A 143775-nucleotide genomic window follows, 5' to 3' on the forward strand; every position below is an offset into this window, starting at 1 on the left:
TGCTACCAACCTCTGAGCACCAACTCTGCTGAAAGCAGCCATTAATCCTGCGTAACTCCTCTGAAAATTACACTTGATTCCTGACATTTCGAAACCAAACCAGAGGCAAAAGATCGCTTTCCGATCGGTTTAAAACGCCCGGCCCGCTCAAAGCCCAGAATGAGGCAAAGGGTGGAGGTGGGGGGGGGGGGAGAAACCATCCTTTGGGCGGCCGCTTCGAGACACTCTCGAGTTTGCGCCCGGCGCGATTTCTTTGGTGCTCACCGCACCGGAAGTGGTGGGGAGCCGAAGGCCCGGGGGTGGGTGGGGAATGGTGGCGGTGCTGCTGCTTATCGTGGCGGCGGGGCCGGGCTCGGGATGAGCTGGAAGGCGCGGTGGGGCCCTACCCCAGAGCGGTCGCCCCCGGGCGATGGCGACCAATCGCCGCCCCCTTCGAGCTCACCACCCCGGGCGGTGTCACCCAAGTCGCCCCCGGCCTCTTTTACTTCCACCGCCCCGGTCTCGGCTCCAGGCGGGGGGCTGTTCTCTTGGGTGCGGGAACGGGGCCTGGGCCATGGGGGCCGCTGCGTGGAGCCGGCGAGGGACACTTTCCGGGCCATGACGAGGCTCTATGGTGCCATTCAGCCCGCCGATTCGGTGTCCCCCATCACCCGCACCCACGGCGCTGTTTTCAACCTGGAGTACTCCCCTGGCGGGTAAGGATGAAGGGAAGGGTTGCTCGGAGCCGCTTTCGGGGTGCCTCTGCCTCCTGGCTTGGGTGGGCTGCTCGCACGTCGTAGAGGTCTCCGTTTAGTGGCGGGTTCGCGGCACACTTTTGCCGTTTTAGCTGCAGGTTGAATTCTGTCCATACTTGCAACGAAGAATCGTGTCTCCATTTTTATTCCTATACACCCCTCCCCACCCCCCACCCCCCGAATTCAGTACAGCGTAATAGATGTTGCATCTCCCTCCCTCCATTCCCCCGTGGCTGCAGTTTGCAGGTAAAGTTATGAGGACATACTGTGATTGGGCAAGCAAGTGCACAAGACCGGTGAAGTGTTTGCAAATAGGGAAATGGGGACAGCGTAGCGCAACAAATGAGATGAGAATGGATGTGTCACCTAGCAGTCGGAAGCCACTTGGTATAATGAGAAAAATATGTAGTTTGTGTATATCAAATATCTCAAGATCGTGTGAACAGTTCTGTTAGTCTTGAGAAGAGAAGAGAAGAGAAGAGAAGAGAAGAGAAGAGAAGAGAATTTTTTATTGGCCAAGTGTGATTGGATACACAAGGAATTTGTCTTGCCTTCATCAGTTAACGTTAATTTGCTGTGGTTTGAAGCTGTCACAAATAGAAGCTATTGCACCTTTTTTTGTGTAACTCTGTTTCCTATCCCTTAAGTTCTTTTTAAAGATGAAGGTATGATTTAAATAGCACCTGCAAAGCTGAAGTGTATTAATAAAAGATCCACATTTTTAAAAGAAATATTCATGGGACTCATCATAGTTGATAGGAATATTGCAACGTGCTGCTCCCAATTTTTTTGTTGTACTGCATTTATTATGAGATCAAAGGAATTTAAAGTAGGAAAAGCATAATTTCTGAGTAATGATTTGTTGATGGTGGTGGTGCTTTTTAGTCAGTTTTTGACTCCTGATAACTGCCTGGAGAAGTCTTGCAGTTTTCTTGGCAAGATTTTAGAAGTGATTTGCTACAGAAATTTTGGTTTCAACTGTGGTCATAAGTTAAGCACTATCACTTTTTGCATTGAAGAATGTAAACTGGTGTTGAATATAGCTTGGTTTAGCATAAAGTGAAATCTATTTCTCAGAGACCCTCGTTATTTAAAATACTGTAACAAGTTAGTTCCCAGGTTACTTTTCCATGTATTGATTAATGCACTTTACAATTTCTACTTGTCTTTTATCTTTTTGTTCTTGGATTAAGGTGATGCTGGTATATTTCATATAATACATTGCAACAAAAATGTTTTATTACAGGTAGTCCTCGACTTAGAACAGTTTATTTAGTGAGCATTCACTAATTGTTGGCATGGCTTGGTGGGCATGGCAGGGGAAGGATACTGTAAAATCTCAATTTCTTCCTGATCAGCTAGGACTCAGGAGTCAAAGAATAGATGGGGGCAGGGCCAGTCAAAGATGGTATTTACCGGTTCTCCGAACTACTCAAAATTTCCGCTACTGGTTCTCCAGAACTGGTCACAGCCTGCTGAAACCCACCTCTGATCCTCACATTTGTCTTTGGCAGAATTCCACAGGCTTTTTGTCCTCTTTGTGGCCATTGGGGCAATCTCCAGCTAGTAAGCTTTTAGCAGTATAAATACTGTTGCATCCAATTCAGGTTTGCCAACCAGCATTGCTCTTTATTAAACCCTCGTCTATTTGCATCTTAGTTGCACCTGTAATGTGCCAATGTATTTCTGGTAATATAAGATTCTACGCAGGGATGAAATGTAAAATTTGTTACTACCGGTTCTGTGGATGTGGCTTGGTGGGGTGAATAGGCTGGGAAGTGGCTCACCAGGCTAATGCAGCCTGTTATTAACACACAGCTGCCTGCAGTTACAATTACTGCAGGTTCTAGTCCCACCAGGCCCAAGGTTGACTCAGCCTTCCATCCTTTATAAGGTAGGTAAAATGAGGACCCAGATTGTTGGGGGGGCAATAAGTTGACTTTGTATATAAATATACATATAGGATGAGACTATTGCCTTACACAATGTAAGCCGCCCTGAGTCTTCGGAGAAGGGCGGGATATAAATTCAAATTAAAAAAAAAAAATGACTGGGTGGGCATGGCCAACTTTTTTTTTTTAACTTTTAAAAGCATTTTTTCTATAACCTCTTTGGCTGAAGAGGCTGTAGAAAAAATGCTTCTGAAGGGTTCTGACGACCCCAGCTGAGTTGCCTGATCCCTTTAAAAACAATTTTTAAAGAAGCATTTTTTCTACAGCCTCTTCAGCTGAAAGAGGCTGTAAAAAAATTGGTTTTAAAGAGATCAGGCAACTCAGCTGGGATCGGCAGAAGCAATTTTTTCTACAGCTTCTTCGGCCAAAAATGCTTTTAAAAGTTAGAAAAAATGCTTCTAAAGGGTTCTGACGATCCCAGCTGAGCCACATTATCATCAGAGGCTTTTTTTTCTTTTAAAAGCATTTTTTTGGTGGAAGAAAAAATGCTTTTAAAAGGAAAAAAAACCCTCTGATGATCCTGCAGCTCAACCGGGGGGGGGGGATTTTTGCTACCGGTTCTCCGAACCACCCACTGCCATCGCTACCGGATCGGGAAATCTGGTCCGAACCGGGAGCATTTCACCCCTGATTCTACTCTTAATGGCAGTCTAGCATCTGAGGCCTGTCCCCTATCCTGTAGGAAACTTTTTCTACTTCCTCTATTCCTAATCTTAGTTTCTGTTATCAACTAGCTAGCATTTCTTTGGAATTCCAGATGAGTATGTGAATAGCAAGCAAGAAGGCATAGGTAAATACAAACCATCAAGGACTACCTATCATTTTCTAAGTGACTTAAATATAAAAATTAAAAATAAATATGAAAAAACCCTACTTTTATTGCTGGAGATATTAAATATTAAACCATATTGAAAGAAGAGCCCAAGATGCATTTGAACAAACTGGCCAAAATAAATGTATTTGGTGTCGAATAAGACATAGAGAAGACCATCAATCATGATGCTCTTTGGAGGCTATTCCATAACACTTATTAAGAGGACCTTTAGTATTCAAATGTTGCTGTTTGCGTGTTAGGGATTCTCACAGGAATTCTTACAAAAGATTGTTGGAGTATATATACATATATATATACATAAATATACATAGTGTGTGTGTGTGTGTGTGTGTGTGTGTGTGTAGGTCTTGGCGTATTCAGGTCTTTTCTCGTGTAAGGTTGAAAGTATCTAGGCAATGTTTCGCCGAGGTCTCACTCGTCATCTTCAGGATCGTGCTTATGGCTTCATGCTTGTGCGAGCAAAGCGTGGTCGGAGCTGCCGTCTCTCTATAAATACTGATGGGGAGGTGTGGAGTGTTGGCTTTGTTGCTGTAAGCGGGTTGTGTTCTGTCCCCTCACCTCACATAGGAAGACACACGAGCAAACGACATCTATCAGTAATTTATTTTTACAAGCCGACCTGAATCCCTTTAGCAGATTAAAAGTGCTGGCAGCTACTTTCCGAATGCCTGCCAAGTTTCTTATCACCTCTAGAAACAGGAGTCAGCATATCTGTAGTCCGTTGCTGGAGCAACCAAGAGCTCAAAGAATAGTCAGAAGTCATTCACAAAGTCCAAGCCTTAATTCCAAAAAATATGCCATCCGAAATTCACGATATTCAGTTTTTGTCCGTCACAGAGCCTGCAGAGCAACCCCACCCACTTTTATCCCCTGTGGGGCATAGCTCAGTGACTCAGCAATCTCTGGCCCTTCCACACCCCTTCCTTTGCTGCACACGCCTCTCCCTCCGACGCTGCCTGGGATTAATCCAAGATTGATTTTCATCACTCCCTATTAGTGGGTGCTCTGACATGCCTTCCTCCTGGCCTTCAGCTGAAACCTGAGGCGTTGCCAGAAAGGAGGGTCCTGGAGAGGGAGGCCTTGTCAGCTCCTCCCCATCACTTTCAGAGTCATCTTCCTTCGTGAGGACAGGCTCGAACCTCGAACAGGTTGGTTGGCTGTGTGGTTGCATCTTGATTGTTAGGTGGAGTGGATTTTGCAGATTAGTCCGCTGTTTCGTAGCATCCTGTGTGGGTGTGGTCCTAGTTGTGTGCCCATTAGTCTTCGGTGTTGTAATGACTGGGTTAATGGGCTGTATGGAAACGTCCTGAGTTCTGGGAATGTGACCTCCTGTAAGCACCAGCCTGAGGATGAGAGTGAGACCTTGTCGAAACGTCGCCAAGATACTCTCAACTTTACACAGGAAAAGACCCAAATACGCCAAGACCTACATACCTATACCTGTGAAAACCTACGAAAACAAATATATATACACATATACATATATGTGTGCGAGATGAGAATTTTCCAATTATCCTAATCCCTATTTGTTAAAAGGCCTTTATGGTTAAAAGCATCACTTTTAAGAGTCCATAAATTCACTTGGAGCCTGTGCAGCTGGTAAAGCATTGGCATATGTATTTGAAGCAATTCCAATTCCTAATTTTGGAGCTTTATCTCCTTCTGTGAAGGAGATGGGCGGTGTAAAAATGTGTGTTTAAGTGTGTGTGTGTGTGAGAGAGAGAGAGAGAGAAAGAGGGAGGGAGAGGCGGGGGAGGGGTAGAAACAACTTGAAACCACAGCAGTTTTTAAAATTTTCTAAAAGGCAGTCGTGCGTACAATAGATAGTAGTCTTTCAAATGTGAAGTTATAAGAATATGGACAACTGGTTAAGATATCTCCATGCAGGTGTCGTTACAGCTGCACATCAGCTAAAGTTCATAAAAGATGCTTCTAACCCCAGAAGGTTTTAGACTCTTTCTTTAATAGTAAGAGTCATTAAATTACAAAGATGCTTAAAGGTTTGTGAATTTATTGACTCCTTTGCTTAATTGGGTTCTCACACTTGTGTCCTAATTGGGCATATATTCTGGTAGGGGGAAATTCCCTGAGGATGGGCTCCAGCATGAGTCTGAAAGCTCGGAAGACTAAACCTTTGGTCCCAGTGACTGAGATTGGAACATTATCCTGGACCACATATACATTTGCCTTCATTCATATGTTCTCTTTATCTAAGGTCTTTCCACTCCTGAGGCATCCCAAATTCCACTTAATGACCTGCACATTAATTTAACAGATGCATTGAGCAGAGCAGGGATGAGGACTCATTAATGCCCTTTCATCTATAATAGGCATAATCTCTATTATGGTTATAAAAAGATAACCTTTTTCTAATAATGCAGTTTATAATCTGTTCCTAAATTATATGGATGCACAAGTATTTTTTGCAGAATTGGGGAGAAAAGCATTAAATCTTGCCTTTACTGTTAGATGATATTTAAAAAGAAGGCTGCAATCTATGCAATGTACTCGTAGCCTTATTGTATAATTGTGATCACACAAACAATAATCAGTTAAAGGAATTTTGTTCATTGAAGCTCAAATGTACATGGGAAATATTAATTTAGCAGGTGCACAGTTTAATAAAACATTATTCAAGGTTTGTAATGGGAGGGAGGAAGGACGGAAGAAAAAAAAGAAGGAAGGAAGGAAGGAAGGATCGTTTTTTTCCTTGAATAGGAAATACGTTCAAATAAAGACATAAATTGTTTCTTTGTGTGTAAATAGCCAGTTACATTTTATCATCTTTGTAATTTTGTTGAGGAAATAGTAATCTCATTGATGAAATCACCTGTAAATATCTACACGTCATAGGACAAAGTTATTTGAGAGAGCACCTGTTTTCCTTGGGTTATGCCCAACTGATAACATGTTCACAGAGTTAGCCCACTTTGGTTCTCTTGAATTAAACGTCATCCGTTGGGACCCAAGAAGCATACCTTCTCTATCATAATGGGTACCTTTTGGAATAAGGTATCCCCCTGTAATCTATGTGCTTCCACCCTGTTGGACTACAGAGCCTTGTGTGATTTGGATGGGGTTCTTTGTTTGATGTGTCTATTGGTTTTTTTGTTTGTTAGCCTGTTGTGCCTGGATCCCATCTTGCTTTTATTATAGTTTGGGCCTTAATATTATTATTTGAGGATTCCCACAGGGTCAGTTGAATTTGGGTAGAGCCTAAATTGAATTGAATAAAGAAATAAAAATTGAAGCCTTCTATAATTCTGTCTGGGTAGAAAGTACTTTCTCCCATTATTAGAGTGATATTTCTCTAATCGAACCTTGGTTGATTGAACAAAGCATTTTCCTGCTCAGTCCTTTTTGGACAATTGTGTACATAGAACCAGTTTTACCAGAAGTGCTAGAAGAGTTCATGAAACAGTTTCTGCTTCCTAACACTGAAGCAAGTGGAAGAAAATAAAATTAACAATTTAAATATGTAGAACATAATTTAGAGTACTTTAGCTAGAAATATTACACTGTGGTTATTGAAGAAAGCAAGTTTGGTGTAATGATTAAAAGAACTAGACTAGAAACCAGGAGATTATGTGTTCTACTCCTGCCTTAGGCAGAAGGCCAGCTGGACAACTTTGGCCAATCCTACTCTCTCAGCCCTAGGAAGAAGGCAAAGACAAACCACTTCTGAAAATTTTGCCAAGAAAACCGCAAGGACTTGTCCAGGCAGTTGCTCGAAGCAAAGATTGACTCAAAAGAAACAACAATGTTATTATATTTTTATTATGTTTATTTAATGCATTCTTGTTTGTGTAGTTGGTTGGTTTTGCACATATTAATTTAAAAGAAGGAAGGAATTCATTTCTAAGTATGCAAGGATCTTTTGGAGTCTTTCTTGTGAAAGAATGTGAGGTTTAATATACCTGCTTCTCTTTGCTGTCCAGGTCAGTGCTAACTGTTGCTTGTGAACAGACAGAAGTCCTGCTATTCGATCCTATCTCTTCAAAGCACATCAAAACCCTTTCCACTGCTCATGAGGACTGTGTAAATAACATCAGGTTAGTTTCCTGGCAAGTGAAAATCAGTTGCCAATGATTAAAATTCCAAAGCATGTTTTGATCAACTCTAAAAGTAGTGAAGGATGAAGTTGTAATGTTATCCAAATTAGTTGTTGCTCAATATATTTGTTTTTCTTGCTCTCATCAGTTGGTATAATTTGTTATATTACATTCATGTCTTTGTGGAGACTCAAACCACATCGCTGTGGCCAATGAGCAGGTAATGTGGATGAGCACAGATTATTGTAGGAGCCCCAGTCTTTATAGGGGGTCCTATGCTTTCGGGTCCTTAAATTATTCACCCCTCTTCTACAAGAGTTAGCGCCAACTGTGCCCAAGAAACTCAGAGATTGGGTAAAGAAATATGTTGAACTTCTGCCAGTTCTTCCTCCTACCCAAGGGGATCACAAACCAGAGTAATAATTACAGTGTTCAAAAACCATGGCAATAGGATGAATTTAAGGCAGATATAATTCCAAATGGAGAATAAGGATCCAAAGAAAAATATATAACAACATAAAAACTTAATTTCAAATTTGACTTATTACATTTCTTTGTTAGTAACTAGCAAACATTGATTAAAACAAATACATATACAAGCTAATAATTGAACATGATATAATCATTTGTAGTCATTTAAAACTTATGTTTCTTTTCAAATGAGTTATTTTTTCATGGATTGTGAAATGACAAAGTAACGGTACCTCTAATACATTCTTACTAAATAAGCCAAATGTAAAATTGGCTACCTTAGAAACCTTCTTCTGATATTTCTTAAACTAGCAGGGTTTCAAATTCTCACCTCAAGCACTACAGCCCATTTTTGAGATCTGCCTTAGTCTTTTAGAAGTCAGATGCTTTAAAAGTACTAAACTGATACTACTCTATACGGTATAATTATTTTTGGAATAATACAGGGTAACATTTAGCATTATGATTTAGTGATGTTTGATGTGAACTTGATTGCATTAATGAGATCCTGTCCCTTTCCTTTTTATATATATATTTGTAGGTTTCTTGATAACAGATTGTTTGCAACTTGTTCCGATGATACTACCGTAGCACTGTGGGATCTGAGGAAGCTAGATTCAAAAGTGTGCACTTTACATGGTCACACCAGTTGGGTGAAGAATATTGAATATGATACTAACACAAGATTGCTAGTAACATCAGGATTTGATGGAAATGTCATCATTTGGGATACCAACAGGTAAAAGAAATTTCTCATTGATCCCTTTCTTCATTTAGAAGTACTGAAAAGACAACAACACTGCCTTTTTAGTATCTTATCTGAAAACCTGCTAGCTGCATGGAAATAGGATATGGTTGGATAGTGTGTGCAGATGTAGGTCAGAATTCATTCCCTATCATTCTTTATTCTTTCCTTTCCCCTTGATTGTAAGGTCAACAGACTGTCATAACAGGAATTAGCATAATGCTTCTGGAAATTGTCCACTTAGAGCCAAGGTTATTGCAGAGTCTTGAAACATTTTTAAAATTGTAGTAGATGAGTAAGAATGACCACATCAAATTTTACTATGACCATAAATCTAGCAGTTTTATTTATAAAATATAAAGCAGATAAAAATAGAGAATTAGAACTTTTATACTGAAACCAATCAGGTGTTTTGAGCAGCAGTGATATGTTACCACTGCATAATATCCCAGTGCTTTAGATCAGAACATACAATATTGGTGGATTAGAGGTGCAGGAATATCTTCTAGAATATCTGCCACATGTTGTCTTACTTTATAAGCAGCAATATAGTACTGGGTCATAGGAGCTGCTGTTTGTTTGAAGCGTGCTTTCCTCTGCTTATGTACTGCACACGAGACACTGCCAGCAACCTATGAAGCATAGCAAAATCCTGCTGCTTCTGGATTGAAGCAATGGAGCAGATGCTTTGGGGCTCAAGTTGAATGAGAGAGGAAGCTGGTTCTTTGATAAACTATTTTGGCATGAATATTCAGGTTGAGATTCATCACTACCAAAATATCAGTAGAAAAATGATTATGTAGCCACTTTGCTTTTCTTTAAATTATATGTTGGACAGGAAGAGGAAATACAAATATTATTCTTAATATTCTTTAAGGGAATATTATTCTTTAAGAGAAATACTATCTTAAACAGAGGATTTAAAATTGGGGTTCTTAAAACTATGGAATAAAAAGTCTCGTGGTTTGATGGGTATCTTTCCTTAGGTGCACAGAAGATGGTTGTCCTCACAAGAAGTTCTTTCACACCCGCTTTCTCATGCGCATGAGACTGACTCCAGACTGCTCCAAAATGCTGATCTCCACTTCTTCTGGGTATCTTCTGATCTTGCATGATCTCGACTTGACCAAATCTTTAGAAGTTGTCAGTTACCCCATTCTGAGAGCCAGGAGAACCACATCAAATTCTGGCAAGTCTTGGCATTTTGTTAATATTACCCCTGTTGTGCCTATAATGTTCCTAGATCTTGTGAGATAATGGATGGCATTGGATAGATAGCATTGTATGCAAGAAGTAAGTTAACTTAAAAAGCCTGTGTGGTATCTATTGCAAAAAGTTAATAGGATGAAGGACATGTAGCAATAGCAATAGCACTTAGACTTATATACCACTTCACACTGCTTTACAGCTCTCTCTGAGTGGTTTTACAGAGTTAGCATATTGCCTCCAACAATCTGGGTCCTCATTATACCGATTTCAGAAGAATGAAAGGCTGAGTCAACCTTGAGCTGGTGAGAATTGAATTGCTGAACTGCTGGCAGCCCGCAGTCAGCAGAAGTAGCCTGCAGTATTGCATTCTTACCACTGCACCACCACGGCTCTTGTGCTGAGAGTTCATGCATAATATTCTCTATTATCTTGAACACACTGAATTTATGGCTGCATTTGTATACCATAATTAAATTAATTTCAGTGTATGAATTTAGCCTCTGCTAATTTTGAATGTATTGTTTTATTGCATCTTTGTGTCTATTTTTAGCTTAATTAGTTGCCATAAGTTGACTAAAATATTTGAGAAACAAACTGCATAAACTTTCTTTCTCTTAGACTAAACTACCATATCATGTTCATACACATTAATTATTCTGGATGGAGCCACTTATGGTCTGTTAGCCTTGCCTTTTTTTTATGAAGAGCTGGCAGTGCTATTGAGTGGCATGTGAACTACTGTGATGCCTATTCTTTTTGTGACTTTTTGTGTTCAGTGGAACCAGCCTAATGTTTTTCATGGTAGCTTTTTCTGAAAGAATGCCAGTTAGGGGAGTTGCCTAATGGGTATGTTCTGCTGTTACTGATCTTGCAATAACAAGATTAATTTTCAGGAGGACTAAGGTTTCAGGAGGATGAGATTCCAAGGAAAATTATCTGTAAGCTATTAATTTCTAAATCTTTGCAATACTTCTTAGAAATAAGCAACCAAACAATACCTAACACAAGAAAAGTTCTTAAAAATCAAGAACGATCTTCTCGATCATTAATGGAGCACCACTTAGAAAAGAGTTTTCAAAGTCATGAAATAAATTAGGAGAGGTATCTAACACGGTTTTTGTGTTTGATGTCACCTCATCTTGCTTTTCCAATTTCAGATCTGGCATCTGTCACTTCACCTGGTCCTAGAAGTGCTGAGTTGCCAGGACACCAAGGAGATTCAGGCCCACGTACTGAGAAACATACAGTACGAGTAACCCAGCGAGAAGGTATGTAAAACAAGTAAATGACTAATTGCAAAATCTGAGCCTCTTCTGTATGGTAAGGGCTTATAATACAAAGTGTTCTTTCCTATTGGACAAGGAGGGTATTAAAAGGGGTGTTAATTGTAGTGATGCTATTCTGTTCCCTTAGGTGGATCTCCACGTAATAGTCTTGAGGTTTTAACTCCAGAGGTTCCTGGTGAGAGGGATCGGGGAAACTGCATTACATCACTGCAGCTCCATCCCAAGGGATGGGCGACACTTCTTCGATGTTCAAGTAACACTGATGATCAGGAGGTAAAAATAGAGTGATGATGATAATGGTGCATATGAATGTTGATCATTTCTTGCAGAAAAACTGGAGGTCTTCTGTCTATTAATGGAATAGAAGGGAATTGTCACTCCATTGATAAAATTAGAAATACAGAATAAATGTGGCAGCAGTGTGTACAGTTGTATTCTTGAGTTGCAGTTGAGTTGCTTCATTTGAATGATGTGGTAAACTGAGCTTGGCTGAAAACAGCACAGTAGATCATCTGGTTCATTATTTTGCTTCATTCTCACCATCTTTCAAGGTGATATCATGTTCTCCTTTGTGAAAATGACTGGAAGACATGGAGAAAATCATATTCTCTTGTTTGTTTTGGTTCCAAGAATTCAGGACAGAGATAGACAAAAGGCATTGACATTAGACATTACAAATGTGAAATGAATTCAGTATAATTGTGCAGACACAAAGGTAGTCCTCAACTTACGACCACAATTCAGCCCAAAATTTCTGTTGCTAAGCGAAACAGTTATTAAGTGAGTTTCGTCCTGTTTTACGACCTTTCTCAGTTGTTAAGTAGATCTCTGCAGTTGGTAAGTTAGTAACACGGTTTTTAAGTGAATCTGGCTTCACCATTGACTGTTTATCAGAAGGTCACAAAAGGTGATCTCATGACTCCAGAATGTTGCGTCTGTTATAAGTCAGTTGCCAAGCATCTGAATTTTGATCAAGTGACCATGGGGATGCTGCAGGGGTCAAAAGTGTGAGCAACAGTGCTGTTGTAACTTTGAACTGTCATTAAATGAACTGTTGTAAGTTGAGGACTATCTGTATCGGAGCCCAATAGCTTAGGTGGCTTGAAAGGGGATTAGAAAATTCACAAATGACAAGGTTTTATATGAACTCAATAGTTAAAAAAGAAATGTCTATGTTCATAAATCATATTTTTCTAAAGACTTCCCTTACTACATTTAGGCACTTGTTTAGTCATTAAGAAAATGCTAAACTCAACAAGTTATAGTTTACAAAGCATTGCTATTGCTTATGCCCATGTAATTAACTATAACATAACATTGTGCACAGTTATACTGAATGAGTCTAAATAGCAGCAGGTAACCAATCCTGGCTAATTTAGAGAGGGTTTAGAATGGTGAGGTCTATTTAATATTTAAATGGGAGACAACAGGGAAGCACTGGTAGATTAGCCATATTGTTACAAGAAAGCCTCCATGAAATAGAGATAGATTTATGCAATATCTATATTGATACAATATTAAATATTATTTTCCCCCTACTTTCTGTAGTGGACCTGTGTATATGAATTCCAAGAAGGAGCACCAGTGCGGCCAGTTTCCCCTCGCTGTTCCCTCAGATTGACTCATTGCATCGAAGAAGCCAATGTAGGCCAGGGCTATATTAAAGAACTCTGTTTCAGCCCAGATGGTCGAATGATCTCCTCCCCACATGGCTATGGAATCCGTTTGTTGGGGTTTGACACCCAGTGCAGCGAACTGATTGACTGCTTGCCCAAAGAAACCGCCCCCTTGCAGGAGATCCGTTCACTCTACTCGCATGGCGATGTGGTTCTGACTACCAAGTTCTCTCCAACGCACTGTCAGATTGCCTCTGGGTGCCTTAGTGGTCGTGTTTCTTTATATCAGCCAAAGTTCTAGGCTCCCCTTGCCTTCAAAGGAACATCTCTGTGTTTTTTTAATTACTTCAGTTTAGTTGGAGTGTTTGCTTTTTTAAACAAGTCTTGTAAATTTGGACAAGTACAGAGTTAATATTGGACTTAAAACTGATCCCAGGTCCAGTCCTTTATGTGTGCTGTGACTGAATTTGCACATTAGACTTTTGTGTACATTATATCTCTCCGCTCCTGATAATTCCATCCGTATTTAGAGGTAGCTTGGTAGCACTTGTAAACCTTGTTTTTTTCTGTGTGTCTCTTCGTGCAAGATGTTGGATGGGCTTGAAGGAGGGAAAACAACCAGCTAAAACCTGTCTGCTGCTTTGTATCAAAGGAGTGGAGATCAGCTCACGTGGATTCTTTGATTTCTGGATTTTGCTGTGTATTTTCTCCTAAGTAATAGAGCACTTTCTTGCACATTATAGCCAGCATTTACATTATTTTTTCGTGAACAACTAAATAGACTGTTATTGTTACTTTTTTGTATTTTTCTGCTGTGATTCAGTTTGTAGGCTGGTACTCTTTAAGAATTGTGCAGTGTTAATTATCGCTCTGTGCTCCCACACACAAACCTCTCTCATCTCGGCCCCTCCTTGACTTGCTGGAGAAAGTTTATTGGGAACTGAATAACTTAACATTTTTTCTTTCACAAATCTCTCTTAAAGGAGCATCTTCTATTAAGTTATTGGACATAGATTGGAGAATGGAGTATGTGCCCAACCATATATATTTCAGTCCAGCAGGAAATTCTATGCCACAAACCTCAGTGAAGTGAACAGGAGCTTGTAAGCAAACAAACTGTGGTGGACCTTTAACCTTCTGTTCATTTAAAAGAGGCTGGTGCTGGGGAACATCCTGAGGCTTTGGGTCCTTTCTTGTGATGGGTTTCATCACAACAAAGGACTTTGAAATTGAATAAAATCTTTTTTTTAAAAATGCCAGTTTTTAAATGAATGCTGCTCAGTGCTGTACTTATGTTTGCAACCTGATTAAGGCTAGTTGGCTTTTGATGTGCCTTGCAAGCCCCCACAGGTAAGCTATAGCATGTGAAAAAAAAAATCCTTAGTGCGCACACCTTACACCATATGTTGCAAGGTTATAGATGATTTTATATATATGTTTATATGCATATGTGTATATATATATATATAAAATTATCACCAGCTGTATATGAAAATCAAAAGATTTTGCAAAACTAAATATTTTCTTCTGTTCCAAGAGTAACACATTTTACTAGCATATTCACATGTGAGAACATGTCATATTAACTTGGCAGTGATACCTCTGAAGATGTGTTTAAAAAAAAAAAAAAATCAAAAGTCCTGTTGTTGCCCAGTAGTGGCATAAGCAGAATTGCTTATACTAGAAGATTGTTGAATTTCCATTGAACATGAGATACCTAAAACATAAATTAATTGTGTGTCAGTTTCTGCAGTCATGCAAGTAAGATGACAGATCACTGGCTCTCTGGAATTTACATGCAAAGTGTTCAGTTAATTGAGAGCCTTTCGGAGAGCCTTTCCTTTTTGCCAGACTCTCATTCCTATCTGCTTAAACCATCTAAAACTCATCTGCATGACATTTTTCTAGCTGGAAATTAACATGATTGCATGCCTGAAATGATCATGAAAGTGATTTTTCCAGTAGGAGGACAAGTTTCATTTAGCAATTAGCTGCTCTGCTAGTTGTTCTGCCAAATACAGAGTATATTTATAAAGCAGCTCAGAAAAATATCATATTTGGGATAATAGATGTCTATAAATGCTGTTCTGAAAAAAAAATGTGATGACTGATTCTCAGAATTGTTAGTGTAGCCACTTTAATAAGAAACTTGTGGCATGTGGGACTATAATGTAGCTGTTGATCACCATATGCTCTCTAGATGATTTAATAGATTAACATCAATACGAACAAGCCCAGAGCTATGCTGTCTGGAATATATCTTAAATTAGACATAGGATGCCTACACTTCTTGTCCTTCTGGTGATTCAGTCTTTGTTTAATATCGTTCATCGTCAGAGTTGAGTTTCTAGCCATCTACTTTAATGGCTAAAATGGTTTTCTTAATCCAAAGCCTGCTTAGCCACTTGGTGTATTTAAACGGTGCTCTTGTGTACGTGAGAAAAGGTAAACAAATATATTGTAGATATGAGATGAATACAATTTTCATTTAAAATTAAGGACAAATTACTTTTTGCTGGATGATCTGAATTAGCTAGATATGTCCATATAATCAGTTCTTGAATTTTAAGATGAAATCAGATCTAAAATCAGTTTGTAGATCAAAGCTCCATGGTTTGAGTCCAATCTTACTTTCTTATTTTTAGTGTATTTTTTCCTTAAAATTTTTAGAATATGTGCATTTCTGCTTAAATTTTATATTTACCCCAAAGGCATTAAAAAAAAACAAGAGCTGAGCCAGAAAACCAAAAAAATAGAAAATGCTGGTTGTCAACTACTCTGCCTCTAATTGGGCTGCAGAGAGGAGTACTGTAGTCCATGGCTTATAGATAATTACTTTGTAAATAAAAAAAAATGTGGCTAGATCAGTTATTGGAATAGGAAATGGAGAGCAGGTCCTTGAAACCTTGTTAAGATTTTAAATGAATGGCAAGCAAATAGGTAGACAGCAGCATCATAGATACCTACTTTGGTCCAATTAAACATTGAATGTTAGGACACATTCTCTCCCTTCCCCCCGCCCCCGCCCTTTAGAGTAAGCAATTAAACATTAATCTTCCTACAGCATCTAAACTCTACATGATTCCTGTATTCCTGCTTTTTTCTTTTGGAAGTTAGGCGGGAATAGAGGGAGAAATGTCTGTGTGCTTTTTGTATATGTACTTGACTCCCTGTCTTTTCTTTTTCCATTAGAGATCTTCCTGTACAGTTGCTTCGTTTTAACATGAGAGTGTACAATTTTGGATTTCCAGTCAGTAGTAACCTTCCAAGACTACACTTTGTGAGAACTGGCATGTTATCCAGGCTCTGAAAACATTATTCTTAAATTTTGTAACTAGTTATTATATTTACAGAGTAAAAAGAGTTACTGTGCTTGGTTCAGCTTTTGAATTATATCTGTCAGAAATAAACCTAAGGCCTATTGAACTTACAGAATAAGGAGATTCTTGATATGCCAGAGTTTTTTAAAGGAGCAGGGTGACGCAAAGAAGATTCATGGTGGTTAAACTGCATGTAAAGTACAAGCCAGTGATTATGAATCAGAGTTTTGTGCATGTATGGGTTAATTCTGCACTAAGAAAAATATATATACATAAAATGAAAAACTCCCTTAGTCCAGTTGCCAGAATTTGAATTCTGCTTATCTTTCATGTGGGATAAGGTTGCATAAAAGTGACTCCAGAGATTAAAAATAAGTATTTGGGGGATAAAAGTGTAGCTCCTGTGTTTTAGCATGTCCCTGTGAAACTGTGACTCACCCATGAGAAAAGGTTCTTTGACAAATCAGGAAAGCTTGAAAAAGTGAACTTCTGTATGTGCATATTGCACGTGCACAAGCATAGTGCAACCTTTAAGGGCATAAGTTTCAGGTTGCACTGTTGAATTCTTAGTTTTTAAAAAAATCAAGTTATTTGATGAATAAAATTACTTCCTTTGATGTCCTTGAGAATTGCTGTGATTTAGAGCAGTCGATAGCATACATCTAAGACAGATGAATCTGAACTGATCCAGGTTTATATTGTCTTGATTTATCAGCTTACATTTACCTTTAAAGCTCTTTTTCAAGTACAAGATTCATAGGATAAGAACAGGGTTTCTTTTGAGGTTTTGTTCAAAAAGAGCAATGGTTTTCTGAAATGGAGAGTGCCTTTTTGCTAATGTCAATCTTAGTACAGTTCCACTGACTTTAAATTACACTAAAATATTTTTTAAATTGCTGGTAAATGTCATCTCAAAATTCAATTAGTTGGCTATGTATTTGTGGATATGAATATACTTCAGAAAAGATCAGATGCTGTATTTGGAATGAAATCATGGCTGCCTAGATGATACTAACTTAAAGTACAATCATGGTAATAAAAGTCTTCACTATTACTACTGGTAGCAAGAGTTGCTTAGCAAGTGGGGAACTATATAATGGAATGAATGAATGAATCATCAGTATGAATGAATCAATATGTTATGGTATAAAAAATTATGTTTCAAGTTTTATGTAATTTTCTTCCAGATAATATATCAGTGAGCTGAATTCTTAAAAGTATTTTTGTTTCATCAGTTTATTTTGATAATGCAAATGCTTCTGGCATGGTATTTTTTTACCTATTTATTAATTAAACTTCTCAGATATTTTACAGTATAACTACAAACTCTTGTCACACACCAAAAATTGACTGAGTAGTAAGCTTCTGCAACATGTGGGAAAGTATGCATAGGGAACAAATATAGGCATGTAGCCTGAGAGATTAAATCTCTGGTATCTCCCTGTGGTAAATTAGGTGGCCAATAAAGAAATAGAAAGAAAAGAAGAGAGAGAGAGAGAGAAAGAAAGGAAAGAAAAAAAGAAAGACAGACAGACATAGTCTGGCATCAGATGTGAATGGCTTCTGCCTTAATGAGGGAGATCGCATGAATTAGATGTAAAAAACAACAACAACCCACCTTGAACTGGATAGCTAATGAATTGGATACAAGACTTTTTCATTCATTCCTATGGCTTGAGCTAAGGAAGCTAAGTACCAAAACACTAATTCCAGTCACTGAAAAGCAGCCTCCAACTCTAATACCATTTTCAAGCATTTTTTTGCAACCATAAGAACTAGAACATTTTCTTTCTTTCTTTTTTTTTTAAAAAAGCAAGATGTTGGGATTTCCAGGAAGCATTTTGCACTTTCTCCAGTCCCTATAGAATTTTAACATGCAGCCCTGAAGATGATTTGGTGTTTGGATTACCCTAATCTAACTCTTCCTAAAGCTTTAAAAATCTTCAGTAGAAATGAAGAGAGTAATTGAACGTGGCTTGTATTTTTTAGTAGAGCTGAATTTATTGTATTGCAATCATCAGTGTAAATTATATATTGCATTACATTTTTAAAAACATCCTACCTCATATCATGCTTTTCTTTAAAAACAAAAAAAGGTATGCTCATTTTTAAAATCAGCATACAGTAATTTATTTTCAAAATGCAGAAAGCCAGCAATGCAAAGAGATTATCTTTATCTTAGGCAACTGAGAAGGGCCCCTTGAAGCAAAGCAAGGCTGTTCAATATTCTGCATTTAGTACTAGAATGCTGCTGGTTTTCCCCAATTCTGAGTCCTCCAGATGTGTTGGATTACAATCCCCATAATCCACAGTCTGTTGGAGCTTTGTCTATTTTTTTACATCACTGCTTTAATTACTGTTAGACATATTGATTTAGTGCTTCAAAACCTTAATAACATTATATACTATGCTGAACTTACTCTTAGTTTCAGAAACATTCAGTGATTCACTGATCTCTCTGTCTCGTAGTTATCTGTAAAAACATTTAGTGATGTTAAATTAGATAGTGTGGCCACATGGCTTTTTAAAATGAAACAACATTTTTGAGTAGGAATGTTTCGAGCTTAGTTATTATTTTGACTTAATGGAAATTAACATTTGACTTTGTAAAATCCTAGGAACAATCTCTGTTCCTTAATAAGGGAAAAGTTGCCTGATTATAAAAATGCAGCATTGAACATTAACATTCTTATGCATGTCTTTTCAAAGATATTCAGCTATTATAACTGATCCATACCATTTTTCCTCTTTACATTTATCATTTATTTTTATACACATCTTCTACATCTGTTTATGATTCTGATCAGAATATGTACTATGCCCATATATGCTTTAAATGAATAGCTTAAACATATTTTTTGTCCCATTGTATATTAAACTGTAGAAAGCCTGACATATCAGCCAAAGCAGATACATTGTATTTATTGAGTTTGATACATTGATACAAAAACCTTATAAGAGTTTATCAAAACACTACTGATACGTACAATTGTAATTGTTGCTGAATGTACACTGAGTGCAGTAATATATACATCAGATTTGAGAATGGATAAATCTGAGTACTGTATTTATAGGGGTAAAAAAGTTTTCTACCACATAGGTTATGAAAAAGCTGGTCATGTTTCAGTGACATTGAAAGCAGACTAGAATTTGTTGCACTGATTTCAAAAGGATATAGAGCACACATTAAAATTGCCACTTATTCCAAGTTCAAAATTCGCATTGAAAACCATCAGCTGTGGTTGGCAACATCACCTGAAAGACAGCTGGCCCAACAAGATTGATCTTCTGGTATAATGTACAACGGTAAAAAATGTCAGATGTTTGGGGATCAAAATGTTGAAGCTCTATAATGCCTCTAAGGAACAAGAGTACACATGTTCTTGAACATGCTCCAGAGTTAATTTCTTAGCATGCAAATTCATGTGGAAAGTATTCCTTGAGCATGAAATCAAGTGCTTCGACGTTGTATACCAGCTATAGATGATCAGAATTGGAAGCTGTTACATGTTTTGCATGTTTTTCTCTCAAATATTTTTATAGGATGTCTCTGAACACCTGAATACTTCCTTTTCCTCTTTTTTGTAATGAATGTCAGGGATCCAATCGGTTTTAGCTCTAAAGCAAGGGGAAGGCTGAAATTCTAAATAAACATGGAATAAACTTGGATGCTACTGAACTTATTTCATGGACAGGATTTCATTGCAAAAGTTAGCAGAAAGAGATTTGATGAGTTTTATAAAAAGAATATGATTTAGCATTTTAAAGTCAGCTTTGGGGAGTATGAATCTCAAAATATCAAATCACATTTCTACTTATATGGAAAATAGTTGCATAAAAATCTAGTAGTTTCCAGCTTCAATCTAAAAAGGGACTGGGTATGGCTTCCACATATGCATGAATTCTATATAGTGGTTTTTGGAATTCCATATGTCCATGTATCGGACAGAGCTGACCAACTGATACTAGTTTGGAAAGGAGAACTTTCCTCCCTTTTAAAGATCATTCTGGAAAATTGTTGAGTGAAATTTAGAGACTACTACAATGGAGAATTATTTCCCAAATGTCAAAATATGGATAGAGTTGAAATGTACATTAATCTAAAGCCAGTTCTTTAAATAATTTCCATCCCATTTGTTAATAGCTTTGTTGTGTCAGCTTATTTGTAAACATATTTCCATCTCATGCAAAAATATTTTTTTTAAATATGGAAGTACAAATTTGTGCATGTAGAGTACTTTGAAATTATTTCATAATAAAAGGTGTACATTTTAAATACATCTACAAGAACTGTCTAGGAAATGTATGTACTCTTACACGGGTGATGTAAATGTTTGAACAATTTCTCTTGCTTGCTTAATAAACACTTCACATTCATACTCTGAATTTGTTGCTCGTATTTCAGTAATGTGTAGTTGCCATTTAGATTTTTTTTTTAAAAATCTGATCACTGGACAGACTAAAGTATTCAGTAATGTAGATCAATGTATTCAAGTATCTTTTAGATACTTGAAACTAGTAGCATTCAAAACTATATTTAAATAATCCTCTTTTACATGTTTCAAGTATTAAGTGTTTCAATTATAAATTTTCTCTGGTCTGTACTATATCAGGCACCAGTGTGAAGGATTATGTGTTTAATTCTTTTCTTCAGAAACTCAAATTCATCTATTGTATACACAGCTGGACTCATACATAGTATGAAACCATAGTATTTGTTTTATTTTAGCTTAATATTGTGAATTCAGTTATTCAAGCAATGATTAACCAATCACAGATTGCTGAAATGAGTGTCCCAGCTAGTAAATGTGATCAGATTCCATAAAACTCTACAGAGGGAGTGATTCAATTGCACGGTGACTGATCATTTCTTTCTTTTCTTAAGAAAAAAAGATTTGCTTTCCAGAAATCATTCTGATACCCCTGAGTTGGGTAAGAAGTTAGTACAAAAAGGAGGAAGATGAAATTAGATAAAATTATGTTCCCAAGTAGACTTTCCTATAGAAAATCCTATATTTTTTGTATATTAGGTAGAAAACATAAAGTTGGATTTAATTGGCATCTCTTCCTGTTCATTGAATCATATTTGTACTGTTGAGTTCAATGAAAATCTGTACCGAATTGACTTTGCGCCCTATCTAAGCACTAACTGGATCTAAATGCTTTGCTTTTTCCAAGAAACACTAACATTAATTAGATGCTGCTAATGTTATAAATAAGCCTAACTGTGCTTATTTGGGTTTTACTTCAGCTGCTTCTACTTGGATTCCAGCTCAACTGTGACTTTTGAACAAGAAAAGGACTATTGGGCTAAAATAAATTGGTGTTAAATTGAAATTCAAGGTTATAATTTTAAACCTTTTCCTCCTATCAGCCTGATTTAATCCAGGTTAATTGTATTTACCGTATTGTTTTATGGTAAATGGTGAATTTATATTGTGGCTCTCCCTGAAAATATGTGTTTTATAATAGGCCTCTTAGTGAGACAGAGGCATCCTTGAAACTTGTCCATATCAACATTTATGACCTTCATTTATGGCCACAACTGAGCCCATAATTTCCATTGCTAAGTGAGGCAGTTGTTAAGTGAGTTGTGCCTCATTTTACGACCTTTTTGCGACTTGTTAAGCAAATCAATGTAGTTGAGTCAATCATGTGGTCACTAAGGAAATCTGGCTTCCCCTCTTGACTTTACTTGTTGGGAGCTGCCTGGGAACATTCAAAATGGTGATCCCATGACCCTGGGACAGTACAATTGTTATAAATACATGCCAGTTGCCAAGTGCCCGAATTTTAATTACGTGACCATGGGGATGCTGCAATGGTTATGAATGTAAAAACAGGTCATAAGTCACTTTTTTCAGTGCCGTTGTAACTTAGATCACTAAACAAAAGGCTGTAAATTGAGGGCTACCTGTATGCTCTATTACTGTACTTGTTGACATAGAAGATTCTTTCTTCGTTGAGAGCGGATTCAGGCAGAGGGTATCTTTCTCCCCCCTCTAGATTGAAGCAATTCATACAGCCTCAAATCCTGTTTATTGTCCTGGGTGCAGAATAAAAGAAATTTATTTTTCTCCTTTGCTTATTCCAAGAGCCAAATTGGTGTCCATTCCTCAGAACTTCAATTATTCATGGAGAAGAATTTTCAGCTAAAATCAAATTGGGAAGTTTTTCAGGTAGTCCTTGACCATAATTGAGCCCATAATTGACTATGGGGATGTTGCACTCGTCATTAACTGAAAAACTTTCATAAATTACTTTTTTTCAGTGCTGTTGTAACAGTTATTAAACGAATAGTTGTAAATTGAAAACTACCTGTAGTTGGGCTTGGATTATAAAATAATTATTCTTTTTTTACTAGTAAAATACTCATCCTTTGCTGATAAGGGTAGTTGTCAACCTAAAACCGTTTGTTCAGCAATGATTTGTAGTATTATGTAGGGATCAAGTCTTTCTCTACTTGTACTGAACTACAACACACATATAACGTCTTTTTGTTGTTGCTTAATGTATTCTCTTGGCAGTGCCTCCCCAGCTCTGGGACAGGCTTAAATGTTAAATGTCATACATGAGCAGCCATAAGAGCTATAAAATAGGAGTTTTCCCCCCAAAAAAAATCAGCCTGTGGAACTGGTTAGTTAAAAAATAATTCTAGGAACTGTGATCAAGAGGCAATGCTCTAGTGATAACTGGCTGTACCTGAGTGAATTTGTGTGTGTGGGCATGCACATGCTCTTAGCTTCCCGAAGAAGCCGAGGATTTTGTGGAAAAGAGTTTCAAAAACTCTGGTATAAAATTTAGGAGGCTTTGTCACTCATTATCCATTCCTTAACCTGGAAGGAAGTTAAATGATTGCAATGAGTTGGAAAGAGGCAATAGAGGCAATAGAGAAATCAGCAAAGGGGGTAGGGAGCAAATTTTATGCCAGTCTAGTTTTCTGTTCTCATGAATGGCTGAGTAATACTTTAACTCATCGGTGGGAAATGGCCCACAGACAGCAGATAAGCAGTTTGCTCTGTTCAATTAGCATGAAGATGAAGAGCTACTTTCCTTTGAGAGGTTTACAATATTTATATGTGATGCAGGCCTTTTGTGGTCTCATATGGTAGCTGCACACTTCAGTTACTAATGCTACATGCTCCCAGTTCAACCCCTTGTTTAGCAATCCACAACTAAAGCATCTCTAGATGGCCTTCCAGCCTCTGTTGAAATACTTCCAGGAAAAGAATGGCCACCATCTCTGGAGGCAGACTCTCCCATTGCTGAAGGTAGGAATTTTTTCCTGATGACCTATCAAAATCTGCTTTCTCATAATTAAAACCAATTTTGTGTCTATTTCCTGAAATAACGCTGAAGAAATCTACTCTGTCTTCTCCATGACAGTTCTTCAGATACAGATGGTCCTTGTTTAGCGATATCCTCGTACAGCAACCATTCAGTTATAACAGTGAAGAAAAAGTAACTGTGTGACCAGTCCTCCCATTTATGACCTTCTTCTGTCTGTAATGCAAAAGAAACCTGAAGTAAAATCATCACATCTGCTCAATGACCAAGATGCCAAACCCAGATGTGGTCATTAAACAAGGACCACCTGTACTTGAACAAATAGCTATCTTCTCCAGGTTAAACATTCTGAGTGCTGCCAACTACGTTTTTCCTTCCAAGATTCTTAGTATCTTGTTATTTTCCTCAAAAAAAATTTCAACTTGTCAGTGTCCTTCCCAAAATGCCATGCTGAGAACTGGACTCAATGATCCGGATAGGGTCTTACTAACTTGAATAGAGAGGAACAATGATTTACTAATTTGACAATCTACTGTTGATGCAGGCTAGCACCATGTCAACAGCTATATCAGTGTTGGTTCATGCCTCATTTGAGATTCACCAAGAGACAGTTCCTTTTCATATGTCCTGATGCATACCCTACACATATGCTTTTGATTTTACTTACAAAAATGAAGGATTTTGTGTTTGTCCTTGTTGAAACTGAAATTGTTGAGATTTTCATGAATCTTGATACTGGTTCCCAAGTTATTCAGTATATAACTCCTTTGTGTCACCTGCAAATCTGATAATCCTATTTTAAACCTTGTCAAAGCCAGGTATAGATAAACTAAGCATACAAACCCTGGAGAATACCAATGTAACATCTTCCGGTGTAACTCAGAACCAATGTCATACGTTCTACGCTTGTTAGACAAAATAACATTCTATTTTTTATCCAACTGGTAACTTAATTAATTCGGGAATATTTTCTTGAAGACTGTGCGTTCTTCTTTGTTTTTAATTGGCTGGTTAAAAGGTAATCAGTAACTTTATTGCTAACATTTCCATCTTACTGTTTAACTTTAACATCAGGTGATACTTAAAACCATGAATACAGAAGGAACCTATTCCACATAATGCTGAATTTAATCAGAAGTTTAAAACCATGCTGGTCTCTGTAGTTCATCTTAATGAACAACTTGATTAATATGTTTGTGTTGCTAGGAGAAACATATTTTTTTAACAAAGTAACTTAACATAACATAACATAACATAACAACAGAATTGGAAGGGACCTTGGAGGCCTTCTAGTCCAACCCCCTGCCTAGGCAGGAACCCTACACCATCTCAGTCAGATGGTTATCCAACATTTTCTTAAAAATTTCCAGTGTTGGAGCATTCACAACTTCTGCAGGCAAGTCGTTCCACTTATTAATTGTTCTAACTGTCAGGAAATTTCTCCTTAGTTCTAAGTTGCTTCTTTCCTTGATCAGTTTCCACCCATTGCTTCTTGTTCTACCCTCAGGTGCTTTGGAGAACAGCCCGACTCCCTCTTCTTTGTGGCAACCCCTGAGATATTGGAACACAGCTATCATGTCTCCCCTAGTCCTTCTTTTTATTAAACTAGACATACCCAGTTCCTGCAACCATTCTTCATATGTTTTAGCCTCCAGTCCTCTAATCATCTTTGTTGCTCTTCTCTGCACTCTTTCTAGAGTCTCAACATCTTTTTTACATCGTGGAGACCAAAACTGGATGCAATATTCCAAGTGTGGCCTTACCAAGGCATTATAAAGTGGCACTAACACTTCAACACTTGTCTGAGCTTTACATGTAATTTGACATCAGTAAGAGAGATGTATCCAGAGTAAGACTACTAAGAAAGAAGAAGGCAATATCAATACTCAACACTCATTTTCCTTTGACTTAGTTAAATATTAAAGGTTAATGTTAGGGCAGAGAAAGGCATTTTTCCCCCTTAGATGTTCACTGGTCTCCACAGAATGTTTTGGATAGTTGCATGAATGGATAGAACCGATACTACACATACACAGCCAACACACACACATCACCATTCATACAACCACATCTCCCCACTGGAAGTATAATAGTAATGGGATGGGGAGGGGTGTTAAACCTTCTTTCCCCATTGATCCAGTTTTTTAAACAAAAGATATTGTTCTTGCAACTCTACTATTTTTAAGTATGACCTCATTATGTTCTTTGCAGTTCTACTGACGGTTGTTGTTCTGTTGGGTTGGGCGGGAAGACTGGCCCATGACCCCAGCCATACAGAGTGGGCAGAAAATGATTATGGCATGCCTACAAATATTCCCAGTCTTTATGGTCAGGGAAAAACAAAACACTATTACAGAATATTCATTTCAGGAAACTGGATTTACTTGTGTTTATTCCACCAAAGGAAATTACCCCCCCCCAAAAAAAATCCCTCTGGCAGAATTATATTTTACCAGTTAAACATTCAACAGACATTTTGTTTATATATATATATCTATAATTACAGCATTCAAAATAGTAAGCATTCTTTCATTTTGTGCTTGGCAATCCAACTGTGAAGCTAAGAATCTTGAGCACCAAGAAATCTAGAAGATCAATTAATATTTGATTTGGGGAACTCTTGTAGGGGGAGGGACAATAAGGCAAAATAAACTAAAAGCCCTACCATCTCAAACCTACTGTTATCTAAATTTTAAGAAAATAATTCTAACACTTGGAGAATAATCAACAGTTTGGGAGAGCTTTCCTATAAATCATAAATAGGAAATATTACCACCTATTTGCACAAAATCTTCCAGCCAAAATGATAGTTTTGGCTGAATTTCCTCTTCCTAACTCACCCATTGCTTACTATTTTATACATGTGTATGTTTATTGGCATGATTAAAAATTCACAGAAGCCTTATGTAATATGTGCAGAGACTTTTTTGTCCCTTTTTTAATATATGCATGGTCCTTCAGACAAGTTCATAGACAGAATGGACAGGCTATATATAAAGGAGGGATTTAGGCAATTTTGTCACTTATTAAGAGTGGATGGATGAATCTCTTATGTCAGAGTTTCTTGTATGAAGACAAATCTATATTAAAGAAAAAGCAAAGGGCAAGCTAGCCTTTTGCAAACTTATATATCCTCGGCATAAACACCCCTGAGTGGTGTGTGAAATAGCTCTGTAATTTCTTTTTCAACAGAGTGAAATACTGTGGAAAATGGCAATAAACATTTCATTTTGGTATGCAACAATTCTGCTTCACTAGACCTTAGGTTGATGTAGAGTATAACTCATTCAATCATTTGTACTGTACCAGTAAATAGTACCTGGAATTTTATCCTGTTTACTTTTGGTTAGTTTACCAAATTTGTACCAAAATTTCTAAACTTGAAAAGGTTGTCTGTGTGTATGTGTGCGTATGTATGCGTGTAAAAGAAATCACCACCCTGGACTAGAGTATTTCACCAAAATTAATAATTTAAATACCTAATTGACATTGAAAAATTCAGTGACAGCGCAAGATGAAGAATATTTTAAAGCTTTTCAGTGCTTTTCTCTTTCCTCTATAGTCAACACCCACTATTTAATAGTAGCGATACATCCACCAGTTTCTAAAATTTAATTTTGACAAGATGTCATTTGCATCAGTAGTGCTCCAAAACTACTTGGAACCTGCTTTAGAACAAGAGTTTTCTCTTCTACATTTGGCAGTCTCTTTTCAAAGTACAATAATATTCATCATCATCATCATCATCATAAAAAAAAAAACAAAGAGGGGGAACATGAAGCTTCATGGAAACTCAAGGTCCACTTATTACAACAAAAAAAAATGCTACCATTTGTTACAAATGGTCAAGCAACAAATTAAATATCAGGTTTTTTTGCTCTGCTATTTTCTATGAAGTGCATTCTTTGGATCACCAGGAGTGTTAGTTGAATAAAGCTGAAGGTGACCTGGAGCAAATTTTCATAGGCCAGCATGACATTTAATTTATTATGCTTTGAGTGAATCAACCCTCTGGCTTTATATTTCAGGAAACTTCTCAGTAAGTAAACTTGTTTTAGTCATACAGCTGCCACATCCATAGATTGGAAGGCCAAGAACAAGACTGAATACAATTATATTTTGAACTAGTTAGGCACTGTTTAAATAGCTGATATCCATACCAACTGAAACCACAATTTGTTGGCAATTTAATTTCTCGAATGTTATGGAGTCAGAAATACTTGCGAGTGTTTTCCATTATATCCTGGAAACTGACAGCTCAGGATTGTCCGATGCTCAAACAAAGAGAGAAAATTAATAACCAATTATAGTAATTTAAGCAAGAATTCATAAGTTGCATTAATTATTCCCCAAGAAATCAGGGACCGGTGATAATTTAGATGGGCCCCTCGGAAGAGATGCGTCAGTTTCCTGTCACGCTCTAGCCAAATCTTCATAAAGACTGTGGAAAAAGACTGGAATTCCCCACCAATCTGTGACTGCATGCGGGCTTTGACAACATTCACAGGGAAAAACAGAAACCCCAACATAGCACCCAATACCCCTCCACATATAAAATCATTGATCAGATGAGTACTGTAAGTTGTTGCTTCTGGCAGGCACTGCTTGATGGGCCCTCGCAGGCCAAAAAAGAGAGCATTGCTAGGACCGTTCCGAAGTAGGATTGGCACCAAGCCCCGATAATATTCCCTGGCCCCATGCTCTCGAAGAACTCTGAATGCTTGGTAGGTGTTTGTAAATTTGTCATGATGTTTGTAGTCCTGCAGAAGTGTCTGCACACGCTCAAAAGGGGTCAAGACAGCTTCTGTGGTCCCAGCAAGCACAGCTGCTAAGCTCCGGGCAAAGATTTCAGGCGCACTTATGTGTCTGAGGAGCAGAGAAGACAAATCTTCATATAGGCCAAACATCAATGCCAAGGTTGTGCTCTTCTGCATCAACGGAGGAAGGATACCTCGGTACAAATTTCTGATACCATCTTTCTGTAGCTGACATATTGCATCTCTGGTTCGTACCCCGTACAGTTGTTGACGAAAGAGGACTTTTTGGATTGGGAAAGTTACTGCAATGTTTGTAATGGCTGCACAATAACCACATAAGTAATGTTTGCCTGAGTTAATTTTTACAATGCGATTAGCAGCTTGATCTGCCTTTGCCTTGTTAAGCAAAAGGTCTTCTGAATCCGCCATGCTGCTTGTTGTGTTCTCACATAGATATTCTCCTCTCCTATAAGAAATAAAGGTGATTGAACAAAGCCAAATCTACTTGCTTTCATTTCAGGTTAAAAAAATAACATTAAGAGGTTTAACTCACCTCTTCATTAGTTTTCTGAAAGGTCTTTATGTTTTATGCTAAGTTTCAGAGAACATCCTACTTCAAAAGTACTAAGAGTACGTTTTCAACTTCTGCTTTCCTTGTAATAAATAAAGCACTGTGAAAATATTTTCATAAATTGTATTATAAAAGATTTGAAAATATTTAATTTCCAGGATCTCGGCCAATTAATACTACACTCCTTCCCAAGGGATGTACCGTTTCTTTTTGTTCAGTGTCTTCTCAACTGAATTAATATTTAGATAGTATCTTACATATAATGCATATCAACATTTTACAATATACCTCATTCCAGCAATAGGTCCCCTATTCCCTTTAGTAATAAATTAATTTCATTAAAAAATAAAAATAGCTTTTGTCTTCCACAGAGCTACAGGTCTTCCCCTTCTAGCCTGTCCCTTAGATTCAAATAAAATAACAGATACAGAGACATACTTGATATTTCCAACAGCTTAAAAAAAAATTAACCAGCCTAAAGAAGAACTTATTTTTCTACAATTAATGAAGAATGAAAAAATTGCAAGCCAAATAAAAGAAAAAAACAAAATAAAAATAAGGGCCTAATGTACTTCTGTTTGCTTTTGTTTTATTAAAAGCTTGTTTGTTATTAAAGCTTGTTTTCCTTTTTTGTCAACTCATTTTATTCAGTCAAATACATTATACTAAAATATGATTTTGCAACCGGTAGTGACTAAGTCTTCATTTATTTAAATTTTCAAAATATTTATTTCTTATCTTGTTTTGTCCTGTCTACCCTAATTCCTTATTTTTATTTTATTTTTTATATTTTATATGTGTTGACTCCTGGCAAACTGCCTGAATTAGTCCCTGCAGTTTTCTTTGCAAGGTTTTTCAGAAGTGGTTTGCCATTGCCTTCTTCCTAGGGCTGTGGGATATTGGTCCAAAGTCACCTAGTTATCTTTGGGCTTAATGTGGAACTAAAACTCATGGTTGGCCAGTTTGTAGTCTGGTGTTTTAATCACTACACAAAACTGGACCATAAATACTTGTTATCAGGGTGGATAAAAATCGATGGTTTTTTAAAAAATTGGATTTTTAAATTTTAAATTGGATTTTTTTGATTTTATCAAATTTGTTTTAATAAAATGATTTTGGAGTAAAAATCTATTTAAAGATAGTTTTCTATTTAAGATACATTAATAATTCAGTTTATTCGGCATAAAATGGAGCTTAGTTCTGTAGCATGAGGCTGCATGTTCTGCAATATTTACATTTTTTGTAAACTCATTCAATGAATCCAAGCTCTGCAAGCTAAATAGGAAACCTTCATTTTGTTTGCAAATAATAATATTAAAGATTCTAACTACCAGCAAGAATGAGTCCTTAATTTAAAGAGCACCTGTCATTTCAGATCCATCCTGGCAGCACCTATTAGTGGGCATCCACTGACTTGCTGCCTACCACGTCCCTCACCTTGTTGTGTCACTGCCGCATCACCAGGCATCCCATTAAAGTGAATGGGGTTGCCCGTTGAGTCAACAGTGGGTCAGAGGAGGAGCCGCTGCGGGACAGAGATGACAGTTGCTCTTTAAAAATTATAATTTAAATCAAGTTGATTTAAAACAAGCCTTTTTACTAGTGATTGAAATCATGATTGAAATCGACTTGATTTAAATCATATCGACCCTGCTTATTATTCAGTGTAAAAGAAGGGAGTAAGGACAGTCAGTCCAATGGAGAAATGGATATCATGCACTTTTTTCTTTTTTGCTATCTTTCTGCACTTCACTCAGCTAAACAAATAGATAAATTGCTTCAAATTTACTCTTGCTCTCAGCTTCATTTTCTGGTTTTCCTTTCCCAACCTTGAGTAAATACCTATCCTTTTTTCTTTAAAGAAACATCACTTTCAAAAAAGAAGAAGGATGAAGAGATCCTAAATTCTAACCACCGTGGTCAAATGAGAATGGAGATCCTTTAGTTGCAGAGTAATGCTCCTCCCACTAAGGCACCTATTGTCCTAATTAGTAATGAGGAGAGGGGCAGACTTAACTACGACGTGTTTTCTATTCATTGTTTAGCAATTATATTTAGCAATTATATCTGGACCAATCAAGAAGAGAAACAGTGGTATTTTTAGTGTTCTGAGTATGAAGGTATTCCTACTACAACTTTCTGCAATGGTGAAGCCAGTTAATAATATGCTGTATTATGAAAATTAACAAACATTTAGCTGGTTGGCCTGCATATTGCAAAAACCAGGACTGTTTCAATGTAGGACAATTGAGAAACTGTAGTTAAATACAGATCTTAGCTGGTTAGGTGATATCTCTGACAACATATAATACCTAATGGAACAAATTCCTTTCCAAATAAAAGTTTATTTCTGAGATCAATTTGAAATGCTATCCTCTTCTTTTAAAACCCTATCCAACCTAGGTCCTGGGCATCTTAAGCAATCTCATCTTTCCTTGTATTCTCCATTTTCTTCTAATGAAGCAAGGCATGATATTAGAATGAGGACGTTTTCTAATGTGACATCTTAAGTTCAACTGGAGCCTACATTCATTTTTCCTCACTGCCAGACAAATATTGTTTTGTCTTCCTATGTGTTATCTGTACAACTTTATCATCTGCAATATCAATAAATAAAACTGTCATGGTAACCAGGTATTTATATCTGGCAAAGAAAACTGGATTATGCAGTAGTCTATAATGCAAAGCATTCCAACTTTTTTGCTTTTTTATGGTTGAATTATTTTCTCTATTAAGTAAACATTTGTTGCGTAAGTCTGCTACTAAGCTGTCTGTAAACCTGCCTTTCCAGCCACATTCCTGTTTGCACAAAAGCAGCTCATTAGCAATCTTTTTAAATCGTTCTTACATTTCTTTTTACCCATTTTCTTCGTGTTTTCAAATTCTGCATAGAATTTCCCTGAAGCTTTCTACCTCTCTCTCATTTCCTAATTTCAACTCAACAAGAAAATAAAACACAGAAGTTTTATCTCATGTCAGTTTAGCACTAGAAGAGGCTAATTTAGGAAAAAATAAAAAGATAATGGGAATGGGAATATTTTCTGACAAATAAACCCGGAATTGGAAGATAGCAAAATATAAGGCTGGATTTTGAAAAGGAGGAAATTCCATTTTTAAGCTCAATATATTACTCTTTAACAGGAAAAATGGAATGAGCTGAAGTTCCACAAATAAGTACAGATGGAGTACAATGCTCTCTATTCTATTAATTCTTTTCCTTAATTTTGCACTTCCTTAGAAGGCACTCCATATTCTATACAGAATATTTTACTGTTCTACCCTGTTAAGGCAGTATAGAAATTAGATATATGTAAAAGATTAGATACTACTTCCAGCAATTACAATCTACCAATTAAACACACAAAAATGAACAGTGAAAGACAATTGTTCTAGTGAGACAGCATTGTTCTAACTAAATTGAGAATGTATCAAAAGACAGGGTAATTTATCACTGTACTGATAAAATTATCAATAGAGGGGGAGGAAAATGGACCTACTAATATATAGCCAAATTCAGATAATACAATGCCTCACTTCTCAGCATAATGTGGACTGCATTCATGTGCCGAACATAAAGAACAGCAGAGACTTTACTAAGATTTACGCCTGCTGGTAAGGGCAGGACAATATTAAAACCTGTGATCCCGGCACCAGGGGCACATTTTCATGAAGTGCTACCATAGTCTGCAGGTTAGTTTATCCAAGCTGCTTTCTCAGACAGCACCACCTGCCAAAATGTGATAATAATAGCTTAAGAGAAGATAAGTTATCGAAATTGTTTGTACTTGTCCACATGAGGGGGGAAGTTACTTCTTTCTTTTTTGTGTGTGTGGTTTGTATTATTTTTTTACTTTAATTGTAATCTTAATAAAAATGTATATGGAAATAAAAGTATAATAACAATAGTCTACATTGGGGTGCAAACTTTATTATAAGGAAGCCATCATAGTGAAAATGAGATAATTACCTTTCCTATATGATACAAAACAAGATTTTCTCTGTATAAGTAGCATTCTGGAGCAGGTCTTCAAACTGTTCTGCCTAAAAAGGAATCAATAGTCTTGTTTTATTTGGCTGCAAAAATTCAGTTGGCGAGAAGATGGCAGCAAAGACATAGAAAATTAGCTCTTACTGCTGTCTAGCGCTCATCATTTGTTTATTTAAAGAATATTTCATTGATACTTTAGGTTTTGAGTAGGACTTCCTGTAACTTTTTTCCTGAGCATGATGAAGATTTTTAATGAGTATAGTCATAATACAGAACCCCAAATCACATATTTTTACAATTTGAAGAGGTTTTAAATGCACCATCCAGCCTCTGCAATCAAGCTGGTAGTGAAATTTTTATTACCTAACATTTAGCTAAAGCTTTTCCTTGCTGATTTCACCCAATACTTATATTCCATCATAACAATATTGGCTTCCCACCATATATCCTTTCAAGTATAAACCTATGAGAAGCAAGTAGAGAAACTCTTGCTATTTTGTTTTCATCAGTGTGCTTGACAACTGCTTCTTCTTGATGCAAATTTGAAGTAAATGGCTGCATATAATGGTATTTGCTATTTAATTGTTATGGTTTACTTAAAGCATACATGCTTTATATTTCAAACATAATAAATATATATTTTAGAAAGACCTCTGAATTCCAGGAATTTCTAAAATATTCTCAGTCACTGCAATACTAATAAAGCAACTCAGTAACATAATCTCAGTATATTGAAGATGAAGTACATATGATTTGGCCATGAAATATTAACAAAGCTTAAAATTATAAGTATTTTATTGTACAACTATTAGTTCCCTCCTCCAAACAAAAATACTAATATTTCAAACTCCATGTTAGAACTACACTTTTATTTAGCCTATATACATCCATTATCAAAGCTGAACAATTTTTGAGATCTTGCATATTTTTGCAAACTTGGAGTTGGTCTAGTATATAATATTCTATTGGGATTCAAATGTGCAATTTCTTTCATAGCCATCACACTTTTGTATTACAGCATCCAATTCATTACATATAATACGCCCTATAGTGCAAACGAAAGTGAAAATCCTTACTATAAACAATCCTCGGCAATTCAAAACTTAGCATGGTAAATATATATCAAATTACCAGCTGTACACCAGGAAAAAGATTTTTTAAAAAATGCTTGTGCCTATTAAATTAACGGGTGCTTATTAACGTTATTAAATGCTTATTAACGGGTGGCGACTGTAGGGCGCATATATATATACACACATATGCGTTATGCACATATAGTACGCACATATTTTGGGCTCATGTATGAAGGCATTTTGCAACTGAATAGAAATGCATTTGATGGGGTCCCTGCAAATTTTGGGGGTGCCATTTTGGGACCTCAGACGTATTTATACAACGGCTCTACAAAAATACCACGGGAAATTGGGTAAATGTTTCGAGGGTCGCGTTGTTTAACCTCGCTGCCGTGCTTTTCAAAGAAAGACGGCCGGCCAGGTTCATCCCATGTTTTTTTACCCTCTACCGTCTTTCCACACCCAGGAGAAGCAATTCAGGCCAGCGAATAAAGAAATAAATAAAGCGAAACCCCACTATAAAAGGCGGGATGCAATCCTGTTTGTGTGTGTGTGGGATCAATATATCAACAGAGTCCGGGATTGGTTAACCAGAAACGCCCTTATCCTCCCCGCCCTGCCTTTGCCCCGAGGTCAGCCGCGAGCACCTGCGGCACAGCCCGGTCCACTGCCGCTCCTTTCCTTCCCCTCCGTATCTCCATTTTGCCCGCCTGTTCCTTTGCATGCTCGCCTGCCGTCTTTTCTTTCTCCTTCCGCCACCTCAGCTACTCCTCACCAATCCCCGCCAATTCACTGACCCTCGCGGGCTTCCTTCATGGCGGCGGAGGCATCGCCGCTGCTGCTCCTCCTCACGCGCACGTTGCAACCGAGGCAGGCAAAGACCGCCGAGCGACGCGCAGCGGCCTGAAACTGACAGGAGAGCAGCCCCCCCGGGCCGGCCGGGGAAAAAAAAAATTATCAGTTCCTTTCGCCACGCCCTCCCCCGCGCGCCGCAGAGACGAATGACGCCGCCAAACGAAGGGCACGTGATTCGGCGTCCTCCAATCCGCTCGCTCGCCCGCCCGCCTGCCTACCGCGGAAAGGCCGGGTCGCTGGAGGGCGTTGGCGCTAGAAGCGAGCTTCAAGCGAAGGAAGAAGGCGGGTTGGGCTGCTTCTCCTTTCAGGAAGAAGGCGGGCGGGCTGAGTTTGGGCCGCTCTAGCGAATACCTTGGCTGTATAAGGGGAGAGAGGGAGGGGGAGGAAAGGGCTTCCTGTTTTGCCTGATTGGAGGAGGCGGATTCTGATATTCGTTAAAGGCGAATACAGAAAATTCAGGCGGCTGTTTCGCCGGCTCCCACCGGTTCTATCCCTGGGAAGGATGAAGTGGGGGTGGGGATGGGAAGTAGTGACAGACTACAGCAGGGGTCTCCAACCTTGGTCCCTTTAAGACTTGTGGACTTCAACTCCCAGAGTTCCTCAGCCAGCTTCGCTCCGGGAGTTGACTCTGGGAGTTGAAGTCCACAAGTCTTAAAGGGACCAAGGTTGGAGACCCCTGCTCTAGGCTTTTTGGAAATGCACCCATGACACCTATTGCTATTGGCACCACCTTTATTGGCACAACACATCATTAAGTGTTGTACCTTATGATTCTTGACGAATGTATCTTGTGTTTTTATATACACTGAGAGCACATGCACCAAAGACAAATTCCTTGTGTGTCCAATCATACTTGGCCAATAAAGAATTCTACTCTACTCTAGTCTTTCTTTTTTCAGTTGTTCTAGTTCTATTCACAGGTCTTTGTATTTTGTTATCTTCTCCTGTTCTTTCTCGTCTCTTCTGCTGTCTCCAGGCATTGCCATTCACTAACCAGACTTTTTTATTTATTATTTGTAGTACTATTAAACTATTATTTGTTAAATTACGTATTAAAATAATATTTGAGTATCGATGAACAGTCTAAAGCTTCATGAAGGGTTGGATGAGCTTAAGAGTTTGGGGACCACAATCCATTACATTATTGATATGGTGCTCGGGAAATAATTGTACAAGAAAAAATTATAAATACACAATAAAAATAATTTACGAGACTGAAAAGATATAAAGTGTGTTATTTGCTTGTTAGGAAAGATTTCTAAAATATGTCCTTAAAGTATTATTTATTTGAAATGGCTTATGACAATGAATAATAAAACTACTATTGAGAATCCTGCGTGTAGAAATGTACTTCCCAATGTTACTTTCTACAGCCTCACCCCAAAATAGTGTATAGTAATTTTTTTTTATCTTTAAAGAAAGAAAAAAGAATTACTGTAAATGCTGATTCATTCCCATAAAGTAAATGCCCATCTCTGACTTCTAAACAAATAATTCATTTTAAAAAAAAAAATCAGAGATGTCAGCTATTGTTTTATATGAGGGGAGGGGAAGGGAAGGTAAAGGTCTCAGCTCAAAATCCTTCAATCCCATTTCTCTTTACACAATACTATAATGTGTATTTCTCAGAAAACTGCAGTAGCAAAGTTCATCAAAAAATCACGAGGAAATCACTGACATACACATATACAAACAGACAGACAACGCCCAGCAAATCCCACTTCATAACAAAAATAAATAAACCAAGAGAGTACATGGGTGGGTATTCCTACTCCTACTGGGTAGTTCAATGCTCCTACCTCTTTTATGAAGAAAAAAGGTAGCTCCTTATGTATGTTATAGGTCACGATTATAATACTGTTCCTGAAGTATGTAACCATTAAAGATTGTCATCTTTCCCCTATCATCTCTTGTTGATGGCTGCAGAAGGCCCATGTTATCCCCAAATTTGATTTCAGGGTGGTTTATAATCCGATTTGCATGAAAGAGGGACCGGACTATTAGCTCCCTGTTGTTCTTACTATGGATAATTTGCAGTAATGTTATTTGGATGAGGGCCTAGTTTGCCAGTTTTCATAAAAGATATAAATCATATTTTTTCCATGATATTGTCCTTGCTTGGACAATTTGGTTACTTAGAGGATCCTGCTTTCCACACTGAAATAGATACGGCATCTCATCAGTTCATTCATTAATACAACCTTAGAGGTTCCTATTTTTTTGCCATCACCTTTCCTTTACTGTAATCTTAATGTATACCGCTCCCCTAAAAAATACAAACACCAACAAATGAACAATAAAAATATATGCAATTCAATTTCAGGGAAGTGGTAAAAATTTGTAACTAAAAGGTTCTTTGCCCCTCTCCTGTACTCTGCACCGCCACAAGGGAGGTACTCCTCACAGCTTGGGAACCCTGCTAATTTTCCGAATGCTAATTTTCAGAAATGTCTTTAGATTATTTGAATTACTGAATTTCCTTGAAAAGGGTTATTTAAATGAAGTACACTACGTTCTCTTTGGAGGGGATATATAAAATTTTATTATATTAATTACATTACTGATTTGCCTTGCCAAAAAGAGATTCTGCAGTTAATGAATGTTGGAGATTTCAGAAAATCAAAATCTGTTGCCGTGCTTGAAGTCTGTTGCTTGCATTTTCACCATATTTTTTCCCCATTGTCTTTGGGCAGGAACATTTCTAACTAAGCACTGCATTCCAGCCACTCATAATGTTTACCTTATAAAAATGCCGCAGGGCTCAAGTGAGGCTCTGAGATAGTCTTTGAAATAAAGATGTGTGACTGAATGTTGTTGGTTTATATTATAGCAGTTTCTTATTTAAGTTATATCTCTTTTAGCTTCAAAAATATTTAAAGAGAGTTTAGATTAATGTGCAAAGAAAGCTTTGCATGTGAAGGATTTGTCTGCAGACACGCTGATATTGGAGACTGAAAAGGCTCATTAAGTACAAAATGCATTGTATTAGTATAATGTAAAACAAGGGGACAGTATGATCAACACCAGCTTGATGGCATATAATCAAATCAAACAAAAAATAACAAATGCAAATGAGAGATTGTAGTCAAGCAGTCTTTCTTGCTCAGTGTCAAAGTTAAACCATTTTACTAAGAAACAAAGTTAAATTGAAATAAAATTATAATTACTGCTTGTATAAAACAAAAATACGAGGAAAGATGGACTCCCCTAAAAGAAATGCCAATTTACTGATAGAAAAGGCTATGTCACCTATTGCACCTATCTCTCCATTGCCAAAATACCGGTACTTATTTTGGATAAACTCCTACGAGCACCACACGTTTATCGAACACAATAGAGAAAAAAGCATGTCTTATGAATATATTTCAAGCAAACGTTATCGTTCCAGTTCTACCTGAACTGTGTAACCTTAACCTGAGCAGCTTTTCAACTTTGTAAATATTTTTAAAGCTAAATCCCTTCAGCTCATCTCAATGCATATTTACTTGGAAGCAGAGACTTCCAGGAGTTTTTAGTCTGGGGCTGAAACTCCCAAAAGTGTAGGTTTTACTGCCATCTGGTGGCCTCTTCGGGACCCCAGAAATCATGTGATCGCAATGCTACAGCTACTGAGGAGACGATCTCCCTTTTTCCTCTGCCTTCCTTCCCTTGTAAGATCTCTATGATCTGAACGCGCTATGTGCGCTGGAGCAAGGGGAGTGGCTCCTGTCCCCGGGTGTTTTCCTTCGCGCTCGCACTCTAATAAACGCGAGCGGAGTGGGTAGGATGCTGTGGGAAGGCGAGGCAGTGGATTCCGCCTGAACCATAAAAAGAAGGCGGGCTCCGCAGAGTTGTGATCGGGATCGGTTTGTGGCTATGCTCGCTCATCTGTAAGTCCCATGAAAGAGTGTGAGACTTTGATTAAACTTGCCTAAGGATAGGCTTGCAGGGTATATATACTTTATTTAAGAGGTTCCTGCTGTTGGTGTGTTAATTATTTTGGATGAATGCCGGGTTAAAGCTTTCTTGCTGTTGTGTATGGGGATGGAAGCAGAAGACAGACTCCGCTCACAAAGCACCGTATTTATTCCATAATAATCGTGCCACAAAACTTTGGGAGGCTGCCTTTCACCTACTCCTGAACGGCAGAAAAAAAATATTTTTAAGAATGGGCAATGCAGAATAGTTTCTTCTGGGACCTTTTGCCTGCCCCATCTCCGCTACTCTGGTGGTCTTTTGCTCAAGTAGATCTGGATCTCAGGGTCTAAGCATGCAGGCTTTGGATTCATTTTAAAAGTGTTTGTGTGCTGTCGATCTGCTTAAAGTTAAGATGCCCTTGAGTAGATCTGGAGACTGCAAGGGTGTGTAGTTTTCCTGAACTGGTTTAAAAAACAGATGATCATAACAACAAAATAATACTTTCAGCATTTTATAATAAAGTAGAAGTTAATGAATCTTATGTTACCTTCTGTCAGTAGAATAGCAGTCGTTGGTGAAATAAATTTACCTCTTTCTGTGTACCATCCAAATCTGCAGATATGGGTGATGTTTGGTGCAAGGGATAGCTCAGGGTGGGATGGGGAATCCTGTTGAAATTTTGGGTGTTTTTTCATGTGATGTTGAATTTGGTTCACTGTTTGTTACTGTGTTCTGGCTGGTGAGCTGAACTCTCACTTCTCCCTCTAATGCCTCTGAATTACATTTGAAAAGCATTTTATATGCAGATGTACTAATTGCTTTTCAATCTATTCACAAATGGGTGTTTCAAAAGTTTTAAGTTCACAGATACACCTAATTCATACAATCACAAATTAACAAAAATCAGCTCGCAAGCAAAATAGAGTGAAGCGACATACATACCACGGCTAATTAAATTCCTATATTACATGACAATTTTTATGGGCTTTGGGCAATAAATAAAAATTTGGGAATTATTTGCCGTGGAAAACCATGAACAAAATGACAAAACCTGAAAAAAGTAGACAACACTGTTCTGTATGAACTAGTGTTCTGGATATATCTTCAGGTTTAAAAGAGTGAAATCCAAAATGGTTATGCTGGGACCCCTGAAGACCAATAATTCTGCTCCCTTTTTTCATCATAAGTAATTGAATGATCCAGTCTCAACTTGGTCCAGTTGAATCTCTCTGAGAAGAAAGTAAATCCAGAACAGTGAACTCTGAAGCTGTGCAGCATCTGATTTCCTCTGCTGTTTTGAGATTAATTTCTTGGACATGGCATCCAAGCAAATTCTCTGGCTGCAGGTTAGATCCTGGCAGATGTTAGAAGCCACTTATTTAATATATGATCTAATTATACAGAAAGCCATTATTTTGGTCAGCTTGTATCCTCTCTCTCCTTCAAGTCTCGTGTGTGTGTCAAAAAGCTTTTGTCTCTCTTCTGTTCTATGGGAGGTGTTGTTTAATTCTGCATGACCCTTTCAAGTGTTTACCATGTTTCTTCTTCACAAAACTCCTTGGAAGAGAAAGCACACTGTAGGTCAAAAGGATTTGTGAGTTCTCTCATGTTCAGGGCAATCTGGAAAAAAAAAATCCTGGTTAGTGTGCATCCAACATTACTACTGCCTCATCTGTAGCAGAACTGCTTCTTTCCATCTGTGCTTTTAAACAGCCAAGTGTCAGGTTTGCCAGAAACCTCAAACACAAAAATCACTGGTTGCAAAGCAACTGTTGTAATACAAAGCTGAATCCAAAGCTTAGAAATGCAAAGTGGCAATTGTAATGTGTATGTGTGTGTGTGTGTGTGTACACACTCTGAAAAGCAGACCTTTTTCGACTCAATATTCTCCAGTTGGGTTAGAGGGTAATTCCCCAGAATCCAAGCAAGCCTAATGGGAATCTGTGGATTGAAATGAATTCTGCCTAAGAGCACTTTTGCAGAAGAGAAGTACACAGACAAGTGGCTGAAGGAAATTACTTAGATAATTACAGGCAGTCTTCAACTTACAACCATTCATATAGTGATTGTTCAGAGATACAACGGCACTGAAAAAAGTAACCTATGATAATTTTTCACACTTATGACCATTGCTGCATCCCCATGTTCATCTGATCACAATTCAGACACTTGGCAATTGGCTCTTATTTATGTCAGTTGCAATGTACCAGGGTCATGTGACTTTCTGGGAAGCAAAGTCAATGGGGAAGCCAGATTCATTTAACAACCATGTGACTAACTTAACAACTGCAGTAGTTTACTTAACAACTGTGGCAAGAAAGGTTGTAAAATGGGGTAAATTTTACTTAATAATTGTCTTTTTAGCAACAGAAATTTTGTGCTAGAGTTGTGGTTGTAAGTTGAGGGCTACCTGTATCTTGGACTGGGATTGTTAGACCAAATGCAAGAGAAAGCTTATTTTGAATAATGTGCATTTTATTTATTGTTATTTCCATTACAATTATTATTGTAGATGCTGCTACAACAGCACATCTCTAAGTGGTTAAGAAACTCACTTTGGCTCTCATGAAAAACCATACAGAATTAAAATAGCATACTGCCAAACAGATGGCGGCAAAGCATCTTTATCTTCAAAAGAGCCATATTTTAAAACAGCTTTTTGCAAGATGACTAGAGCTGAGAATCTCGGGTGGGGAGGAAGCTTTTTCCATATGCTCGGCAGCAATAAAAAGCATGGTGTATATGTGTGTGCAACATTTTATGTTTTTTTCTGGAAGATAGCTAAAACAGTTAATCTCTCTCTTAAGCAGATGTGTCCAACTTGTGCCACATCCAACCCTGGAAAACTAGTAAATAAGAAATGTAATGTAATGTAATATAACTGTACGTATGTCTGTCTGTCTTGGGCTTTGGCTGTGTGTGTGTATACATACATACATATGCAAATGCAAATATATATACATAGATAGCCCAAGACAGTTCCTCTTCACTTCCCCTAGCTCAGGCAAGCCAAAAGGTTGGATATCAGCAGGGGTGAAATGCTTCCAGTTCGGACCAGATCACCTGATCCAGTAGCGATGGTGGCTGGTAGTTCGGAGAACTGGTAGCAAAAATGCCCCCCCTTCCCCCCGCCCAGCTAAGCCGCACGATCATCAGAGGTGGTTGTTTTTTTTAGCTTTTAAAAGCATTTTTTCTTTGGCTGAAAAAATGCTTTTAAAAGTAAAAAAAAAAGCCTCTGATGATTGCATGGCTCAGCTAGGATCATCAGGACCCTTTAAAAGCATTTTTTAACAACCACTTCAGCCGAAGAGGTTGTAGAAAAAATGCTTTTAAAAGGCTGCTCTGGCGATCCCAGCTGAGTTGCCTGATCATCAGAGGCTTTTAAAAGTAAAAAAAAAATTGGCCATGCCCACCCAGTCTCATTACCCCCACACATCAAGCCACGCCCACAGAACCGGTAGTAACAAATTTTACATTTCACCCCTGGATATCAGTGAGCCATAGAGAGCTCTGTGTCATATAAAAGCTGGTGTGTGTGTGTACAATACAGTTGCAATGACAAGTTTGCCTAAAGGTAAATATGCAAAGTTGACACATTTATATTACTGTACTATTTTTTAAATTAAATCAGAATTTGACCAGGTAGGGATTTTCTCCACAGTTGAGCATGCATTATATATGCTTTTGTTTATTTAGCCCCATTTATCTCCATGTGGCTGAGTCAGAAACAGTTTTAACAGCATATTCTTTGCACAATGGTTTGCTGTTACTATTTATAATGTGCAAGAACACAAATTGCCTTTGAAGGTATATTTATTCCTCAAGGTTTTGTTTTCAATCCCATAGCTACAGGAGCAAATCTTGATTTGAAACAGGTCTACCATCCGGCCCATCCTCCTTACAGAAGTATAGAGTAGGTCTTTGAATTTTCATCAGAGATAAAAAAACAAATACCAATTCAAATGTATTTCATAACATGCAAAATCAGGGGTGAAATGCTACTAGTTTGGACCGGTCCAGGCGAACATAGTAAAAAAAGTGCTACCAGTTCAGATGAACCGGTATTTTCGACAATCAGCTGTGCCACACAATTTATATTTGCTAGAAAGCAGGAAATCGCACAGCACAGCTCTTCCCTCCGCCCTCGCTGTTCTACTTTAGAAAAGGCTTTTTAATCCTTCTTTTTCAGCACTGCGTGGTAGCGCCTGCAATGCGAGAGATGCACATTTGGCATGCACTGTGCATGCAGCAAACCGGTAGCGAAGCGCACCGGTAGCAGACTTCAGAGCATTTCACCCCAATGCAAAATCAAATATATTTAATACAGCATGTGCTCTTCTGCAAGCAGCAATTATACTTCCTGCATAATTCAAGGGGGTTATATGTATGATCAGTCTATATGATTTTCATGTCTCCCATTTTATGGCAATACTGTTTTAAAGAGCATTTGTAGGCTGTACAGATGTGACCCAAGGAGGGGAAAAAACCTTTCTAATTTAATTTATGCCTCTGTTGTAGAATTTGTGTTTGAGCAAGCAAACATCTAAATATCTTGGTAACTAGTTTAATGAGAAACTGTCCTGAAGAGTTTATTCAGTTTAATCATTTGGAGCCAGTCCAAAATTGTGAATACCCTGCATATTTATACTAGGGTTGTACAAAGTGTTCAAAACTGGTATTTTACATAACTTGTTGGTGCATGTGAAGCAGTGGTGGGTTTCAAATTTTTTTACTACTGGTTCTGTGGGTGTGGCTTGGTGGGCATGACAGGGGAAGGATACTGTAAAATCTCCATTCCCACCCCACTCCAGGGGAAGGTTACTACAAAATCCCCATTTCCTCCTGATCAGCTGGGACTTGGGAGGCAGAGAATAGAGGAGGGCGGGGCGAGTCAGAATTTTTACTACCAGTTCTCCAAACCACTCAAAATTTCCGCTACCGGTTCTCCAGAACTGGTCAGAACCTGCTGAATACCACCTCTGATGTGAAGCACCACTATTTCATAAAGAGTTAAAAGCAGCACATGATTATTTCAAAGGCTTTGCCCAGTTGTAAGTAACAGGAGAGCACAGCCTTTTTTAAACAAAGGGAAACTAAAAAGTGAATAGAACCAGGACATAAATGTGATTAAATAGAGATGAGTTAATTCTCTCCTAGGTGTTGTCTTCTGTTCAGATTTATAGTATAAAAGTATTTGTAGAGGCAAAGTGTGGCAAAGTTCATAGAGTTGTAGGTTTGGAAGGGAGCTTGAATGTCTTGTAGTCCTGCTCTCCATCCAGCACAGGAATCCTCATACCATGCTGGAAAATTGGTCATGGAATTTTTTCATGAAAACTTTCAGCGATGGCATATCCTTGGTTTCAAGGGACAGGTTGTTCCGTTACTTACTAGTTCTCATAGTCAGGAAATTCCTTATTTCATGTTTATATCTCCTTCTGTAAAGCTTCCATCCGTTGGCTCTGTGAGGATAAAGTTTGAGTCATACAGCCAGGGAGCCACTATTCTATACAAATAGAAATCAAGATCTGAATTACTGTAGATCAGGAAATGCTCATCAATATTACAAAAACCTAGCTGAAGACCACTGTTTAATACTTCTGTTAACATAGGTAAGGAACACAGAGTTTAAGTGTTAACTCACAATGGTGCATGTCTGAGGTTTTTTTTTAAGCTTTTGATTTTATTCAGCCATTGTCAAGCTATAAAGTCAAATAAGTAGAGAAGAGAGGAAAGGGATGCATTGATTTGATCGGCATATCTCAACTCCCACCATGTTCAGTTAAATCCAAACAATGATGCACAGAAGGTATATGACGATTTCTTAAATTTTTGTTTTTGTGCCCCACTATTCCTAGGTGATTATGGAGATCAGTGGGCTTCCACTAGAACTGTGGCGCTTAATATTGTCCTACTTGCGTCTTCCTGACCTTGGTCGCTGCAGTTTGGTGTGCAGAGCATGGTATGAGCTCATCCTCAGCCTGGACAATACTCGGTGGAGACAGCTGTGCCTTGGTTGCATTGAATGCCGGCATCCAAACTGGCCTAACCAGCCTGGCGTGGAACCTTGGTCATGGAGAGAAGCTCTGAAGCAGCATTGCCTCTCTTCTAAAACCTGGACCAAAAACAGCCACGATCTTGAGTCCTCCAACTGCTTCTACTTATTCAGGAGGAAAAAGGACAGGCGGGTTCTTTGCGTTGGGCCTGGCTACGAGTTTGACAATCTAAGGAGCGCCTTGCTTTCAGCCAGCACGTATGACCGGATTGTCCTGCTGCCAGGAATGTATGAGGAACAGAGTGAAATCTTTCTCAAGGCTCCTGTGGAAATCATGGGAAAGGGCAAACTCGGGGATGTGACCCTTCTAGTGAGCTTTGACCAGCACTGTCCAACAATGAGGTTATGCAATTTGGTCTTTATGCCAGCCTGGTTCACACCAGTAATATATAAGGTGAGTATGAAGAAGGATCCGAAGAAGTATTCAGGATTTGGGGTTCCCTGAAAAATATTAACGTGAGAATTAGGGACATCTGATCAATGTGGCAGAATCCACATGAAGATTTCCCCCAACTTGGGGCCTTTTAAATGCATGCCCCAGTGTTCCCCACCAGTGTGGCTGTTGTTTCCTGGATGCCACCAGATTGGGGAAGGGTTCCAGGAAGCCTGACTTGACATGGTGAACTACATCATCTGGAATTTCTGACTAACTCAATTTATAGTTGGTATAGTTGGTGGGAATTTAATCAACGCATCTGGACGGCACCAGGATAGGAAGGGTATCCTGCTAAGTTAGATCAACAGTAAACAAGGTATTGGTTTCTCAAGCATGTGACCCAGTGATTGGAATGCAATATTGTAGGCTACCTCTGCCCACACTCTGGAGTTTGATTCTGACGGGCTCAAGGTTGACTCAGCCTTCCATCCTTCCAAGGTCAGTAAAATGAGGACCCAGATTGTTGGGGGCAATATACTGACATTTGTAAACTGCTCAGAGACTGCTGTAAAGCACTATGGGGTGGTATATATTGCTATGAAAGCATCATGAGTTAGTCAGGGGAAGAACCAATACATGTTTCACCTCCATGTTCGGTTAGGTATCCTGGTCTCTCTATTTCATTCCCATCAGCACAATTAGAAAATAGCAGACTAGGAGGTTCTGTATCTGTTCGCGGCAGAGGTGGGTTTCAGCAGGTTCTGACCAGTTCTGGAGAACCGGTAGTGAAAATTTTGAGTAGTTTGGAGAACTGGTAGTAAAAATTCTGACTGGCCCCACCCCCATCTATTCTCTGCCTCCCAACTCCCAGCTGATCGGGAGGAAATGGGGATTTTGCAGTAACCTTCCCCTGGAGTCAGGAGGGAATGGAGATTTTACAGTATCCTTGCCATGCCACGCCCACCAAGCAACACCCACCAAGCCATGCCACGCCCACCAAGCCACGCCCACAGAACTGGTAGTAAAAAAAAAGTTGAAACCTACCACTGTTTCGCAGGCAATGTTTCTCTGGAAAATGAGTATCCTCTTTGACTGCTTTTTTAAAATTGAAAATAGGCTGATCTGGTTTCATTCTCTTTTCTTAGACAACCTCAGGCCATGTCCAGTTTGACAACTGCAATTTTGAAAACAGTCAGCTGCAGATTCATGCTCCTGGGACCTGCCAGGTTAAATTCTGCACTTTCAATCAGTCCAGCATCCATTTCCATAGTGTGGCTGTCTGTCTCCTGGAAAACTGTGAATTTGTTGGCAGTGAAAATGCTTCGGTGACAGTGGAAGGAAGTCCATCTTTGGACAGGAACTGGGCCTGCAAGCACTTGACCATGTTGGCAAAATCTCGCTCCGTCTTGCTGCAGACATCTGAACCCTCCCATTGCAATATATCAAAGTTTGAGAGCCAGGGAACTCTTCCAATGTCAGACATGAGGACCTGTGACATTGTGGTAGCTGAAAACCCAAGTCACATATTTCCTGTTTCACAGACTCAAGTGGTGCCAAGGAGAGGCCTTGAGAAGGAAAGGGAAGTATCTGGGAACCTTAACACAGCACACAAAGAAGAGGCCATGACTATAGACACAGATTCCAGTGACAGTGAACTGAGCCTGAGCAGTGAGAATGAGGACGAAGATGAGTCGCTATACAAACTGCCTTACCAGGCTCATAGCTTGAGCCACAAGCTGGCCAAGGTTGCCCATGGTAGGCCGTCAACCGATGGTTTACCTGCCCTTCAGAGTGACTATGAGCTAAAACCTTTGGCTCAGGAGCTGCAGCAAGATAAGGAGGCTCAGTGTCTTGCCAACACCATGCAAGGATGCCTTGTGAGGAAATGTCTTTTTAGGGACGGAAAAGGTGGCATTTTTCTGTGTTCCCAGGGACAAGCCAGAGTGGAAGGGAGCATCTTCAGGGACTTGACCTACGCTGTGCGATGCATACAAAACAGTAAGGTGCTGTAAAAGGCAGGAGCAGATCTTGCATGCTACAGTTAAACATAAAGTAATATTTAGCCAGTTTTTAAGGCCAACTTGATCAGCCTTGCAATTGTACCTACAAATATTTGTGAATGTGTGTTACGTTAGCCTTATAATATTTTTCTAACCACACATTTTCAAAACAAAATGATAAATAATTCGAAGGGCATTATTTTGGTTTAGTTTTTAAAGTTGGATGTTTGACTATTGTATGCAGATTAACTTGTTAATGAGTTGCTTTATGTTGCACAGTGATGTTAATTATAAGAGAGGCCAAGATGTATGAAGAATTGCGAAGCCTCATCCTTTTCCTATTTTAAATCTTCTCCAAAGGCTCTGCTGGCTTCATAGTATCCCCAAGCCTTACATATACATTTTTTTAACATAACTTCATCAATAAATTGAATAAATAGAAGAGCAGAAATATTTAAAAAAAAAAAATCCACTAGAAATGATAAGAAGAGATTCATATGTTCCAAAGGTGCTTTTTCAAGAGGCAACTGGACTTTCTGGTTTTTCTTTGAAGACATTTCACTTCTCGTCCAAGAAGCTTCTTCAGCTCTGACTCAGAGAGCTGAAGAAGCTCCTTGGATGAGAAGCGAAACGTCTTCAAAGAAAAACCAGAAAGTCCAGTTGCCTCTTGAAAAAGCACCTTTGGGACACAACCATGACCTGGATGACTGAGAATCTCCATAGACACGAGATTCAAAGAAAGTAGGATTCTGTGACTTTTCCTTTTTCCCTATTAATGAAATTGCAGAATTCAATTTGCCCTGCAGGTTTGTAAATAGGAAAAATAAAAGATCCCTGGTACCTTATTAAGGGCTGCATTTTATTTGGTGAGTCAACTCTTATGAAGGCTAGATGCAAAAGCACTTCAGCTTTTGCTGCAGAATATCAGATCGCAGAGTATTTCTTCACTTTTGTTAAATAATGTAGTTGATCTGTGAATCCACATTCGTCACCACTCTACCTAGTGCGCGCACTCGCAGCCGGCACTCACCCACACATATATTTACTCTTTAAAACACAGTGAATTTTGCAATTCTGCACTGAGTTTGGGGAATTGACCTTGGTCATGTCATTCTTCTTTTGCAAATCCCACTTCACGATACCGACGGGTGCCTTATTTAGTGCAGGAGGCACTGTGTGAATCATTTCTCAGAGGCAGAACTTGGAAACAAAGGCCAGGTCCTGAGAGCCCTCCTGGGTTGTTGCTTCTACTGAGAAAAAATTGAGGCCCCCTGGCAAGAGAATTTGGATAGGGGCTGCGGAAGGGAAAGGAGTAGCTGCACAAGATTTATGTCTTAAAGCCTCCTTGAGTCTTTTCAGCCATCTGGCAGCCACACTATTGCCCTCTGTTTAGCAAGCCTTGGGGCATTTAGAACTAGCCCTTTGCTGTGGACTGTTTGCCTAAGGATCAGATAGAGGCTCATGGTCCTATTTATTGAAAAAATTATTGTAGGTTTGTAGTCAGGTGGATACGTGAGAAGCAAATAGATGGAAATAAAAGCTGAATCCCAGGATTTGTTGTCACTAATCCTCCAGGACAACTGCAATATAATAATGCCTTGCCTCAGGTAAGCAGTGTAAAGACTCCCTCGAGGGGGCCAAGCTTCTTATGCAGGAAAGAGCAGAGGGATAACATGGTGACAGCTTTCTTTGGGGGTGAGGTGGCAGAGATTTATTTATTTATTTGTCAATCATATATAAGATAACAGGTAAAAGTATAAACATAATTTGAATACATGAAAAGAATAAGTAAAAAGGAATATTAGGACAGGGATGGTAGGCACGCAGGTGCACTTATGCAGGCCCCTTACACTCTTAGGAATGGGGTGAGATTAACAGTAGACAGTTTAAGCTTAAAGTTTTGGGGGTTTGGGGAAGAAACTACAGAGTCAGGTAGTGCATTCCAGACATTGACCACTCTGTTACTGAAATCATATTTTCTGCAATCAAGTTTGGAGCGGTTTACCTTGAGTTTGTATCTATTATTTGCTCATATATTGTTGTGGTTGAAACTGAAGTAGTCATTGACAGGTAGGACATTGTAGTAGATAATTTTATGTACTATGCTTAGGTCAGACTTAAGTCGGCGTAGTTCAGTAGCGGGTTGCTACTGGTTCTCCCCAGCTCGCAAGAACCGGTAGTAAACATTTTGAGTAGTTCGGAGAACCGGTAGTAAAAATTCTGCCTGGCCCCGCCCCTAATCTATTGCTGCCTCCTGACTCCCAGCTGATCAGCTAGAAGGAAAAAATCAAGACTCATTTGTTGAAGAAGAGAGAAAAAAACCCAAGACACCGTCCCTTTAAATTGAGAAGCCAAGAAGCCTCCCAACTGATCGGCTTGCTTCTCAGCCAGGAGATCGCTTGGCAAAGAAGAAGGAGGGGGGAAACGCTGTTGTTTTAAATTGACAGAGCGGCTAGAAGCTCTTTTCTGGGTCAGCTGAACAACAAATTGGATAAGAGGAGGAATTCTTATATGGTTCAATGTTTTTGAAGTTTTGGGGTTTGTGCAACATGGGCTTTGTGTTTCTAAAAAGGTTTGGGCGATTTCCATTGTGAAGTATCCTGTCTTGAATGAGTTTTCTGCCTGCTTGTAAATGGAGCCGAACTTCCGGCTTCCACTTTATATTATCTGTAAGCACCAGTAGCTGTTTTCTGCTTACAAAGTTTCCTTTATGCAGCTGGCAGGAATGTGGAATTCCAGGCAGGTTCCTTGCTAGCAGCTTGATTATTCCTTAATTATCTGGGATATTTTATTTGGGAAATGAAGAGGGGGGAGTTTGATTCCTTCCCAGAACAGATTAGTGGGGTGGGGAGGAAATGGGGATTTTGAAGTAACCTTCCCCTGGAGTGGGGAGGGAATGGGGATTTTAGGCTTGTTGTCAAACTTCAGCCATAATAATAATGATTGTTTTGAACAATATGCAGGTTGTATTACATGAATGGCTATTTTATATGTGAAATTATGACTGAAACCTATATAGGTTCACACTGTCAGCAAGTTTGTCCTTAGTTTTAGGTTGCTTCTCTCTTTGTTGAGTTTCCATCCATTGCTTCTTGTTTTGCCTTCTGGTGCTTTGGAAAATACTCCCCCCCCTTCTTTCTAGCAGCCCCTTAAAAGACTGTTGCCTATCACACTCTTGGGCAAAGCATGTGAGCCATTTCCTCCTTTCAGTGGTCTATGAAAGTGCATCTATAGCAGAGATCTCTAACCTTGGCCACTTTAAGACTTTAAGACAGCAAAGGAATTCTGGCTGAGGAATTTTGGGAGTTGAAGTCCATAAGTCTTAAAGTGGCCAAGTTTGGAGTCTATAGTATGTAGATAATAAAGTTGCAAAAAGGTGAACAACATTTTTGCAGAACTATAGATACGTTGAGGCTGGGTGTGACAAGGAATGGCTGGGAGGGGAGGGGCCAGGCGAGGTACCCCTTGACATGAGAGACATTGAATTGGCCACGCCTACCCAGTCACATGACCACCAAGCCACACCCATTGTCACATGACCATCAAGCCACACCCACAAAATAAGCCACGTCCACAGAACCGGTAGTAAAAAAATTTAGAACCTACCCCTGGCGTAGTTCTAAGATGTCTAAGCCCAAAATTTGGATGTTTGGAGTTGGCTTGGCTTTGGAGTGACCCATTAACATGGGATTCCTATGCCGTTCCTGATGGCTATATTGTTCTTAGGTGAAAATGGCTTGTGGTTAGACTTACATTTTCTGTGTTTCAAGGCAATAATTTTACTTCAAAGAGTAGGGAGATGAAAAGGCCTTAATGATATGCTTTGATTTAGGCTTTGTTTATATCGGTCCCATGGACTGTCTTATCTTGATTTATATTTAATTCACAGTATTTACAAGACTTGAAAGAATGTGTGAGAAACTCACTCCCATTCATTCTCAAAAGATTTCATGTTGTTGCTTCTGATTCTGACTTTATTGCTGGGAAACCAAGGAAAGATAGCTGCTAAGGGGATTGGGGAGATTTCTGATATCTGGGTATCTAATTTCTGACTCACCTGGTTTTCTAATAGAAAGAGAGCATCTGCCACAGCCCCTCTTCTCTGGAATGGCATCCTTCCAGAGATCTGGATCTCCCCTCTCTGACCTTATTTAACTGGGCCCTTGAAATCTGACTTTTCTCCAGGCCTAAGCTAGGGTGGATGACAGGCTCCTTGTGGGGATGATTTCTGCTAAAAAGGTATCTTTGTTTTCCTATGCATAGTTCAGTGGTGACTAGCATCACCTTGGATCAGGGTGGATAAAAATCGATTTAAAAAAGGATATTTTTTTTACTTAAATCGGATTTTTTTGATTTTTATTAAATTTATTTTAATAAAATGCTTTTGGAATAAAAAAATCTATCTAAAGATAATTTTCTATTTAAGATACATTAATAATTTAGTTTATTCAGCATGAAATGGAGCTTAGTTATGTAGCATGAAGCTGTATATTCTGCAATATTAGGACTGTTGGTGAGTCAACAGTGGGTCAGAGGAGGATCCACTGTGGGACAGAGATGATAGTTGCTCTTTAAAAATTATGATTTAAATCAAGTTGATTTAAATCAAGCCTTTTTACTAGTGATCTAAATCATGATTTAAATTGACTTGTTTTAAATCAAATCCACCCTGCCTTGGATTCTTAGATATATTATGGAAATGAACTTTAAGCTTACTCTGAAGCTGCACTGCACAGTACAAGGAGTGGTGGTGATGTATTTTTTCATATGTTTGATACACCAAAGATATTATTGGAATTAGCAAGCAGAGAGAAATGCCTTTGCTGATAGAAGTGAGGCTGTTCTTGTATACTAAGATACAGTAGTCCCACATGTGTTAAGCCATAATGTGATTTGTTTGGGTTGGATGGTGTTTTCTACAAACCCAATACTGATGTTTTGTAATTCAGAGTTTCTGGTTTAATATACACGTTTTCTGGTTGTCACTGACCAAGATTAAGTAAACCATTGGCTTAATGCAATGCAAGAATTCAGCCTTAAGGTGACGTTTTTTGCTGTTTCTTTTGAACCTGTCTTGATTCCAGGTGACTACATGGACCAATTCATACAGTATTTTTGGACAAAGTTTTCAAGAGTAGTTTCCCCTTGCATCCTTCTTCTTGGGATTGAGTAACTGGCCCAAGGTCACTCAGTTAGCTTTCATGCCTAAAATAGGACTAGAACTTACAATCCTTCTACTCTTTGTCCAGTGCCTTAAAGGTATCATTTAGCTTAATCAAAATTTAAATTTTGAGTCATCAGGATGGAATGGCCAACCAGGAAACAAAATATTCATTTTTTTCAGATCAAGAAACAAAATATTCCATTTTTTTCAGACTCCTGTCTGAAAACATCCATCTGCTGAAATATCTTTTGACTTGGCATTGCTTAAAAGGTTAGAAGTCTGCTCATCCAGTGCATTTCCTCCTGCCCCCCCTCCCCCGTTTTACATAGAATAGAATAGAATAGAATTTTATTGGCCAAGTGTGATTGGACACACAAGGAATTTGTCTTGGTGCATATGCTCTCAGTGTACATAAAAGAAAAGATACGTTCATCAAGGTACAACATTTACAACACAATTGATGATCAATATATCAATATAAATCATAAGGATTGCCAGCAACAAGTTATAGTCATACAGTCATAAGTGGAAAGAGATTGGTGATGGGAACTATGAAACGATTAATAGTAGTGCAGATTCAGTAAATAGTCTGACAGTGTTGAGGAATTATTTGTTTAGCAGAGTGATGGCCTAAAAACTGTTCTTGTGTCTAGTTGTTCTGGTGTGCAGTGCTCTATAGCGTCGTTTTGAGGGTAGGAGTTGAAACAGTTTATGTCCAGGATGCGAGGGATCTGCAAATATTTTCACGGCTCTCTTCTTGATTCGTGCAGTATACAGGTCCTCAATGGAAGGCAAGTTGGTAGCAATTATTTTTTCTGCAGTTCTAATTATCCTCTGAAGTCTGTGTTTTTCTTGTTGGGTTGCAGAACCGAACCAGACAGTTATAGAGGTGCAAATGACAGACTCAATAATTCCTCTGTAGAATTGGATCAGCAGCTCCTTGGGCAGTTTGAGCTTACTGAGTTGGCGCAGAAAGAACATTCTTTGTTGTCCTTTTTTAATGATGTTTTTGATGTTAGCTGTCCATTTGAGATCTTGCGATATGATAGAACCCAGTTGGGAACTGGGTTTTGTCACTCGAAATGGCAAACAGGAGAAGGTTCAGTGTTCCAAGATGATGAAACTGGGAAGCTGAAACGAGAGAATATGCAATATCCTTTGAATTGCATCTGAGCCTGAATCCTTCTTCTTGGGATTGAGTAACTGGCCCAAGGTCACTCAGTTAGCTTTCATGCCTAAAATAGGACTAGAACTTACAATCCTTCTACTCTTTGTCCAGTGCCTTAAAGGTATCATTTATTTAGCTTAATCAAAATTTAAATTTTGAGTCATCAGGATGGAATGGCCAACCAGGAAACAAAATATTCATTTTTTTCAGATCAAGAAACAAAATATTCCATTTTTTTCAGACTCCTGTCTGAAAACATCCATCTGCTGAAATATCTTTTGACTTGGCATTGCTTAAAAGGTTAGAAGTCTTCTCATCCAGTGCATTTCCTCCTGCCCCCCCTCCCCCGTTTTACATAGAATAGAATAGAATAGAATTTTATTGGCCAAGTGTGATTGGACACACAAGGAATTTGTCTTGGTGCATATGCTCTCAGTGTACATAAAAGAAAAGATACGTTCATCAAGGTACAACATTTACAACACAATTGATGATCAATATATCAATATAAATCATAAGGATTGCCAGCAACAAGTTATAGTCATACAGTCATAAGTGGAAAGAGATTGGTGATGGGAACTATGAAACGATTAATAGTAGTGCAGATTCAGTAAATAGTCTGACAGTGTTGAGGAATTATTTGTTTAGCAGAGTGATGGCCTTGGGAAAAACTGTTCTTGTGTCTAGTTGTTCTGGTGTGCAGTGCTCTATAGCGTCGTTTTGAGGGTAGGAGTTGAAACAGTTTATGTCCAGGATGCGAGGGATCTGCAAATATTTTCACGGCCCTCTTCTTGATTCGTGCAGTATACAGGTCCTCAATGGAAGGCAAGTTGGTAGCAATTATTTTTTCTGCAGTTCTAATTATCCTCTGAAGTCTGTGTTTTTCTTGTTGGGTTGCAGAACCGAACCAGACAGTTATAGAGGTGCAAATGACAGACTCAATAATTCCTCTGTAGAACTGGATCAGCAGCTCCTTGGGCAGTTTGAGCTTACTGAGTTGGCGCAGAAAGAACATTCTTTGTTGTCCTTTTTTAATGATGTTTTTGATGTTAGCTGTCCATTTGAGATCTTGCGATATGATAGAACCCAGTTGGGAACTGGGTTTTGTCACTCGAAATGGCAAACAGGAGAAGGTTCAGTGTTCCAAGATGATGAAACTGGGAAGCTGAAACGAGAGAATATGCAATATCCTTTGAATTGCATCTGAGCCTGAATCCTTATGATACATTGGCAGAAGCTAAACTGAGCATGAAGGCAAATGTGTCTTCACAGCTAGCTTGCTGGGTTTTTTTCCTCCCCCACCCCCTTCAAATACAGATTGTACCATGGGGAGGAGGCTGACAATAAAGAAGATCTGAGCAGATGTGGGGAGCTAATTTAAGCTCCCTCCTGCAATCTAGAGAGAAACTCCTCCTTCAAAACCGATATTTGCATTGAAAGGAAGCCTCCTGCTGGTGCCATTATCAGACTGTCCCAGCAGGTGCTATTTACATTTTTAAAATACCTGCCCATTTGATGCAAGGATGAATTTCGTGTCTTCTGCTATAAGTCAGGCATCGCAGAATCGCTAAGGAGCAAAAGACTTGAAGGAGAAGTAGCCGTGCATGATTGGCAAAACAGCTCTGCGCCTCTGTGCATAACCCTGGGCTTTTCATCCCATTAGCCACGGGCTTCCATTTCATTTAAAGCACAGCAAACTGGAAACTTTCTTTTGCTTTGCATGGGCAGGCTCAGAAAAAGGCTTCTTCACAATGTTTTTTTGTTCCATGCCTATGCTCATCATGTTCAAATTTACTTCTCGGTGACAGGAGGTGGATTTGTTTTACATATTTAGTGATTCAACAGCCCCTCTCTCTCCCTCTCTCCCTCCCTCCCTCTCTCTCTCTCTCTCTCTGGTTTTAAAGAAGTGAAACATTTAAAAATATTATTTTAAAAATTCAGAGTTAAACATGAAATAATATAAGATTAAAGAAAAGAAAGAAGAGTAACGTGAAGTGAAAAAGTAAGAAAAGGATAAAAGAAATAGAAAAAAAGGGGGAAAACATATATAAAAAAGTGACTTCTGGTCCACAGTCATTAAAATTGCACCATTATCCTCTTCTCATAATCAAACCTTTTTAATCAGGAAACCTATAAATCACCAGTTCACTTTTTTTCTAATTTCAGCAAAAGGTCCATAAGAGGTTTTCAGTCAGGTGATTTAACTGTCAGGCCTGAAAGACCAGGTCTACATGTGAAAATCCAATTAAAAATTGACATTGCTACATAGCCTATGCATAGTCACCTTCTCAACTAACAGCACCTTGAATCTTGAAGGTGCTGAGTTAATTGAATTTAATGATTATTTGGACATCCAAAAGGCCTATTTTATTTTATTTTATTTTATTTTGTTTTGTTTTGTTTTGTTTTTAATTTATTTTATTTTTATGTAATATGATAATGAAGTTTAGGTAAAGGTTGTGTGAAGTTCTATCCATTATTTTTGTTCTATCCATTTCATTTTTCCTGCCCTTGTTCCTACTTGCCTCCTTTTTGGCATCATAACAACCATGTGAAGTAGAATTTAGAATAGGAGATGGCAGTAGCCAGTCATGCTTTCATGATTGTGGCTTGCCACTAATGGAATGCCAGATTTATAAACTCAGGGTATTGGTGTTGTGTGACTAGAAAAACGGTGGGAATCTATTTGCACAGTTTTTACTTATTTATTTTACTTATATAAAATTTATATCCCAATCAAGAGACTCGGGGCTGCTGTCATAATTTTTTTAAAAAAAGATCCCCCAAGAATATTAAAAACAACAAATTGAAACGTCTGTGGAGAGTTATGCAGGTCATGGTTATCTCAAAAGTGCATATTCAAAAGGTAACTGGACTTCCTTTGTTTTTCCTTGAAGATGTTTCACTTCTCATCCAAGAAGCTTCTTCAGTTCTGTCTGTCTGCTTACATGTAGTGTAATCAAGCCAGCACTTTGAATTGTAGTTGGAAACATATTGGCAGCCAATGCAACGTCAATGTAATACTGTTGATATGACTCCTGCCCACCAGCCTGTGGGCGGCTGTACAATGTACTAGTTGGCAGTTTGTGAATAGTCTTCAAAGTCAGTCCCAGGTAGAACGTGTTGTAGTAATCCAGTCTTAAATTAATGAGGGCACAGGTCAAGAGTGTCTCTCTCCCATAAAAGGCAAAAGTTGGTACCTTAGCTAAAGCTGCAAAAACATTTTGTCTCAGCCACAATCTCCACCTGTTGTCATGCAGAAGGCATAAATCTTACAGAACCTCCAATTTGTGCCTGTTGAGAGTTAACGAAGGTGCTATAATCCAACAAGATGGCTTCTGGTCAGACAATGACTCCATCTTGGAAAAGAGGGCTGACTGGGCCCTGGAGACAATGAAAGCAAGGGATGGTTTAGAGTGGAATTCTGCTTTGACTCAAATTTGGAATGGGTCCTGCAGTGTCCTAAGATCATATTTGGAAAGAACAAGTCTCAGGGAATCAGAGTAACATGATCATTTCCCTCATTTTTTTCCTCTGAGATGAAGTGTTTCATTGTCTCTGAACATGGAGATTTTTCTCAGTTTTCATATCTAATTGTGGATAGATCAAAAGAGTTTTCGCGATTTCTTAGTGTTTCTATTGACTGCCTGCCAGAATGAAGAGGTGATTGTCCAAGTTTGTAAATCAGTAACCAGTAGACAATATATACCAGGGGTGTCAGACTCAAGGCCCGGGGGCCGGATCCGGGTCATGGGCTGCTTAGATCTGGACCACAGGGCCACTCTGGAAACAGTGAGAGACCAGCCCATGGTGCCTCTGCCAGCGAAAACGGGCTCCCGAGCTCTGTTTCTGGCTGTGATGGTCTCCTGCAACGCTCTGCCAGCGAAAATGGAGCTCAGAAGGGCAGCCCTCCTGAGCTCCGTTTTCGCTGGAAGAGGGTTGCAGGAGGCCTTCACAGCCGGAAATGGAGCTCGGGAGCCTGTTTTCACTGGTGGAGCTCTCGGGCTGCCAGAGGTGCCCCTGACATGAGTGACATCGACCAAGCCATGCCCGCTCTGGCCACACCCACCCCAGGGCCCCCAGGTCAAACACAACTTTCAATGAAATCGAGTTTGACGCCCCTGATCTAGATCAACCATCCATAGCTACTGAGCGTGCTAGATAAACCATGGGAATTCCTTCCCAGCACATGTAAAAAGAAGGCATCAGGAGAAAACTGGCTGAATGCCCATATTCCCAGGCTAGCAACTGTGAGATCCAACTGAGTGAGTTGAGAAGCCAACCTCTCTGTAAGCTTCCGAAGCTGATCCATCACAATCAAAGTTAAGATAGCTGTAAACACCTGTCAGTCTATTACTCTGCTGGGATAAGGGCAGTCTTTTCTGTTAATATGCTGGATTGCCAGCTTAATATTCTAATCAGGGCTTGACCTCTGTGCCAGGTTAGCAGTGAGTGACTAATAGGGAGAGGAGCACAGCCGCCTGTCTTTTCTGCCTGCATTTTAATTAACCGATTGGAAGGGGAGGCCAACCATCTTTTTAAATAAAGGAGATTGTAATTTCATTATCAGCTTTGATATGCGCTGCTCGCTAAGGCAAGAATATTGCAATTTGTAGATTTGTTTCTTTACGCTTGTCAGGCAAGGGTTTAAAGATTTATTGGACTGGAAAAGAATTACATGCATGCATATTTAAACCACTTATTTGCTCAAATAAACCAATGCCCGGATTTAATTTTTTTTTCAGCTGTGTGTAAATTAAATCTCAGGGCAATATGTATTTGCTTTCAGCATCCTCTTGTTTTGTAAGTCAGTTAGCTCTAAACCATAAGCTCTTTGTCAAATAAAATTGGCACCTTAGCTAAAGCTGCAAAAACATTTTGTCTCAGCCACAATCTCCACCTGTTGTCATGCAGAAGGCATAAATCTTAGAGAACCTCCAATTTGTGCCTGTTGAGAGTTAACGAAGGTGCTATAATCCAACAAGATGGCTTCTGGTCAGAAAATGACTCCATCTTGGAAAAGAGGGCTGACTGGGCCCTGGATACAATGGAAGCAAGGGATGGTTTAGAGTGGAATTCTGCTTTGACTGAAATTTGGGATGGGTCCTCCAGTGTCCTAAGATCATATTTGGAAAGAATATCTCAGGGAATCAGAGTAACATGATCATTTCCCTCATTTTTTTCCTCTGAGATGAAGTGTTTCATTGTCTCTGAACATGGAGATTTTTCTCAGTTTTCATATCTAATTGTGGATAGATCAAAAGAGTTTTCGAGATTTCTTAGTGTTTCTATTGACTGCCTGCCAGAATGAAGAGGTGATTGTCCAAGTTTGTAAATCAGTAACCAGTAGACAATCTATACCAGGGGTGTCAGACTCAAGGCCCGGGGGCCAGATCCGGGCCATGGGGTGCTTAGATCTGGACCGCAGAGCCACCTTGGAAACAGTGTGGGACCAGCCCGAGGTGCCTCTGCCAGCGAAAACGGGCTCCCAAGCTCCGTTTCTTGCTGTGATGTCCTCCTGCAACCCTCTGCCAGCGAAAACGGAGCTCAGAAGGGCAGCCCTCCTGAGCTCTGTTTTCGCTGGCAGAGGGTTGCAGGAGGCCTTCACAGCCAGAAACAGAGCTCGGGAGCCTGTTTTCACTGGCGGAGCTCTCGGGCTGCCAGAGGCGCCCCTGACATGAGTGACATCGACCAAGTCATGCCCGCTCTGGCCACACCCACCCCAGGCCCCCAAGGTCAAACACAACTTTCAATGAAATCGAGTTTGACGCCCCTGATCTAGATCAACCATCCATAGCTACTGAGCGTGCTAGATAAACCATGGGAATTCCTTCCCAGCACATGTAAAAAGAAGGCATCAGGAGAAAACTGGCTGAATGCCCATATTCCCAGGCTAGCAACTGTGAGATCCAACTGAGTGAGTTGAGAAGCCAACCTCTCTGTAAGCTTCCGAAGCTGATCCATCACAATCAAAGTTAAGATAGCTGTAAACACCTGTCAGTCTATTACTCTGCTGGGATAAGGGCAGTCTTTTCTGTTAATATGCTGGATTGCCAGCTTAATATTCTAATCAGGGCTTGACCTCTGTGCCAGGTTAGCAGTGAGTGACTAATAGGGAGAGGAGCACAGCCGCCTGTCTTTTCTGCCTGCATTTTAATTAACCGATTGGAAGGGGAGGCCAACCATCTTTTTAAATGAGCACATAAAGGAGATTGTAATTTCATTATCAGCTTTGATATGCGCTGCTCGCTAAGGCAAGAATATTGCAATTTGTAGATTTGTTTCTTTACGCTTGTCAGGCAAGGGTTTAAACTTTAAAGGTTTATTGGACTGGAAAAGAATTACATGCATGCATATTTAAACCACTTATTTGCTCAAATAAACCAATGCCCGGATTTAATTTTTTTTTCAGCTGTGTGTAAATTAAATCTCAGGGCAATATGTATTTGCTTTCAGCATCCTCTTGTTTTGTAAGTCAGTTAGCTCTAAACCATAAGCTCTTTGTCAAATAAAATTGTCCCAGCAAATAAGTGTCCACTACAAATATGGATTCCTACCATTTTTCTGCATGTGTGACTGTACTGTCTTCCACTCAGCCTTCTAGGTGACATACAAAAGGTAAACCTTTTGCCTTTGGCTCATTTAATGACTCCTGAGGCCCTCATTTTTCAGAAGTGAAGCCAAAACTGACAAATAATGTGTCAGTTTTGGAATCTATTGCTCCATATGCAAAAACATCTCATAATGCAGAAACTTTCAAAATGGAGAGGAGGGGGAATCATTCCTCCTGGTGTGTTATAAGCAATTTATGGAAGTTGAAGATTTTAAAAGCTGATCAAATTTCTTCAGGCAAAGCAGGAATGCTATCAAATCTCATTCTTGTTTTAACTGGACTAAAGTGAAGCCTGGAGCAAAATTTGGTGGAGGTTTTGGAAGATGACTATCCCTAATTGTCTGTCAAAACTTGACTTATGACCACAATTGACCCCACATTTTCTGTTGTGAGTTATTTGTTAAGTGAATTATGCCCCATTTTATGACCTTTCTTGCCACAGCTGTTAAGGGAATCATTGCAGTTGTTAAATTAGTGACATGGCTGTTAAGTGAATCTGGCTTCCCCATTGACTTTCCTTGTGGAAATGTTGCAAAAGGTAATCACATGACTCTGGGACACTGCAACCGTCATAAATATGAGTCAGTTGCCAAGCATCTAAATTTTGATCACATGTCTTTGGGGATGTTGCAATGGTCGTGTGAAAACCGTGATCATAAATCACTTTTTTCTGTGTCGTGACTTTGAACGGTCACTAAGTGAAGTACCCTAAGTTGGGGACTACCTGTACTTGTTATTTAATTGTATTCCATGGCAATTGTATTATATTGCATTGTATTCCATGGCAATTCATATTAGGGAATTGCAATCTTTTAAAGTTTCAAAACCTCTTCTTAATGTGTTTCTATTTTAGCAAAACCATTAATTTATCAATTGTATGCTTTTGAAGGAGATCATCACATTTTCTTGGAGCATGACTTTTCTTGGGTGTTACATAAACAGCAATTCGTGTTTTAAGTATTTTCTAAGGCAAAATGTATATTTCGCTTCTTTTCCTTAAAAAAAAAAAGATTTTAACTTGAATGCCAGAGCAAAATGGAGTAGTCTCATTCAGAAAGAATGTTTTCGTTCGAAATAAAAACAATGAAGTGAAGCACCTGTGAGTTTAGGAAATAAGTAGGTCAAACGGCTTTCAACCCAGGAATTCAGAAAATGGTTTTTAGAAAGCTGGCTGGAGAATTCTGGGAATTGAAGTCCACACCTCTTAAAATTGCCAAGGTTGGAAAATCCTGTATTATACCGAGAAAACGGCCTGCCTGAAAGACACTCAGTGGAAAATATCAGACCCTATCAGAGTTAGTACAGCCATATTTTGGTACTTACTGTATATTAAGTTACAAGGTCATTCCTGCACTGTTCGTTTGGCCTGCCTGCAATCTTTTCGGTGAATAAATCTAACTCATTCTGTCTTCCCTCTTTCAGATCATTATGCTCAAGAATGACATTCACCACTGCAAGACCTCAGGGATATTTCTGCGTCTTGGTGCAGGTGGCTTGATTGCAGACAATAACATCCATTCCAATTGTGAAGCAGGAGTAGACATTCGGAAGGGAGCTAACCCTTTAATCCTGGTATTGATGATTTTTTTTTAAATTTGACTGGGCATTGGATATTTATAGAGAAGAAGCAGCAGATAAACCTCCTGCTATAGATCCCCCCACTCTGATATTTCTCTGCTTGGTATCCCTATTAGAAAAAAAAAGGCCTGTGTGAGGAGGAATGAAGAAGCAAAGGAAATTGACAGTTCACATTCTCCAACTTTTCACTTCTTTCATGCATTCTTTGACTGCAGCATAGGTGATAATTTTTGGTTGACAGCTTTGTCGTATCTGAAAATTATTCATTCAGCATTGCACCTTCTGGTGCTAAAATACTAAGCTTATAGATAGTCCAGCATCTTAAAACATTCCTAATGTAAAAGACAGTACTGAGCTGATTATAAATCAAGTAGGCATCTAATCTAATCCAAACCAATCCAATCCATGTGTTCAACAGTGAAAAGCTCTTTCCTGTACTGTGCATAGTTGAATCATGGATGGTGGATCGAGGCAAACAGATAGACCTTGTTGTATTTCTGGCAGCCAACTTCGTTTTAGGGAGGAGACATTTATATGAGTGTTATAAATCGTGATTGGAGTTTGATGCATCTCATGATGATTCTCACAACCTGAACTGTCTGCTAGATCAGCTCAGCCAGGGGCTATTCAGCCTCCTAGAGGCCTTAAGATGTTTTGGGGCCACAGGTGAAAAACATGCAGTGGGGCCATGGTACATACTAAGAGAGACACAGAAAAGCAAAATGTACTACACTGCAAATACAGTTTTGTGAATTCCACAAGACACACAGTTGTTGTCCCATGTCCATATCAAGTAATGGAACCTGGACAGAGGGACCACAAGAGCGAACCAAGGTCAGAAGGGGCGGTCATGGATGAACAAAGTTTGAGAAATGCTGCCCTGAATCATCAGTTCAAGATATACTCAACATAAAAGCAGCATGCAATAATGGGGTCAGATATAATGCATCTGATATTTAAGGACCAGAGAGATATAAAATATTCCAAACTTCAAGTAATCAGTTTTTTTAAGTGAGTAATAATATAAGTAATATTCTAACATTGTCCTGAACATCGTGACAGTATTTTGTGCTTAGAGTAACTCTTTTTCAAGGTTGACACAATTGTTTTTGAGGTTGAAACAGGTTCTTCAGAGTTTGAATCCAGAGCAGTTGAAGCTTAAAACAGAATAGTGGGATCATTTTGAACCCAAGACAGAGCCTTTGAAACTTGAAACAAATATTTTCCATAATGACTTGATTGGATATATGCTTTTATGTCTGGAGCATGTGCAAGAAATTACAATTTAATGCCGAACTACTCAATCTTCTGATTCTTCTTAATGTAGGAGACCGCAAGCTGTTTAATAATTCTGCTTACATTTACCGTTTTAGCTTCCATTGCCATGCATTCTTAAATTTTGAGGTAGCTATTTGATTTTGTCCTTTGTAAATGTAAATTCTCTCTTGGAGGTTGATTGCCAACTGATCAGGAATGAACACTTGCTGGGCTTGTTCATGTGCCTACAAAATCAGCAGGAGACACTTTTCACTAATTAAGATAAAATATGATCATTTGCTAATATCTGCTGTGAAGATGTAGTTAAAAACACAGTGGAGAAACTGGGAAGTAGCAAAGAGCTTCTCACCTCTGTGAGAGTTCCTGATTTTGAAATTGCTGCACTGTATGATCTGTGAGCAGAGTAAGAGCTAAGAAGTGGAGACAGAGAATGACAAATGACAGGCAAGACATATGTTAGAATTCAGGGGTCTCCAACCTTGGCAACTTTAAACCTGGAGGACTTCAACTCCCAGAATGCCCCAGCCAGCAAAGCTGGGAGTTGAAGTCCTCCAGGCTTAAAGTTGCCAAGGTTGGAGACCCCTGTTCTAATTAAGAATAGAATAGAATAGAATAGAATAGAATAGAATAGAATAGAATAGAATAGAATAGAATTTTATTGGCCAAGTGTGATTGGACACACAAGGAATTTGTCTTGGTGCATATGCTCTCAGTGTACATAAAAGAAAAGACTGGGTAATAGCTGAGAATTTTGAGATATGTTGATCAGAGCGTTCATTTTTTTCCATTCAGTTGCTATTCAATAGTTTACTGACTACTGAAATGTCAGGCCTTCTTCAGTAAGAGCCAGAAGTGGACAAACATTTTTGTGAAATGAATAGGTTCTAGCATTTAAGGAACTTGGTGTTTTGGTCTGAAAGCATGTTGAAGTTTTTGATTTAGTATGATAGACTTCACTCACCCTTGTCTTCTCCTTTTATTCTTTTTTCTCCCCACCATGCATAAAACAATGTGGCAGTGTAATAGAATCCACAGTGGCCTTCGCTCTGGCATCGTTGCCCTTGGCAACGGAAAAGGCATCATCCGTAGCAATCAAATCTATGGAAATAAGGAGGCTGGCATTTACATTCTGTATAATGGCAATCCTCTGGTAAGGTAGGTATATGAGTTGCAGCATTTTATTTTATTTTTTTGCTATCTTTGGTTGTCCCTTCACTGAGGAAATGGCTCTTTCTTCTGTTAAAGAGCAGACAGTAAATGTGTTGCCTTCTCTAACAGTTCCGAAGAGGCACTTTGGCATTTGACAATGGCATAATGCTTTCAGAGAGTGGCTTTCATTAAAAGTGCTTAGAAATCCAATATAAGCATATTAAAAAGTCTTCAGTGAGACATTCAAACATGATGGGTGAGCTTCCAGAGAGGTGGCTTATTGTTCCTAAGCAAAGCCAGGAATGGGTGCTCCTTCATGCCTGACAGTAGTGTGTCCCATCCTGAAGAACAGCCTTCTCCACCTGATGGCCCCCTCTTCTTTTGGATAACAACCCCCATTATCTCCAGCCAATCTTTTTGTAAGACCTTTAGATTTGCAAGATCTATACTGTGTCTTACTAGAGTTATGTGTTCCAGAACCATAGCCTAGCAAAAAATAGGTAGGGTTTTTTTTTTAAAAAAGAACTTTGAGTTGATTTAATTTGTCTTTAAATATGGAAACTGAGTTGAGGGTATACATCTTCAACACAACAGTTCACATATTCTTTTGATTTATGTTTAGTTTTGGCTTAGCATAATGTTTGATTTTAGAAAGTATAATTTAGGACTCAAATGGTGACCCTAGGCAATCTGGCTTGTTTCATCAAATTATTTAAAGCAAACTGTGGCATATTGCAGTTTGTAAACTGAGCTCTAAATTAATCTGTAACCCAAGCTATATTCATTTCAGTAGCATATGTTTTGGATCACATCCCAGTCTACCTTATACCCACCCTTCCTCTCCATTTATGCCCCAGTAGCTTTTTTAATGTAAGGAGATCTCTTGTCAGGCAGCAGAAAATAATATTTACTCCATGAGGGATCCTTGGTGCTCTCTGAGCTTGCTTCTTTCATTACCCAAACTAAATAGCAACATCAGTGCTAGTAAGGAGTGCAGTTTGCTATCAGTTTATATTCTAGTGCAGGGGTGCCCACGGACCAGATGTGTCATGCGCAGGCCACGCCCACCCCAGCCCCACAAAGGGGAAAAAACATCGCAATATGTCACATGACGGCAATGTGTTGCCATGAGTTTGACATCTGTGTTCTAGTCACTTATCTGTCAGTGTTGGTGGGAGTGGTCTTAGAGATTCTTTGGTTGGGCTGTTCGCTGTTGGCTTCTTTGGCAGTTCCTTGATTGGGGTATTGTTTACTTGATTGTTGATCTGATGTTAACCTTGGAGTTAATCTATGTGATCTGGATGCTGATTGTTGGTGGAGAGGTGCTGGAGTCTTTTTGTCCCTTTTTGGGTTGGGTTGGGTCCCTTTTGCATAGCCTATAGATGTTGTTAATGTGTATGTGTTTATTGATGGCTGATTTATCGGAGTGCTAAGCTTCTAGAAATTCCCTGGTGTTTTTGGACTTGGCTTGGTCTAGGATGGTCACAATTTCCCAATTGAAACTATGATTAAATCTGCCTATATGTTGCGAAATTAAAGAATTTTCATCATGTCTTCTAACTGCTAGTTGGTGTTTGTGAATGCGTTCTGCCAGTCTTCTGCCTGTTTGTCCTACATACTGGTTGTTGCAGTCCTTACATTTTATGTTGATCACTCCTAGTTTTTCTTCTGGGGTTGTTGGGTCTTTTGGTCTACTTTAAATATTCTTTAATTAAATATTCAATTCCCATTAAATATTCTTCTTTATTAATATTTACTCCTTTCCCTGCCGCCCCCCCCATCACTGTGAGTTGTACATTTCCCCTGTAAGCTGCATGGAAAGTATCCAAGAAGCCCTTTTCAACTCTCACTTCATTGCCTCATTCACACAGGAGCATTGTGTGAAGCATCTTTCAACCCTGAGACAACTCTATGGATTTGATTTCTTCCAGCGTGAGTGGAGAATGGTATCATTTTCATATGAGCGCTAGACTTCAAATTCAAATGGGAGATGATCCAAGCAGCAGCTGCAACCAAGTGAGGTTTAAGTGTTTGCTTGAGAATGGCTTATTCCACCATAATAGTTTGATAAGGGAGAAAACTTTTAAAAAAACCTACAAACTGTACGAGTTCTCCAAAGCCAATGGGAATCAGTCTTGTCAAATGAGTATGATTTCTAAATAGGTAGCTGCCCAAGGTAGTGATAATGATACAGGCAATCTACCTGGAAGAAAACATGCATAAAGGAATCAACGGCTCAAAGTGGAGACTTAATTTCCTTCCTGAGTACTGTGTCAACAGCAGCTGTAGCCAAGCATTTACAAAAGTCTGTTGAAATCAAGATATCTATTTGTGTCTGAACAAAACAAGAGGCAGCCCCATTGATGATTTAGTCTATTTCCACAAGGTGTTGTTGTGCCTAAGAAAGTATTGCTACACTAATTGTTCCCCAGTGACTTATATGTAGTAAAAAGATTCTCACTTGGGTCCATGTTTCTAACAATATTCCAAAATGCATGGGTTTTCAGGAGGAGGCATTCTCAGAAATATAAGAAAATTGCACTGGGAAGTTTTCTTTTGTTGTTTACCCTTTACTGAGCGGTCTGAAAGATTTCTTTTCTAATTCAAAGCATCAGAGAAATACCCCAGAGAATCTTCTGGTTCCTCATCCTCTAATACACAAATTATATTCTGTCCTCCATTAGGACAGTACACAGAAATGATTCTTTTATTTTGCTATAGCAAAATGGGAAAAGCAATATAGAAAATCTTGCTCCTTTCTAATAGCAAGGAGAGAGAGGGAGGGAGGGAGAGAGAGAGAGAGAGAGAGAGAATACAGTATCAGAATTAAGAATGTGAAACTAAGAACCAGGTTCTGTCTATGTCTCATATTTCTAAGTACAAAATGTTTTGGATTTGAACTGCTTCAAATGTGAGACATCCCATTTGAGTTCAAATTGGCCATTCCAATCACATGAGAAGTGTTCTGAATTCAGAATATTCTCAAAATGATCAGAATGGCCTGTTCCAAGTGTTAAATGAATAATTTTGCTCCCCAAGCTACTGCCCCAATCTTGATCTAGGGCATTTCAAATTGGAGACAGTTCAAATTTAAAATGTTTGATAGACCAGTTAGTAGTTGCATTCACACTACATGCTAAGCCATCATATGACTTGCTGGTTTATATCTTAGCTTAGAGATGTGGAAAATTCCATGATTTAGAATTAGAATATAGAGTTCTTTGAAACATTCTATTCCTCTTTTGTTGAACTTCTGCCAGTATACGCCATGAGGGGGATTGGGACAGACATTTGACCATTTTTGGAAATCTCCAAACCCAACAAAGGTCTGGAGAGATTTGGCATAGTCCAGAGGAGAAATGAAACATTCCAGAATTTTTGGTGATTACTGAATTGATTGAATTTTGCACATCCATTTGTGTGAGAACCCAGCTAGTGGTAATTGGTTCAGTAAAAGATGATTAGTTACTGTTTGCCTCAGCATAACCTCCCTCATAGAGTTGTGCTTGTGAGGAATCATGTTTGCTATAAGCTTCTTAGATAATGAATTGTATAGCTAAATCTTCAAATTAGAAGACAGCAAAAAAATGAAAGTGATTCTTTCTGGATTTTAACTACCAACTGTGTCAAATATACCGTAGCTTCTTTGGATTGGCAGTGTTGGCCTCTTAATGCAAGACTTGTCTCAGATGGCATTGGTTAGCTGAAAGCCGTGAATCATCAGTTTTCCTTTGATCTCTACCTGAGATATTCCATTCCAGATTCATTTTTTGCTCAGATTAGATGTATTCCAGGCCTGGAATTGCATATTCCACTTAATTTGGGTTCTAGAAGTTTTCACCCTGCTTGAAACAAACTATTCATGTTTTTCCAGGTGGCTTTTTCACTTTTAGAGTGCCTTGTACCTGTTCTCATTGTGCTATGTTCTTTTGTCCTTTCTACAGAAAGCAAATTGCCCTCACCAAATAGTGCAACCATTTTTCTTTTAACACTATAATTTGTCAAGAAAGCACATTGCTTTCATGTGGCTGTTAAAACCTTCCAAAGAACTCCAAAAACTCCTTCTGCACTGACTTGTTTATCACTTCGAAAATAAATAAATATTGCAAAGGATGGGGAAGCTGGTTTTGTTGTTTGCTCTCTATGCCCAGAGCAGCAACCAGGATGTTATGCCTTTACAGTGCACAAAGTGATGCATCCCCTGATACATCAGATTCCTATATATCGTCCACCCACCACCCTTAGCAAAAGGATGCTACTAAAGGGATTTTACTAAAGAAAAGACAAAATTAATCAACTTTTGCAAAAATAGCAGGCTTCAGAAAGCCTGATTCAGAAATCAAAGGGAAGGTGGAAGGAAGATTGGGAACTACAGGTGGTTCTCGAGTTACCACAGTTCGTTTAGTGACCGAAGTTACAATGCCACTGAAAAAAGTGACTTGTGACTGTTTTTCACACTTACGACTCTTGCACCATCCCCATGGTCACATAATCAAGATTCAGATGCTTGTCAACTGACTCATATTGATGATAGTTGCAGAGTTCCAGGTCATGTGACCACCTTTTGCAACCTTCTGCCAAGCAAAGTCAATGGGGAAGCCAGATTCACTTAACAACTGTGTTACTAACTTAATAACTGCAGTGATTCACTGAACAACTGTGGCAGGAAAGGTTGTAAAATGAAGCAAAACTCACTTAACAACTGTCTTGCTTAGCAACAGAAATTGTGGACTCAGTTGTGGTCCTAAGTCGAGGACTACCTGTAGTGATAGGTTTATGGATGATTTGTAGAAATGTTTACAAATCGAAAACAATAATTCCTATGACCGACGGTTTATCTCTTGGCTCAGTATTTCTCACCTATAAAACGGGAAATTAAGTGCCTGATTCTAGTGCTGCACCGCTGGGATTCTTATAAAGTTTTCCGTTAGAATGCGTCAACTCCAATGAACAAGTGTATACACAATACATTGTGTAGCTAAAAGTCTGTAGAGATTCTCAGCCATCCAGGTCATGGTTGTCCCAAATGTGCTTTTTCTGGAGGCAACTGGACTTTCTTGTTTTTTCTTTTGAAGACGTTTCGCTTCTCATCCAAGAAGCATCTTCCGCTCTGACAGGATAGTGGGGAGTGGAATTTATATTCCTTGCAGACAGCTGGTCATTTGCATCTTGTTAGACGGTCCTTGAAGCACTTGGTGGTTTATCTGTGGTAGGCAATCTTTTGAGACTAGGACCGTATTTTGTGCCTTGAAAGCGTGAGAGATGGATATTGTCCAAATGCTTCTCCTGATAAGTATGATCACCCTTATTAGAAGGATAGGTTTTAGTAGTAATACTTTTATTTGGTATGAAATAATATTTAGTACAAGCAAAAAATAATAAAAGCACAATATTAACCAGTACCTGAAAAATAACAGTGTAACAATCAGTTTAAAAAATATCGTTTAATCCCAGCATAACCCTAATTTAAACTGGCACCCAGCACTGCGACTGAAAAATTCCTCCAGCTGAATAATAAATGTTTTACGGGCCTTTTTTACATCTCAGGAAATTGGGAAACTCAAGTGAAACTCAAGGGGCAATCAGTTGCAAAGAGTAGGACTAGAAGGGGGAAAAGGAGTAATATGTGAAGAGATGGCTGTGCATTCCCCAAATATTTTCCTTCACAGGCAGGGATGTTTATTGCTGCAAATAAAGATAATGCTAAAAGCTAATGCTGGCCGCCTTCCTATTTCTTTTTTAAATACTTTTTTAAGTCGAATGGAACAAGGAGTTTGGCAAGCACCAAGGGAAGAGCTGGCAGAACATAGTGCTGTTCTTTTTATTATTTATTATTTATTAGCTTTTTTTATCCCACCTTTATTATTTTTATAAATAAGGCGGGAAACTTACCTAATACTCCTTTCGCCTCCTGTTTCCCCCTTCAATATCAATAGCCTAAGGCAGAACTAGAATTCACAGTCTCCTGGTTTCTAGGTCAGCATATTAACCTCTACAGCAGACTGGTTCTTCCTTGTCATCAGTCAACTTGGGTTAGCATCCACACCCAGAAAAAAAAGATCTCAGAAGCCTAAAATCTGTTGATTTCTCTCACATGGAAGATTACTCTATAAGGCAAATGGGAAGAGATAGTGCACTTGATCATGGTTTCCATGATGGAGTGGCGTCCTCCTTCTTTCCTTTGAAGTTGGGAATCAATTTGGTCCCTTACCATGAGGTAACTGTGACTATCATCATGAAGGTGTCTTTGTGTTGATTGGCAACATTGCAAGTGGTTAAGTATGAATGGAAAAGGTTAAAAGAAGAGCCTCCTGTATCATCCAGAATCACATTTATGGGCGTAGCTCTATACTTTCTGATACCAGAGGTGACACCAAATGGCATCCTCAGAATAAAGCAAGTGTTTATTTACGGCAGAGATCAGCAGATCTACATGGTTCCCCTGAATCTCCTGAATCTCCGCCCTCCTTTTAAAAAAATGTTCAGTCCCTAGACTGAATTTTGTAGCTATGAAGCAGACTCCCCAAAGTTTGGAATAAGCATTCACTGTAACTGTTTATAACGTACAAAACAAGAGGGGGGGGGACCCATTCATTTGGAAAGTCAAAAAGAAGACTTAGACATTGTGGTTTTTCCCTCCATGCTTGAGATCTTGCCTTCTTTGTTTTATTGCCCCCACATTAATTGCAACTACTCCATTAGAATAGAATACAATAGAATTTTTTATTGGCTAAGTGTGATTGGACACACAAAGGATTTGTCTTGGTGCGTATGCTCTCAGTGTACATAAAAGAAAAGATACCTTTACCAAGGTACAACACTTACAATATTTAATGATAGTCATAGGGTACAAATAAGCAATCAGGAAACAATATCAATATAAATTGTAAGGATACAAGCAATAAAGTTACAGTCATACAGTCGTAAGTGGAAGGAGATGGGTGATGGGAACGATGAGAAGATTAATAGTAGTGCAGATTTAGTAAATAGTTTGACAGTGTTGAGGGAATTATTTGTTTAGCAGAGTGATGGCCTTCGGGAAAAAACTGTTCTTGCGTCTAGTTGTTCTGGTGTGCAGTGCTCTATAGCGTCGTTTTGAGGGTAGGAGTTGAAACAATTTATGTCCAGGATGCGAGGAGTATGTATTAGACATTGTGGTTTTTCCCTCCATGCTTGAGATCTTGCCTTCTTTGTTTTATTGCCCCCACATTAATTGCAACTACTCCATTAGAATAGAATACAATAGAATTTTTTATTGGCTAAGTGTGATTGGACACACAAAGGATTTGTCTTGGTGCGTATGCTCTCAGTGTACATAAAAGAAAAGATACCTTTACCAAGGTACAACACTTACAATATTTAATGATAGTCATAGGGTACAAATAAGCAATCAGGAAACAATATCAATATAAATTGTAAGGATACAAGCAATAAAGTTACAGTCATACAGTCATAAGTGGAAGGAGATGGGTGATGGGAACGATGAGAAGATTAATAGTAGTGCAGATTTAGTAAACAGTTTGACAGTGTTGAGGGAATTATTTGTTTAGCAGAATGATGGCGTTTGGGAAAAAACTGTTCTTGTGTATAGTTGTTCTGGTGTGCAGTGCTCTGTAGCGTTGTTTTGAGGGTAGGAGTTGAAACAATTTATGTCCAGGATGTGAGGAGTATGTAAATATTTTCACAGCCCGCTGTGAAAACTAACTCACCTTGACCTGCCTAAAAATCTGATCTATATAAAGGCCTAAGAAAAGAAAGGAACTGGTGTAAAAAGGAGATAGTATTGTAATATGCTAGCAATAGGATTGTTTTAATACTAGTTTATTGAACAAGCCAGAGGGGCCTTGTTCAGACTAAACACGAAATTATAAATCTTGATCTAAACTAAAATGGTAAGCCATGCACAATGAAAGCCAAACCACTGGGGAATCATGAAAAATGTAAATGTAGGTGAAGATTGTGGAAAAATGTAAGAAAGCAAGCAAACATGTCGGAGCAAAAAAAAAAAAATCTATGTTTTTTTGCTATTGCTGCAGTCGAATCTCTTGATCTATATGAACTACTGGGAAAACTTGTCAAGGAAGTACATGAATGTCCTATAAAAAGTGGCTGTTGTTCCTTTCTTTTTGCTCCAGTGGGAACCATATATTCCAGGGTCTTGCTGCTGGTATAGCTGTGAATGAGAATGGAAGAGGCCAGATCACAGGTAGGAAAAGACAACATTTTATATTTGATGGATGTTAAATCTAATAAGATGTCACCCTCAGTGCATTGTATTCTAATTTGAATTGCTGCATTGCTTCATTCCTTTTGAATCCTCATCCTCTAAAATAAATCGATGCAAAGTTTTCAAAGTATTTCACATAGGATCTCTTTCTAAACCATAGGTGTCCAACCTTGGCAACTTTTAAGACATGTGGACTTCTTGCTGACTGGGGGAATTCTGGGACTTGAAGACCATGTGGTGGAGTTGCCAAGGTTGTCACCACTGCTCTAAACCTTATACTTTATTTATTTATTTTATTTATTCATTTTGTCAAGCATGTATTAGATATCAGATATAAGTACAGACATGATTATGAATACATGAGGTGGATACAAATAAAAGGGAGCATTAGGACAGGGAAGATGTACGGGTCTGGATGGGGAGAAACAGGCTCAAGCTTAATCCCTCCAAGACGGAGTGGCTGTGGATGCCGGCACCCCGATTCAGTCAGCTGCAGCCGCGGCTGGCTGTTGGAGGCGAGTTACTGGCCCCAAAGGATAGGGTGCGCAACTTGGGTGTCCTCCTGGATGATCGGCTGTCGTTTGAAGACCATTTGACGGCCGTCTCCAGGAGGGCCTTCCACCAGGTTCGCCTGGTTCGGCAGTTGCGCCCCTTCCTTGATCGGGATGCCTTATGCACAGTCACTCATGCGCTCGTTACCTCTCGCTTGGATTACTGTAATGCTCTCTACATGGGGCTCCCCTTGAAGTGCACTCGGAGGCTTCAGTTAGTCCAGAATGCAGCTGCGCGGGTTATAGAGGGAGCTACGCGTAGCTCCCATGTAACACCGCTCCTGCGCAGACTGCACTGGCTGCCTGTGGCCTTCCGGGTGCACTTTAAGGTGTTGGTTATGACCTTTAAATCGCTCCATGGCTTAGGACCTGGGTACTTACGGGACCGCCAGCTGTTACCACATGCCTGCCACCGACCCGTGCGCTCCCATAGAGGGACTTCTCAGGGTGCCGTCCGCCAAACAATGTCGGCTGGCGGCCCCAGGAAGGGCCTTCTCTGTGGGGGCTCCCACACTCTGGAACGAGCTTCCCCCGGGTTTACGCCAAATACCCGACCTTCGGACATTTCGTCGCGAACTCAAGACTCACCTTTTTATCCGCGCGGGGCTGGCTTAAATTGGGATTTTAATTGTAAATTTATTAATCTTAAACGGGGTTTTTTAGCATGGTAAATTTTAATCATGGGGCTAATTTAAAATAAGTTTTTTAAATCGTATTTTAAACTTGTATATTGTATTGTTGGTTTTATTATGCCTGTACACCGCCCTGAGTCCTTCGGGAGAAGGGCGGTATAAAAATCAAATCAAATAAATAAAATAAAATAAAGATAGTCATGCTGGTGATAGCCCTTACAGACCTCTTAGGAATGGGGTGAAGTCGACAGTAGACAGTCTAAGGTTAAAGTTTTGAGGGTTTGGGGAAGAAACCACAGAGTCAGGTAGTGCAATCCAGGCATTGACCACTCTGTTACTGAAGTCGTATACACTAATCCTGCAGGTAAGCAAAGGTTCTTTTCCCCTGTTGAAAATTGAAATTGGGAGATGTTATGCTTTCTAAAACCATCTTCTGAGTTCCTGGTTGAAAGCTGCTTGACCTACTTATTTCGTAGCTCACTGGTGCTTCGCTTCACTGCCTTTGTTTAGAGCAAAGATATGTTGTGGTGCTTTCTCTTCTCTGGTTGCCAGCCTCTACCTATTGCTTCCTTTGTGAAGATTTAAGGCAGATAGGGGAACTTTTCCAGATGTTCTTTGTACTCTGCCTAGGAAGCCACAGTAGGTATGATTGAAGACAGCATGTCAGGTCTGAACAGTTACTGTACCTACTCCTGGGAGTAAAGTGCTAAAAACAAGTGCTGTGTGGAGCCCACAGATGGTGTGTTGCCTGCCATTACAATTTTGAAAAGGCTAAAGGCTGCATTCCCATCCCAAATTCCCAAATGGTATACGAAGACTAATGGGGGTTTAGAACTAGGTCAGAAAAGGAAGCCTAATTCCTTTCCTTTCCTTCCTTCCTTCCTTCCTTCCTTCCTTCCTTCCTTCCTTCCTTCCTTCCTTCCTTTCTTTTCCTTTCCTCCAGAGAACAGAAACCTTTTTTGGTTGATGAGGTTAGGGGGTGGAGTGGGAGAATGGGCAGTTTAAAATACTTATTTTGCTCCTGAAAATGCAAAAGGAGGAAACAAAGATTTGCCCAACATTTTCAGAAATCAAAGATTTTTAAAGAATGCAGTAGTCTATTAGGCCTTTGCCAGATTTAAAGAACCCCAATCCTCCCACAATGCCTCTCCCAAATCCCAATATTTTAATTTCCCCCACTAAGAGAGGCTATGAGTATATGGCAAATTAGAATCTTTGCTGTTCTGTTTTATATTTCCCTGTTGGTCTCCTCTTGACAGTGGCTGCCACAGAGCTTTGAACTGCACTTTTTAATGATAGGCTAGCCTATCTCTAGCAATCTTAAATAATAAAACTAGTGCAGGTTTGGCATAAAGAAGAATGGTATCGAGAAGAATGACATCGAGTTGGCTTGATGGAATTTCCACCTAGGATATCTTTAGAAATCAAATGCTGGATTCTTCTTGAAGATGGCCATTTAGGAATTCTTACTGACTGTTTTTCATACCGCACTTTAGCAAATGTCATCCGAGAGAACCAGTGGGGAGGTGCAGATATCCGTCGTGGGGGAGATCCTGTCCTCAGGAGTAACCTGATCTGCTGTGGCTATTCAGATGGAGTAGTTATCGGAGAACGAGGAAAAGGACTTGTAGAAGGAAACACCATTTATGGTAAGCCTGTTCTAAATCCCCTTTCCAAATGAAATGTGGGATGTATTTGGAAAATACAGGTTGTTGGTTTTTTCTTTTAATGCTACCTGGAACCGTTTTAAGCCTATCAATGTAATTAGAATCTGGCCGTAGTAGCTGCTGATTCTCTTGCAGAACATGAAGATCCAAAAGACATTTTTAGATTGTGTGACATCTTTTGAATTTGGTGCATGGATCACTTAGGTTATCTCATTCTTCTGTGGCTTGTGGTGAAGATCATTGTCACAGGAAGTCATGCCTTTTTTCCCATGGAGATTTCTCTTCTACATCTGCAGGGTTTCTGAACAATTCTGTGCATGATACACTGTTCAAGCCTACTGATAGGTCAAAATAGGACAAAGACCTTTGGTTTTTGATACCTGAATCCAGCTTTAGAAATGGATGTCTTCCATTCCTGAGCCTCGAGATTTCCATTGCTAAGAAGTGCAGGAGACCTGAGCTGTTCCTGGGAAGCCTAGAGCAGGGGTCTCCAACCTTGGCAACTTTAAGACTTGTGGACTTCAAGTCCCAGAATTGAACTCTGGGAGTTGAAGTCCACAAGTCTTAAAGTTGCCAAGGTTGGCCTAGAGAGCCTAAGCAAGAACAAAAGGCCAAATTCCTTGTATCTATATAAAAAACCACTAAATCAAGGGTGTATCAACTAGTCTGTCAGTGTTCAAAGCTGATGTCATAGATATTTGAGTCTACCTGATTTGGATTTTGAACTCTGCTCCGGTATATAGCCTTGGACTAGTGGACTAGTATAGTGTAATATTAATGCAGTATCAGGGGCTTTCAATTCAATTGTATAGCATGTGAAGGATGTGTGTTTTTGTTTTATTTTTATAGTTTTCTTATGATGTACACTGAAGATGGCATTTAATTTCATTCTACAGAGGAATTATTGAGTCTGTCATCTGTACTTCTATAACTGTCTGTTTGGTTCCGCAACCCAACAAGACAGACACAGACTTCAGAGGATAATTAGAACTGCAGAAAAAAACAATTGCTACCAACCTGCCTTCCATTGAGGACCTGTATACTGCACAAGTCAAAAAGAGGGCTGTGAAAATATTTACAGACCCCTCACATCCTGGACATAAACTGTTTCAACTCTTACCCTCAAAACAACGCTATAGAGCACTGCACACCAGAACAACTAGACACAAGAACAGTTTTTTCCCAAACACCATCACTCTGCTAAACAAATAATTCCCTCAACACTGTCAAACTATTTACTAAATCTGCATTACTATTAATCTTCTCATCATTCCTAACACCCATTTCCTCCCACTTATGACTGTATGACTGTAACCTTGTTCCTGGTATCCTTAAGATTTATATTGACTGTTTCCCTATGACTATCATTAAGTGTTGTACCTTATGATTCTTGACGAATGTATCTTTTCTTTTATGTTCTCAGAGCATTTGCATCAAGAGAAATTTCTTGTGTGTCCAGTCACATTTGGCCAATAAAGAATTCTATTCTATTCTATTCTATTCTATTCTATTCTATTCTATTCTATTCTATTCTATTCTATTCTATTCTATTCTATTCTATTGTACAAGGTGCAATGACAATAAAGTAAACTAACTAAACTAACTAACTAAACCAGAAGTTTAGAGCCAGCATAGCTGGCTGGAGAATTCTGGGAGTTGAAGTCCACAAGTCTTAAAGCTGGCAAGTTTGAAAATCTCTGAACTAAACTAACTTGGACCAAAGTGCTTCTCGGTTCTAGTGCCAAATCTCTGACATAATTTGAAAGGAAACCTGACAACTCTCCATGCTTCTCTTGTAGGTAATAAGGGCTGTGGTGTCTGGATAATGTCATCCAGCCTTCCCCATGTTACCAACAACCAAATTGGACACAACAGCATCTATGGCATCGCAGTGTTTTGCCGCAAGGATGATGCTAATGATTATCTTGTCAACCAAGGAGGCAATGAGAACTTCAATGAAGAAGGAGAAGCAGCCAACTGGGAGAATGACTTGGAGAGTGAGGATGAACGCTTGACTTCTCGGCGGCCCATCAACGTGGCCCTTGTGGAGTCAAACAACATCAACCATAATGGAGGTGAGTCCTAGAGAAATTGGATAACCAGATTAATCTGAAGGAAAGCTTATCATAATCCTTTACAAAACATGTTAGCTGCATGATACTGCTGCATGATACTTGGGTGGATAAACCATATGCTAATTTCTAGCATACACAGAGGGTTTTGTTTACTCCTTTTGATCCAGTTTTAGTCTAAGCTGAGCAGTAAATAATCTGCAATTATCATTTTATTTTCAATATTAGATGAAGTTGGGGAAGATCTCATTTTAAGTTTCATTGACTGACTTTATATAGGCATTTGGGTTGCCGTCTGAAATTGTGTGCATGTGTGTGTGTGTGTGTACAGGCCAAGAATGGATAAGGGATGCTAAAGATAAGATTGCCCTGCTTGACTTTTCAGGGAGCCTCAACTGGAGATGTGCCGTTTTCATTGCTGAAATGTGTGAATTGTAATAGAAGCAGAGAGCTAAGCTGTAGACTAGGGTCTCAACCTTGGCAACTTTAAGACTTGTCCTCAGCCAGCAAAGCTAATACAACAGGGATGATGATGATGACGACGACAACATATACTTGCTTTTTTGGGGGAGGGGTTGACTGTTCTGCCTGTACCTTGCTGCCCTATTACTGCCCCCCAATTACACCCAATAACTACCAGAATTCCTTGTCCCTCAGTGATCTCACTCCCTGAAATGCACGTCTAGGACTATTTTTTTCCATTTGGTATTTTTGCATTTTCTCCATTTAAGAAAGGCCAATCATCCATTTTAAAGATAGATATCAATTATATAATTTATTGAGACTGCATGCCGGTCTACTTTGGCTTTCTCTCCTCGTTTTGTTTTTGTTGAGAGAATTGATTCCCCTCTGTATTCTCTTCTTTTTTTCCATAGCTGCTGGCTTGTATGTCAAAAGCAGCGAAGCTCTGAATATCATTGGAAATGCCATCCACGCCAACCATGACTACGGGGTTGCCGTGTTTCAAAGCTCGCAACTCACCCGAATTGCAAATAACAGCATTTCTTGCAATAGCCTTGGGGGAGTCCTGGTAGAAGCCGAATGCCGGGTAGAACTCCGTGGCAATGGGATCTATGACAACAGCAGCCATGGCATTAGCTCCAAGGGCGATGGGGTCATCACAGAGAATGATGTTCTAGGAAATCAAGGATGTGGCCTCCGACTCTTGCAGGCAGCCAACATGAAGGTGGGTGCCTAAAAAAAGAACAGGCTTATTAATATAATTAGTAGTATCACCTCCTTTCTCCAAAAAGGGATGTTCTCATTGTGAAGTTGGCAAGATTAAGGTGGGTGGCTGACTCAAAGTCTCTCCATGAACTTCCCAGCCAGATTGGCACTTGAAGTCATGTCTCTGAATATTGCAAGGCTCATCCTCCACTGGATGACATCAGTGAGAAACCTGAGAATCATTTGATGCCGCTGCTACTTGGACTTTGGCCAGGATCTATTATTTTCCCAAGCGAATACGCCAACAAGTAAACATTTTGGACCATTCCTTGGAGGAGAAATGCTTTAGGGAGAAATTTATTGTAGAACATTAATGCTATTCTGCACTTTGTAGGTACAAAGAAGACAAAACCAGGATTGGAGTCAGTATTCAGTGAGTTGGGTGAATCCTATCACCAAATGCACTGGAAGTCTGATGTTGCAGCTCTCCCATTTCCAAGGCTGCAATGTAGTTTCATAGCACCAAAGGTGCTTTTTCAAAAGCCAATGGACTTTCTTTGTTTTTTCCTTGAAGATGTTCCACTTCTTATCCAAGAAGCTTCTTCAGTTCAGTTCTTGGATGAGAAGCAAAACATCTTCAAGAAAAAAAACACACACAAAGAAAGTCCAGTTGTCTTTTGAAAAAGCACCTTTGGGGCAACCATGATCTGGATGACTGAGAATCTCCATAGACTTATAGTTTCATAGCCTTTTCTTCTATCTCCTAGAGCTCTCCTCAACTGCATCAATGTAACCCTGCTGATATAGCTTCCCCTCATTTAGTGGAAGGAAATTCAAAAAGTAGCATAGCCTAAAATAGTTTAAAAAAACAATTGTCCTTCCCTGTCATTAAAAATCAAAGAATGCCCCATCTTTCCTCAGTAAAAAATAAATAAAATATGGAAGGGCCTGGTAATGTTTATGTAGATGACTTGCTAGGCATCATACTAATCTCTCTGTATCCAGAGTTAAATGGAACCATCAAACATTGCCTTCTAGAAAGCATACTTGATTAGGGATTCAAACAACCAGGAACTGTTGGAATGCATGCAGCAAAGGTCGTATTCTGCAGGTTCTGACCAATTCTGGAGAACCGATAGTGGAAATTTTGAATAGTTCAGAGAACTGGTAAAAAACCCCTTAATTGGCCCCACCACCATCTATTCTCTGCCTCCCGAGTCCCAGCTGATCAGGAGGAAATGGGAATTTTGCAGTAACCTTCCCCTGGAGTGGGGAATGAATGGAGATTTTACAGTATCCTTCCCCTGCCACGCCTACCAAGCCATTCCATGCCCACCAAGCCACTCCCACAGAACCAGTAGGATAAACAATTTGAATCCCACCACTGGCATGCAGTATCCAATATGACAGATTACGTTTCAGGAATTCTGAGCTATTCGAGAATAGTGGGCCTCAAATCTGAGCATACAAATTTATACAGTACTATGAAGGGAGGCAGGAAGGAATCTATATGTGCAGAAGGAAAAGATGCCTTACTCTTCCTCCATCTCTCAAAACTCCCAGTGGGTCAGAAAGCAGTTTTCTTCCCCGTTTTTTTCTCCATTTCACCCATCCAACTTGTATCTGAATGTTTGAAGTCCTAATTGATTCACATTACCTTATTTAAGTATACTATTTAAATAGACGATCCCAATTTAGAGGAGCATTTGTCACAGGGAAGAATTTGCTCACTGACAAAACAGTTGCTAGAGCAGGCATGGCCAGTCACAGTATATGTATTTTTCAGAAGGCAAATAGGTAAGGATGTTCCTTGTTGCCACATTTATTCACCTCCCTGTGACTCCCTACCAAATCCCATCTAGTATTTGTCTGTCTAGGAGGGACTTCTGGTGGACCAAACTATAGCCACTTACCCTTTATTTTTTTCCTAAGAATGTGACATGGACAGAAGCATTATTGTGAGGACTGAAAGAGCATGGAAAATAAAGCTGGTGCTAGATGCTGATGTTTAGCTTCCCAGCATGCCAGCTGGTAACGTTAAGAGTCAGGGAGGGCAATGATAGAGCTATGGAATATGTTCTGAGTACATTGGTCCCTCTCAACAATAGATGAAGCCCCCCCCCCAGGTCGCCATTAATTTTCTCAATGGGCCACATGGGAAACTGGGACTGTTGTGGAGAGCCGAATCACTGCAGTCAAGATAGGGACAGCCAGAGGGTCAGATGTAGCCTGTAGGCTGTAATGGGCTGGATATGGCAGGCTGTGGAATGCTTAGGTCTGCTTTTGGGCAAGAAAAGCAAAAGCACTCAATTAACATTTTGCTAGTGATGCTCAAGCTTTTTCAATATGCCTTACATGTTTCTATGTGTTGAAGTATTTTAAGAATATAGAGAACTGCACATTCTTTAAATGGCAGGAGAGGATCAGAGTCTTGAGCTCTTATTCTGCCTGTGCAACCTCATCGGGTTTTTAAAAATGATGATCCTCCAGGTCCCAGGTCCTGGAGTTCTGCCTACAGTTTGAGAACTAGCTGGTTGCCAGTTCCTTTGAAAATACATTTTTCCAAAGGGATTACAGAATCTTTTTTCTTCCCTTCAAAATTCCATTTGTGAGAGAACTGTTTCTGCTTGAATTAAATTTGATAGCCAACTAATACATCCCTCATATTCAAAAGGAATGACGTGTTACTGTCCTGTTATGCACTCCAGGTAACCAAGAACAGAATCCACTCCTTCCGAGGTTACGGGATTGAGATGCTTGATCAAACCAAGGCTTTAGTACAAGATAATTTGATTTTTCAAGGGAAGAGCAAAAAGACTATTTTACAGCAAGTGTCCAGCATGGAAGATTGTGTCATTCAAAATAATAAGATCCTTGCTTTCAGAAAAAAGTAAGTTTGGCGGTACTTCAGTAAATGAAAAGCTCTCTCAGCGGTATTTCTAGACTGGGGATTAATGAATTAAATTGTCCTGACAATATAACAGGAACTTGTAGTTTGTTTCTTTATTGAATAATATTTGCAACCCACCCCAATCTCAAAGGATGCTAGGTAGTACCAGAGGTGGGCGGCACATGAATTAACAACCAATTCTCCCAGCACCAAAAATGTGAGCGCGTGCTGCCTTCCATGAATGTGCTTTGCTCTGGTGTGCGGCTTGCACGCATGCGTGCAGCTTAAAAAACATGGCTAAATAGGACGGCATAGCACCAGGGCGGGTGGGCAACTACTGATTTGCTCGAACCGGTCTGTACCAGCCTGAACCGGCAGCAGCCCACTACTGGGTAGTACGCTGGTGATCCTTGTTTACTCGCTCAGCAAGCATTTGAAGTTGCAATGACATTAAATGAGTGGTATTTACAGCTGGGCCTTAGAATTCCAGCCACTGTACCATCTTTGCAATCACATGATTATCATTTGCACCTTTCTCTGATAGCTTCTCATAAGCAAAGTCAATGGGAAAGCCAACAAGACTTTCTGGTAAGTCCCACAATCTCCCTGTGCTCTTGTACCACCATTCCATTCATTCACCAGTCTTCTTGCGTGGTGCTGCTGCATAACACACACACACACACACAAGGTTCCCCCTAGCCTCCTCCATCCCCCCTGCAGACTCTACCCTCCAGAGTTCCTGTGCAAAATATTTCTTGGAACTCACTCATCTAGCCTGGGTGATTGCCTTTTTAAGTCTCCCGGATCCAGGGCTAATGAACCAGGATCAAGTCAAGAAGCTTTTCATGGATTCTGAAGTTCAGTTTGCAGCTAGTTCTGCTCGGGTGATAATGTAAATCTCTCTGCACAGAAGTCAAAAGGTATATCATGAAGAGAAGTTGAATTCTGTTCGGTGTGTTAATTGTTGATGATAATGTTATTTCAATGGGAGAATGCCTTCTCCTTCCCTTTCCTGCACTATGGTGGTAGTCAGCATTTTGTTAAACCATCTGTGTATAGCTAGATAAAGAAACTTACAGATTTTCAATTCTTTTTTTTTTTTTGCTTTTCAAAGCAGACATTCTAAGACAGCAGTTAAACATAGTTAGAACTATAAGCACTGTATCCTAAGATATTTGGCAGACATAGCAGCATTCAGCCGCCTGTTGCATAGAAAGCGTCAAAAAAAGATTGTAATTTCATCATTGGCACTAAACCCCTGATTGAGAGCGGTTCCTGCCTCCTCTAGAAAGGCAAGTTCAGACTTTGCAAAGCACCATTCTCGCCGAAGCAGTATTTATTCAGTTGGGTGTGCATTATTATCTTGCCTAGTAACGTCAACTGACACTGGCTGGTAATGAAAATTGTACTCTCACATGTCTCAAATGTACTAAGCTTAGAAAATTTTGAGCTACAAAATGAATTCTTTCCTGACATAGGTTTCCTTAAATGGAGACCAAGTATATTACCAGTACCAATGACTGTGATATTTCTGTTCTTCAGGTCTGATGTTGCCTGGACCTTAGAGAACCCTCCAGCCAGGCCTCACATAGAAGAATCGTCTCGAGGGGTGTCAACAGCGGGAAGCAGCCAAAAAGGATCAAACGTGACAGCCAGGATAGCTGCTAGAGTAGATGGGGGTTGTCATAACAATGGTAGTATCTTCTGCACTATTCTGTGATGGTTTGCAGATTTGCCTCCATTTTCCTGATTATGTTCACTGCAACATAGAACAAATTCACATTCAAATGTTTTTTAGCTGACTGGCTAGCATTGTGAGCACATAAGAATTAATGGGAATGTGACTGAACAAGGAACTCTAGCCAGCTACAACCTTGATCAGCTGATTATGTCCTATTAAGTGTTTTGAGAGCTTGCCTCAGCTTTCACATCTGCATCCTTGCATCAGGCCCAGGTTCATTCCTTAGAAAGTGGTATTTTTGCAGCATCGAAAGATGTGGTTGCTTCTTATGCCTGCTTATCTCTTTCCTTTATCGACTTGATTATTCAGAATTACCTCTAACTAAGGACTAAGGGAGGGGATTGATCTAATAACTGTGATGTCTCAAAGGCATTTGAGGGTCATCTACTTGCATTTTTGCCTCATACGGATTTTTTTTTTTTAAGGCAATAGTCTCATTCTATTTGTATATTTTTACAAAGTCAACTTATTGCCCCCCCAACAATCTGGGTCCTCATTTTACCTACCTTATAAAGGATGGAAGGCTGAGTCAACCTTGGGCCGGGCTCGAACCTGCAGTAATTTTCAAAAGGAATAGTTGCAAAGAAGGGGAAGAGGAAGGCTACAGATAAGGCTCAAAGTAGGAGTGATGTGCAAGCAATATTATCAGAAGGAATTATATCCATTCTTACAAATACAATATAACTTGCTATTTATATAATGTGTAGGTGAGGAGTGGGTGGGGATTCACTTAAGCTTACACTCTTAGCGATTTGCCAAAAAGCCACTTAGTTTAATGTCACTGAAATCCTGGGTGCCTTGACCTATTTGTTCGCCTGCTTGGCATCAGTACCTTGACATAGCTTGAAATTAATTTCCTGTTATTCCAGAAACAAGAGTTCCTTTCTTCTATATTGAAAAGAGCCCAGTTTTGGCTGTTGTATATAATTGTTATCTCTCCTCTGGTGCCTTCTAGATGTGCTGAACGTATCATCCAAAGCAGCATGTTTTTGCAATGATTGGAGTTGTCATCCAATACACACAAAGGGAACGTATATAATTTATCTAGGAGTAAGTCCCATTGAAACTAGCAGAGTGGAGTTACCAGTAAACATATAAACATTGTTTAAGGTTCTAGAGCCATGATGGTGAACTTATGGCACACGTGCCACAGGTGGCACGCGTAGCCATATTGGTGGGCACGCGAGCTCAGCTCCGGCACGCACATGCTGATTTTTGGGCCTTCTAGGCCCACCTGCAATAGGGAAACAGGCTGTTTCCTACCTCCAGAGCTCCTGTGCAAAATATTTCTTGGAACTCACTCATCTAGCCTGGGTGATTGCCTTTTTAAGTCTCCTGGATCCAGGGCTAATGAACCAGGATCAAGTCAAGAAGCTTTTCCTGGATTCTGACGTTCAGTTTGCAGCTAGTTCTGCTCGGTGTGTTAATTGTTGATGATAATGTTATTTCAATGGGAAAATGCCTTCTCCTTCCCTTTCCTGCACTATGGTGGTAGTCAGCATTTTGTTAAGCCATCTGTGTATAGCTGTGTATAAACTTACAGATTTTCAATTCTTTTTTTTTTTTTTTTTTGCTTTTCAAAGCAGACATTCTAAGACAGCAGTTAAACATAGTTAGAACTATAAGCACTGTATCCTAAGATATTTGGCAGACATAGCATCATTCAGCCGCCTGTTGCATAGAAAGCGTCAAAAAAAGATTGTAATTTCATCATTGGCACTAAACCCCTGATTGAGAGCGGTTCCTGCCTCCTCTAGAAAGGCAAGTTCAGACTTTGCAAAGCACCATTCTCGCCGAAGCAGTATTTATTCAGTTGGGTGTGCATTATTATCTTGCCTAGTAACATCAACTGACACTGGCTGGTAATGAAAATTGTACTCTCACATGTCTCAAATGTACTAAGCTTAGAAAATTTTGAGCTACAAAATGAATTCTTTCCTGACATAGGTTTCCTTAAATGGAGACCAAGTATATTACCAGTACCAATGACTGTGATATTTCTGTTCTTCAGGTCTGATGTTGCCTGGACCTTAGAGAACCCTCCAGCCAGGCCTCACATAGAAGAATCGTCTCGAGGGGTGTCAACAGCGGGAAGCAGCCAAAAAGGATCAAACGTGACAGCCAGGATAGCTGCTAGAGTAGATGGGGGTTGTCATAACAATGGTAGTATCTTCTGCACTATTCTGTGATGGTTTGCAGATTTGCCTCCATTTTCCTGATTATGTTCACTGCAACATAGAACAAATTCACATTCAAATGTTTTTTAGCTGACTGGCTAGCATTGTGAGCACATAAGAATTAATGGGACTGTGACTGAACAAGGAACTCTAGCCAGCTACAACCTTGATCAGCTGATTATGTCCTATTAAGTGTTTTGAGAGCTTGCCTCAGCTTTCACATCTGCATCCTTGCATCAGGCCCAGGTTCATTCCTTAGAAAGTGGTATTTTTGCAGCATCGAAAGATGTGGTTGCTTCTTATGCCTGCTTATCCCTTTCCTTTGTCAACTTGATATCCAGAATTACGTCTAACTAAGGACTAAGGGAGGGGATTGATCTAATAACTGTGATGTCTCAAAGGAATTTGAGGGTCATCTACTTGCATTTTTGCCTCATACGGATTTTTTTTTTTTAAGGCAATAGTCTCATTCTATTTGTATATTTTTACAAAGTCAACTTATTGCCCCCCCAACAATCTGGGTCCTCATTTTACCTACCTTATAAAGGATGGAAGGCTGAGTCAACCTTGGGCCGGGCTCGAACCTGCAGTAATTTTCAAAAGGAATAGTTGCAAAGAAGGGGAAGAGGAAGGCTACAGATAAGGCTCAAAGTAGGAGTGATGTGCAAGCAATATTATCAGAAGGAATTATATCCATTCTTACAAATACAACATCACTTGCTATTTATATAATGTGTAGGTGAGGAGTGGGTGGGGATTCACTTAAGCTTACACTCTTAGCGATTTGCCAAAAAGCCACTTAGTTTAATGTCACTGAAATCCTGGGTGCCTTGACCTATTTGTTCGCCTGCTTGGCATCAGTACCTTGACATAGCTTGAAATTAATTTCCTTTTATTCCAGAAACCAGAGTTCCTTTCTTCTATATTGAAAAGAGCCCAGTTTTGGCTATTGTATATAATTGTTATCTCTCCTCTGGTGCCTTCTAGATGTGCTGAACGTATCATCCAAAGCAGCATGTTTTTGCAATGATTGGAGTTGTCATCCAATACACACAAAGGGAACATATATAATTTATCTAGGAGTAAGTCCCATTGAAAATAGCGGAGTGGAGTTACCAGTAGACATATAAACATTGTTTAAAGTTCTAGAGCCATGATGGTGAACTTATGGCACACATGCCACAGGTGGCACGCGTAGCCATATTGGTGGGCACGCGAGCTCAGCTCCGGCACGCACATGCTGATTTTTGGGCCTTCTAGGCCCACCTGCAATAGGGAAACAGGCTGTTTCCTACCTCCAGAGGGCATAGTGGAGGTGGGGAAGGCCCATTTTTTGCTCTCCTCAGGCTCCAGAGCTTTTCTAGGAGCCCTGGGAGGACCAAAATGGCTCCCCCCCACCCCCTGGAGGCCGAAAACAGTCAGTTTGCCAAGTCTGGTCCCACATGTAGGCCCGTTTTTCACTCTCCTCAGGCTCCAGAGCCTTTCTAGGAGGCTGGGGAGGGTGAAAACAGCCTCCCCCCCCAAGGCCCTCCGGAGGCCTAAAACGGCCTGTTTGCCAACTTCCGGTCCCATGGGCCATTTCCGGCCTCCAGAGGATCTCTGGGAGGGGGGGGGAGGCCATTTTGGTCCTTCCAAGGCTCCTAGAAAGGCTCTGCAGCCTGAGGAGAACAAAAAACAGGCCTTTCGGTCCCACCATGCCAAAAGCAGGGGGGGGCACGGGGTGTGTGGTCACGTGCACATGTGCGGGGATGGGGTGCATAGAATTATGGGTGTGGGCATGCATGCGACACACACACACCCCGCTCCCCCCGCTTTCAGCACGCAATGGCAAAAAGGTTCGCCATCACTGTTCTAGAGTATTAGATCAAGACTATGACAAAATATATGTAAAATTACATAAAGCAGAGATAAGTTAGAATTCTTATCAAAATACACTAGGATGGGGTGGTTTTCTAAGAAGAAAATAAGATCTCTCAAAATGGAGTTGTTGTTTTTTTGAGTTTTTAGCAAAAGAATAACTTGTACACTAGTGAAGTTCTTTCCAATAAGAGCTGTAATTTTGTTAATACCAACATTGATGCTGGATTTAAAATAAAATCTTAAAAATGAGAAAATTGACTTCTAGAAGCAGCTTCTGGTAATTTTAGGGGCTGCTCAGAATTTGAACATAGTTTTATACATGATTGGCAAATTGAAAGTATGCTGTGCCTTTATAAGCATTTAATACAGGTGGTCCTCGACTTACAAACACTTGTTTAGTACCTATTTAAACTTACACCAGCACTGAAACAAGTAACTTATCACCATTTTTGACACAATCATTGCAGTATTCCCATTGGCACATGATCAAATTTCAGGCACTTGGCATCGGGCTTGTATTTATGATGGTTGACGCATCCCGGGGTCATGTGATCTCCTTTTGCGACCTTCTGGCAAGCAAAGTCAATTGGGAAGACAGATTCACTGAGCCATGTTAGTAAGTTAACTGCAGTGATTCGCTTAACAACTGTGGTAAGAAAGATGGTAACATGGCAAAACTCAATCTTGCTTAAAATGGCAAACTTTCTTGCTTAGCAACAGAAATTTTGGGCTCAACTGTGGTCATACATTGAGGATTACCTGCATTTATCAATTTTCAAAAAACATTCCTGGGCAAGATATTTCTTGGAGCTCATTGGTCTAGAGATCATGGGTGTCAAAACTCGATTGCGATGTTTTTGCATGGGTGTGGCCTATGCGTGATGTATCCATCCCACAAGTTGCCAGTTTGACAGGCCTGGTCTAGATTGTGGGCGATTGCCTTTTTTCAACCTAATATCTTAGAGGAAGCAAAATATGGTGACTCAGCAACTTGATTTCTTGGAGAGTTTTTAATGAAATTCTCGAGGATAAGTAATGAAGGTATTTTAAAGGGACCAAAGTGAACGAGCCTTGTCATCTTTCTTTACTTCACAGAGGTTGTACCTGTTTTAACAGTTATGTGGCAAGCAATAACATAGCAGGTTAAAATCTCAGGACTTTGAAGAATTATCTGGGTCTGCCATACGACTGTAATTAAAACAAGTGTTCGAAATGAAAAGGGTGTGATTGGTGCTCTAATGATGTAGAGTAGGGGTGTCAAACTCTATTTCATTGAGGGTTGCATCAGGGTTGTGTTTGACCTTGGGGGGGGCATGTGGGCGTGGCCATGGTGGCCGTTGCCGGCTCAACATCACTCACGTCAGGAGCGCCTGTGGTGACCCAAGTGGCCTGCCAGCAAAAAAGGGCTCCCAAGCTCCGTTTTTGGCTGCAACGGCTTCGTGCCACCCTCTGCCAGTGAAAACAGAGCTCAGGAGGGCCACCTGTGGCCTCCTGGGCTCTATTTTCACTGGCAGAGGCACCAGAGGCCCTTTCTCTTGGGAGACCCCGCAGGCCAGATCTAAGCACCCCATGGGCCAGATCTGACCCCCAGGCCTTGAGTTTGACACCCCTGTTGTAGAGGTTGTATGTATTATTGAATTATTGCTGCATCAGCTCTGACTCAGGGAGAAGTAAAAGGACACAATTATAGGACATAAACTGAAAAAAAAAACCCTCTATTGACTTTGTTTTCAGAGGAGACTGTTGAGGGTCTCTGCTGATCTGAAGCCTAGACAAGTCTACTGTAGTGCAGGCTTCCACTAAGCTGCATTTATAGCATGGAAATAAATCTCACTAACTCTCAGTTGGTAAGCTGTAATTGATCTCTTGTAGAAGAATGGTCAGGAGTGCTTGATTAGGAGACAATAGCATTTTGGTTTATTCAGTTACATCTTATCTTCTATTGTCAGAACATGAAACAGTGCTCCAGATCATAACAACACACATTTATAAATACCACTGAGTTTGAATGGGGCATAGAATTTTCCCCTGTACTAAATATAGAAAACTCAGACCTGTTCATTCCAGTCATAGCAGCTTGGGTAGGATCTTGATTACTTTATCCCTTTTAAATTGAAGATTCCAGAGGCTGAACCTGAAACAAAGCAGGCCTTGTACTTCTAGTTTCTGTTACGTATTTACTATTTTACAGTTGCTCATCATTTCCTAGAAAAAAGTAAAAACAGGAGGCTTTCAAAAAGCACTGTTAATAAGAGGAAAAAATGTTATCTGCACATGGGCTTATGGTTTTGTGATCTTCATTATGTATGGATAATTGTTTTAAAAAAACAGTTTAAAAAGGTGTGATCTACAAATAGCATGGTTTTGTAGAAGTTCTTTGCAGCTGGATCTGAAATCCTATGCATACATAGGAAAGTCCACTTGTTAACTATTCCATTTTGGAATAAATATGCATTGGCTTAAGCTGCAAGCCAGCAAAATAAGCAAGCCAGAAGTATTTTTACAGGGCTGGGTCCAGTTTATCAGGTGCAGAAAGCATTTCCCTGAGTGGAAAGTGGAGAAAACTGCCAGTTGAGCCTTCTCTCTGAAGCCTGTTTTCCAGTTCTCTTAGCCTTCTTAAGCAAGGAGTAGAGAGAATGAACTAGGGCCTACTGTTGCAGGATCAGAAACGTTTTACTTAATAGACACAGCTTTTCTAACTACCAATACAGATTATGAATTCAACATTAATATTCCCAGTAGGATGTACTCCCTCATGAGTTACAATTACAGACAAGTCATTGATGGTTCTCATCCACTGTAAACAATCAATTGAATGTCTTGTTAAAAATTAGATGCCACTAACTTAATTGCCTCAGTTCTTTGACTTTTAAACTGCGGTTTTATACCACACACCTTGTACTCTGCTGTAATCTCACTTCCAAACAGACATGAGACTGCAATAAAGTCATTCGAGCCATAGATCACTTCTTAAAGCATTTTAGTTTAACTGGAATTGACCACTAATCCGTTTAATTTTATAACTGGGCTGGATGATAATCTGGTATCTTGTTTAACATATATCTTGTTAAAAGAAATGCAAACTATTCTTTGAAAAGTTTTATAAAGAGAAACATGTGTAGTACAAAATAAAAAAAATATTTTAAATGCAGAGATTTTGCTGATTTATTTTTTCCTGATACATTATGGAAGGTGACAAGAGGCAAACAATAAGAGGGTTCCTATGTCTTCAATTAACTGCACAGTGAAGAGAAATTTCTTAAGTGTTCTGCAAGTTGTGTGAGAGAGGTGGGAAGGCCCATTTTTGCTCTCCTCAGGCTCCAGAGCTTTTCTAGGAGCCCTGGGAGGACCAAAACGCTTCCCCACCCCGCAGGCCAGATCTAAGCACCCCATGGGCCAGATCTGACCCCCAGGCCTTGAGTTTGACACCCCTGTTGTAGAGGTTGTATGTATTATTGAATTATTGCTGCATCAGCTCTGACTCAGGGAGAAGTAAAAGGACACAATTATAGGACATAAACTGAAAAAAAAAACCCTCTATTGACTTTGTTTTCAGAGGAGACTGTTGAGGGTCTCTGCTGATCTGAAGCCTAGACAAGTCTACTGTAGTGCAGGCTTCCACTAAGCTGCATTTATAGCATGGAAATAAATCTCACTAACTCTCAGTTGGTAAGCTGTAATTGATCTCTTGTAGAAGAATGGTCAGGAGTGCTTGATTAGGAGACAATAGCATTTTGGTTTATTCAGTTACATCTTATCTTCTATTGTCAGAACATGAAACAGTGCTCCAGATCATAACAACACACATTTATAAATACCACTGAGTTTGAATGGGGCATAGAATTTTCCCTGATACATTATGGAAGGTGACAAGAGGCAAACAATAAGAGGGTTCCTATGTCTTCAATTAACTGCACAGTGAAGAGAAATTTCTTAAGTGTTCTGCAAGTTGTGTGAGAGAGGTGGAAGCCAGGGAAGAACTCGGATACTGCATATGCCTCCAAAAATTCAGTTTATATGAACTTGGCTTTATTAGTACTTATAACTCCAGCCCACCATAGAAAGTTTTAGCTGCACGAAGGCTAGTAATAGACCAATGTCAACCAAATATAATGTGTGCATATAAGTGTTGCTTGTCTGTTTATAAAACATGGTTCACTTTGTAGGAATTTTAACACTCTGGGCATTACAGAGAAGGAATGTAAGCAGTGGTGGGATTCAAAATAATTTAACAACCGGTTCTCTGCCCTAATGACCAGCTGGGTAGGTGTTGTTCAGTAGTCATGTGACCATGTGGCCAACTCAATGTTACTCATGTTGATGGGCGCTTCGCCTTAGCTGTTACAATGTAATAAGGGTTAACCAGAGAGGCAGTTTCTGTAAGCAGGGCAATAAAGATTAGGCTAGAAACAACACCAGAATATTTCCTTCCTGCCTTCCTTACAGGATTAGCCCTGTAAAGTAGAAAAAAACAAAATAAGATTTCTTCTAACAACCGGTTCTCCTGAATAGGTGTGAATTGACTGAATCCCACACTGAATGTAAAGTGTGGTGGGACCAAAGAGACATATGATAGGTCTCCAGTCCTAAGAACAAAACTCTCTTAATAAATAAGTCTGGATTGCTATATCAACATTTATTCAGTTGTGCTGGCTAGAGATTATTATTATTATTATTATTATTATTATTTATTATATTTGTATACCGCCCATCTCCCGAAGGACTCAGGGCGGTTCACAGTCAAAAAAAAACAACAGAAAACATATAATACATAAAAAACAGCTAAAAGAATAGTTAAATTCAATTGATGCTCTAACTTTTAAATACAAATTTAAAACCTCATTTAAACCCTTTTTTAAAAATCCCAATTTAAAACTACATTCAAGCTAGTCCTGCTCTTCGAAACAGCAACGTCTTCAGCTCGCAGCGGAAGGACTTGAGATCGGGGAGTTGACGAAGCCCCAGAGGGAGCTCGTTCCAGAGGGTAGCTACAGAGAAGGAATGTAAGCAGTGGTGGGATTCAAAATAATTTAACAACCGGTTCTCTGCCCTAATGACCAGCTGGGTAGGTGTTGTAGAAGTTCTTTGCAGCTGGATCTGAAATCCTATGCATACATAGGAAAGTCCACTTGTTAACTATTCCATTTTGGAATAAATATGCATTGGCTTAAGCTGCAAGCCAGCAAAATAAGCAAGCCAGAAGTATTTTTACAGGGCTGGGTCCAGTTTATCAGGTGCAGAAAGCATTTCCCTGAGTGGAAAGTGGAGAAAACTGCCAGTTGAGCCTTATCTCTGAAGCCTGTTTTCCAGTTCTCTTAGCCTTCTTAAGCAAGGAGTAGAGAGAATGAACTAGGGCCTACTGTTGCAGGATCAGAAACGTTTTACTTAATAGACACAGCTTTTCTAACTACCAATACAGATTATGAATTCAACATTAATATTCCCAGTAGGATGTACTCCCTCATGAGTTACAATTACAGACAAGTCATTGATGGTTCTCATCCACTGTAAACAATCAATTGAATGTCTTGTTAAAAGAAATGCAAACTATTCTTTGAAAAGTTTTATAAAGAAAAATATGTGTAGTACAAAATAAAAAAAAAATTTAAATGCAGACATTTTGCTGATTTATTTTTTCCTGATACATTATGGAAAGTGACAAGAGGCAAACAATAAGAGGGTTCCTATGTCTTCAATTAACTGCACAGTGAAGAGAAATTTCTTAAGTGTTCTGCAAGTTGTGTGAGAGAGGTGGGAGCCAGGGAAGAACTCTGATACTGCATATGCCTCCAAAAATTCAGTTTATATGAACTTGGCTTTATTAGTACTTATAACTCCAGCCCACCATAGAAAGTTTTAGCTGCACAAAGGTTAGTAATAGACCAATGTCAACCAAATATAATGTGTGCATATAAGTGTTGCTTGTCTGTTTATAAAACATGGTTCACTTTGTAGGAATTTTAACACTCTAGGCATTACGGAGAAGCAATGTAAGCAGTGGTGGGATTCAAAATAATTTAACAACCGGTTCTCTGCCCTAATGACAGGTAAAATGTGTGATTTTAGATCATTCAAACCATACACTGCTTTAAAGAAAACAGTACAACTGCATTTCTCTTTAAAAAATACAGTAAGATAAAAAGCTGAAAGGAGCCTAGAAATTAACCCAAGAGCTGCAGAAAAATTAATTAGGAATGTTACATCAAAATACATAATTAAATGAAAATAATTAAGCACAGGTATTTTTAAAAAATGTTTATTACCAAAAAACAAGGAACATTTTTTAAACATTAAAGTATTTAATGTTAATGTTAAACATTGTAAATGTTCAGTCATGCTCACATTTTAACTATTTTACATGGATGGAGGAAACTATTCCTATATGGCTGTTTTGAACCAAGATGCCGAATGTTCAAATAAATGACAACATAGCACTTCAGTAAAAGTGCAGATCTCTGCTAAACTACCTCAAGAGAGAAACAAAAATGTATAACTACAAGTACAAATCTCTCCAGTCCTTTCAGGACAATGAAATGGTAGCTCTGTTCACATGATCCGTAAGTTTGTCCAGCTTGTTGTAAGTCCTAGAGGAAAAAAAATTCTTAATTTAGTTTGCGTTTCCTGCTGCGCAGGGGTATCTTCTGTGCAGGTAAAGGCAAGCATAAGGTCCCTAATTTGTGTTCTTCAAATCCAGAGAGGTTTTTGCTTTTGCTGATCTTCAGTCTCATCGCCTTGGCAATGTCAAGTATTCTGCATTAAAAGAGAGAAAATGTCAGTTATAAAGACTGTTCTGCTCAAAGAGTTTCTTATTCTTCTAGCAGTCTTCTCTTCACAGTTTGTGACTTTGGCTTTTTCCTGTTCCTTTTCCTCTTTTGACTTGTCAGATTACAGCCATAATTTACATTGTAAACTCCTTGGGCTAAAGAATAGGGGTTTTTGCTGATGCCAGCAAACTTCTTTCCACAAAGCAAGGCAACATGCTGATTGAATCAAGAGCCTATCACATTTGAAGAAAAGCCAAACCTCAAACCAGCCTTTCTAACCAGAGGCAGTTTCTGTAAGCAGGGCAATAAAGATTAGGCTAGAAACAACACCAGAATGTTTCTTTCCTGCCTTCCTTACAGGATTAACCCTGTAAAGTGGAAAAAAACAAAAGGAGATTTCTTCTAACAACCGGTTCTCCGAATAGGTGTGAATTGACTGAATCCCACACTGAATGTAAAGTGTGGTGGGACCAAAGAGACATATGATAGGTCTCCAGTCCTAAGAACCAAACTCTCTTAATAAATAAGTCTGATTGCTATATCAACATTTATTCAGTTGTGCTGGCTAGAGATTATTATTATTATTATTATATTTGTACTGCACAGAATTACATCATTTCCCCCATAATTCACCATTGACCTCTTGCATGAAATACAGGCTATCCTTGAGTTATGGCCATAAAGGAGCAAAACTTGGATTGGTCAAAAAGTGGGTTGACTGATCTGATTTTACAATTTATTTATTTTTTTGCAGTGGTCATTCAGTGGTTTCCTATGAGGTGGTAAAACCAGAAGCAAATGCTGTCTTGGGGCAAAACTTGTCACAAAATGTGGTTATGTGGCCACTGGACACTGCAAATGGCTGCAAATATGGCCTAACTGCTAAGCACCTAAAGTGCAGTCATGTGAATACGGGGTGGGCCCAACTGTTGGAACTTCAAATCAGGGTTGTAACTACCCCCCAGACATGGGAACTTTGAATGGTCAAGGACTACCTGTATGCATAGGTCAAGCAACATAGTACTTTTTTCATCACCTGAGAGATGGGAGAGGTTGACTAAGCCTGGCTGAACTGAAATGGTAGAGGGTAAATATGTCACAATTGCAGTCAATCACTGGCCACGCTTTTCAGACCTCAAATCAGGACTTCCAAATGACACTTTAGCCTGTTCAACTACATTTATATTTATAGATGTATATTGTTTATATTGTTCACCCTCTGTCTCTCATTCTCTCTTGAACAACATTTTCAGTCAGATTTCAGCATACCGTATTTTTCAGAGTATAAGACGCACTTTTTTCCCCCTCTAAAAGAGGCTGAAAATGTGGGTGCGTTGCGTCTTATACTCCAAATGTAGCTTTTTCAAAGCTTTTTTCCAGTCCTAACGAGGCGCTTCCCGATTAGCTTGCTTTTATCATTGCTTCTCTCTCTAAAGAATAGCTGTGCTTTAGAAGCTGTTTTTTATCCCCAACACACAAAACCAGCGAATTAATGTGCTGAAGCTGACAAAACTAAGGATGCTGGCCAGATGAATACCTGGTAGGCAGAATTTTTTCTCCCTATTTTCCTCCCCCAAAACTAAGGTGTGTCTTATACTCCGGTGCATCTTATACTCTGAAAAATACAGTATTTTATAGAAACACTTAGCCTCAAGAGTACTTTCTCTTTGCATTCTGCCAAGGAGCTTAGTGGAAGCATTTACTTTATGACGCTAATCAATAACCAACTAGCAGGTCATAAAGGCCATTTCACTTGATTACAAACACTAAAAGGGTTGAGTATAAAATAGGATGCAGTCAAATGTGAGGGGAAGTTGTTGGCGAGGAAGTTCTTTCTGTCAGATGTGAAGGGGCAAGGTATAGGTAGACTTTGTTTAACGACCAAAATTGGAACCATCAACTCAGACATCAGGCAAAGCGGTCACCAATTGAAACAGCAACTAATGATGTTACTTCAGCTTTCCTTTGCTTAACAACTGCCCAAAGATTGTAAATTCAAGGATTGGCTGTAAAGTGACTGCATTGTAACTGCGAATGGTCCTTAAACAAGGCAGTCACTAAACGAGGACTACCTGCATGGCAATATGGTGATAGGAATGTAATCTGCATGCATTCAACAATTGCAGTGGGGGATGGAGCCAAGAGAATGATCAGTCTGGAGTCATTACACTCCCATGATGGTCTTAAGTCCAGCCCCTTTCGATTTCCCTTGACTCTTAATTTAGTGCTAATTTAGTGTTGATTGTTAATTGACTAGATTCTTGTGTATACTGTAGGCATGAGCAATAAGTCATCTTAACTGGAACTTAATATGTGATACCAATAGCAGCCCTCTTTAATAATCTCTGTAGGCACATATTACCAATTAGCATTCTTGATTATCTTTCCTGGCAATTTATGTGCTTTCTTGGTGTTAAAGACGTGATCTGGGATTTGATTGACATGACCTCAAAGGGACATTTCAATGAATACTTCATTGCTGAGACTTTGGGTGCTGATGCTGGATAACCAGCTGAGACAGGCTGGTTATCCAGCATCAGAACTAAGGGTCCCCTTTTCCTACCATGCAATATTGGCTCACAGGAAAAACAGCACACTGATCTTGCTAAAGTTAAATGTGTTCCAAAGACTAATTTCTAAGAGTTATATGACCTAAAGATGGGATATCCACAGCATCAGGGTACTATTTTATTTTTCTTCCAGGAATGCATGTTACCTCCTTATGTAGGACAAAACAGAATTTGTACTAAAGGACAACTTACAGTTAGGGTTCATACTTGCCATCTGCCCTGCATAGCCCTTGTTTGGCTCCTCTAGTTCAAGTTATAATCATACTTAATCTGCCCCATAGAAGATACTGAAATGAACCAGCTGTTTTTGCCTCTCCTATTCTTTGCCTTGCTATCTGTCTACTCTGGTGTTCCAGAAACAATATATACAAGACCAAGGAACTATTTTAGACATTCATTTGTTGAATTTAATCATAACGGTGTTCTTGAAAAAACAAAATCCATTAATTTTCTCACTGTTCCTAAAAATTAGGGGAAAAAATGTTTTCCCTTTTAAGGGAGAAATGTCAGCCTGATTCCCAGGAATGTTAATTACAACCCCTATAATTCCCAGCCACATGACTGCAGAACCTATTGAATGGAAGTTATGGGCATTGTGGTCTAGAATATTTGGAAGGCGTGGGAAAGCTAGTCCCAAAATAATTGGGGAGCATATGGTTTTCTAGGCACACCTCAAAAGCCAGTGACTGGAGCCCCTGAAGTTTTTAGACCCATTAGTAAGAGAATAGATAAAAAAAAATACAATTGTGCTGTTAATCATACTTGTTCTCACGTAGTTTCAGATCTCGCTGCAAGACTGTCAGATCTGTTTGAAAACGGTTAATATGCAAAGCCAGGGCTATAGCATATGCTGTTATCTTAACTTTCATTGAAGCTGAAATTAGATTTTGTATCCTGAAATACAAAATGAGAGGGGAAAAAGGATAAGAAACAAAATGATACAAAAACCATGCAACCTTGCTGCTACATATTCTTTCTACGTCCTCCAAGAAAGCAGCAAAATAAAAAAAGTCAACAAGTTTCCTATATTCCGCACAGTATTTTGTGCCAGCAGTACACAAATTCAACAGTCTGTATAATGTAAGCATCTGTTTTAGAGGCTTCATTTCGTATTCTTCTTCTTTAATTGCAACCTATGAGTGGATTGTCTATAGATGTAGACTGTGCATGGACAAGTAAAATGAAACATGGGACTCATACAAAATATACAGCATATTCCTTCAAATCAGTACTGACTCTTGGAAAATGGCTGGACCAGTCAGTCCCTGCAGTTTCCTTGGCTACATTTGGGAAGTGGTTTGCTATTGCTTCCTTCTTGGCCCAAAATCACTCAACTACTTTTATGTCCAAGGGATGACCAGGAGCACATGATCTCGTTTCTAGCCTGGTGCTTTTAACCACTTCACTAAACTGGATCCCAGGAAGCTCTTACAATTTTCAACAGTTACAGAACGGAGCTTTAAAGTTCTGTACAAAATCTTCATGCCTTACAACCATTTTTTGCCTAACAATTATCATTTACACAGTCCACAACTTTTTAACAATTCACTCAGAAAAGCCCAATTTAAAACAGCACAAAACTATTTTTATCAACAAAAATAAGGCAGCTTGAAATGGAATAAGACACTTGTTGCTTACCGTTTTATACAAACTTTTTTTTCCCTCTTAAAATGGGAGATGAAGTTTCTTAGTAAAAACAGACATAATCTTAATCCTGAACCTTGACAGGACACCAAGCTGGGAGATGGTACTCCTGAACGATGTTCCCCAATATAGTGCTTTAATGTTAAAAGGTCTGTCTTCCACAAGATTATTAAAAGCACATTAGACACAAAAATAAAAATAGCAAAAAAATTATATGAATTGTATTTTATTCCCATTGTTTCCTTATATTCTCTTTTTTAAGAACAAACATCTGTACTTTTCAGTTAATTGAAACTACAAAGGATCTCTGAGCAGTTTCTTGGTATGATCCTCTTGTATGAAATATATTTGAAATAAAGAAGGCATCTGTTTTCTATTGATTTCAAGAATTTTTCGTATGCTACTTCTGATCCCTTTTTAGGCAATGCTGTATGATTTAGCAAGTCTCCAAAGAATAATAATAAACCAATTTATTCCTATTTATAAATTTTACTAGACTAGAAACCAAAGGCCTGGGTTTTTCTTACCTGCCATTGCCGTAAGACAGTGCTGTGAAAGTTTTCACAAGCTTGTTGCTGATGATGTCTGGACACGTGGGGCCCATGGCATCTACAATTGGAAATAAAAAAGTTAGTGTTCTAAAATCCTCCAAATCTCCAATCTAAATAAGAATCAGAATGACTAGAGGAGTCTGCATTCTACAAAGTGAAGACATTGTAAACAAAGCCAATACAGACACAGAAAACATACAGAACACAAAATCTTAATATCAATTTTCATTTTAAAAACAGCAAATTACCAAACATAGCTGAGATTACAGCATGTTGGTATGGCTGCAGAAGGGAATAGAGTTCAGTAGAATCAAGAGGGGGAAGAGAACAGACTTCATTGCCCTCTTCAGAATTAAAGGATGCAGTCCCTATACATTTTAAAGAAATCTAGAACAGGGGTCTCCAATCTTGGCAACTTTAAGCCTCAAGGACTTGAACTCCCAGAATTGAAAGCTAGCTGGGGAATTCTGGGAGTTGGAAGTCCACCAGGCTTAAAGTTGCCACGTTTGGAGACCCCTGATTTAGAAGATGTATTAAACTGCCTGAAAATTATACAAATCAAATTACATTAGCCTTTCTCCATACAGAGTGCCTGAGGTGATCTGGCCTCCATTTCCAGCTAACTGAAATTTCTAGGAATTGGACTTCAGTACATAGGGAAGGCAAAAATAACCACTTACCTTTTCTGGTTTAATTTAAGGATTAGGCACTCTTCTGTAATGAGAGCCAATGTGGTGCAGTAGTTAAGGTTTTGGACTAGGACTGGGAAATCCTGATTCAAATCCTCTTCAGCTAGGGAAGACTAATGGCTGATTTTGAGACAATTCCTCTTTCTCTATCCATTCTACCTCACAAATTCGTTGTGGAGAGAAACAGGAGGAGGAACATTGTGTACAACTCAGCTCCTGGAGGACATACAGTATATAAGCCAAATAAATAATCAAAAATATACTTGGTATCAGAGAGGGAAAAGATGCTTACGTTTCTTTTTAACAACTTTTTGGGAGTTCAGCTTGACAAGACAGTCAAAAAACCAGAGGCAACGTGCTTTGTGATCGTAACTCTTCTCATCCAAAGGCATAGATTTAAGTCCATCCAAGACAAAGGAACAATAGCTAAGCAAGAGATCAAAGATTTATCTTACAACTCGAAAAGCAGTTAGGAAGTAGCTAGCAAGAGCTGCAATATCAGTTGCTGTAAGTTGACAAAATTCTGTGTGGATTGAAAGCAATCAAGTTTATATTAACAGAAATCATCTCCCTTTCAATGGAAAACAGCACAATCCATACCAGTAGTAGTCAACCTGGTCCCTACCACCCACTAGTGGGCATTTCAGCTTTCATGGTGGGCAATAGGGGTTTTGTCTGATACTGAAGCACTTTCCTTTTTTTTAATTTAATTGACTTTTTTTTAAAAATCACAGCATTATTTAAAAACATTTTCATTAGGTTTTCATAAAATTCCCCATGACAATTTAAATTTCTGAAAATATACTATTTGTATCGCCCACGCATAAGTTTAGTTCATGTTACGTAAGTGAAACTAAATGGCGCTGTAGTGCAACCGCAAACAAAAGAGCCTCGTCCCAGAATAGCTCACGCATCTCCCCGCACACCACCCAGCTGTAACAGACAAGCAGAGCTGGTAGCCAGCGCCCCCCTCCAAACTCAATCCACAACGCATTACTGGGGAACCAGTGAGAGGTTAGAAAATTTTACTACTAACAGAGATACAAAAGTGGGCGGTAGGTATAAAAAGGTTGACTACCCCTGATCTATACTATGTATTATCTGCTTCAGTGTATATTTTGCTCAGATTTAAACAGGTAGATCCTCAACCTGTATTTCTGGGCTAGGAGTATTGTTAACAGTAGATGTATGTTCTTCCTCTTTTTCCTTTTCTTCTCTTTGCAGCTCAAGACGTAACCAGTGCTAATAATTCCTTCTTTTATACACTTAGAAGTGTACATCCTACCCACATACCCATCTAAAGGCATGTTCCCCACCCCCAAAAAAATTAAAAGGTGGGGAGCGATAGCTGAGAAGCGGTTGATTTGTTTTGCATACAATAGGACCCATGTTTAGTCTACAGGTAGTCCTTGATTTACGACCACAATTAAGCCCAAAATTTATGTTGCTGAGTGAGAAATTTGTTAACTGAGTTTTGCCCCATTTTATGACTTTTCTTGTCACATTTATTAATTGAATCACGGCAGTTGTTAAAATTAATAACCTGGTTGTTAAGTGAATCTGGTTTCCCCTGTTGAGTTTGCTTGTCAGGTTGCAAAAAGTGATCACATGATCCCAGGACACCACAACCACCATAAAGATGAGTCGGCTGCCAAGCATCTGAACATAAATCATGTGACCAATGGGGATGCTGCAATGCCTTAAGTATGAAAAATGGTCATAAGTCACTTTTTTCAGTGTCATTGTAACTTCAAACGGTCATTAAGTGAACTCTTGTAAGCCGAGGACTATCTGTACAGGAAAGACTAGCTGGAAAGAGGTCCATCTGAAATTGTGGAGAATTCTTTCCATTCAGAGAATGGATAATATACTGAGCTAAGCAGACAGATTCTTTTATTTTGGATACGGGCAACCTCTTACTTTCTTAAAAACATCCTAGAAAGGATGACTGTGCATATACTGAATTTCAGATGATACATGATACTACAATAATAAAATCATAAAAACTATTTTCTTTTCACTTGGGGCAGACACGAGGTCAAAGTGGAAGACCTTAGAAACATTTCTGACGCTAATTCCACAAAATAATATCGCAAAAGATAAACCATATATGCCATTTGACAGCCTTCATTAGAATGTGCAAAGCACCTCAAAGCAAAAAGCCACAGAGGATTTGCATTACATCTGAATGGCTATTCACACATGAAGATTCACCTATCACTTGATATTTCAGTCTTCGGTTCCTTCTTTACAAAATTAACTGCTAATTATATTTCTATTTTAAATAATGTAAAGACTATATTAATAATACTTTGCCCTGAATTGTATTTGAAAGATCTTTACCTTTTCTCTTCAGTCATCTTGAGAATGTCAGCTGCGGTTATGTTCATGAAAACTGCAGCTGGAGCCTGAAGTGCCTCATATTCAGCAGGTGAAATGACTGGAGATACGTTTAGGATGTTTTAGAGTAAATGATGGTGTGAACTGCACAAATGTTTTCCTAGCCGTCTCCAGCTTGGAATCCTCTAAATTTGTTGGGCATATAACTTCCAATGTTGTAATAACATTGTAATAACTTCCAATGTTGTAATAACAAGTTGTAATAAGTTGTAATAACAAACATATCACAGTGCCATTATTCTAATGAACACTTAATTCCCACAGCACTGTCTCATATCTCATCTTCTCATCTTCCTTATTGTCTTCTCCTATTGGTTTCTTATGATTTATCAATTGTTGCTTGTTTGTAACTTATTGTAACAATGACCTATTACTTGCTGTTTATATATACATTGTGAGCTTATGAATCAGAGACTAATTCCTTGTGTGTCCGATCACACCTGGCCAATAAATAATTCTCTTCTCCCCTCCGCTCTCCCCTCTCTCCTATCCTTTTTCTATATCAGAAGTTATAGGGTTAGGGAAGACTACTCAACTTGTTCTTAGAATCTCAGCAAGATTTAAGATGATAACATATATTCAGGAGAGAAGGATTTAGAATGAACGTGTCAGTGATGCAGCAAATAAAGGAGAATATATCAGGTCAGATTTTTTTGGAAATGAAGAAATACATCACCTTTGTTGTCCAACTCTGCTCTGTGACTATGATAAAATTCTCTCCCCCTTTCTTGTGTAGGATAAGATTTTCCAAAGGCATTTGAGTAAGGTAACAATTCTGGGGCAACTGTTTCCTTTCCCTAACTCCCTGCACCAATGGTTTTTAGATACTCTGGTTGTATGTACAACATATTCACAATAGACCTCATGGTCTCTCTCCTCCATGTGCACTTCAATAATGAGGGGCATACTTTTTTCTTTAATATTCTCCATTCTCTCAAACATCATTCTGCTTATAAAGGATACTATCTTCAAACTTGTAGACGTCCTCTGGATTTTTAGCATCTTCATGGCAGGGAGGAAGAACCAAGGAGACATCAGTTTTCTCATCTTCTGCTGCATCATGAACCAATGCTTTGAAAACAAATAAAAAAGGAGATACTTTGTTTATTTAACAGGATGTTTATTTGAAAAAAGTTAATGCCATAATCATTAAAGAGTCTTTCTCAACTTTCTCTGTATTTGTTGGAATATATATAGTTCCCATCATTTTATACTGCCTTACTGTACCGACATTCAGAAAACAGCTTAGAACAAACTATTCCAATTAAAGCACTGAAACAAAAGTAAAGTAAAATAATATGAAATAACATGAATGTACGAGATGCTTACTAAGCAACCCCTAAGAATATTGGCAACATATTAGTTGGAAGAAAGGATGTAAATAAAAATTATGAATAAACAAAACTGTGCAAATGCTTTTCAGAAAGGGGAGAGGAAAGAATTTAGGGTTCTCCTAAAGAGGGAAAGAGAGAATGCCAGGTATAATTTTCCTGGGATGAAAATTCCGAAATGAAAGTAAGGGATACAAGATCTGTATATTATCAATTTCTATGCATTGTTAGCTAATCACCAATGCTGGTTGGAGGACTCTAAAATGAGAGCCACAATCTAACACATGGAGAAACACCCCAGTTTGGAAAGGCACAGAAGTAAGTTAAATAAATAAAGATATGTAATTCAGCCACTTACAGTAGTGGCCAAAATTGTGGAAACCTTTTGGGAAAAGTATATTTTCTAAAACTAGCTAATAACGCCACTTTTTTTTTAGTAGTACCATAAAATTATATATCAATGGAAAGATAATTTAATCAAGAATGCAATGCATTCTTGATGTAATGCAATAACTTTAATGAAGGATTTGCTATTAGAATAGCAGTTACAGTATAAAGAAGAAAAGTGAAACATGTAGAAAAAATGAGAAATACAAAAATTATCACCATAGAAAAAATGAGATATACAAAAATTATCACGTCAGTTAATACTTAGTTGGGTAACCTTTAGCATGAACTGCCTTACAATGTCTTCCTAAGGACTGAACCAAGTCTTTTAGTTCTGCAGCTGTTATAATGTGAAACCAAGATTGAATGATTGCTTCTATTAACTGGGTTTTATTGCTGGGTCGCTTCTGACTAATAAGTTTCTTTAGTCAGCTCCATAGATTTTCAGTTGGGTTAATTCTATTCCAGCAATGGAATATGATTATCTTGAAACTCCAAAAAAAAAAAAGTAGTGTTATTAGGCATCAAACCTCAAAAATACACTTTTCCTAAAAGGTTTCCACAATTTTGGCCACCACTATGAAGATAACTGAAGATACAAAGGATTTTATTGTTTATTTTTGAAAAGATGTGGTAGTTGCAGGGGTGTTGTAGGATACCAGAATTTGAGGCATAAGGAGGGAAAATCCAACCTGTAATTTTAAAAGAACCAACAAGAAAATAGGAAATTGAAAGATACTAAAATATTCTACATTGAATTACATTGGAATATATTTTTTTAAAAAGTAAGCAGCAATACTGAGCCATTTAACAAAAAATTAAAACAATAGTAGCAAATATCTGAAATGGTCAAGCAATATAAAGAATTTAGAAAGAAGTCACATTGGTTCAAATAATGGAAAGAAAATTATTAGTAGGCTGCACAGATGAGAATCATATAAAGGTAAATGGCAGGATAGAGATAATTTTAGCATTTAATAATTATTTTTAGACAGATGAGACTCATTAGCATGCAATGTTGTCCCTTTATGATTACGCTCAAAATAACCAGCAATACACTTCTCCATTACATTAAAAAGAGAGATCTTATGATTGGTTTACAGCTCCAATTCTTTATTTCATGGCTCTTATACCTACCAGCAACACCTTTTGTCTCTATGACATCTTCCGCAGCTTTAATCACTGCTTTATTTAATACCTCCTTTCTGACTTCATTCATTCTCCGAGAATTCAAGGCTTTTCTCTGCTTGTTGGTTCCAAAGGCTTCAATGCAGAGATCTACCTGTAAATTATCAAGAGATTGCTATATAAGCCACAAAGTGCTACTCCTACTGGGCACTCTTGCAGGGGAAATTTCAATCAGGTTTGCTAGAAAGCTGCTCATTCTGGATTTTAAATGGGAACCAACTTTATACTGCACACGTATCTGCTGCTGTAAGCAGAACCAGGATAAAGTTGTGGATGAAGCAATGATAAAATTCTATTTACATTATCTTTAAATGCAATAAAAGTTATGTTAAGACATAGTAAATGACACACAAGTATTTAATATTTCTTCCCTTTGTGAAATTTATACTTTCATACACATGTCCATAAAATTCAGTGGCAGCTTTGGGATACACTTCACCGAAATTATAGAATGTACTATTATTTAATTACAGCCAAATATCCTAGAAAGGTTTCATTTGGGGGAAAAGATCCTATTTTTCAGTGGGGTGATCTTGTTGTTTTTTCTTTTACCATTACCATTTTACCATTTGTATTGCTATTATTAACAATTTGGTTACCAAAAAAATAAGAGAAAAATACAGTGTTGATAATTCACAAAGTGCCAACATGAAAACAATGCATACTGTACAGGGAGTTGCGTGAATTAATTTTTAAACTCCTATTCTGGGGGTTTGGGGTCACAATGTTTTCAAGTGGAGACCTGAAGCTAAAGGATCAATGAGATGAACCCTAAAGTTAATTCTGAATAAGAAGTTCCTCCGATGGGATTCTTTCTTATCAACAACAGATATTTTACAAGCCACTTTCATCAGTGTTATCCAAAAACATACCTAATCTGGAGAAGCTGGAAAGTGACCAATTACAGTACAGGTAGTTCTCACTTAACAATGCTAATTGGAATCAGAAGCGCCATTGTTAAGAGATAAAGTTGTAAGCTGAAAAATCATGTGACTGCACTGCTTAGTGACAACGGTTCCAGCTGTCCCAGCTGCTATTGTTAAATGAGGCCTTCATGTGACCATCACTTCTGACTTCCTGCTGGCTTCCCATTGACTTTGCTTGTGGGAATCTGGCAGGAAAGGTCACAAATCCTAATCACGTGAGAATGCTGGGCCAGCTACAAGTATGATGACCAGTTGTAACTATCATTATTGTCATAAGTTTGAACCGTCACTGAACAAGTGGAGGTTAAATGAGCAGCACCTATATAAAAAGGATATGCTCCAAGATTGAGCAATGGTCTCCCATCAAACTAGATTCGTTACTTAAGGAAATGAATCATATGGAATGACCTCAGCATGGATTTAGACAAACTAGAAATGACTAATGAGAGGAGATGAAATATCAATAGAATTTAAAGACTGTGTTCAAGTTTCCATTTTTGAATTACGCTGGACTGAAACTGTTATCACTGACAGATAATTAATTAATTACCCGTATTTAAGAATGGTAAATGTGCCAAAATTGTAGCAAAGAGAAACCACAAAGAGAAATAGTCCACAATAAGGACATTTTTAAAAATAGGGCTGAAATGTACCCCAACACTACTACCATTTACATGGCAAATCTAAATAAATAAATCAAAAAGCCTTTTAATGCAGCAAGGTATCAAAATACATTTTCCAATCATAGCATCCTAGTTGTTTGACATACCTTCTCTCTATAGGATTTAGCCAAATATTCTGACAGGTCATTATCTACTACATCATCTGTTAAGAAAAACAACAGAAGAAATAAAGCAAAATCAAAATCAACAAGACTCCTGATTAAGCCATTCATCTATCATGCCAATCGAACAGTATTAAAGCACTCTTGGAAAGAAGATATATTAGCTATCTATTATCAACACATTCTTTTAAATTCTTCCGATCAAAGATTATTATGTATGATAGGTAGTAGGTGCTGTGTTAGTGCATGGCAGATAAATCTGATAGCATCTTTTCAGTCACAAATGTTATTAAAATCACGAGCTTTCTTTCATCAAGCAAGGTAATTTTCAAATCCTGACCAAGAGATGGGAACAAATTCAGAAAAAAACTCCAAATGCAGTACATCCTTCCAGGTATTTACTATTTCCAAACACAGTTTGGGGATTAAAGTTTTAAAATGTTAAATATTCCTTTCAATAGAAAACTAGCGCTTTAGGAAAACTTGAATTGAACCTACTCTGTGGGTTGCCTTCTAGAGTTTGGGAGTATTTGGTACAGTAGACCACTTAATTCCATTTGTATTCTGAAAAACTACAACAGAATGAGCACTGTGTCTAATGTTCTTGTTAAACGTTCAGTAAGCTCTGTGTGAATCAATACCTTGTATCAATACAATCAATATCTCCCAGGTCCTACATAGGAAAAAACCAATATGAAGCAGTAAATAACTTTTATTGATTGATGGCTGTGTATAAAAAAAGGGCACCCTCAAGAAGTGCACTGGTTTCTGAACTGTCTTAAGTTATTTATACAAAAATTAAAGAGGGAAAAATAAGTAAATATTTTCTGAGTCCCGGTAACCATGCCAACAATTAAAATTAAAAAAAAAACACCACATGCTTTACCTACCTGAAATTAATGGCTGCAAGTTGAACAATTCTGCATTGTAGACCTCCATTTCCCCAGAGGGTTCATCTAAAACACCGACAAAATATCTAATGGAAGAGATGGTGTTCAGTAGTTTTTCTCTTTCATTTTAGAAGTATTTAGAATGGCTAGTCTGACTTCAGAAGACTCAGAAATAGCATTTTCCAACATAATGTTTTTTTAAAAAACCCTTACAACTTTCTTTATACCTCTTAAAAGTGTAATAGAAGATTTCCCATGTAGATGTGGAGGGTAGACGAGAAGTAGAAGGGACAAAGACAGAAAATTACAAATTAGGCTCAGTTTGCAAAATATTGGATGTAGCACATCAGATTTTGCCACTTTAGCAATAAGAAGTAAATTCATTTGCATTTAGTGTCTTCCTTCTTTCCTTTCCTCCCTTCTCTTCCCTTCCGTGTTACTTTAAAAAAAAATGTAATAGTACTTTAAAATTTTTATGAAGTCTCTAAGATTATTTGAAGGCTGAACTGGATAGGAATTTAGGTCTCCTTTCCCCCAGTTTACTAAATCAACTCTACTACTGTAGCTCCATTAGAACCAAATGTTATTCAACTCTTCCTTGATTTGTCATTCACACCACAAACTCTCCGTGAATTCAGGAGGGTGGGGGAGATGCCTTTGAGATAGTTTTGACCCCTGGCAACTGCCTGGACAAGTCCATTCAATTTTCTTGGCAAGATTTTAGAAGTAGTTTTCTTCACTGCTTCCTTCTTAGGGCTGAGAGTGTGTGACCCAGCCTGATCGTTTGGACCTTAAGAGTTCAAGGTCTCCCCGTTTCTAGCCAGATGCCTTAACCACTAAGGAACATCAAAGTGGCTCTTTATGTGACTTATACTTATTTTTTCCCCTCCTTTTACGTCTTCTACAGGTAGTCCTCGGCTTATCACCACAATTGAGCCCAAAATTTATGTTGTGAACATTTGTTAAGGGAGCTTTGCCCCATTTTACAACCTTTCTTGTCACAGTTGTTTAATGAACCACTGCAGTTGTTAAATTAGTAACATGGTTGTTAAGTGAATCTGGCTTCCCCATTGACTTTGCTTGTCAGAAGGTCACCACAAGGTGACACTGCAACCGTCATAAATATGAACCAGTTGCCAAGCATCTGAATTCTGGTCACATGACCACGGAAATGCTGCAGTGTGTGAATAAGTGTGTTATTCACATAAGTGTGAAAACGATCATAAGCCACTTTTTTCTGTTGTAACTTTGAATGGTTACTAAATGAATGGTTGCAAGTTGAGGACTACCTGTACTTTAAACTGTTAATTTGACTGTATTGATTGAGATAGCATATACTGTACCTCTTACAAATAAAATTTCAAAACTTAAAAAAATGCAATAGACAATTACCATAAAAGAAAACAAAAGTATTTGTTCTATTCTGAACAAACAGAAGCCTCACTGTAATATATTTTCAGACATGCATTATGATTTGCTTTCAAGTCCCATCAATCTTCAAAAGAGACTGTCTTATTTATCACTTTGAATCACAAAATCATAACACTGAGAGGAACTCAATACTGTTATTCTGCAGCTATTAATGCTTGGCTAATTCTGGCTTGCTAATGAAAGCAAATATATTTGTATATATTTATATATAAATTAAATAAATAATATTTGATACATTCGTGGGTTTTTGAGATATAAACATATTCATTATACCTGCAAAGAGTATTGCATTTTAGGGCTCCTGCACCAAAGTTATTTCCTACATAAGACAGCCGATCTGTTTCTGCATTCTGAATGGGGGAAAAAAAAGCAATAAGCTACGGATGCTGGTTTTCTAGGTAAAGGCATTTTCCAGAAGGTTTTCCCACTTTATCCTAAGATATCCCAGGCATGAATTTATTACAATGTATAAATAAATGCCAAGTAAGCAGATCTATAGTCTCCTCTAATATTTCCCACTTCTCCCAGTTAAATGTTTACTAAGCCCAGCTATATAAGTTGAGCTTACTGATTATACTCATTAGAAACTGTCCATTATTTTTAATTAAAATATCCTGAAAGCAATGCAATATATATATAAGGTCACGCAGATAAACAAGAAAAATAGAGAACTCTTTTCTTTGCCTGTGATATTTTATTAATTGCTTTTGACCCTAGGTACCTACACATCTCTAAGCTTTTTATTTTGCTATCATTTTTTGGAATTGTATATTGTATACTAAAATTTTACATATCAACTGACTTTTGACTCTGTATGTTTTAGGCAGACATTATTACATTTTAATTCTGTAAATTACATTGCGTGCATTAATTATATATTATTTTTAAAAAAATATAATTTCCACAAAAAGCTACCAGAGGTATTCAATTCAAAAGTGAGAATTTGATACCAGCAATTATAACTTCATTTCTACATGATGGTAAAATAAGGCTAATGGTTAAATGGTTTCTTCTATTATTTAATATGTATGGACATACTAAGAAGACTTTCAGACTTACTACTCACATATGCAACTAACCCTTATATGCCCAATAAATTATACCAAAACTACTAGGCAGTGAAAATACATGATCATGAACAGTTTTTATTTTATATATCTCAAACATGTATGCACTTTTAACGGTTCCAGTTGTACAGTTTCTTAAAGTTATGTACTGATTCACACAAATTCCTTGTGTGCCCAATCACACTTGGCCAATAAAAAATTCTATTCCTATTCCATTCTATTCTGAAGCAGCTAAAATTCTCAGACCCTAGACTTGGCTTTATATAATAGTGGAATGACAAGAAGCAATTTGAAAAGATCTTCCATTCCTTGGATTTATAAAAGATAAACCTTCATCTATGTGAGATCAATTCCCCGCAAAGCAGACACCTTAAAGGGAAATTAGACTTACGGAAATTGGAAATATGAACTTCAATATAGACATGAGTCATTGCACTGCCTGATGATGAAGCCTTAAGTTTCATAAAGGAGGCACACTTCTATTCAGCATGCATATCATAAATGTAACCAACATATTTAAGTATATTACATATTTAACATAGATTACATATTAAACATATTTAAATGAACACAAAAGCACGGGACGAGTTTGTAATTACCACAATTGTATAATTCTTCTTTCTGGGATTATTGATGTCTTTGCTTCTGTACAAAGTGAAATTCATATTTTCAGGATTCTTCAATTTCCCATTTGTAAACTGAACTGAAATTGAACAGCAAGAAAACGAAAAAGTCGAGGACTACCTGTACATTCACTGCGCCTGATCAAGAGCACACCCCGCCTCCCTTTCCTCCTTACTGTCTCTGATCACTCAGTTGGAGGAATCGGAAACTTTACTCCTTTCCTCGCGTACCACCATCCCCATCACGCTGCCCATGCCGGCTCTCCTGCAGGACTCCCGGCGTGCAAAGCCAAAATGCAATAAAACTGAACGGAACAAGAGCCCTGAAGGAGTCACAGCCACAACGCGACAAATGCCTTTTCTCCACGGGAAGTCTCACCTAGCGGAGCGCTCTGCCCCTCCTGGGGATCTCCCCGGTAGATCCACCGAACCTCCCCCGCCATGGCAGAAACACGCCGTGACCGCCGCCACCGCCGCCAGATCCCCGGAAGAGGCGGACTCAGATAAAGTCCTGGCCACACCTCCTTTCCTGGCCACACCTCCTTTCCTGGGCACTTGCTCCCTTCAATTAAGCCTCGCTCGCCACCTACAGACGAGGAAGAGGATCTGAGCAACCGGGGGAGGCGTGCTCCAGTTGCTCCTGGAAAGGAGAAAAACAACATTTGAGTTTGACTGCTAAGGGATTTCAGCAGCACGTCCGTGGAGTTTCTTTCCCTGGCCACCAACTGACTTGTCCCATTGCCTACTTCTAGCATGTTTATTTCTTCTATTACTGTTGCTATTAATCTTCTCATCGTTCCTATCACCCATCTCCTCCCGCTTATGACTGTATGACTATAACTTGTTGCTGGTATCCTTACGATCGATATTGTTTCCTAGTATGATTCGATTGCTTATTTGTACCTTAGGACTATCATTAAGTGTTGTGCCTTATGATTCTTAACACATCTTTTCTTTTTATGTACACTGAGATCATATGCACCAAAGACAAATTCCTTGTGCCAATAAAGAATTGTATTGTATTGTATTTCTCTAATTAGAATCTCCTCCTTTCTAGAAACTTGGCTTATTTTTTTTTCATACACAATCCAAGGAAGAATTCTAGGAAACTGCTGCGACTTCAAGTTCCACCCTTTTTAGTTTCGCAGAATAAGCTGTGACAGTAATTCTTCCTTCAGCTATTTCCTTAACTCAAAGGACATATTTTATTTCCTGTACAATTTGGTTTTTTTTTTGTGACCAGTGTTTTGGATTCAAGGGCTTGCTTAAAACTGTATGGGCAGCGCTCAGTATTTGAGAAGTCAGTTACCTACCTGAAAGAAGTTTTATTCCTCACTTAAGGTCTCATTTTACACAATCCAAGAATGCCTCTTGTTTTTATCTCTTGCTTTTAATAAGCTGAAGAACACATTATGCAACATAAATAATGTAATAGGTGTAATTTCCTCTAAGTCTAGAAAAAGATTTTGATCATTTTTTAATCCCCCAAAAATCCCAGTGGACTCAACTGGAGAGATATGAAAAGTAATTTTTAACAGATTGGTGAGAAAACCATTTAATTTTCAGGAAAGGTTTATTTTTTTCCCATGGAAAACTTACGATAAATAGAACTTATAAATATTTCTTGCCTTAAGGCACGCTTAAGCAATCTGCATATTGCAATTTCCAGAAATGAGGGCTATTGGCAGTGCAATGGCAAGGGTCATAAAAAAAACAAGCACAAACTAAAGAGATAATCAAAAGTTGATTATAATGATTCAAGTGAATTGCATGGTGTGATTTTTTGGTAAATTTATTGGGATGTCCAAAAAGATCCGAAGCATGCCTACCTAGAATTCAAATTCATATATACAGGCAACAATTATCTTTAATACCTTTGCTTTAATGCCTAAGATCCATTGGGTTTTATAAAATACATATGCGAAAGCACTTGGGAGAATTCGTTTGGCTTCCAACTTTTTCTCCTTCCAGTATATTCCCAATTTAGGAAAACACACGGAATGGTGCAGGTTTCTGAAATTTCTGGTTTATTGCTAAGTCACTAATAGACTTTCCATCTGCAACTACCAAGAAGCTTTTGTATGCAGCAATCCCGGCTTCTGCATTGACCAAGGACCAAGCGCGCGCCGAACGTCCCTCTCCGATTGTTGAAATTCCAGAGTCTCCAGAGCGGATTTTGCGAGCCGCGAGTGGGCGATTACTTCAGTGACGTCACTTCCGTCTGGAGTACCGCCACAGTTTGGGGAAAGGCGGAGACTGGCAGCGAGTGAGTCCGCCCCCTAAGGAACGGAAGGAAGGACAAACGGACGCCACCGGAGTAGAGAACAACGGGTGCCCCTCCCTCCCGGAGATACGGAGTTCGGGACGGGAGGGGACGATCGTCGCCTTATTTTTTTCCAGCGCAGGTGAGGCCGTGAACACGACAGTTAAAGGAACGACCAAATATTGGGCGCGCGCTGAACTGTGATTGGGCAATGACATGCGAGTCTATGTAGGGCGCGCGCGAGGAAGGGGCGTGGCAGACGGTAGCGGGCGCGCTGCGCTGCGATTGGCTGTGAGGGGCGCGTTAGGGGCAGTGGAAGGCGAGACGATGCGTGTGGCGGTTGGAGGGGTGGGGGTGGCGGTGGGGGGTGAGGTGGGCTTCGCTGAGCTCTCGAGAGCGCGCGCTTCTCCGCTTTGGGCTTGAGCGGAGGAGCCGCTCGTGATCCGCGCGCGGAGGCATTCCGCCGGGTGATTGGTGGAGGGGGGGGGCTCGGCCGCCGGATTCTTCCCAGTTCGGCCGGGTCTCCCTACTTGTCGTGGGGGGGGGGCTTTTCAAGGGTGAGGTACGCATGCTCCTTGGTGGTCCGAGGGGGCGGCGTGAACCTCTCGTAGACGTTGACGAGGCTGTCAACGAAAAGAGAGCGCGAGGTTGCTGCTGCCGCCACCGCCACGCCCCCTTCCCCCCTTCCTGGGTTCCCGGCGAGGGCGGGGCATGGACTGGTGAGTGGCCTGAGGAGGGGCATCGCCGGGCTCGGAGAGGTGGCGGCGGGGGGCGTGTTCGCTTGCTGTCCACAGACCTTATGGGCCTGTTGCTTTGGGGAAGCCAGAGAGGGGCCTCCCCTGTTGACTGGTGCTCTGAAAGGGGTCATTCAGCTCTCGACACCCCCCCCCCGAAGAAGCGGCTTTCCAAAGGGCGCTGCTTTGCTCGGCCGGTTGGAAACTTATGTTGGGGCCTGAAGAGCCCCACTTTAGTGGGAGGGTGGGTGAATTTTTGCTCTTGACTCCTCCCTTCCAAATACCTATTTTGGTTGCTAAGTTTAATTTGGTTTGGGCCTTTTCTCTTATCTGAGGTAGAGAAAAAGTCCAGGTAATTGAAAGCTGAACTTTTAGAGATTATTTCCTTGGTATCCTGGATTGAAAGGTGGATATATTTTTAAATTGGAACTTCCAGAATAAATATATAGGTTAACATTTTTAGTTATTTTAAATGTTGCGGGTTAGATTCGCTATCTCATTTTCTGAGGAGGGTTCAGCTGTTTTCCTCCCTCTCCCCAGCTTCCTTGCCTTCAGATCTGCTCTGAATGACCCCTTAGTCCTCCAAGGCAAATTTAGAAGACTTGTAGGGAGGTGGGAGGTGGGGGGGGGAGAAAAGTGATGTATGCCAGTGAACAGGTATCTTACATGTTATCCTCTTATTATGGTAGGAATAGAATAGAATAGAATAGAATAGAATTTTTATTGGCCAAGTGTGATTGGACACACAAGAAATTTGTCTTGGTGCATATGCTCTCAGTGTACATAAAAGAAAAGATACGTTCATCAAGGTACAACATTTACAACACAATTGATGGTCAATATATCAATATAAATCATAAGGATTGCCAGCAACAAAGTTACAGTCATAAGTGGAAAGAGATTGGTGATGGGAACGATGAGAAGATTAATAGTAAATAGTTTGAAGTGTTGAGGGAATTATTTGTTTAGCAGAGTGATGGCCTTCGGGAAAACTGTTCTTGTGTCTAGTTGTTCTGTTGTGCAGTGCTCTATAGCGTCGTTTTGAGGATAGGAGTTGAAACGGTTTATGTCCTGGATGTGAGGGATCTGTAAATATTTTCATGGCCCTCTTCTTGATTCGTGCAGTATACAGGTCCTCAATGGAAGGCAGGTTGGTAGCAATTATTTTTTCTGCAGTTCTAATTATCCTCTGAAGTCTGTGTCTTTCTTGTTGGGTTGCAGAACCGAACCAGACAGTTATAGAGGTGCAAATGACAGACTCAATAATTCCTCTGTAGAACTGAATCAGCAGCTCCTTGGGCAGTTGAGCTTACTGAGTTGGCGCAGAAAGAACATTCTTTGTTGTCCTTTTTTGATGATTTTTTGATGTTAGCTGTCCATTTTAGATCTTGCGATATGATAGAACCTAGAAATTTGAAGGTTTCTACTGTTGATACTGTGTTGTCTAGTATTGTGAGAGGTGGAAGTATGGAAGGGTTTCTCCTAAAGTCTACCACCATTTCTACGGTTTTGAGTGTGTTCAGTTCCAGATTGTTTTGGTTGCACCACAAGGCTAGTCGTTCGACCTCTTGTCTATATGCGGATTCGTCATTGTCTTGAATGAGACCAATCACTGTTGTGTCATCTGCGAACTTCAGTAGCTTAACAGATGGATCATTGGAGATGCAGTCATTGGTATACAGAGAGAAGAGAAGTGGGGAAAGCACACAGCCTTGGGGGGCCCCTGTGCTAATTGTACAGGTATTTGATGTGATCTTGCTTAGCTTCACCTGCTGCTTCCTGTTTGTTAGGAAGCTTGTGATCCACTTACAAGTCTGTTCCGGTACCTGTAGCTGGTTTAGCTTAGTTAGAAGAATGTCTGGAATGATGGTATTGAATGCTGAACTAAAGTCTACAGCATGTATGGCGTTCGTTAGATGGTGTTTATTAAATGTTTATTTTGAGATTTGATTTGGTTCTGTGTAAAAATATCAACAAGTCAGTCCAGTCAGGATAATTATCAATTACAGTTTTGGATATTCAAATTAATTTTCTTGTTTAGATATCTTCTCACTCAGATCTTATATTTGTGAAAGATAGGAAACGACAGGGTTTAAATGATGCTACTGTTCCCATAGCCACAGTTTTGCCTAATAAAATTCTAAAACATAGTTTAGAAGTTTCCATGTCTGCCTCCTTTCAGTTGGGTAATCTGCATGGCGCTAAGCAGCTTGTGATTTCCCCAAGTACCAGAGATAACCGAAAGGAACGTTAAATCTGTTAGTTAATACTTGTGTTTTATTTTTTTGGGGAAAAAAAATACACTGACCAACTGCTATTAAGGTTGGTCATACAAAAAAAAAACCCCTCTGAATTATTATTATGTGGTGCATTTTTCCTCTCTGCTATATTCATATTATAATTACATTGAAATAACACTAGAAAGTAAAGTGACAGAGAAATAAAGAGCCTTCTGTTAGATTAACCCAGTGATGGTGAAGCCCAAACTGGAACATGTGTGCAGCGTATGCCAGAGCGCCGGAAACTCGAAGACCAGCTGGCTGGTGTGCATGCACACGCCGGAAACCAGAAGACCAGCTGGCGACGGCATGCGTGCCCATAGAGAGGACTCTGCTTGCCCCCTCTGGTACACGTCATAGGTTCACCATCATGGGATTAGCCTATTGGTCTGTATAATTGTATTAGACCAATGTTGTCTATACCAATGGACAACAATTGTTTGGAGTTTCAGACAAATCATTTTCCTATCTTCATGTGCTTGGATCTTTCTACATAACATTTACCATAACATTTCTGCTCTTTCTTAATTATGTATCTTTTTTTATTTAAAGCGTTAGAAGTCGACAAAACACCCATGCTTTTGTAGAAGTTCATAATGCAACTTTATCCCTCAGAATAATCACGTATATTAAAAAGCAATAGTTTATATTAATTTTTAAAAATATGCTTCAGTAGGATTGCTATATGTTAATAAATTGTATATTTTTTTGTTGGGATAAAAGTATATTTTACTGTATTTAGGCAAATGCAATTAAATATTTTCCACTGTTAGTACATACTTGTTAGTACTTACTTTTCTGAGATCAAAATAGAGTAATAATTATATATAGCACATTATAAAAACCACTTGTCCATGAAGAGATAGTTTTGTAAACTTTGAAACTATTGAATTATTAATGAAATAAATTAAAACATATACTTGGAAGGAATATTAAAAGGCATCTGAAAGTGACTAAATAGGACCATGAAACCATAATTACTTCTCCTTATCCTGGTTTGTGTTAGAGCTGTAATGTCAGATTCGGATTGAAAATAATATTAACCTATTCAAGAAAAGTGTGGACACCACAGTCATATAACCATCCTAAATTATTCTATCTCAAATAGACATTAAGACTGTATATAAGAAAAAGGGATGGTGCTATGTTTGTGGCAAGTTGCTTATTAAATATTTATAGCATTTAGATAACATATTAGATAAATATGCAGTAGAAGCCAAAGGTGAGAAAATGCATCCAGCTTCCTAGTCCTGAATATTGAATCGTTTTTCACAACCTCCGCCCAAAATAAAGCATCACAATAGCACAAGAACTTATGGTTGTATCAGTTTTGCATCTTTTGCCATCACTGCCAATAGCACATGGGACATAAGGAATGACACACTGTAGCAGAGTATTTTGAAGTGGTTTTTGAAGATATCTGGCTGGCTGTTGTTGGAAATAGGATTTTCAAGTATGTGAAAGAATTCTATAATCAAATATGGATTTAGCATATGATGGAAACTATTTTATTTAAAATAATTTCATTAATGATATAATCCATTTAAAACCAACACCTGTTTAAGAAGCCCATCCTGATATGTGCAAGACTACACATATAAGACCAGGGTTCTTACCTAGGCTACCTTTATGCATCTTGTTAATTTGCCATAGACCAAACTACTGGTAAAAAAAAATCCTCCTCTCCTCTCCTCTCCTCTCCCCTCTCCTCTCCTCTCTTCTCTTCTCTTCTCTTTTTGGAAGTAATAATTCTATTTTTATAATTCTACTTTTTTTCTAAATGCAGTACAAAACCTTATAGCAAACTACTTAGAATGGGATGCCTCTTCAACTTTTTGATCTATCTGCTCTATCCCTTTGTATTTAACATTTTTTGTGAATATAGCCTACCATAGGCAAGAAACATTGCCATACTCGCCAAAATTCCCCATTCAAGATAACAATTAAACAAATGAGTTTGGTTCTCCATTATATTTGTCAAGTACCAGAAATGATAGAGCTGCTTATATTAGCCAGCTCAAACATAGCTTATTATTTCATGCAGCTCCAGCTGCCCTGTAAAGTAGAAGAATTAACCCTGTGATCCTCAGTGTCTTAGAAAGTTGGAATGGAGTTGTTCCAGTCTCTTGGTATTCATTTCTTTAAAAGTATGGAGCAGAAAATTATTCAATAAGTTTTAAGTAGTATTTGATTCATAAGTGAGTCAATCAAATATTATAAATAAAAATCCCTTACATTTTATATATGTATATAAAATAAGAGGCTAAAAATTGGTTTTCTGGTCTTTGTTAAATGAGCTTTTGAGATGTAGAATTACTAATTTTATTTATTGCATTTTTGAAAATCATGAAGAAATTATCTGTTTCAGCTATTTAACTGTATTCACAGAATATGTTTAATCATTTGGATTTCTAGTGCTTATTACACCAGGAGCCATCTATGGCCCTTTGTCTGATTTTATACAGGGGTATATAGTCCAATAACACGGAAAAGGAGGGACAAGAGAAAAACAAATGAAAAAACTCAAACTAAGAGAGCAATGGAAATAATCCTCTGCAAATAATCAGTTCAAATCTGCTAAGACGGATAAAAGAGGGAGAAGCCAAAATGAATATAGCAGTGGAAACTGTACAGATTATAAAATACTTGATGGGCCAGGAAGAACATTGAAATGAATAGGATATATCCAGTTCTTTAATATACTAAAGGGAGTATGTCTTTAAAACAAAAACAAAAAAAACAACCACCAGATTTCTGTTCCTGGTTTCAACCATCCAATACACAACAGTTTGCTGCAACTGCAAAAGTCTTATGGACTTGCTCTGTTTTTGTACCTTCACATAAAATGACTTTAGGGAAGAACAATATTATTTTAAGAACTTGACTTTAATGCTCATTAATCAAGAGATATGTCTGTGTATCATCACAAACACTGAATAAGATGCTGATTATGTATACCAGAACTTGATTGCGAAGTGTAAATAACTACAAAAACAACTGCCTTAAAAGGGGCCAGAACTTTAGTCTAGCCTGCTGAATACAGTATTTGAAAAAGCAGGGATTCTCCAAAGTTTCAAGCTAAAATTGTTTTAGTTTGGTTGATGGCTTTAAATGGACATGTTTGAGACTAAACCAGAGCTTTACTTATAAAAACTGTGCTGTATAATTAAACTATTTTTTCATATTTTTCTATTTAGGGCATTTTTATAAAAAGTCTCAGAAAACATGTAGACTCTTCTTATCATAGTTTACTTGACCCTAGTTCCAAAATGTGATTATTGCATTTAGATTCAAACAGAAAACTATAGATCGAGTTCTAGCTCTGCCATTTTTCTTGCTGTAGGACATTTCTAAGATAACAAATTATATGCCATATTTCTAGATAAACAAGTTCTATGAGCCACTGTCAGATCGCTAGCTGGGAAAAATGGCAAAATTGCACTAAATTATTGTTTCTCTCTTTCCATAAAAGAATCTCATATTTGTCTGGAAGTTAATTTTTTATTAATAATAAGTAATGAGAGTCTAGTCCAAGGACTAGATTGTATTTTCACTAACCAGGGTTTTGATGGACTTGTGCTACTAGGGATATTTTTCAAGAATAGGCAAGTTTTCCTATTTAAAATAGACTATTTTGCAAGAAAGAAGTTTCAGCTTGCATTAAAAGATGCTCTGATAACTATGTTTAGGTAAAGATGTTTGCTAGTAAATCAAGTTTTTAAAATGGCTCTATTCATTTTTGTCTCAAATATCAAAGTATCTGAATTACCATGTTTCCCTGTTTCCTTATTTTGGGGTCCAAAATAAGCACTAGGGCTTATTTTTGGGGCTGATATTTTTTTAACCTATATTGTCAAAGAGACTTTCTTAATTGAAAGTGCAATATATTAAATAAATGAGCGGATATTGTGCTATATGATAACAATATCATCCATAGTTTGTATTTCCAAAAATGGTTCAGGTTTCATATAGAACTTGGGATCTTAAAATCAAAAACAATTGATGACTGTAATATAGAGCTTTCTTGGAGTTCATCTACTAAAAAACAATTTATGCTAGGAGAGGATAGACAACATTTGGGGATGCTATTAGTGCTGATGAATAAACTTGCCAGCTTGTCTTCTGGTAAGTGAGTGCCTTTTATTCAGCACACCATTGCAGCAAGTATTTTGTGAGAGTAATTCCAAAGGTATTCCCAGTCTAAAAAGTTTTGGAAACTGTACTTTAATAGGATCCCTTTTGTTTTTAAAACGTCATTTCTTTAGTAGGGGGGATAAAATACCAAGATGTTTATATCCTTACCTTTTTAAAGCATGTTTTCTTTTCTTTTGTAGGATCATGGATTTTCCAGGGCACTTCGAGCAAATCTTCCAGCAGCTGAACTATCAACGGCTTCATGGTCAACTCTGTGATTGTGTCATTGTGGTTGGAAATAGGCACTTCAAAGCACATCGTTCTGTTTTGGCAGCATGCAGCACACACTTCCGAGCTCTCTTCACTGTAGCAGAAGGAGATCAGACTATGAACATGATCCAGTTAGACAGTGAAGTAGTGACAGCTGAAGCTTTTGCTGCTCTCATTGATATGATGTACACCTCTACACTCATGCTTGGAGAGAGCAATGTTATGGATGTGTTGCTAGCTGCTTCTCACCTCCATTTGAACTCTGTAGTAAAAGCATGCAAACACTATCTCACTACAAGGACATTACCCATGTCTCCACCAAGTGATAGAGTTCAAGAGCAGAATGCACGCATGCAGCGGTCTTTCATGCTTCAGCAGCTTGGGTTAAGTATAGTGAGCTCTGCATTAAATTCTACCCAAAGCACAGAAGAGCAGACAAATTCTATGAGCTCGTCAGTCAGAAGTAACATTGAACAACGAAGTGCTTTTCCGATACGGCGTCTCCACAAACGTAAACAGTCTTCCGAAGAAAGGGCTAGACAACGCATTAGGCCTTCCATGGATGATTCTATCATGTCAGATGTTACTCCTGAAAGTGCACAGACTGTGGTTCATTCACGAGATGAATTTTTTTCCCCAGACTCCTTGAAAATTGTGGACAATTCTAAGACTGATGGTGTGAATGATCACCAGGAAGATAATACCGTTATGTTCGATCAATCCTTTGGTGCCCAGGAAGATGCTCAAGTGCCCAGCCAGTCTGACAACAGTGGGGGAACTATTTCTCAAATGTCTATGGCATCACAGGCGACTCAAGTTGAAACTAGTTTTGATCAAGAGACCGCTTCCCAAAAAAACAATTTTCAGTGTGAGAATCCTGAGGTTGGACTAAGTGAAAAAGAACACATGAGAGTAGTGGTGAAATCTGAACCTTTGAGTTCTCCAGAACCCCAGGATGAAGTGAGTGATGTCACTTCTCAAGCAGAGGGAAGTGAATCAGTTGAAGTAGAAGGTGGAGGAGTAAATGCTGAAAAAATAGAACTGAGCCCTGAAAGCAGCGATCGTAGTTTTTCTGACCCACAGTCTAGTACCGATAGGGTAGGGGACATTCATATTATGGAGGTGGGAAATAACATAGAACACAAGTCCACTTTTAGTATTTCAAACTTTCTGAATAAGAGCCGAGCCAGTAGTTTTGGTGCCAGCCAGAATCATGAGGACAACATTCCAAATACAACTAGTGACTGCAGAATGGATGGTGATGCCTCTTATTTAATTAGCCCAGAATCTGGGCCTGCTAATAGTCATTCTTCAGCTTCTGTTTCTCATGTGGAGAATCCTTTTAATGACAGCACAGACTCGCATTTTGTCAGGCCTATGCAGGATGTCATGGGCCTTCCTTGTGTACAAACTTCTGGCTACCGCACAGCAGAACAATTTGGGATGGACTTTCCAAGATCTGGCCTCGGATTGCATTCTTTGTCAAGGGCAGTAATGAGCTCAAGGGGTGGCGCCAACAGCTTTCCTGGGTATCGTCGCATAGCTCCCAAAATGCCTGTTGTGACTTCTGTTCGGAGCTCTCAAATGTCAGACAATGCTCCAAATTCTCAGTTGCTAATGAATGGGGCTACTTCCTCTTTTGAAAACGGGCATTCTTCCCAACCTGGCCCACCACAGCTGACTAGAGCCTCTGCTGATGTTCTTTCAAAGTGTAAAAAGGCCTTATCTGAACACAATGTCCTGGTAGTAGAAGGCGCTCGCAAATATGCCTGCAAAATTTGCTGCAAGACTTTTCTGACCCTAACAGACTGCAAGAAGCACATTCGCGTGCATACTGGGGAGAAACCATATGCTTGTTTAAAGTGTGGCAAGAGGTTCAGTCAGTCGAGCCATCTGTATAAACATTCCAAAACTACTTGTCTTCGTTGGCAGAGCAGCAATTTACCCAGCACTTTGCTTTAATTCTTTTCCTCTGTCCCATGTTGCCAATAATTTTAGGAACGCATGGAGTATAAGAGGCAAACACTTAGTGTGATTCTGCCACACACCTTAAAAAAAAGGCTTGATTATTTTTAATACTTGTACCATACCTACCTCACAGGGGTGTTGTGAGGCTTAAACAACTTTTAAAAAGTGCTTTGAAATTATCCAGCTCTGTCACAAAATAAAAAGATTGCAATCCTTGGGAGAAAGCCCCATTGAATATTCTGGGGTTTATTTCCAAGTAAGCATGTTTAGGATTGGGCTGTACATATTATGTAAGGATACAATACTTGGTATTGTACTTTCTGATTGGATGGTCTGAAAGCTGACTTGTATAGCTAATGCATAATTAGCTAGTGTTGTTACTAAGATGAAGGGCAAACTTTTTAATGGCTTTTTTAATGATGTGAAAGCATTTATCTGTATAATAGGTCGCTTAGAGTGTGTGAACAACATAACAAAGAGCTCTTTATTGTGAAAGGTTACATATCTTGAAGATGAAACTATCTTTGCACCTCAAAGTGCTTTTAAAGTGTGTGATAGTTTAACATAGTTTTAGGGGTCTGAATGTATTTTTGGTTGTTTTGCAGTAACATACACTGTGTAACAAAGGTGCTTACCTTGAATACAATGCAAGTACGTTTTAGACTGTCTGATATATGTGTGTGTGTATATATATATACACTTTTGAATACTGCAAAATCTAGGTGTTTCATAGTTTTCCTTTTGTAAAATCTTGTACTAGAAAGTGAAGTGTTTATGTATTATCCTTGATAGTGTTTCTAATCATTTTGTATTCAATGTGTTAAAATTCAACATAAGTCTTAAGTCTACTGTTGTTATTTCAAGTAATTTTCACTTCTTGGAAGTTAAAAGTAATCTTAAATCACATTCTTTGTGATTAGGGATTCCTTTAAACATTCCTCAAAGCTTCTAAAATATTCTTTATTACTCTATACAGTATTTAAAGCAGTGTGGGTCTCTAAGAATATTGTACTTGTATCTATGATAATGCGACTTATTTTGCATTGGCAGCTGTTCAAGAAAATACTACCTTAGTGAACTAAGGTTTAATTTAGCATGGCTGTTAAATTAAACCCCCATTTAAGCAGCAATTCTGTATCAAGGTTATGGAGATTTTAGAATATTCCAGAGTCCTGCAGCATATTTTCATTTTTTAAAATCTCACTTCTATAAATACACGTTACTTTTTCCTATTTATTCCACAGCAACCACCCTAGGAAATGGGCTGAGCTAAGGAAGAGTGGCTGGACTAAAAGATATCCAGCCTGCTTTCATGCCCAAGGTAAACTGAGGCGCTCTGTTTCTAGCCTGGTGTTTTCAATCACAAGACCAAGGTGTTGTGTTTTTTTTTTACACTTTTATTATTCTACCATCAAATTGTAATACATCTCTGTTCACCAATAATTTCTGTTACTAAATGTAGTGTTACTGATAGCTATATGGTCTCTGGGTTTTAGGCTAGCTCAGCAATCCATAATGTACATCAAAAAATTTAATGTGGCTGAGATGGTGGATATAGCTGTGAGGAAAAACAACTGAATTATAAACTTTACTCAGATCACATGAAAAAGAAATTGAAACACTAATAGTTTTGTTTTGTTTTTTTGCAAAATTCTAAATTGGGGTTTTCTCTATACGATTTTACAGTGACATCTGGCAGCAATTTGCTAAACTTATACATCAATATTAGAAACAAAAATAGTGCAGGAGAGGGGAACTATATAATTTTACCACAGTTATTAGATATTTGTTTATATATTTACTGTATTGAAGAGTTAGTTGCTGATGGGAAGAATAAGGCCGTGATGCCATCCAACCTTTTATGCAGAATGTAGTGTCTGCTAAAGTTATGGATATGTTGAGTCTATTAAAATAATGTCTCTGCTTAAATGCACTTGTTGAAATAATTGACAAAAGGAATCTCATAATTCTTAAGCTTGCTTTCTTACCTATGGCCTGTTAATTGGACCACTGTAGAGGCATATGCAAACCATAGTACGTAGCTATTCATCAGTTCTTGCAAATTTTAGCATATTGCTTTTAAAAAATTAGGACACAAAAACATGATTTACTATGTGTTCTATTTTATTTGAAAGGCAACAAGTTCAATCAGAATTGACTGGGGACAAAAAGTTAAATCCACCATGTTTAAAAACAATTTATATTAGCTTGAATAGGCTAGCTTCTCATAGTCTAAGTTCACTTGGCATATTTTCGCCTTTCAAGCCAGCCAAAAGGTTGTTAGCGGCCAACACTGACATTGTATTCCTTGTTGAGTAAGTGGCACTTCCAATATGAGGCAAAATTACTGTTTAAGGCATGAAAGAGAAAAAAGTATCATTAGTACATGTAAAGTGTAAAAACAACCCTTTGTTAAATTAATGTATAAAAGTGCCTTTTAATTGCAATGTCGGCTTAGCCACAGCCTAAGTGTGCCAAACTATCTGAATGGAATTACAGTGATTCACTGTGAGAAAAGCAGAGTGAGTGGAATGTCTGTTTTTATTTTTTTCCTCTAGCAGCTTGGGAAATACTAGGCTTATGCTGTAACTATACAGAAGCATAGAAAATAGCACAGATTAGGAATGTGGAATTATTTAACAGATCTTTTATGAGGGTGAAGGTTCTCTAAGCTTGTGGGTTGGTTTCCGAACATTTCGTTACTAGGCTAGAAATGTCTTCAGCAGAGTTGTAACGTTTCATTACAGGCTAGGTAACATCTTCAGTGGAGTTTAGGGGGTAGGGGTTACCTAGCCTAGTAATGAAACGTTTGGAAAATGAACCTTCACCCTCATCCTACATCCAAGCTACACATATTCGTCACTATTGAAGATCTTCTATGTTTAAATCAAAACATTTCTAGCCCTTAAAATTGCAAAAATCTGCTCAACTATGTATCGTCTCAAAACCACAGTTCTCTTATCTTCAAACTGATCCAAGTGAATGATCCATTATTGGTTGATGCCTACCAGCCACCATCTCCATGTCAAAAAACAGTGCCGAAATAGCAATGCAAACAAAATCATCTTACCACAATTTTTGAGAGAAAGAAGTGGATTGTCTGTTGGCAGAGGTTCTGGGGTTGTGACATCTAAACCAGCTGCGGCAATTTGCCCATTCACTAAAGCTTCATAAAGATCATCCTGATTGACTACTGCCCCCCTGGATAAAACAAAATAAGAGATTGAATTCATGTATCCTTTTTTATGCAATTGTCCGATTCCTGGAGACCTGACAAGTTCCTGTGGTTTTCTTGGCAAGGTTTTTCAGTAGTTTGACATTGCCTCTGTCATTGGGCTAAGAGAAAGTGACTGGTTCAAGGCCATCCAACTAACTTTATGCCCAAAATGGGACTAGAACTGTCTTCTAGTTTCTAGTTTGATGCCTTACTCACTACATCAAACTGGCTATCATATTTTTATGTCCCATGGAAATGTAAGAAAATTCCTGATTTTGTCCCTTTGTGGATTTTGGCAATTCAGAAATAACACTACGGTATTTCCCCATTTTTGTATAGCCTATCTTAAGTGTCTTCCAGATGTAATGGATTTCAGTTTCCATAATTCCCAGTTAGCAACTGTCACCAGTTTGATTGATGATACAGTCAATACATACATTTATCTTAGAAGTGAGCAACCTGCAGGCCACAAAAAGTTCCTTGTAGATCTCACAGCAGGTGTAACAATCAATCTTGTACTTTTTTTAAAAAAAATGTAAGTTTTAAGGTCAGAAAGTTTTCCTTAAAGCTTATTGCGTCTCCCCGTATCATTGCTTTTTCATATTTGGAGATACTTAATGTACAAGAAGTATATCCCAACATATTGCAGGATTCAGTGCTCATGAAACGCCCCTCTCAAAGCCTAAAAAACAGAAAATAACTTTTCTAAAAGTTTTGCCCTGCTAACTCCAGTGATGATATATGTCTAGCCACTCACCTGTGGCCTACTTGCAGATTAAAAGGAGACTATCAATCCCTGCCTTTACAAAATGTTTTGCTTAGTTATATCCAAAACAATTCCAAATATATAAAAAAGCATGAGAGTACCAATGTTCAAACTGAGAACAGCAAGTGACAAATGATACTAAGGATCAAACAGAAGGTGTAATCCAAGACATAATCATTTCCTTTAAGGTGTTTTAATCTTAAATACACTGAGCTGAGGAAAGTAGATTGATTTCTCTCTGAAGTAGCTGAGGTATTGAACCAAATGATTATCATTTGATTATTTTCAACATGGTGCTTAAATATAATGGCCGCATGAAAACTTTAGAACTGAATTATTTAAGCGACACAGCATTCTAATAACACAGGAAGAAGTAAAACTATGTGAAAATATATCACAGCAGTGGTATAAACCTCCAGAAAGATGGAATTCTAGCCTAGGAAATAGTTACACTTCCCTCCCTTCTTCTACACAATGTCATGTCCCTGAAACAAGCAGCAGCAGTAGCAGCTAATGCAAGGATGAAGAAATACTGAATGTTTGAACATTGGTTAAAATATAATCAATCTTCAGCGATGGAAATTTTAACTATATGAAGTTGTTTAAGCATTCGTTAAGACATAGTTTGAGATGCAATACATACAAGTTTTGTATTGTTTTCTATTTCTGTTGTTTTCTTTCATTATATGTGTTTATATATAATGTTGTGACAAAATAAATAAAAATAAAATAAAGTTACTACTAAACAAATACATAGATACAGGGGATATTGCTAGTGACCTCTTTGGGAAGTTTCTGCATTCTCCCTTTATTTGTGATTATTATATTTGTTACATATAATTATAAAAATTATATTTTTTATATAATGTACCTAGTTTGGTTTGATCACCAACATACAAAATTTCCTACCTTTCTTGGTAGAAAATCTTTTCCTTTAAAAATAATCTTATGATAACTATACACAAGATAATTTAATAATCAGCAAAACTGATGCAGAATATCCCATGTAGCAATCAGAGGAACTAGATTTGCTCTTTTAGGAATAACATTATTATAGTTTAAATAGTGGCATTATAGATAGTGATGGATATTCAAGAGCTACAGTATTTGTCTAACTAGCTGTAGAATACCCTGTTGGGCTTTTTACATACACAGGCATTTTTCTTTCATTTGCCCATTTAATGACTCACCCACCAGACGCATTTGATTTCAACCAGTTGAGGAAGGCTGATCTATTTCCATATAGCACAGCTTTCCTCAACTAACTGAAAGTGGGTTATTGGCTAGAGGCAACTTTCTCACGGCAGATGCAAAATTGAGAAACAATGGGGAGCTGTGTGCTATGAAGAATACAGGCGGATCTGAGTGAATTCAGTGATATAGAATAGGAAAGAATAAATAATGGGACAATATTTTTTTCACCTGCTTGTATTGATGAATACTGATGTTTTTTTCATCTTACGAAAGAAGTCCCGATTGCACAACCCTTGGGTTTCAGGCACCAAAGAACAAGTTACAATGACAAAGTCCGACTCCTCTGCTAGCTTGTCAAGGGATACTTGTAAAAAAAGAACAAGAGATTGCTATAAATTATTAAGAGACTAGCTTTCTTTTGCTGGCTTTTAGTCACCCATTTTTCCAATAGGTCAGTTAGCAAGGAAACTTCCCAATGAGTCATTTGTGTGGGTGTGGAGTGATATCATATTTAAGCCTAAAAAGTTTAATACTTTTTCTTTTTTTACACTTCAGTGGTAAAATCAAGATAGACAATTGTATGGAGAAAATTTCTTCTAGTTTTTAGTCAGTGATGTGAAGAAATAATTGCAGCTCTCTCTTTTACATTTGCCAACAACCACAAGAATCAAAAAGCAAAAATAATGACCCTGATATTTAAAAGGAATCTAATTAACGGTTACTTTTGAATGATTTAGCAGATCAGTTTTAAGTTGCTGTAAATCATAAATCTAAGAGTCATCCAATTTATGCTACGTTTTAATAATTTATCAATCCCCTAATCTTCTGCTGTCATCCAGTGTAATACTTTTTCAACAATGATCCTGGTTTGTTCTGCCAACCTAGGGCCACGTTTGATGTTCTTTAGGGAAGCCTGACAAGGATCAAAGTAAATGAATGAATTCTTACTTTCCTCCCATTTATATATCAAATTATTTAAGGATGGCATCTATATTCCTCTTTAAAGAAAGGCATGTACTCCTCTTGCTGTTAACTTTTTACAATTCCCATCATAAATACAAAGATTAAAACTTAGTTATATCCGTCCACACGCATCATCAAGTACCCCAAGAATTATTCCATGTAAATCTTGTTTAATCTCATGTTTCATTAAAGTTTTCTATTTAAATTGTTTAGAACAATCAATGGGTGAAAAACAAATATGAAGAAATTCATGCAAATAAAACACAACTCTCACCAAACTCTGCTTTTAATTCCACATCAGCTTCAGGTTTGGGATGACGACCTGTATACAAAAACCTTTTGACTCCAAAAGGTTTCAGACGATATGCTACAGACTGCCCTAGAAGCAGAAGAAAAATACATTTCAATCTTGACGTGGTAGTTGTAAGAAATATATAGTCATTTCTGAAAAATTCATATTTATCAAAGTTAGTTTTTCTTCCCCAATTTGGTGTTCAGTTCCCAGGATGGCTTCCAACTAGGCAAAGGACTACACTATTAGCCAAACAATTTTGGAAAACAATTCCAGAATTGTAGATATGAACCACAGCCATGTCTCATGAATGCAACCCCTACACCACCCCAACTTGATCAAGTAGAAAAGAAAGAAAATGGAAAAGAAAGAAAGACTCCCGGTTCATGATTAGCCAAAAGGATACTTTACTAAAGCCAAAGTGGTTACAGAACAGGCAAAACTGGATCTGAGAATTCCGTGTACAAAAGATACAATTAACTTTCCCTTGATTGGCAGGGGGCCAGCCAACCTGTGGTCCATCAAATGGAAAAGTACTTTTCTATAGATATCCTGCTAGATGATATAGCAAACCACAACTAGCCACGTTCAACACTTGTCTTGAGTTGGTTGGTACCTTTGTGATAGCTAGCCAGCCAATTTTATAACTTAATTGCTAGTCTCAATTCATTATAATCAGCTCTACTCTGACAAAGGTACTGTCGGTTGTATCAAGTATACCGATTTGAAAGTATCTTTCAAATTATGTGGGTGGCACTGCCCCAAACAGATCCTGTGCATAATCTGGGGGTTCTCGACTCGCTTGAAGAGGAGGTGGCAGTCGTGGCCAGATAGGCCTTTGGCCAACTGCAGGTTGTGCACCAGTCAGACTCTTTCCTGGACCAACAATTCCTACTCACGGTCACTCATGCCCTAGTCACCTCCCGTCTTGACTATTGCAACGTGCTCTACATGGGACTGCTCCTGAAGAGCATCCAGAAGCTCTAATGCAAAATGCAGCAGCCTGCATGGTTTTGTGCAGACCTCGGTGTGCGCATGTATCACCTCCTGCGGGAGCTGCATTGGCTGCTGATTTGCTTCCAGGTGCAATTCAAGGTGCTGGTTGTCACCTCTAAAGCCCTTCCTGGCTTGGGACCAGGTTATCTGAGGGACCATCTCTTGCCAGTTACATTTACCCGACCCACTAGAGTGGGAAGGCAAGGAATGTTGTGGGTCCCATCCCCGAGAGAGATACACCTGGTGGGACCCAGAAAAAGGGCCTTCTCCGTGGTGGCTCCCTCTCTGGAACATCATTCCCTCAGACATTAGACTCGGCTCCCGCTCTAACACTCTTTGGGAAGGCGCTTTGGAAAGGTTCTGTCAGCGGGCCTGGGGAACCCACAGTGGGATGGAGCCCATTAAATAGTTTGTATGAATGTGTGTTGTCGCCAGGGTGGGGGGGATATTTTACTAATTTATTATTTTATTATTCCTCATTTTATTATTTGTATTTCTTTTATATGGCTTTTATATTTATATATTAAGAGCTGTGGTGGTACAGTGATTGGAATGCAATACTGCAGGCTACTTCTGCTGTCTGCCAGCTGTCAGCAGTTCGGCAGTTCGATTCTCACCAGGCTCAAGCTTCCATCTTTCCGAGGTTGGTAAAATGAGGACCCAGATTGTTGGGGAAAATATGCTGACTCTGTAAAACCACTTAGAGAGGGCGGTAAAGCACTGTGAAGCGGTATATATGTCTAAGTGCTACTGCTAAGTGCTATATCCGTGTAAGCCACCTTGAATCACCATGTGCGAGTAGGTGGCAATATAAATTTTCTAAAATAAATAAATAAAAGTGTCTACTCTTATTCTTATCCAGAGCAGTATTTGAAAGTCTGAGATCTGACTGACAGCAATGACAAAATTAAAAAACAAAGGCAAATAGGTATCTTCTGGGATAACAGTTATTTGTTTAAAGAGTAATCCACAGGAGAAAGTCCACTTTACACTAGACTTGATAACCTGAATCAGCCAGTTTTAAAGTTCAAGTCTCCAGTTTTGAAAAAATGGCACAACTGCACCTCTCCATTGTGTTGTTAACAATAACAATTAACAATAACTGGCAGTGATTTGAAGTTTGAATTGAGCTGCAATTTACTTCTCCCAACCTAATGGAAATCATTTTATATATTTTTAAAAAATTGAATTTCCAGGTAGATATTTTAAAAAACACAAGGATTACCTATTCTTCCCAGCCCTATAATCCCAACCGTGCTGCCTGAAAGTCCGTAGCCACACATCCAAAGAGGTTTCCATGTCGTCCAGCCTCCGCTGCAAGACAAAAAAAAATCAAAATGCAAAAGGGGCATTAATGAATTACTTGCAAGAGGCCAGTACTATGGTTATAGAATTCTCCCTATGCAGTCCAACAAGAGACATACAACTGTTTAGTGATGCAGCCTCAACCTTTGTCCTAAGCTCTACCAACACCGCCCCCTGAAAATTTGCTAGCATACAACGTTGTATGAATAACATCCCCGAATGGTAGATATCTGATTACTGCCACCTCCAAATATTCAAGCCAGTACAATATGCTCCCTACATTTTATCCCAAGCAAAATTGCACATACTCACTTCTTTACTTCCACCACTGATTCAGGCAGCCTACGAGATGTTGCTAAGAGTAAAGCTACTGTCAACTCAGCGGTGGCATCAGTCAGGATGTCCGGCGTGTACCCCACACGGATACCACTAGAATTTAAAAAGAGGCTTGTTTTTCACATTTCCGTCATCATTTCTTTGAAGCAGCACTTTTAAGCAGGGTAATTAAGCACCTTAACCAGTGGTGAAATGCTCCTGGTTCTGACTGGATCTCGTGATCCAGTAGCGATTGTGGCTGGTGGTTCGGCGATCCGGTAGCGATCGCCGAACCACCAGCGGCACCCACTGCCTGGATGTCATTACTTCCTGGTTTTAACCAGGAAGTAATGTGTTTTTTACCTTCTGCGCATACACAGGTCTGTGCATGCATGTGACATGCATGTGAGTGAAGCACGTGTGCACGGCGTGTAGACTTCCGAGCTGGTAAGGAAGGTAAGTCGATTTCACCCATTACCTTAACCACATAATGCATAGGTCAAGGCAGCAAGACGCTTCCCTCATCAAAGAATGGAAGTAATCTCTGGAATAAATCATTTGTATATACAAATCCTTTGTATATACAAAACACCAACATGTTTTATCTTGTAAAATTTATATAAATGGAGAAGAGGTGTGTGAGTGAACCGGCCATGGATGGGTCAATGTAGCACAAAGAAAATAATAAATGGAAGAAAGTGTTCTTCCCCTTTGACATAATTGCCTTTAAAAATGAATTTATGTTAACATAATAAAATGCAAATGGTGTGTATTTTACAATATATTCTGAAATAATCATACTTAAAACGCAAATGGTCTAAGTTTGTTGAAGCAAGTAACTGCAGTTCTTTAAAAAGGACACAATTCTTTGAACCTTAAAACCCAAGCTGCTTAAATCAAGCCCCATCCAAGGACCTAATTACACAATTAGTGATTCTTGCAAAAGAACAGCCTTTCTTTTAAAGAGGTTGGGCCTGCATTATATATATTTTAGTTGCTGCTTTTCCAGGAAAAAGAACTCCAGCTTTTAGTGGTGAAAAGAAATTGGGCAGACTATATCACTTAAACCTCCCACTATAATTTTCTCCTAATCTTCCCTGCTCTGATGTAGAATAGCTGAATTTTAAATTATACAAGACTTACCGTTTTTTAATTTCATCAATAGCTAAATGGTCATATCCCACTGACAATGTACTAATTACTTTGAGGCTTGGCCCTGAAAAAAATGAAGACCGCATGCTCAGAATGAAAGTCATTAAGATGAAAACAAAATATTATTTATGAAATGGCAAATGATAGTTTATATCAGCGTTACCACCCAGTCAACTACCATAATATTGTCAAAGGTTGGCAAGCAGCAAAAATGTTTTTCAAGCTATCTACCTTGTTCATTAATAAAACACAGAAAAATTGGGTAAGATTTAATATGAACATTTTTTTAAAAAATCAAAAGAACCAACGAATGGAAGCCCACTTTTATCTAACTGGGTTTACAAACTTCATTTGCATCATCAATCAACAAAAATTTAGTTCAATCATTAAAATCCACTAATCCTAATCAATGAATGGAATGGCAACTGCTAACTAGTTAATGCAGAATTACCATCCTTATCTCAATCAAATGTTTTTTAAAGGATTGTTTTCTTTTTAGTGTGCATTCAAAGCAAACCACAAACCTTTAGTAAAATTCTGGAATATATGAGGCTAAAAGTTTCCCCTGTTTGGTCGTGTCTCCCGAACCAGGGTGAACCAGTAGCAACCCACCACTGTTGCACAACCAATAACTGTGCAAGAGGCATCTTCTGCACAATGCTGGAAGAAGCAGCAAAATCCCTTTGCCCAAAAAACCATACAACACCTGGAGGGGGTGGGGGGATTAACAGAGCCTTCCATGTGAGGTTCTGTAATGAAATAAATTGGACATATCTGATAAGCGAGTCAAATCCACAGGATGAGCTCCATGGGTGCAATCCTAATTTAGACTAAATATTCAGTTCCAAAACAGGCTTTTCTGAGGTACTTTAAGGGCCTACTCACATATTCAAATGAAGTCCTAATGACAGGGTCTTTTATATGCAAACAAACCATCATTTAAAGGAAGGGATTAATTATTTTTATCTTCAGTACTTAATAGAATCATGGCTTAAAATCTCTTCAGCATTATGGTTTATTATATTTAAAGATCAAGCCCAGAATTTCTTCAGCAGATAGCACAGAAGCACAGAGATATGAATGCAACATAAAACCAGGGGATTTAACAGCACATCTGGCACAGGGGATGTTTTTCAAATCCAGACTGTCTGGCCAGATATCCTGAGGGGTTGGAGGCAAGCTTTCACAGAAGGAAGGAGATAGGAAGGAAAATAAAGCTGCAGTTGGATCCAATCCCAAGCATCTGAGGCTTTTCCTCTGAAAGAAATTACAAAACAAATTTTGCTCTCCTAGAATGAAATACCACATGATTCTCAAAAGTCACCAAAGCATCTAATAAAATTTTCCCTGCTGTGTAATAGTTGGGTAATACTGAGCAAGCTAATGTCCACATAGGTAGCCCTCAACTTATGACCACAACTGGGGTTGGAAAATTCATGACTAATATCATTAAGCAAAACATCACATGATTATGACTTGGGAGCTTCCCTGCCGGCTTCCCCGGCTTTGCTTGTTGGAAGATGGCTGGGAAGGTCGCAAATGGCTATCATGTGACTCTGGGATACTGCAACTACTACAAATGCAAGCAGTGGCCCAGTGTCACTGTGAGGATGCTGCCATGTGGAAGGACCAATTGTAAGGCACTTTTATCAGCGCCATCATAACTTTGAACGGTTGCTAAATGAATGTCCGTATACTGAAGATTACCTGTAAGTATTTCCATACACACAACCTTTTTGAGCAACATTGCATGTCACCGTCTTCTCCACGCTCACCTGCTGCATCTAAGACTTCCTTGTCTATCCGGTCAGACAGGAGACACAGGAGCCCATCTTTGCCAGCTACCCCTGCTAGCAATTCTGCCTGTGGGATTGGTTCCTCTGAATCCCACTGTTGAATGCTGCAACTGAAGGGGAAGGAAGAGGCAAGCTAAAATTAGATCAAGTAGCAAACCAATGTTCCGAAGGTTGCAGATCTCTTTATTGCTTAATCAAACAAGGACAACTAATCATGAAAATAAATGTTTGGGACTTTAGGGCAAAGTTACTTAACTTTGGAGTTATTCTGCTATTCGTGTTTTCCTATCGCTGAGGATGAAAAGAATGAAAAGACAGCTATTTTTTCTCACAATGAATAACCAATTAGATAAAGCAAAGCTCACCCTCTTGAATGTTTAAGGAAAAGTAAGATATTGCTAATACGTACGCGGACTTGCATTTTAGACATTGAGTCCCAATCCCAGAGTAATGCCCAATAATTTCCACTCCCAGGGATCAACTAGAGAAGACCCCGAATGCTATGACCTTCTTTGGTTTGGACTGGCCAACAACTGTGAAGGATGATAATAATTTTGGCAGAAGTGGGAATTTTTAATAGAGCTAGTTACTGTCCCTATGGCTTTAATGTTTGCTCTATCCCTCTGGACCAAAGGAACTTAGATAGGCGAAGTTAAGAGCGAGGGTGGATCTCCCCAACGTTGCCCTAAATCAGGAATCTCCAACCTTGGCAACTTTTGAGATTTGTGGACTTGAACTCCCAGAATCCTCCAGGCAGCCATGCTGGAAGTTGAAGTCCACAAGTCTTAAAAGTTGCCAAGGTCGGGACCACCCCCTGTTCTAAATGAACACTGAAGAGGGCCTCCTGCAAAAAATCGAGAGGTCCAATCCATGTCTTCATAGCAGAATAATCCCCAAAGGCGGGCAAAAGAAGGAAGTCTAAAGGGGGAAGAAACGTCTTAGAACAGGGGTCTCCAACCTTGGCAACTTTAAGCCTGGCGGACTTCAACTTCCAGAATTCCCCAGCCAGCAAAGCTGGCTGGGGCATTCTGGGAGTTGAAGTCCTCCAGGCTTAAAGTTGTCAAGGTTGGAGATCCCTGTCTTAGAAAACAAACAAGCCCGTCAAATCCAACTCGGGAGAGCGCTCCTCTCAGCCGGATCTGCCCGTAGCCTAACACGGAGCAGGATTGAACCCGCGGTTTTTATACTTTCCCTTCTCTCTCCCGCCTCCGGGAAGAAGGAAGCAGCGAAACGGGAACCTGGGACTTCTGCAGCAACCCGCGCCCTCCCCCACCGCGCTTGTAGCCCCAGTGCCAGAAGGCAGTGCAGTTGCGGGCCCTTTAAGCGGCCCTGCTCCGCACCAGATACAACGAACCCTCGGCTCTAAATGGGAAGCAAGACGGTTTTTTTACAATCCCACCCCCCACCCCGTTCCGTTTACACGCGCGCACTCGCTTCCCACGAGCAAGTTAAGAAAACTTCGGACACGCATCCGGGCTGCAAAAAAAAAAAAAAAAATCCCCAGATGTCAGCCACCGGCTGAAAAAACGTCGGTTTTGGTCTTGCTGGCCGTCCAGATGTTTGCAACCCGCCTTTCTCAAAGGGGAACACCCGTGTGTGTCCGCAATGGCTGCAGCCTTTCCGAAGATTTGAGGAACAACACGAGCTGGGCGCGCACACCCCCTTCGGGGGAAAGAAAAGAAAAAAAAGCAAAAAAGCAACCCATTCCCCCCCTTCTCTCTTTGCATTAGGAAGCCAGGCGAGCCCACTTACACGCCGGCCTGAGCCAAAACTGCCTGCCCCGCCGGGGGGATCCTCCGAGTCACAAACACCTTCATGAGCTGCTGTACCGCCGAAGTCATCCGAGCGCGTCTCGCCTGCAGTCAGGCTGCTGAGGTGTATGGCCTTCGCCTCCTCTTCACCCTTGGCCCGGCGGGAGCAATTGGGTCGGCAGCGCCCCCTGGTGCTCATGGGCCGCCAGGTCAAAAATGCTGCCTTCAGTGCAGGCGTGTTTTGAGAGGAGGGAAAGAGGGCCCGCGTGCAACCCTCCCCCCCCCCCCCCCGCTTCGGGGCAACCTCGGAACTGAACGGAGCCGGGAGGCCCATGAGCTTTTTCAGAGCTTTATTTTCGGGTGAAAAAGGAAGGAGGGAGGGAGGGAGGGAGGGAGGAAATAAAGAAAAGGAAGGAAGGAAGGAAGGAAGGAAGGAGAGAGAGAGAGAGAGAGAGAGACTGCAGATCAGATTGGGTGCAATGGAGCAGGGGTCTCCAACCTTGGCAACTTTAAGCATGGAGGACTTCAACACTGGCTGGGGCATTCTGGGAGTTGAAGTCCTCCAGGCTTAAAGTTGCCAAGGTTGGAGACCCCTGCAATGGAGCCTTGCTGTGGGTGTGTAGGATAGTTTGGCAATGGAACAGTACCGATTGTGCAGATATGTGTGGAGAGATGGGGAAGGACTGTATGCTCAGGATCCTAACATTAGAATACTTTGCATTACCAATAAGCAGCAAGAGGTCTGATCGATCTGATATTTGGGGCAAGAAAGGTGAGCAACTCAGAGCTGGCTGTTGTGTCTTGCCCGCCCTCAGAGCAGCCGGGGCCTTCTTACCTGCTCCCGAACACTGAGGAATGTATGCCTCCCGGCCCAAGTCCTGGCTCCATGCCCACACAAACTGCAGAAGAAGGAGAATCTCCCGGCCCCAGCCCTGACTCCATGCCCAGGCAAACGGAGCAGCTAGACCCCTCCCCCTCATCCACAGCATGTGAGCCTGAGGAGGGTTTATTCCCAACAGCTGATTGGAGTAATCCTCGCATCAGAAGATTGGATAGGCGGAGGCAACAGAGGGAAGGGAGGGGCAGGCCTTAATGAGTGCTGAGTCATGGAGCCACACCCCATGGCCTATATAAAGGATCTACTTTCTGGCAGTCTCTGAGTCAGGCAAAAGTCGAACTTATCTTGCTGAAGTCACTTACTGGTCTCCTGCCTGCTCTGAGGACTTTGCTAGGACTTTGGGCAGAGCTGCAGAGGCAGGCCTGATTCGGATTTCCCTGACCCAGCCGTCAGCGGAGGAGTGGGACACGACACTGGCAGAAATGAGAAAATGTTACTTGGGTACTTGTACCAGTACTTGGGGGGGTGGAGGCAGTCACAGAGCTGAGGGGATTGACTTTTTCTCCCAAGCACCTGAGGGTAGGACAAGAAGCAAAAGGTGGAAGTTCATTAAAGAGAGATCCTACCTGGAACTAAGGAGAAATGTTCTGACAGTGAGACAAATGAACCGATGGAAGAGTTTGCCTCCTGGAGTTGTGGGTGCTCTGTTGCTGGTGGTTTTCAAGAAAAGATTGGATGTCTATTTGTCATGGGTAGTATAAGGACTCCTTGCCTTGTACAAATAGAAGACCTCCAAGGTCCTTTCCAGGCCTGCGATTTCATGTTCTATGTTCTATTTTTTACATACTTTTGATATGTAAATGTAGGAAAGGAAATGTAGCAGGTTGGGCTTCACAAATTTTAGCAAGGGGTTCTCTGCCTGGTTGCTGAGTGGGCGTGGCCATGGTAGGTGTAACCTAGTCAACCTCTTGTACCATGGCGGGGGGGGGGAGTTTTAGCCCTCCCTGGGCTCCAGAGGCTTTCTTTGAGCCTCCGGGAGGGCGAAAACAGCCTCCTCACAGGCTCTGGAGGCCCTCTTCCAGAACTTCTGGTAGGCCCATTTTTCGCCATCCCTGAGCCTCCGTGCATGCCTTGCACTTACTTGCATCCAAAATGGGCTGCCTGGGGACTCCTGGGAGGGGATGGGCGGGGCCAGCCAGGAGTGGGATTTGGGGGTTCTCCGAACTGCACAAAATCTTAGCTAGAGGTTCTCTCAAACACCTGCAAACCCCCAGCAGCCCACCCCTGAAATAAGTCATCTCGGGGACCTTGGTTTGAGCAGAGAACAATGTTGTGGGTGGTCTTTAGTGGTGTGTTCTTGTTTTGGAGCAACCTGCTTGTGTGGATCAGCCCTAAATCAACCCATCAAGTACCAAAGTGGACGTGCCAAGGACATGATATTCAACTGGCCTTGTAGCTGCTTGAAGACTCATTCAGCTAAGAGTGGACAATCCAAGCAATGACTTGTCTTTATTAACGACAGTTTGATTTTTCAAAAAGTTGGATTTTAATTCTGATTAAAGAGAGGACTTGAACATTATAGGTACTTTGTAAAAAAAAACATAACTAGCATGATTGAAGTTGGGGAAAAAAAGTCAAAAATATATTTTGGATTTCCGGAAGACTTATTTTAATGAATTCAGAGGAAAAGTGAACAGCAAACTATAGCTCAAATTTCTAAAGTGTAAACAAGCCAAGAAGGATGAGCCTGCCTGAAAAATAAGATAGTGAACACGAAAACATAAAAATAGATAAAACAAATAAATCAAGAAAGCTTTATGAATGAACAAGCTCATTGACAAGCTGAGAAGCAAAAAGGAAATACCTGGAGAAAAAGGACTAATAATTAAGAAGGAGTTCAAAATTTGGACATGGAGTCGGAAAGCCTAAAATCCAGCAGAATGATGTACACTTGCATACCTGTTCTAGAGGATTTAGTGGCAAGGATAATGTTTTAAATATGAAGGCAACACCAAATTATTATTAGCAGGGGGAAATCACAGTTGAAAAGTACCCCAACAGACTGACCCCCTTTTGGGGTTCCTACCACACACTTAACACATATATACCCCTTGATTTAGATATTCTGGGAAGACACTAAAATATATGTCCTTGTGTTTTAATAGTAGGATTATGAATTGGCATAATAAAAATGACCTTCTAGCTAAATTAGGCCCCTTTATAAGCAGAGAGAGGGACAGCAACATGTAGGGTTTGGGAAGACACATTGTGGTCTTCTCATCTTCAAAACACACACAGAGACACACACACAAACACACACACAGCCAATCTGACTAAGCAGCTGGCCATATCTGCATTGTGAGTCCATTAGCTTTAGGCCTCCCATATATTTCTACAGATCAAATGAGAGTAATGAAAATCATATTGTGGAAAGTGGGAGTGAAGAAAGAAAAAAAAAGGGTCCTTTAGATGAGAATATTATCCCCCACAATATGGAACATTGGACTGCAAGGTCATTCAGCCAGTTTGGAATGATAAAGGGAATTAACTTTATTTAACAGAGAGACAGAGAACGTTTTTATCAGTCTCTGTCAAGCCATCATTGGAACAACTGATTTAAGCAAGTTTAAGCAAGAAGAAAGAATTAGATAAGGGCCCTGCCAGAATAATGCAGAGGGCAAAAAGGGCATAGGCAGCCTTCTTTGAAAAGCAGCTAAAAAGATCTGCTTTCTTTGTTTTACAAAAGGCATAAAAAGAAAAAAAGGACACCTAATGACATTGTCAAATATAATAAAGGTAAAGATAAAATGCAATATAGAGACCTGCTCAGGAGGAACATTGGGAGCTAAGTATAAGTTGTTTTCCATCCCCAATTTAAAATAAAACAATAAAAAAGCACAATGCAAAAAATGTGAAACTTGTTTGCCTATCTCAAGGTACAATCCCAGATTCTCTGGGAGAATTTTGAAGGTTGTAGGTATTGCAGACTTTCCTTCCCCCTTCCCATCCTATATACCCGTGATGGTGAACCTATGGCTTACCTGCCAGAGGTGGCACACAAGGCCCTGTCCGATAGCATGTGAGCACTCACCACAGTTAAGCTTTCCTGCGCATGTGTGTGCGCCTCCCGCTGGGGAGCTGGTCTTTGGTCTCTGCCACGCAGGTGTGGGGGTTGAGGCACATGCGGGGGGGGGCATTTAATATCCTCAAATGGCCTTCATCCCACTTATCTCCAAGCCACATTTCTCTATTTTAACCTTGCGTTTTTTTCATTTTCCCCATATTTCATTTCATTTATGCTTTCTACTGTCTAGGCTTTCCCTTTCCTACCATATTAAATACAAGCCCTATAAACACTTTTTTTTCTAGTCCTTGATCTGTTTGTGCTCTGGTTTTTTTCTTTCAATTCCACCACTTCATCCACACCACTTCAAGAAGAAAATATCATCTGTTAAATCTTGGTTACATTAGTGCAATGTATCTTGTGCCTTGTGATTCTTGACGGGTGTATCTTGTCTTTTTATGTACACTGAAAGCATATGCACAAAGGACAAATTCCTTGTGTGTCCAATCGCACTTGGCCAATAAAGAATTCAATTCAATTCTATTCAATTCTATGCTATGCTATGCTATTCTATTCTATGCTATTCTATTCTATTCTATTCTATTCTACTCTACTCTACTCTATTCAACTCTATTCTAATGCCACTTAATATACTTACATAATAATATCTATTTTAGTTTTAAACAGTTTAAAAGATTTGAAAAAATGCTGTTTTTTCACGCTTAATTCTCTATCATTTTCATATTTTCTTTACTCTTTCTTCTTACCTATTGTTTAGATTGAAACCCACAGAAAAAGGAACCTACTTTTATTCAGTTACTGTACAGTTGCTTTTCTGTTTCCTGAAAGTGCTTTAGCCTGTCAATATTTGTGTGTATTTGTGTGTGTGCACATATGTGTGTCCATGTGTGTCTTTCCATTTTTAATTGCTGGACCAGAACACAAAACCAATACAAAGAAATTAACCTGGTGAAGCTTTTCTCATCATTTTACCATAATAGCAAGGGAGGGGGGAGCCCTTTACAGCCATCTACAAGGTAAAAGAACCAGAGCACGGAAGAAAAAGAGTAACTTCTCCAGGGTTTCTTCTTGGGCCACCTCATATAAACTCATATTAGGGTTCATTAGGATTTCCAAATGACTAACTGCTGGTATGGAAATAACTTGTTGAATTCTGTTCCAAAGAAATTACCTGTGTGTTTATAAACCAGATTGCAGACGGTGGCTGATCAGTTTATTCCTGGAAACCACACAGTGGCGGGAGTGTCTTTTCCCAGAGTTGAAGTGCTACCTTCCCATCTCTGAATCGGCAAAAAAAACCCTCCTCCCTGCAAAATATCCCCCTCTGTTATCTCTGTTCAAACATAACAACACTGGTGCAGTGCAGAAGACTGAAATGGGGCCTCATCATGGGCTGATGAAATGAAGACAATTTCTTAGAGATAAAAATGACAGTAAGTGCAGTTGGAGAAGACCTTCAGAAGTAGATGGGCCAACCAGAATGTTTACTGCAGTATATTCAGTGATTTCTAACTGTTGTCTTCCTTATATTTGCAGAAATAAATTTATAGTATCAGACTGAGCAGCATTGAGGGTTATCTCCAGGGTGTGATAGAAAATAAAATGGTGATTGTCATAGTGCAATCAAAGCTCCACCCATTTTTTCCTGAAAAAAACCCACCGCTATGGCTGCCATTTTTTTTTTACCTAACTCTGGGGATATCCTTGAATCATATATTTGGGAAACTGAAAGTATGACTTGGTTATTTGCAAAATCAATAAAGGCAGGATACAAATAAATAAATACAAATTTAGCTTGTTTATACAATCCCTGTAGTCAAGTGCTACAATATATTTAAACAACTGATATTCAATATCCATCCCTGAAGCAAAGAAATTTAATCAGTTTCACTTTTTTTAACCTTAGGTACCAAATATGGTTAAGAGCCTCATATAAAGGGTAGTTAACATGCTGAAAAGAAATATGAGGAGAAACAGCAGTACATAAAATACATACATTATCAGTCCACCAAGAGAAAATTGTTTTGTCATAGTTTCAAAAATTGTATTCTCCTCCCCCAAGGTATTAGGAATTTTAGCAACATTCAACTTCTCATTCAAGGAAAAAAAAAAAAAACTATAAATCTAAGATATCTCCATTTTAATTGCTGGACCAGAACACAAAACCAATACAAAGAAATTAACCTGGTGAAGCTTTTCTCATCATTTTACCATAATAGCAAGGAGCGGGGGGAAACCCTTTACAGCCATCTACAAGATAAAAGAACCAGAGCACGGAAGAAAAAGAGTAACTTCTCCAGGGTTTCTTCTTGGGCCACCTCATATAAACTCATATTAGGGTTCATTAGGATTTCCAAATGACTAACTGCTGGTATGGAAATCACTTGTTGAATTCTGTTCCAAAGAAATTACCTGTGTGTTTATAAACCAGATTGCAGACGGTGGCTCATCAGTTTATTCCTGGAAACCACACAGTGGCGGGAGGGTCTTTTCCCAGAGTTGAAGTGCTACCTTCCCATCTCTGAATCGGCAAAAAAAACCCTCCTCCCTGCAAAATATCCCCCTCTGTTATCTCTGTTCAAACATAACAACACTGGTGCAGTGCAGAAGACTGAAATGGGGCCTCATCATGGGCTGATGAAATGAAGACAATTTCTTAGAGATAAAAATGACAGTAAGTGCAGTTGGAGAAGACCTTCAAGTAGATGGGCCAACCAGAATGTTTACTGCAGTATATTCAGTGATTTCTAACTGTTGTCTTCCTTATATTTGCAGAAATAAATTTATAGTATCAGACTGAGCAGCATTGAGGGTTATCTCCAGGGTGTGATAGAAAATAAAATGGTGATTGTCATAGTGCAATCAAAGCTCCACCCATTTTTTCCTGAAAAAAACCCACCGCTATGGCTGCCATTTTTTTTTTACCTAACTCTGGGGATATCCTTGAATCATATATTTGGGAAACTGAAAGTATGACTTGGTTATTTGCAAAATCAATAAAGGCAGGATACAAATAAATAAATACAAATTTAGCTTGTTTATACAATCCCTGTAGTCAAGTGCTACAATATATTTAAACAACTGATATTCAATATCCATCCCTGAAGCAAAGAAATTTAATCAGTTTCACTTTTTTTAACCTTAGGTACCAAATATGGTTAAGAGCCTCATATAAAGGGTAGTTAACATGCTGAAAAGAAATATGAGGAGAAACAGCAGTACATAAAATACATACATTATCAGTCCACCAGGAGAAAATTGTTTTGCCATAGTTTCAAAAATTGTATTCTCCTCCCCCAAGGTATTAGGAATTTTAGCAACATTCAACTTCTCATTCAGGGGGAAAAAAGCAAAACTATAAATCTAAGATATCTCCATTTTTAACCACTAGGTGTCTCCATGACATCCATCCCATTCCTGTGATAATTTAGCGCCTGCATTATACCAACAGCCTCTGCTATTTCATGAATTAGACCTTGTAGGTTAAAATTCAATATTAGGTCAATTGACTGTAAGAGCAAAGTGACAGCCAAACAGAACATTTTGTGTTTACATTTTATAGAAGACAAAAACAATCTCAACATTAGAAGCAATTTTCGAAATGTATTCAAATATATTATGTGTATTTTATTTATGAATAGTACGCTGAATACACTAAAACATGACAAGGTGGAAGAGAAACAATATGAAAAACGGGCCGGTTTAGCTCTGCCTGGTAAGGCCTGTTATTAAGAACACAAAGCCTGCAATTACTGCAGGTTCGAGCCCGGCCCAAGGTTGACTCAGCCTTCCATCCTTTATAAGGTAGGTAAAATGAGGACCCAGATTGTTGGGGGGGCAATAAGTTGACTTTGTAAATATATACAAATAGAATGAGACTATTGCCCTATACATTGTAAGCCGCCCTGAGTCTTCGGAGAAGGGCGGGGTATAAATGTAAACAAAAAAAAAAAAAAAAAGGGATGGTATAAATATTTGGCCAAAAAACACAACAGAACCTTGAGCAGTTTGATTCGTTTTTGTCAAGGTTGCCCTTCGGGTATTTGGCCAAGCTAGGTGGATGCATCAAATCATAGCTGCAACCAACAACATGAAATGAATTAACAGCACTCTGCCTTGAAAAAAAACAGTTCTCTAACAACAACAACAACAAACTGTTTCCTCCATCATCTTCTCAAAGGCAGAATCTTTGTGCAGCATCT

The 143775-nt window shown here is 39.1% G+C and overlaps 6 protein-coding genes across 16 annotated transcripts; 3 read left to right on the forward strand and 3 right to left on the reverse strand.

The window, feature by feature from the left end:
• Positions 1-261: 261 nt before the first annotated feature.
• DCAF10 (DDB1 and CUL4 associated factor 10) lies at positions 262-20602 on the forward strand. Of its 2 annotated transcripts, XR_009153215.1 has the most exons (8): positions 262-695; positions 7460-7573; positions 8586-8783; positions 9776-9978; positions 11156-11266; positions 11412-11557; positions 12833-14250; positions 16093-20602. XR_009153215.1 is itself a non-coding variant. In XM_058166958.1 (7 exons), exons 1-7 carry the CDS (start codon positions 358-360, stop codon positions 13199-13201), a joined length of 1479 nt encoding a protein of 492 aa, XP_058022941.1. In that variant the 5' UTR covers positions 262-357; the 3' UTR covers positions 13202-20602. The 2 variants fall into 2 exon arrangements, 1 of the variants encoding a protein (XP_058022941.1); XM_058166958.1 differs by having other exon boundaries at positions 12833-20602.
• A 141-nt stretch (positions 20603-20743) lies between these two features.
• SLC25A51 (solute carrier family 25 member 51) lies at positions 20744-34880 on the reverse strand. Of its 4 annotated transcripts, none has more exons than XM_058166961.1 (3): positions 34694-34880; positions 32803-32876; positions 20744-28730 (listed from the first exon to the last, which is right to left on the reverse strand). In XM_058166961.1, the coding sequence occupies exon 3, from the start codon at positions 28691-28693 to the stop codon at positions 27812-27814; it is 882 nt and encodes a 293-aa protein (XP_058022944.1). In that variant the 5' UTR covers positions 28694-28730; positions 32803-32876; positions 34694-34880; the 3' UTR covers positions 20744-27811. The 4 variants fall into 4 exon arrangements, with proteins under 4 accessions (XP_058022944.1, XP_058022946.1, XP_058022945.1 ...); XM_058166963.1 differs by having other exon boundaries at positions 34672-34880; XM_058166962.1 differs by having other exon boundaries at positions 34627-34880.
• A 3549-nt stretch (positions 34881-38429) lies between these two features.
• FBXO10 (F-box protein 10) lies at positions 38430-83381 on the forward strand. 2 transcript variants are annotated; one of them, XM_058171778.1, is made up of 11 exons: positions 38430-38620; positions 44504-45094; positions 46222-47079; positions 61444-61593; positions 63896-64032; positions 72162-72232; positions 74933-75085; positions 76903-77178; positions 78051-78361; positions 81051-81232; positions 82775-83381. In XM_058171778.1, the coding sequence occupies exons 2-11, from the start codon at positions 44510-44512 to the stop codon at positions 82950-82952; spliced, it is 2901 nt and encodes a 966-aa protein (XP_058027761.1). In that variant the 5' UTR covers positions 38430-38620; positions 44504-44509; the 3' UTR covers positions 82953-83381. The 2 variants fall into 2 exon arrangements, with proteins under 2 accessions (XP_058027761.1, XP_058027762.1); XM_058171779.1 differs by lacking the exon at positions 46222-47079.
• A 9869-nt stretch (positions 83382-93250) lies between these two features.
• POLR1E (RNA polymerase I subunit E) lies at positions 93251-110746 on the reverse strand. 2 transcript variants are annotated; one of them, XM_058172416.1, is made up of 12 exons: positions 110635-110746; positions 110232-110335; positions 108839-108915; positions 107135-107220; positions 106230-106285; positions 104484-104628; positions 102592-102699; positions 101572-101668; positions 99521-99654; positions 98516-98597; positions 97107-97238; positions 93251-93760 (listed from the first exon to the last, which is right to left on the reverse strand). In XM_058172416.1, exons 1-12 carry the CDS (start codon positions 110696-110698, stop codon positions 93613-93615), a joined length of 1233 nt encoding a protein of 410 aa, XP_058028399.1. In that variant the 5' UTR covers positions 110699-110746; the 3' UTR covers positions 93251-93612. The 2 variants fall into 2 exon arrangements, with proteins under 2 accessions (XP_058028399.1, XP_058028400.1); XM_058172417.1 differs by lacking the exon at positions 110232-110335 and having other exon boundaries at positions 110635-110721.
• Positions 110747-112503: 1757 nt separating this feature from the next.
• Positions 112504-122741, forward strand: ZBTB5 (zinc finger and BTB domain containing 5). 4 transcript variants are annotated; one of them, XM_058169727.1, is made up of 2 exons: positions 112504-112660; positions 119866-122741. In XM_058169727.1, exon 2 carries the CDS (start codon positions 119870-119872, stop codon positions 121895-121897), a length of 2028 nt encoding a protein of 675 aa, XP_058025710.1. In that variant the 5' UTR covers positions 112504-112660; positions 119866-119869; the 3' UTR covers positions 121898-122741. The 4 variants fall into 4 exon arrangements, with proteins under 4 accessions (XP_058025710.1, XP_058025708.1, XP_058025709.1 ...); XM_058169725.1 differs by lacking the exon at positions 112504-112660 and adding an exon at positions 113057-113237; XM_058169726.1 differs by lacking the exon at positions 112504-112660 and adding an exon at positions 117229-119220.
• A 1265-nt stretch (positions 122742-124006) lies between these two features.
• Positions 124007-135821, reverse strand: GRHPR (glyoxylate and hydroxypyruvate reductase). 2 transcript variants are annotated; one of them, XM_058169729.1, is made up of 9 exons: positions 135652-135821; positions 133879-134009; positions 132095-132167; positions 130949-131065; positions 130557-130645; positions 128318-128422; positions 127309-127444; positions 124974-125104; positions 124007-124250 (listed from the first exon to the last, which is right to left on the reverse strand). In XM_058169729.1, exons 1-9 carry the CDS (start codon positions 135738-135740, stop codon positions 124129-124131), a joined length of 993 nt encoding a protein of 330 aa, XP_058025712.1. In that variant the 5' UTR covers positions 135741-135821; the 3' UTR covers positions 124007-124128. The 2 variants fall into 2 exon arrangements, with proteins under 2 accessions (XP_058025712.1, XP_058025713.1); XM_058169730.1 differs by lacking the exon at positions 135652-135821 and having other exon boundaries at positions 133811-133946.
• Between the last annotated feature and the right edge of the window lie 7954 nt (positions 135822-143775).

Source organism: Ahaetulla prasina, chromosome 2 (assembly GCF_028640845.1).
Source record: "Ahaetulla prasina isolate Xishuangbanna chromosome 2, ASM2864084v1, whole genome shotgun sequence".
Taxonomy (NCBI): Eukaryota; Metazoa; Chordata; class Lepidosauria; order Squamata; family Colubridae; genus Ahaetulla; species Ahaetulla prasina.

Excerpts from the sequence above, each read along its gene's own strand:
- DCAF10 (XM_058166958.1), top strand. The coding sequence starts at position 358 with ATGAGCTGGAAGGCGCGGTGGGGCCCTACCCCAGAGCGGTCGCCCCCG. Across the intron at positions 11,267-11,411 it reads ACGAGTAACCCAGCGAGAAG|GTGGATCTCCACGTAATAGT; the intron begins GTATGTAAAACA and ends CTGTTCCCTTAG. Across the intron at positions 11,558-12,832 it reads GTAACACTGATGATCAGGAG|TGGACCTGTGTATATGAATT; the intron begins GTAAAAATAGAG and ends TACTTTCTGTAG.
- SLC25A51 (XM_058166961.1), bottom strand. The coding sequence starts at position 28,693 with ATGGCGGATTCAGAAGACCTTTTGCTTAACAAGGCAAAGGCAGATCAA.
- FBXO10 (XM_058171778.1), top strand. The coding sequence starts at position 44,510 with ATGGAGATCAGTGGGCTTCCACTAGAACTGTGGCGCTTAATATTGTCC. Across the intron at positions 61,594-63,895 it reads GAGCTAACCCTTTAATCCTG|TGTAATAGAATCCACAGTGG; the intron begins GTATTGATGATT and ends ACAATGTGGCAG. Across the intron at positions 75,086-76,902 it reads AGAAGGAAACACCATTTATG|GTAATAAGGGCTGTGGTGTC; the intron begins GTAAGCCTGTTC and ends CTTCTCTTGTAG.
- POLR1E (XM_058172416.1), bottom strand. The coding sequence starts at position 110,698 with ATGGCGGGGGAGGTTCGGTGGATCTACCGGGGAGATCCCCAGGAGGGG. Across the intron at positions 98,598-99,520 it reads AAAAGTTGTTAAAAAGAAAC|ATGCCATGGGCCCCACGTGT; the intron begins GTAAGCATCTTT and ends TTCCAATTGTAG. Across the intron at positions 97,239-98,515 it reads CTGTCTTACGGCAATGGCAG|GATACAAAATCTAATTTCAG; the intron begins GTAAGAAAAACC and ends TTTGTATTTCAG.
- GRHPR (XM_058169729.1), bottom strand. The coding sequence starts at position 135,740 with ATGACTTCGGCGGTACAGCAGCTCATGAAGGTGTTTGTGACTCGGAGG. Across the intron at positions 125,105-127,308 it reads GTATTCATCAATACAAGCAG|GGGGGCAGTAGTCAATCAGG; the intron begins GTGAAAAAAATA and ends TGTTTTATCCAG. Across the intron at positions 124,251-124,973 it reads TCTTTCTCTCAAAAATTGTG|TAATTTTGCCTCATATTGGA; the intron begins GTAAGATGATTT and ends TGCCTTAAACAG.